The sequence below is a fragment of the Manis pentadactyla genome, chromosome 4 (assembly GCF_030020395.1).
Source record: "Manis pentadactyla isolate mManPen7 chromosome 4, mManPen7.hap1, whole genome shotgun sequence".
Classification (NCBI taxonomy): domain Eukaryota; kingdom Metazoa; phylum Chordata; class Mammalia; order Pholidota; family Manidae; genus Manis; species Manis pentadactyla.
Window position 1 is genome coordinate 190,161,869 of NC_080022.1, and position 140,225 is coordinate 190,302,093.

At 48.1% G+C, this 140,225-nt stretch overlaps 3 protein-coding genes, 2 long non-coding RNA genes and 1 pseudogene across 10 annotated transcripts in view; 3 read left to right on the forward strand and 3 right to left on the reverse strand.

The window, feature by feature from the left end:
- The first annotated feature begins 502 nt into the window (after positions 1-502).
- LOC130683629 (uncharacterized) lies at positions 503-1,568 on the forward strand. The gene is made up of 2 exons (XR_008997524.1): positions 503-733; positions 997-1,568. It is a non-coding gene; the product is annotated as an uncharacterized LOC130683629 (long non-coding RNA).
- Positions 1,569-11,819: 10,251 nt separating this feature from the next.
- Positions 11,820-90,710, forward strand: FOXK2 (forkhead box K2). Of its 4 annotated transcripts, none has more exons than XR_008997525.1 (10): positions 11,822-12,325; positions 65,892-66,086; positions 68,844-68,991; positions 71,007-71,153; positions 76,836-77,029; positions 77,751-77,926; positions 78,898-79,194; positions 79,360-79,563; positions 87,564-87,849; positions 88,189-90,710. XR_008997525.1 is itself a non-coding variant. In XM_036910764.2 (9 exons), exons 1-9 carry the CDS (start codon positions 11,913-11,915, stop codon positions 87,758-87,760), a joined length of 1,971 nt encoding a protein of 656 aa, XP_036766659.2. In that variant the 5' UTR covers positions 11,822-11,912; the 3' UTR covers positions 87,761-90,710. The 4 variants fall into 4 exon arrangements, 2 of the variants coding, with proteins under 2 accessions (XP_057357880.1, XP_036766659.2); XR_005029930.2 differs by having other exon boundaries at positions 88,888-90,710; XM_036910764.2 differs by having other exon boundaries at positions 87,564-90,710.
- LOC130683631 (coiled-coil domain-containing protein 122-like) lies at positions 12,656-19,756 on the reverse strand (annotated as a pseudogene).
- A 15,056-nt stretch (positions 90,711-105,766) lies between the features above and the next one.
- Positions 105,767-125,866, reverse strand: WDR45B (WD repeat domain 45B). Of its 3 annotated transcripts, none has more exons than XM_036910767.2 (10): positions 125,682-125,866; positions 123,369-123,443; positions 116,427-116,528; positions 113,347-113,434; positions 112,253-112,347; positions 109,837-110,027; positions 109,174-109,259; positions 108,142-108,243; positions 107,548-107,669; positions 105,767-107,129 (listed from the first exon to the last, which is right to left on the reverse strand). In XM_036910767.2, exons 1-10 carry the CDS (start codon positions 125,746-125,748, stop codon positions 107,023-107,025), a joined length of 1,035 nt encoding a protein of 344 aa, XP_036766662.1. In that variant the 5' UTR covers positions 125,749-125,866; the 3' UTR covers positions 105,767-107,022. The 3 variants fall into 3 exon arrangements, with proteins under 3 accessions (XP_036766662.1, XP_036766663.1, XP_036766664.1); XM_036910768.2 differs by lacking the exon at positions 125,682-125,866 and adding an exon at positions 119,670-119,753; XM_036910769.2 differs by lacking the exon at positions 125,682-125,866 and adding an exon at positions 119,670-119,750 and having other exon boundaries at positions 123,369-123,418.
- Positions 125,867-126,836: 970 nt separating this feature from the next.
- Positions 126,837-132,171, reverse strand: LOC130683632 (uncharacterized). Its single transcript, XR_008997527.1, has 3 exons — positions 132,041-132,171; positions 131,435-131,564; positions 126,837-128,653 (listed from the first exon to the last, which is right to left on the reverse strand). It is a non-coding gene; the product is annotated as an uncharacterized LOC130683632 (long non-coding RNA).
- A 4,489-nt stretch (positions 132,172-136,660) lies between these two features.
- FN3KRP (fructosamine 3 kinase related protein) overlaps positions 136,661-140,225 on the forward strand; it is a 6,182-nt gene continuing 2,617 nt past the window's right edge. Inside the window, exons 1-4 of the mRNA XM_036910770.2 lie at positions 136,661-136,847; positions 138,734-138,885; positions 139,165-139,256; positions 140,220-140,225. The exon at positions 140,220-140,225 is cut by the window's right edge and continues 77 nt beyond it. Of these exons, the coding sequence (XP_036766665.1) occupies positions 136,707-136,847; positions 138,734-138,885; positions 139,165-139,256; positions 140,220-140,225 (391 nt within the window). The 5' untranslated portion in view covers positions 136,661-136,706. The remainder of the gene's footprint in view (positions 136,848-138,733; positions 138,886-139,164; positions 139,257-140,219) is intronic.

Genomic DNA, 140,225 nt, shown 5'->3' on the forward strand with positions numbered 1-140,225 from the left:
GCCCCCCTCGTACAGCCAGGCGAACCCCGGCCCCAAGCCGGCGTGGGGAGGAGGGGGGCGGTGCGGGCGCCTTCCCCCCGCGCCCGCCCTGCCGGGGCTCCCGCTCACATCTTAGCGGCCGGCCGTGCGCCCCGACGACAGTGCCTTCGTGACCCTTTCCTGCAGGGCCCGGCCCGGGGCCTCCCGATCTCCCGCGGCCCCGGGCTCCGCGCTCGCGACGCCTCGGCGTCAGAGGCAGCGGCCCCAGAACGCGGCGGAGCGCGGGCTCCTCGTGCCTCCTCGAGGGTGAGGTTCCGGAGCCAGGCAACGACCGCACCCGACCGATGCCCGCTCGGAGCCCAGGTCCGGCGCCGGTCCTCAGCCCCCCGGGACCCGGCTCGGCTCCGAGCGCCCGCCGCGGCCGTACGACGTCACGTGGGCGCCCGATCACGTGCTCTGCGTACGTCCGGGTCGCGACGCGGGCGAGCCCACGTTCGTGCATGCGCACCTGGCGGCGCGGGGCGCGGGGCGCGAGGGCTTCCCGAAGGGCAGGGGTTGCGGCGGGGGCCCTGGCGGCCGTCGTGCGCCGTGCGGGCCAATGGCCCGCGGTCGTCGCCGGGTCTAGGGCAGGTTGGGTGGGCCACAAGCTTGTGCAGTTAGGGGCTCCCTTTTTAAGAAAAAGGATACAAAATTAGAATGAAGGGGAATATTAGGATAAGAAAAGTAGACACAACTTGCAAATGGTGCAAAGCTGGTAAGTGTCACAAACTGCCTGCAATGAGGGAAACGTCACTAATGAGCTACCTGACACACCTCCCTATTTTTTCCTGAATTTTTGGATGCAGACTTTACCTCTTAATATGGCAATGATTTTGTAATACTGTTTTTTAGAGTGACTAGAAAGTTAATTCACTTCCCTTTAGCAAGGTTGATTAAATTTTTATTTTTATCATTAATAGTTTAGAAAAGATTGTCTTGGCTGTGCATTGTTGTTGGTAATGCTGCATTAACTTTTAGGATTGCTCTCAGACGGATCCAGACCTCTCCTGTATGAGCTGAAGCTCCTCAGGTGTCCAGGTGCGGGGCTGGTCTGTCTGCTGTGGCCTCAGGATGGCTTCCTGTGAGCTTATGTCGCTATTGATTGCAGTATTGCGAGTGGAATCAGAAGAAATGGAAGCTGGTTTCTGAGTTCATGGTTCACTCACCTTCACGAATCGGCCCCGCCCTCCGAGAAGGCGCCTACTATGTTTTCATGCGATTTGCGTGCGACCCGAGTAAACGTGCCCCTGCCGGGCGCCATCCTCGCAGTCTCTGGGGAGCCCTTCAGGTGTTCACGGATGCGAGTGACGGCTGTCACCATGAGAACGTGTACAAGCAAAGCAAAACAGGCGAAGTTTGATTTGGGGACAAACTAGTTAATGTCATGTAGCATTTTCCTGTTAAAAAATAATTCTTTCAAATATCATTGGTATTTGTATATTGTCTGTGTACCATGTCTAACTGGTTTAATTCATTTATTAATTATAGTAATTTCTTTAAAAAAAAAAAAAAGGAGGAAATAAATGTCTGTTGAAGGTAAAAAAAAAAAATAGTAATTCTTTCAGAATGTTTCAGGAAGCCTCTCTTTTATCCATACATAGTATGTTTGCTGATTCTCTGTAAATTGGCTCAGAATTCTGGACAAATGAGTTTTTCATGAAATGGGGTTGGGGGGATTCGTTGATCATGGAAGCAGGTGTAATGAAACATCCTAGTACCCAGTGAAGTCAGCTTCAAACCCAGCAGGTCTGGCCGCTGTGCATCTTGCTGGCTGGATGACTGTGGTTTCCCGTGTTACCATCATCTTCCTTCTGCTTTTTGGCTTCCAGTTTAGGAATATCTCCATTCTCATGCTCTTTCATCTCTATGCTCTCATGTTCATTGCCTGTGTTTTCTTAGCTATCATGATTCTTTTCCTTCATAACTTTGTCGGTGTTTTTATTTCCATTGGGACACACTTTGGATGTTTCGAAGTTTCTAGCAGACTTTTTCTTTTCCGTTTTTTCCTTCTTCCAGTGAAATATTTCCTGCTGGTCGTGTTCAAATTTTGGTATGATCCATAATTCTAAAAAGGCATACAAAGTTAATCTGACCTTCAGGCAAACATGTGCAGCTGAAATGTGTGTTAGAATTGCCCCATGTCGTATTGAGCTTCGTGGTTGTGTAACAAAATAGCCAGACACAGCATGCAGTGCCCTCCTGTGGAGTGTGTGAAGGAAGAAGGGGCTCTGTCACTGGAACCACGTTTCTTCGGGTCCTTTTGCTGTGTCATTATCTTTTTCTGAAACTTCCAGTCTCTATCAGCACAAGGTGCTTCAGGTATGCTGGCTTGGTCTGCAACGTCTAGCTGCAAAGACGTGACTTCTCACATGTTGTGTGTATCAGTGGTTCTGCTCCAGGTGGGCACCCTACAAGCCTGGATGTTCTGAGAAACTCAGAGAGGCAGAAGCAACGAGGGCCACTTGTGCAAGACATCTTCCTACACAAGCGCTCCCACCATCCACATTCAAGGGGTCAGGTCCTTTGCCCCTTGGGACATCTGATGTTGGGGCATGTTGCACAGACTATGTGCTGGCCCAGAGTATTTCAAAACTTGTTTCCTCCCACCCAGCTTGTTCCTGGGGGCAGCCTCTGCACAGGTGAATGCTCAGGCAGTTGGCCATAGTACAGTGGGGCCAGAGTGACTGCAGACCCTTACGTGCATGCCCCACACCCTCTTCCATGTATCCCCAAGTCCACCTCAGTGCCACCTCCAGGAGGGCTATGTGGACACAGCCCTGCCTGGGGGCCTCAGGGCTGGGTGTCTGACCTTCCCTCCCAGCCCACTTCAGGCAGAGGTTCCACCCCAGGCACCAGGCCCTGCTTCCCATCTTCCTAATTGAAAAGCTCAAGGTCATCTGTGGTGGCTGGGGGAATTAGTGAGTCAGCGTGCATGACATGTCCAGAACAGCATCGGGTGCTCTTAAGAGGTCAGGAAGGATAGTTGTGACTGGCCTGGTGTTGCTAGTAGCAGCAGGAGCCATTATCACCATAGACTTGATCTTGAAATTTCGGCTCTGGCCCCTGGAGACCCAGCTCCTCCCTCCCTCCCTTGACCCACTTGCACCTCCAGGTCCCCTCACTTCCACCAAATCCCCCTCAGCACACACGTTTCTTTGTCCTGAAAACACCACCAGTGACCAGGAAACCCTTGCTTTGACCGTGGCAGCATCGTTAGCCACTGGGGAAATGGAACGCACCCTGTAGTGGGGCTGTGACCAAAAAGGCCGGCCTCACTGAGGGCTTGGGAGGTGTGGATAACTTGGAAAATGCTGTGGCATTTCCTTAACATTTCCCCAAAGAGCCTTGGTGCTTCGATTACAGGTGGCAGTAGAGACCACAATCCTGGGGTGCTTACTGCTATTGGGGTGACCCTGTTTCTCCGCCACCTCAGAACAGAGCTTGGCACACCGACCCGTGCGTGCAGGCACATCGGCAATCATCTCTGCATCTGTGTGACAGCTGGAGAGGTCCTGCTGCTCTTCCTCTGAGGCCCCCAGCGCTAGTCTGCAAGCACGTGGCCTCTTCTGGCTTCTCCTCGCTGGCCTGCAGTTCATTCTCCAGCACGAGAAACCTCCTCTGCCCACTTCTTAGAAGTGTGGCATTCATCTTGCAGCTTATTTGTTAGAGGCAGGGTCCGTTTGCAGGCTTCTTGTTTCCTATGTAAAGTCCTGGGTCTCCTAGGGATGTAGCTCTTCACAGATGTAAGACTGAAATGGCTCTAAAATGAATCCAGGTTTGTTTAGAGTTATTTCGGATTGTTTCCATTAGCTGGGTTCTCACATGTACTCAGTGGGTCAAGGCATTTACTATTTTTTTATAGTTTCGCTGTTTCCCATCAGAGTCCTCTCCAGTTTCCCTGGCTTTGGGGCACATGTCACAGGCCTACTTTCTCGTCTACTGCCCACCTCCAACCCAGGGGCCTCCAGGTTAGGGGAGGTTTTCACACGGAGCCTCTGGCTTCCCAGGAGCTGAGTGACGGATTGGAATGATCATTCAGTCCTGCCCCCAATTTCCCGAGCTCCCTGTGCCTCAGGCCAGCGCTGAGGTCAGGAGCTCCCCCTCGGGCTGAGTGCTGTCAGGGAACACACGTGCAGGGGGTGTGGGCTGGGGATCAGGAGGCCAGGCAGCCAGGCGGCTCCCAGCAGGGGCAGTTCTCACTGCACGGCAGGTGGCCTGGGTGGCTGACGGCGGGGCCGTGGTAGCGGGTTCTGGGCATGTATGTTAGGGGGTGGGCAGGGGCATGTGTGAGGGACCTCCTGCTGCTGGTCAGGCAAGGCTCGCCGGTGGCCGGCATCAAGGCTGCCCCCTTCCCCGGCCTGGCATGTCCTTTCTGCACACGGTGCACCCTTGGCGTCTAGCCCAGCACAAGCCAGGGACAAGGAACGTTTGCTGAGCAGATGAGTGAGTGACTGAGTGATCAGTGAGGGACAGCCCGCGAGTCAAAGCCCACCTGAGGTCTCATGCCCAGAAGACAGAGGACGGGGATACCCAGACACTGAGAAGAGCAGGAGGCCCTGGGCAACAGGTGCAGGGTGAGGGGGGTGTGGCCCTGAAGTGACAGTTTGTGTCTGCCCTAGTGCTTTCTGTGTGTGGTTGGGGATACCAGCTTCAGCACAGAGACCCAGGAAGGTAACCCAGGAGGGGACTCAGCCAGACCAGGCAACTGGATACAGGCCTTGGGTTGCTGCCACCACAAGGCCACTGGCTTCATGCCTTGTCTCCCTCCAAGACCATCCCCAGTGTTCTTAAATGTAGACGAATACGGCTTGGGACACAGAGGCACACAGAGAGCTGTGCAGGGCCTGGTTTCTGGGAGCATGGCTGTGACCAAAGCGGTAGATACACGAAGCCATGTGTGTGATGGCTTCTGTGATGCGTAAGCAGGGTGTACATCTGGACAACCCCCAGGATGACACAGGGTGGGAACGTGCCTTAGGGGCTCCGAAGCCCCCAGGAGGGGTCTGTGGAGAAGAGATTTGGAGGTAGGAGGCCTTCAAAGCTCTCAATTTCGGGTCCAGTTGGCATCAGTAAATTTAAGGGGTTTTCTTTTGCATTTTCTTTTTAAAATTGGTATTTATTTTATCTGAGGCTCTCATTTGTTTAGAATATAATTCAATCAGGAATGTGTTGGCACATTCCAGGCAGACGAGGCACACTCAGGGGAAGAGTGACTGAAAGAAAATAACAATGCAAGCAAGGCAGCCAGAGACACCACAAGGGAGTGAGGTACGAAGTGCCAAACGGTGCTAACATGTCCCATGCACAGGCAGTCCTGGGCCGGGAGAGTGTGCGGAGTTGCCGCAAGGAGGGCACACTTGGAGCTAGAGGAGGAGGCTGGACACCCGGGGAAGAGGGTGCCTGGTACAGGATGGTGAACGGCGTGAACAAAGGACTGCGGACACAGATGGGGCAGTAGCGGTTGGCATGGGGTAGGGCACACGCAGGCCGCAGGCTGGGTTGCGCACACCGCCCGGAGCAGCAGGAAGAAACGCGAAACCCTAGCAGGAGCTGGGCGGAGGTCCCTGGGGGCAGGAAATGCAGACTGCGGGACTGGCCCTACTGGGTGCACTCTGAAAGTGTTTCAGTAAGGCAACAGCATCATGAAACATCGTGTTAGATTCTTAGGGCCACAGGACTTTTAACCACAAGTTGTTCGCATTGTTTTGTTCAGTGAAGCCAGGTGCAGAACTGGATTTGCTCTGAATTTTTATATCTTAGTATCAAAATCCACAGTTATTATAACTCTGATAAGCACCCCTTTTTACTGTGAGACACGCACAGAGGAAGCCTTCCTTTTGCTTCTCTGAGCCAGGTGATGAAGAGCAGGACCGGCTGTACTGACATGGGCAAGCCAGCCTCTCTCTGCCCCATGGCCCAGGAGTAACACGTGGGCAGTCAGAGCATCCGTCAGACAGCGGGACAGATCCCACGAGGACGGCCTGTGTCAGAACCTGCGGGTCCATAAAGCAGTTCCTGGACCGACAACTGCCACCGTGCTCTCCAATCAGGAGGTCCCGACGTCAACCCTGGACGGGCCAGGCCTTGTTTGAATCTCTGTTTCTTTCAGACATTTAAAGTACATGAATGACCCAATAAAAAGTAAGAAAGAAGGAACAGAGCAGATGGGACACATTCGGAACAGCAAGGTGGTGGCTACGTCAATCGTCATATTAAATCTAAGCTTTGCCTGCTTGTTCTGTTAACTACATAGCGAAGGGTTAAAATCTGAAGCCGTATCCGTGGGTTCTTTTGTTTCTTCTTTGGGTTTTGTCAGTTTTGCTTTGAACATTGGAAGTTATGCTATTCCATACACTTAGGATTCTTGCGTTTTACCGACGAGGTGACCCCTTACATCATGCCAGACCGCTTCTCTGTGACAGTCCTCCCTTAAGGTCTCCTCATCTGCCGTTAGTGAAGCCAGCTTTCTCGTGATTCGTGTTGTGACGACGCCTGTTTCTATCCTGGTCCTTTCAGCTTGTCTTAGTCTAAAGATTTAAAATGTGTTTTGTAAACTCATTAGTTAGGTGTTGTTTTTTTCTTTTCATGTAGTCTATAAAGTCTTTGACTTCTACTCGTGCTGTTCTATGCACTTAGATTTAATATGGCGATTGACGTAGCCACCACCTTGCTGTTCCAAATGTGTCCCATCTGCTCTGTTCCTTCTTTCTTACTTTTTATTGGGTCATTCATGTACTTTAAAATTCCGTTTTATCTCCTCTATAGTGTTTGTTGATACATATATATAACACATTGTATGTACATATATACTTATTTTAGTGGTTGGTCTAGAAATTATAGTTTATACCCTTTGCTTTATCACAATCCACTTTGAAATGGTATTATTCTACTTCATCAACCACATAAGAAACTTAAAACAGGGAAATAACATAAACTCTCCTCTTACTCTGTTCTCTTCTTTTTTTCTTTCTATAGGTTGTTCTGTATAATGTGGCTATTTAAGTGTAAAGGTATATTAATTACAGTTAAATACAATTTTAAAACTCAGCTCCTCAGTCACACTAGCCACATTTGAAGGGCAGCAGCTTCTGTATCCGACAGGCACATTAGTGCAGGAAGTTGTGCTGGACAGCATTGCTCTAAAACCCACAACGCATTATCATAAAATTTGCTTTAAGCATTCATTCAAAAACCTTTTGAAGAAGTTTGTCTTTTACAGACACACCCCTAGTCACCTTTCTAGGTGTTCTTCGTCCCTCAGTGTGGGCCTGGGGTTCCATCTGGGACCGTTTTCCTCTGGCCTGAAGAACCTACTTTGGCATTTTTTTGAAGGCTGGGTCTGCTGACAACATTTTTCTGCTTTTGTTTATCTGAAATGTCTTTCATCACTTAAATGCTGAAGGACAGTGTCTGTTCGGTGTTGGTTTTGGCCTCAGGATGCCTGTTTCAGCGACCGGCTGACAACGTCTCCGTCTCTGGCCCCAGGGCTCGGGGGGCATCCTGCTGAGTCTCCCAGAATGCGACCCCTTTCTCCTCTAGCTTGGGACTTTTATCTTTATTTTTAGTTTTCAGCAGTTGGACCATGATGTGCCTCCACGTTATTGTTCTTTGAATTTGTCCTTTTGAAGGTTTGCTGAACTGTTTGGATCTGTGGGTTTACAAGTTCCCATCAGTTTGTAAAATTCTTGTATATTCTCTCCTTAAATAGTTTTCCATTTTCTTTCCCCTTCCTTTGGGCGTCCTACTTTATGGACACCAGACCCTTTGATCTCGCCCCACAGTCCTTAATACTCCGCTTTTCATCATCTTTTTTTTCTCATTTTCACATTTTTTTCCTCTGAGTTTTGATTCTGATGACTTCTACTGATGGGACTCTGAAAGCTCCTCTCTCCAGCTGCACGCAGTCTGTCCGCAACGTCCATGAGCGCCTCCTTTCAGGTGTCCTGGCTCTTCCTTTGCTCCTGTGTGCAGGCCTCACCCAGGGTGAGGCCTCACTGGTGTGGCAGCTGTCCACGGGGCACTGAGACGCAGCCCTTTGCTCCCACACCTTCCTGCCCTGGAAGGCCTCCGGGGTCTGTTCAGCTCTCCCGGGGCCCCAGTAATCAGAAGAGGCTCACAGACCAGCTGGCTGCTCTGGTCCCATTCACGGCTGCACACTTGTGAATAAGTAGGCTTAATACTGATTATGTGCTCTGCTCCACTTAGGGATTCTCATCACTGGATGTCTGGGAAAAGCCCCAGACACATTATTAAGAAATGAATCTACAATATAATTCAATGTTTTAGTCTTAATCAAAACTTGCATATATTTCTATTGACTTGATCAATTACATGTTGCTAATAGTTGTAATACTAATTTAATCCAGGAGAAATATTTGTAGCATGAGGCTTATGTTCACAGGAAATTTCAAATTTAATTTATGTATGTATATGCATGTCTCTCTTTCCATGGATAAAAAATAGGATTATCAATAAATTAGGTTCAAGTGTAAACACTTGTTGTATTTAGAATAAAATCTGTGGATGAGTGGAAAGCAATATGGAGGTTCCTCAAAAAACTAAAAACAGAAACACCATTTGTCCCAGGACTCCTAGGAATTTACCTAAAGAAAACAAGTTCTCAGATTCAAAAAGACATACGCACCCCTATGTTTATCACAGCACTATTTAAATGAGTGGATAAGATGTGGTACATATACATAATGGAATACAATTCAGCCGTAAGAAGAAAACAAATCCTACCATTTGCAACAACGTGGATGGAGCTAGAGGGTATTATGCTCAGTGAAATAAGCCAGGCGGAGAAAGACAAGTACCAAATGGTTTTACTCATCTGTGGAGCATAAGAACAAAGCAGAAACTGAAGGAACAAAACAGCAGCAGAATCACAGACTCCAAGAAGGGACTGGCTGTTACTAAAGGGGAGGGGTGGGGAAGGGCAGTTGGGGAGGGAGGGAGAAGGGGATTGTGTGGTATTATGATTAGTACACATGGTGTATGTGGGGTCATGGGGAAGACAGTGTAACATAGAGAAGACAAGCAGTGACTCTGTGGCATCTTACTATGCTGATGGACAGTGACTTCAGTGGGGTATGGCGGAGACTTGATAATATGGGTGAATGTGGTAACCACATTTTTTTCATGTGAAACCTTCCTAAGACTGTATATCAGTGATACCCTAATAAAAAAAATCTGTGGGAGAATTTGAATGGAAATTAGTTTAGGAGAAAAGGATTTAATAGAACTTTTAAGAAGAGATTGTTTATAGGTTTATAAAACATACATGGGTTTCAAATCACAAGAGCATTCAGGATCTATTTGATACATTTAAGGAATGATATCATGGTTTTATTTTAAAAGTCGATACTTACAATATTTGGAAATTACATCAATTGCAACTATTTAAACATGATGGAAAATTTTGCTATTATTGGGTACTTATGCAAAAAGCTTTGAGGACGAGGACTGCGGGTCCAGCTACCTTTTTCTGTAGCCTGAATCATTACAGGACGCACAAACGGGTCTCCCTGTTCTCAGTTTTGTTCCACACAGCAAACAGGTTGATCTTGTTAAAAGTTAAATTGGATCATGTTACTCCTCACTTGAAATGCCCTGTGGTTTCCCATTTCACTTCATGCACAGCCAGGCAGAGCAGCAGGCCCTCTGAAATGCCGCTGTCAAGGTCTTCTCTTGCCTCTGATGCACCCAGCATATTCCCGCCCCAGGGCCATCGCCCTTGCTCTTAGCCCAGAGGCCGTGGTGGAGCCTGGCTCCTGTCCTTCAGCCAGTGCCCTTCCCTTGGTCGCCAACTAAGTGCTGCCCTTAGGCTGTGCCGTGTGTGCTCACGTGTGTGCCGGGTGGGTGTCCTCCACAGGTACCATGGGGAAGGTGCCCCTTGGTCAAGCTCTCTTACTGCACCTGTGTCTGGGACGTACCAGATGCTCAGCACACGTCCTGGATGAAAGATGAAACCTTTGTAAAACTGGGGCCTGGGCAGTCCTCTGTATCTGTTATCAGCTCCTTTACGTAAAGAATGTGATGCTGCCCCCTCATGAGCACCGACCAGGGCTGCTCTTCCCTCAGATGATGGGCTTGCATGCTGGCTTCTTTCTGGTCTTCCTCCTCTCACACAGGCTGGGGAGTGGCTGCCCAGAGCGCTCACTGCTGTCTGTCCAGCCCTGACCTGGCCTGGTATACAGCGCATGCTTACCAAGCACTTGGAACAGATGCCTGTGCCGGTGCGAGCCTTGCCTGACTGTCCCAGAACTTGGTGACTTCTTTCCTTCTAAAACTGTGTGTGCCTTTCCATTTTTACCTGCCTTAGGCCTGGCATTGCCCATCTTCTTACCAATGTGCTTGTGTCGACATAGTAAGGGTACAACTGAGACACACTGGTGCAATGCTACAAGCTCATGCTCTTTACATCTGCAGGCCCGGGTTCCCTGCAAATGGTGGACGCTCTGTGTTGAGGAAAGCACGTGAAAAGTAGGTGGACACTTCCAATACCTCGTATAAGTTTAAGCATATAGCGCTGCTGCAAACTCCATCAGCAACGTTATCACAATGAAACTTCCGACCAGGTGGAGTGGTGGGTGCCCCGGACTGTGCGCACTAAGCCAAAGCCAGGGCCCAGACCACCGGGCCCCAGGAGTTTGGGACAACACACTCCACAGCCACTTTATCAACAGGAATTCGGAAACACTCATTATAATCGATCATAAGTAGTTTCATTCGAAGGACTGTTTTGTTTTTAAATGAGAGAATTCCCCAATTATTTACATACTTGTCTCAACATCACCTAACGTGTCTTCAATATATAAACATTTAATGAAATGCTATTTTTTGTCCAGGACGTTCTGGCACACTTGTGGTTCAGAGCAGTTTGTACTATAATTGCAGACACATAGGTGGCAATAAATGGTACATTCAGAGGAACACATTCATTCCCATTTCTCTTAGAATGAGTCGCACACATGGAAAGAAGAAACTAGCAAACTGGCTGCTCCAACGCCTCCCCCCGGGGGCTCTGTCCGGCGGCTCCGGCCCAGAGGACACTCTCTCTCCGGCTGTCCGCTGCCCACGCCGGCCCTGTGCACCAGCAGTCGGCAACCCGCTCCCGGCTTTGCGAGGCCGCTGCCCACTCCGCCCCGGCCCCTGGCCCCTGGCCCGGCCTGGCCCAGGTTCTTGAGGCCACCGCAGACCCCCGACCAGGCTCTGCGAGGCCACCGCGGACCCCAGATCCCGGCGGCCGCCGTCGGTGTCGGGACTGACGGCGACGCAGCGCGGCCGGCGCGCTGACTACCCGCCGAACCGCTGGCGCCCGCCCTGGGGTGTGGGATGTGCAGCCCTGGCACCGCACTCGCGAGTTCCCGCCCCGCGTGGGCCGGCGGCGAACCGAACCGCCGCTGGCAGAAGCAGTTCCCAGCCCTGTGCGGGTGAGAGCAGAGCGAAGCGCGCCGCTAGCACCGCGGGCACGCGCCCCGCTGCTCAGGACGGACGCCCGCCCCGCTCGCCCAGCGCGCGACGACCTTGACCCACCGCCCGGCCCCGCCCCCGCCTGGCCGGGGGCTGCTCCGCGGCTCCCCGGAGCTCTGCTCCGCCCCGCGTTTTCCAGGTCGCCTGAAGCCGCGCCTGCGCCGGGCGCCGCGGCCGGGCGTGAGGGCGTCCAGCCGGCGTGCCTCGCCATTGGTCCGCCTCCGGTAGCCCCATGCCGTGCGTCGCCCCCATAGGCGAGCGTGGCCGTCCGTCAGCGGGCCCGGCGCCGGCTCGCAGCGCGCCCCGCGTGTCCCGCCCCTCGCCGCCGCTCGTCGCTCGCCGGCCGGCGGCCTCGCGCGGCCCTCAGCTCCGTGGCGGCGGCGGCTGCGGCGGAAGGCGGCCCGGGCCCTCGCAGGCCCATGGCGGCGGCCGCGGCGCTCCCGGGCGCGGGCGGGCCTCCCGCGGGCGGCGGGGCCGGGAGCGGCGGGGGCGCGGGAGGCGGGTCCCCGCCAGGCGGCTGGGCCGTGGCGCGCCTCGAGGGCCGCGAGTTCGAGTACCTGATGAAGAAGCGCTCGGTGACCATCGGGCGCAATTCGTCGCAGGGCTCGGTGGACGTGAGCATGGGCCATTCGAGCTTCATCTCGCGGCGCCACCTGGAGATCTTCACGCCCCCGGGCGGCGGCGGCCATGGCGGGGCGGCCCTGGAGCCGTGCGCGCCGCCAGGGCCCGACGCCGGCGGCGACTTCTACCTGCGCTGCCTTGGCAAGAACGGCGTGTTCGTGGACGGCGTGTTCCAGAGGCGCGGGGCGCCGCCGCTGCAGCTGCCGCGTGTGTGAGTGGGGCCGGGGGCGGGCGCGCGCTGCGGCCTGGCCGGCGGGGCCGGGAGCGCCACCCTCGACCGCAGCCGCGCGGCCCGCCGGCACCTAGACCGCGACCCCCGAGCCACAGTCAGGACCAGGTCCAGGCCCCGACCCCCGACCCCCGAGCGGGAGGACCCGGTTCAGGACCCACTCCCGTTGATGAACTGCCGAAAACGGAAACCTCTTATTTTCTTAACTGATAATAGATTGTTACTTCCTTTTGTTCTGCCCACTTCCAGGCCCCCCACCACCACCCCGGTCTGCTGCCAGGACCCCCACTGGGACCCAGCACCCCCCCCGCCCCCTCCCCCGACTCTGGGCCTCGGTCCTACCGACAAGTAGGACGCGGATCAGGACGCACACCCGGAGCCCCGGCCCGACCCCGAGGCCCGGCCTTGTGCGTCCCACCCGCAGCCAGAACCCAGACCACGTCCCCTGGCCTCATTCCGCCGACCTGCGACCAGACCTTCATCCACCATCGAGCCAGGTCCCGATACGAGGCCCCGGCGCCCCCGCCCCATCCCCCCGCCCCACGACCGGGGCACAGACCGCAGCCCAGCACGGGACGCCGGCCTCACCTGGCAAAGCTCGAGGCTCAGGCACCTGTGCACGCGGGCCGTTTTCTAGGGTTTCTGTGCGCTGGGGAGTTTGCATATGTGTCTCACGAACAGCATGTACGTAGTCCTGAGCAGAAATGTTCACAGCTCCAGTTGATGAACTGCCAAAAACTAGAATCTCTGTCTTCTTAACTGATTAGGTTGTCTGTTACTTCCTTTTTGTTCTACCCACTTTCAGTAGTGAACTATTTCAAGAGTGTTTGTTTTTTAAACTGCGGGGACTTCTCTTTCCCTCTTGTATTTTTGGTAGCCTAAAAATTGAAAGCGTCAAGCATGATGAATTTTTATATCTATCCTCTGAACCTTACAATTTTTGGAGAATGATACTTTTAGCATAACTTTTTTAAAAAGTTGATTATTTAGAAATTATAGAGTCAGTTAAGTGAGCTTCGTGGGGAAGTGTCAGTCCTACTGCAGAAGAGCTTTTTTAAGTTATCATTTACTCTGCTTGAAAAATAAACTAGCTCTTTAGGAAATGCTAATTACTCCTCAGGGGCTCCTTTCAAGATCATTGCAAGCAGAGCCTTTGTCCACAAACTGGAATTTTTAACTGCTCTCAGTTGTTGGAGACGCTCGTCAGTAATTACGAGCTGTTGCTTTTCTTAATTCTGTGATTTTTGTACGAATGTTCTGTGCTATTGATTAGCCTGGATCGCTGCACCGTCTAGTTCCTAAACCTTGGTGGGAGCCTTTCAGAGAACATTATTTTCAAACCAAAATGCTATTCATGTGTGTTTATACTGTACGCTTTTAAAATCAATGGCAGGGCCTGAGAGCTGCCTTTTAATCTGACAGTTTGTTGTTTACAAATAACTTGATGTCACAACAAAGGATAGTCTCTTTTTATTTCCAGGATTTGAGGTTTCTTGAAGAAAATCCTCTTATTGCCATTCAGTCAAAACCATTTGTGTTGACATGCTAAACGTGGAAATATGTTTACCTTTTTATGAGGGCACATAATTCAGACTTTTTGAGGGTGGAGTGAGACTTGCAGAAGAAAGTGATGAGTAAGAAAGAAAGACTGTAGGGTGGAGGCCAGGCCTCTGACCTTCACCTCCAGCTTGTACACAGCGGAGAGTCCCGGGTCCACCAAGGCTACCATGAGCCCTGATTATGTTATGGGCCTGGGAACCTCTGCCCATAGTGACAGGGGTGAGTGGCTTTTTTCACAGAAGGGAGTTTGGTATTTTTATACTGTGGAAGAATTGGACAACTGGTAGCACTTTGCAGCACCTCTTTTTTTGTAAGGCATCATTTCCAAATTTTTGGTGTAGGGTGGTAACAAATACAGGTTAATGGGATAAACTGTAAAGAGAGTTGGTACTAGCTAAATGTAGATAAATTGTTTTGAAAGTCTTTTTCTTGAAGTTAAGCTCAATTTTATGTTACAAGTTCTTTTTAAGTTAAAAAATGAGATTGTGTCAGTTAAAAAGCACACATAATTTAGAGCAGTTAGGCAGAGATTAAAATACTCATAACTGCTTATTTCAGATTTGCCAGTTGAATTGAAAGTCACTGTACAGTTAAAAAAAGAAAACAAAACCCATGTTTGGCCTCATACTTGAATGACAATGATTTTACTCCAGCTCAACTTTAAAATGAATTTACATTTTGTAGTTAGTATTAAAAGTTTATCCACCCAGAATTTGGAAGACTACATAAGTGGTTTAGACTTAAAATATGGTTCATCATTTTATTGAAATACTAAATTGTGTATTAATTTGGGGGGCTAGAAAAAGATGAGGACTATGATCCTGTATGTTGGCTGTCGTGTTGTGAATGGTTTGGGAATACAAGTGCCTTTTCCATGGTGGTTGGTAAGGCCCATGCCCAGCGTGGACCGGCCCGTGTGTGGGGGCGCTGAATGTGCCCAGGAGAGCCAGGGCTGGTGGTTTTCTAGAAAATAAGTATTTCCACAAATCCTTAATATTCGGTCAAATATACGGGGTGGCATTTTTCTTGACTTCCCGTCGGCACAGGTGTTGGGGTCTAGGGTCTCTGTGGGGCAGGCTCAGTGAGAGACCCTGGGGCCATCTGTTGGGGCTTCTGGTAGTAGGCAGATGGAGCCTGGTTGGCTCCAGAGAAGGTGGAATTCTGGCTGGAAGGGGCCTTGGGGCTGCCTGTGGAGGGAAGTTTGTCTGGACCTGGTGGGGGAGCATTTTCACAGTAGTCGGGGACAGAATGGAGAAGGTCCATTTGGGGACAGGTCCTGCTTGTCTAAGGACCTGTGTCCTGCCTGAGTGTGCAGGGAGGTGTTCAGGAGGATCTGCTGGGCAGGATCATCTCCCTGTGGTGTTGCTTTTGTTGCCATGGTAGCAGACTAAGTATGATTAATAAATAAAAATAAGCAACTCCAACAGTTTATACTTTGAAATGTCGAGTGAATTTGACGTGTTTTTGATTAGTAAGATCCTAGAATATCTAACAGCCAAATATAAATAGAACAACTTGAATTTACTATTGCCTGGAATTATTTAACATGCAGAACTGCAGTGGTGCTTATGTAGAAGAGTGACCCTATTCCTATGCTAATTTAACTGCCTGCCAGGTAATGATACAGCAGTACCTTCTTTCTTATATGGCATGTTTGAAAACTTGCATATCAATTTTGGTAATGTCACATTTGAAGACTTTCTTATTAAATCAGAGATGGCATCCTCTGAGGTGAGGAGTGGAGAGAGGCGAGCAAACAGTGGCTTCTGGACCTTTGCAGGTAGACTCCAGAAAAGAACCGAAGGAACTCACAGTGACCCAATCCTGCTTAGAAGTGGGGATGAGGCAGAACTGAGGTTCCCAGAGAATACTGGTACCAAAAGAGGGAAATAAGGGTAGTGCCAAGAGAGGAGACAGCCTTGTGAAAAGGACAGTGACCTGCAGTGTCACATTCCTAGGGGAGCTGTGGGATTGGTGGTCAGGACACATTTTGGAGGATGAAGAAGGCTGAATGTGGGGCTGCAAAGCAAGGTTGGGAGTGGAGGTGTGAGAAGTGTGTGGGGTGGGGGATGGTATTGTGAAGAGAGCAGAGATCAGATTAGGGTCGGGAGGACTGGAAACCTTGTGGGTCAAAAGGGTGAAGTGGGCGAGGGAACCATGGAGAGATGGAACCAGCAGAGGCCCTGTCACCCCACAAAACAGACAGGTAAGATGTGCAGGAGGACAGGGTTCCCAAGAGAAGATAAATCTTGATGTCTTGCTTGAAGACCTGAGCAGAGCCACTAGTGAGGTCTGGCAAGTTTTCTTGTTCTAGGTCTGCAGGGTTGGCTGAAACACCTTCCTTTATTACCTGAGACTGACCAGCTTATAAGCAGAGCTGAGAGCTGGGGTCCAGGATGGTTGGACTCCAGGACCCAGGAGTTGGCATCATGTAGTGGCAGGTGCACAGGAAGAGGGGCAGAGTGCTTTGAAAAGTGCTCAGTGTACAAATTAATTGCTTTTCTTGACTATTATGTATTTTTCTTTAAAAGCCACAATATGCATTCATTTAGCAAACTGAGATACATTTTTACCACTGATTTGTAGACTAGGAGCACAGTGCAGCTATTTTAGCGTAATTGTTACTTCCCTAAGTTAAAAATAACCAAAAACCTGCTTGCTTCTACTTCACCTAGTATTTAGAAGTTCTTCCAGTGGTGAACCTTTGTTTTATTTTAATGTTTACTAAATGAGTAGTTTAAGATAGTTAAGATTTAAAATAATTTGAATTTCTAGTACACTTTGTGAAACAAACCTACATGATGGGATTTGTCACCTGTAACGGTCGTTTTTGTGCCATCTGGTTGCGTCAGGAAACAGTGAGGATGGGCTGTGGAGCTGGACAGACTCGAGCCAGATTCCAGGCCTGCCACTTAACCTGCCTGAGTTTTAGTTTCCTCGTGGGTAATACAGGGATGGTACCTGTTGAAGTTGTGTGGTACAGCACCGTGCCCATGCGCTAGACATCAGGCCCCGGGTGTCTTGTCCATCCAGCGATCTGGTGTGGAGAGTCCCATGAGGCTCTCATGTGACATGAGTATGAAAATGTCCTCAAGGGCCAGTGCTCTTCAGCTTGCTCATAGCTCAACACACATGCACACATGCGTGCAGTAAATTGATTGAGGGCCTCTTGGAGTAGTGAGCAGAGTTTGAAGTTCTTCAGCCAGGAGAAGTTGTCTATGCCTCCAACCTGCCAGGACCTAAAGGTAAAGACAGCTGTGGGAGGTGGTTGGTGGTGTCCACCAGGGGGGCCGGGAGAGGTCCATCTGGGGGTGCCCTCCCTTCCAGAGCCTCTGTTCTGGTCTGGCTCCTGTCTGACGTCTTTGCAGCTTTTTTTCCTCAAAAGTTTGCAGCTTCACCACAAGCACCCCCTGGCTGAGGGGAGAGGGAACAGTGCCCCAGCTGTGCGCACCGAGCCAGGGAGGGGAGGGTTAGAAGCTGTGCCTGTTTGTGGTATCATTTGAAGGGGACTTGTTCTTTAATGCTGTTGGCCTGGCTGTTGTTTGGGAAATTTAGGATGGCTTCGCTGTCCAATCTAAGATCTTTGTAATTTACAAAATACTGTTTTTTTTTATATTGATTAGTATTCTTTTAAGAGCTGGAATGTTTGCCTTACACAATGTTATACTTTCAGTTTAGTCACAAAATATTAATAAAGAAATTCACAGATAGAAAAATGAATAAAAATTTTTATGCACTTAAAAAATATGTTACCTAATAAAAAATGATTGCTACCTTATGCATAAAGGAGAAAACAGTAAAATATCTGAAGCATTGAAGATATAATAACATACTGTAAATGCCAATATATTTTATGGACTATTATGAAGGCAGTGGTAAAAAAGCAAGTTGTAACAAAAAGTTCTGAAACAACCACTTAAAATATCTTAACAATTTTAAAATCATTGTAATTCAAGTGTTTTTTTTCTAAATTTTTACTTCATATGCTGGTGAAGGCCTTATGTTTATAAACAGGCATTCATGAGTACAGTGTATCTTAGAAAATACTCACAGTCTTCCACGATTGTTCTGTAAACATAACTATTGTCTGTCTACTGCTATCAATTGTAGGGTTGGAAGGCACTTTGAAACGTGACTGATTAAAAAAAAAAGAAAATGCATCTTTCATTAAGACAGACCGCTGACAGTGAATGCTGGCTGTTAAGAATCCAAAGGATTTGCTAATCCTTATGTCCCATAATTTTTGCAGGCAGTCTGTGCTCTACATTGCTCTGTGGCCATATTAATCTTTCATTCCAATGCGTTTTCTTAGTTCAGCTGCGTTTTTTTCCAGTTCAACGTTCCATTGCCATTGTCTTCTGTTTGACTGAAGTTTGTGAGCCTGACAGTGCAAACGCTTAAGAATTGCACCATATCTCTTACGTTGTACCTCTATTTCTTTTCTTAATTTTTCATGGGTGTTTTTTTCTTCCTCAAGAAAACAAGTTTTTTCAGTGATAGATTCTTTTACAGTTATAATTTGATCCTTTAGCTTTGTAATGTCTTCCTGTACTTGTTTCATCTGGTTTCCTTCTGGATTTTGGGAATCTTGTGTAAGTTCCTCTTTCATTTTCATTAGTTTTTTAACAAGATCTCGTTTTTCATGGAGTTCAGTCATGAATGACCATTTGCTTTCTACCTCTCCAAACTATCTTTTTATACTTTCATTTTTGCATAATATTCATTATATCTTAGCATGTGTTCCTCAAAGTCTTCTTGGGCTGCTTCTGTATCAAATTTAAGCTTTACATTTTCTGTATGTAAAGATTTGATTTGAGTTTACAGGTTTCCACACTGAAGCTTGGTATTTTCTATGGTGGCATCTTGTTGATAAATTTGCCTTTCTGTTTCTTTAGTTTCTGCAGAAACAGATGCTGTTTGTTTTTCAAGCTCATGAAGTTCATTCTTCTTCAGGAACTCTATGACTCTTCCTTTCTTTGTGGACTGACATTCTTCTGTGCTGCTTTTCCCCTTTTTGGTTTACCTTTACTTGTGCCGCCCTGCACCCTCCGGGGCCTGCCGCCTCCTGGCCTCCTGCCTGCTGACCCACTTGGCTCCGGCCACAGGGCCCTTCGGTGGCTCTGGTTCCTGTTCTTCCCTGACGGGGCCGCTGAGCGTGGGCTCAGTGGGCCGCGCTGTTTTTCTTTTTTAAACTGCCTTTTTATTGAAGTATGATGAACATATATACTTCTGGAACTTGGACCATTGTCTCTTCTTGGGGGTCAGTGAGGACCTGCAGCTCGGCTCCCCTGCAGGCCTTGAGTGCCACCGGGGTGCCTTCTGGGCCCGCAGAGGTGCTCAGGTCACCCCAGGAGTGGTGGGTCACAGCCCGTTCTCAGGACTAACCTGTCAGCATCTCGCTCCCTGTCAGGGGCAGGGAAGTAAAGTGTTCCCTCCTCCTCATCGCGCTGAAACTTACCTACTCACTTGACTTTACTCCTCCGCTTGTCTTCCAAGGTGGGGATATGTTCATACCCTCTGAAAATGGAACAGAACCGTCGCTTTGGTACATATCCAACATATGTGTACCCGTTCCTGCTGACCCGTTCTGGCATTACAGTGAGATGAGCGTTCTCAAGTGCTCATCATCTAGGGATGGGATTCTAGTCAGACTTGGCTCCCCACTTCCTGGCTTTCATTTCCCAGCAGGTCCCACCTAGATCTACAGCTTCAGAAGTAGAGCATATTCCAGAAGATGAGGCTGTCGTAGTAACAGCAGATTTTTTCCACTGTAAAAATACAACGATTTTTGCTTTGCTGAGGAGAGTTGTTTTTGGTGGAGGAGGGGGATGAAGAAAAGGGGTTTCTAAAATAAGGAAGGCTTTAATGAAAGCAATTAGCGTTTTGGATAGTATTCTTTTTTTTTTTTTTTAAATAATTATTTTTTATTGAAGGGTAGTTGACGCACAGTATTACATTACGTTAGTTTCAAGTGTACAACACAGTGGTAGAACATTTATATACATAATTCTAGGTTCCAGCTATCGCCCTACCAAGCTGTTAAAATATCTTGACTATATTCCTTATGCTATACATTACATCCCGGTTACTTATTTATTTTACCATTGGAAGTCTGTCCTTTTTTTTTTTTTTTTTTTGTGAGGGCATCTCTCATATTTATTGATCAAATGGTTGTTAACGACAATAAAATTCTGTACAGGGGAGTCAGTGCTCAATGCACAATCATTAATCCACCCCAAGCCTAATTTTCGTCAGTCTCCAATCTTCTGAGGCATAACAAACAAGTTCTTACATGTAGAACAAATTCTTACATAATGAATAAGTTACATAGTGAACAGTACAAGGGCAGTCATCACAGAAACTTTCGGTTTTGCTCATGCATTATGAACTATAAACAGTCAGTTCAAATATGAATACTCATTTGGTTTTTATACTTGATTTATATGTGGATACCACATTTCTCTCTTTATTATTATTATTTTTAATAAAATGCTGAAGTGGTAGGTAGATACAAGATAAAGGTAGAAAACATAGTTTAGTGTTGTAAGAGAGCAAATGTAGATGATCAGGTGTGTGCCTGTAGACTATGTGTTAATCCAAGCTAGACCAGGGCAATAAAACATCCACGTATGCAGAAGATTTCTCTCAGAACAGGGGGGGTGAGGTTCTAAGCCTCACCTCTGTTGATCCCCAATTTCTCACCTGATGGCCCCCCTGCGACTGTGCCTGTCTTAGGTTGTTCCTCCCTTGAGGAATCTTACCCGTCTCTGGCTAACCAGTCATCTTCCGGGGCCATACAGGGAAATGTGAAGTTGGTAAGTGAGAGGGAAGCCTTATTGTTTGAAAAGGTTAGCTTTTTACTTCTTTGCATATTTATGCCGTGTGGCTTCTATGCCCAGCATTTGTCTTGAGGTATCTTTACCACTTGGAGGAGTTATGATACTCGGTAAATTTGATATGAGGCACGAATTCTATTTAAGGGTTGTAATTAGGAAGGAAGAAGAAAAGCTATAGAAGTAGCAGACGGAAGAAAACATGGGAAGATTGATTATTTCTTTGACATATCTTCTTGTAGAGTAACTTCAGCATATATAGGTTTTAAGCTACTACTTAAATTGCGCACACACATTAACATAATAGGAGTGTAGTTACATAACCAAAGCATATCTGTAATTACCAGCCATCTCCAGTGAAACCAAGAAAACCAGTTAGGCACCTTAGGCATTTGTGAAAACTTATCTATGATATGGTGGATATTGTCCAACTGAACTTGAACAGTCTGAGAGAAATCAGACAAATTAAAACAACCCATTCCTGGGGACTGTTCACATGCCATATGTTCTTTTAACAGTAAATAGTCTGTAGTTGTAAGAGTTTGGAGCGCTACAATTTGCACTTCTCCAAATTCTTGGTTGAGTTCCAACAGTATAGATCCAGTCAAATTTGTTGTTTTACCGTATGCACAGGCCAGCTTAGATATCTCCTTCCTCATTCCCATGGCAAGTCCAGGAACTGGTGGGATGAGTGCATCTACAGCTGTAGCAGTGCGTGGATCTTTGTTGGGGTTTTTTGATGATCACCTTCTGGCATGAGTCTTCCAGAGAGTGCAGATGTTGGAAGTTCTTTTTCATATCGTATCTTAGTTCATTTTCGGGGTAGCCCAATTAGGCTTTGATCCTCTGTATAAACACAAAAAGACCCTTTGCCTACACTTTTTTTTTTTTTTTTTTAAATAATTATTTTTTATTGAAGGGTAGTTGACACACAGTATTACATTACATGAGTTTCAAGTGTACAACACAGTGGTAGAACATTTATATACATAATTCTAGGTTCCAGCTATCACCCTACCAGGCTGTTACAATATCTTGACTATATTCCTTATGCTATACATTACATCCCGGTTACTAATTTATTTTACCATTGGAAGTCTGTCCTTTTTTTTTTTTTTTTTTTTGTGAGGGCATCTCTCATATTTATTGATCAAATGGTTGTTAACAACAATAAAATTCTGTATAGGGGAGTCAATGCTCAATGCACAAGCATTAATCCACCCCAAGCCTAATTTTTGTCAGTCTCCAATCTTCTGAGGCATAACAAACAAGTTTTTACATGTAGAACAAATTCTTACATAATGAATAAGTTACATAGTGAACAGTACAAGGGCAGTCATCACAGAAACTTTCGGTTTTGCTCATGCATTATGAACTCTAAACAGTCAGTTCAAATATGAATACTCATTTGGTTTTTATACTTGATTTATATGTGGATACCACATTTCTCTCTTTATTATTATTATTTTTAATAAAATGCTGAAGTGGTAGGTAGATACAAGATAAAGGTAGAAAACATAGTTTAGTGTTGTAAGAGAGCACATGTAGATGATCAGGTGTGTGCCTGTAGACTATGTGTTAATCCAAGCTAGACCAGGGCAATAAAACATCCACGTATGCAGAAGATTTCTCTCAGAACGGGGGGGTGAGGTTCTAAGCCTCACCTCTGTTGATCCCCAATTTCTCACCTGATGGCCCCCCTGCGACTGTGCCTGTCTTAGGTTGTTCCTCCCTTGAGGAATCTTACCCGTCTCTGGCTAACCAGTCATCTTCCGGGGCCATACAGGGAAATGTGAAGTTGGTAAGTGAGAGAGAAGCCTTATTGTTTGAAAAAGTTAGCTTTTTACTTCTTTGCATATTTATGCCCTGTGGCTTCTATGCCCAGCATTTGTCTTGAGGTATCTTTACCACTTGGAGGAGTTATGATACTCGGTAAATTTGATATGAGGCACGAATTCTATTTAAGGGTTGTAATTAGGAAGGAAGAAGAAAAGCTATAGAAGTAGCAGGCGGAAGAAAACATGGGAAGATTGATTATTTCTTTGATATATCTTCTTGTAGAGTAACTTCAGCATGTATAGGTTTTAAGCTACTACTTAAATTGCACACACACATTAACATAATAGGAGTATAGTTACATAACCAAAGCATATCTGTAATTACCAGCCATCTCCAGTGAAACCAAGAAAACCAGTTAGGCACCTTAGGCATTTGTGAAAACTTATCTATGATATGGTGGATATTGTCCAAGTGAACTTGAACAGTCTGAGAGAAATCAGACAAATTAAAACAACCCATTCCTGGGGAATGTTCACATCCCTTATGTTCTTTTAACAGTAAATAGTCTGTAGTTGTAAGACTTTGGAGCGCTACAATTTGCACTTCTCCAAATTCTTGGTTGAGTTCCAACAGTATAGATCCAGTCCAATTTTGTTGTTTTACTGTATGCACAGGCCAGCTTAGATGTCTCCTTCCTCATTCCCATGGCAAGTCCAGGAACTGGTGGGATGAGTGCATCTACAGCTGTAGCAGTGCGTGGATCTTTGTTGGGGTTTTTTGATGATCATCTTCTGGCATGAGTCTTCCAGAGAGTGCAGATGTTGGAAGTTCTTTTTCATATCGTATCTTAGTTCATTTTCGGGGTAGCCCAATTAGGCTTTGATCCTCTGTATAAACACAAACAGACCCTTTGCCTACACTTTTATATGCCCTTTATACCCTTGTGTAGAACTCGTTGGAGGTTACCACACAGGAACTGCCTTTTTTTTTTTTTTTTTTTTGCTATCACTAATCTACACTTACATGATGAATATTATGTTTACTAGGCTCTCCCCTATACCAGGTCTCCCCTATAAACCCCTTTACAGTTACTGTCCATCAGCATAGCAAAATGTTGTAGAATCACTACTTGCCTTCTCTGTGTTGTACAGCCCTCCCTTTTCTCCTACCCCCCCCATGCATGTTAATCTTAATACCCCCCTACTTCTCCCCCCCTTATCCCTCCCTACCCACCCATCCTCCCCAGTCCCTTTCCCTTTGGTACCTGTTAGTCCATTCTTGAGTTCTGTGATTCTGCTGCTGTTTTGTTCCTTCAGTTTTTCCTTTGTTCTTATATTCCACAGATAAGTGAAATCATTTGGTATTTCTCTTTCTCCGCTTGGCTTGTTTCACTGAGCATAATACCCTCCAGCTCCATCCATGTTGCTGCAAATGATTGGATTTGCCGTTTTCTTATGGCTGAGTAGTATTCCATTGTGTATATGTACCACATCTTCTTTATCCATTCATCTATTGATGGACATTTAGGTTGCTTCCAATTCTTGGCTATTGTAAATAGTGCTGCGATAAACATAGGGGTGCATCTGTCTTTCTCAAACTTGATTGCTGCGTTCTTAGGGTAAATTCCTAGGAGTGCAATTCCTGGGTCAAATGGTAAGTCTGTTTTGAGCATTTTGATGTACCTCCATACTGCTTTCCACAATGGTTGAACTAACTTACATTCCCACCAGCAGTGTAGGAGGGTTCCCCTTTCTCCACAGCCTCGCCAACATTTGTTGTTGTTTGTCTTTTGGATGGCAGCCATCCTTACTGGTGTGAGGTGATACCTCATTGTAGTTTTAATTTGCATTTCTCTGATAATTAGCGATGTGGAGCATCTTTTCATGTGTCTGTTGGCCATCTGTATTTCTTTTTTGGAGAACTGTCTGTTCAGTTCCTCTGCCCATTTTTTAATTGGGTTATTTGTTTTTTGTTTGTTGAGGCGTGTGAGCTCCTTATATATTCTGGACGTCAAGCCTTTATCGGATGTGTCATTTTCAAATATATTCTCCCATACTGTAGGGATCCTTCTTGTTCTATTGATGGTGTCTTTTGCTGTACAGAAGCTTTTCAGCTTAATATAGTCCCACTTACTCATTTTTGCTGTTGTTTTCCTTGCCCGGGTAGATATGTTCAAGAAGAGGTCACTCATGTTTATGTCTAAGAGGTTTTCGCCTATGTTTTCTTCCAAGAGTTTAATGGTTTCATGGCTTACATTCAGGTCTTTGATCCATTTTGAGTTTACTTTTGTATATGGGGTTAGACAATGGTCCAGTTTCATTCTCCTACATGTAGCTGTCCAGTTTTGCCAGCACCACCTGTTGAAGAGACTGTCATTTCGCCATTGTATGTCCATGGCTCCTTTATCAAATATTAATTGACCATATATGTCTGGGTTAATGTCTGGATTCTCTAGTCTGTTCCATTGGTCTGTGGCTCTGCTCTTGTGCCAGTACCAAATTGTCTTGATTACTATGGCTTTATAGTAGAGCTTGAAGTTGGGGAGTGAGATCCCCCCTACTTTATTCTTCTTTCTCAGGATTGCTTTGGCTATTCGGGGTCTTTGGTGTTTCCATATGAATTTTTGAATTATTTGTTCCAGTTCATTGAAGAATGTTGCTGGTAGTTTCATAGGGATTGCATCAAATCTGTATATTGCTTTGGGCAGGATGGCCATTTTGACGATATTAATTCTTTCTAGCCACGAGCATGGGATGAGTTTCCATCTGTTAGTGTCCCCTTTAATTTCTCTTAAGAGTGACTTGTAGTTTTCAGAGTATAAGTCTTTCACTTCTTTGGTTAGGTTTATTCCTAGGTATTTTATTTTTTTTGATGCAATTGTGAATGGAGTTGTTTTCCTGATTTCTCTTTCTGTTGGTTCATTGTTAATATATAGGAAAGCCACAGATTTCTGTGTGTTGATTTTGTATCCTGCAACTTTGCTGTATTCCGATATCAGTGCTAGTAGTTTTGGGGTGGAGTCTTTAGGGTTTTTTATGTACAGTATCATGTCATCTGCAAATAGTGACAGTTTAACTTCTTCTTTACCAATCTGGATTCCTTGTATTTCTTTATTTTGTCTGATTGCCGTGGCTAGGACCTCCAGTACTATGTTAAATAACAGTGGAGAGAGTGGGCATCCCTGTCTAGTTCCCGATCTCAGAGGAAATGCTTTCAGCTTCTCGCTGTTCAATATAATGTTGGCTGTGGGTTTATCATAGATGGCCTTTATTATGTTGAGGTACTTGCCCTCTATTCCCATTTTGCTGAGAGTTTTTAACATGAATGGATGTTGAACTTTGTCAAATGCTTTTTCAGCATCTATGGAGATGATCATGTGGTTTTTGTCTTTCTTTTTGTTGATGTGGTGGATGATGTTGATGGACTTTGGAATGTTGTACCATCCTTGCATCCCTGGGATGAATCCCACTTGGTCATGGTGTATGATCCTTTTGATGTATTTTTGAATTCGGTTTGCTAATATTTTGTTGAGTATTTTTGCATCTACGTTCATCAGGGATATTGGTCTGTAGTTTTCTTTTTTGGTGGGGTCTTTGCCTGGTTTTGGTATTAGGGTGATGTTAGCTTCATAGAATGAGTTTGGGAGTATCCCCTCCTCCTCTAGTTTTTGGAAAACTTTAAGGAGAATGGGTATTATGTCTTCCCTGTATGTCTGATAAAATTCCGAGGTAAATCCATCTGGCCCGGGGGTTTTGTTCTTTGGTAGTTTTTTGATTACCGCTTCAATTTCGTTGCTGGTAATTGGTCTGTTTAGATTTTCTGTTTCTTCCTGGGTCAATCTTGGAAGGTTATATTTTTCTAGGAAGTTGTCCATTTCTCCTAGGTTTCCCAGCTTGTTAGCATATAGGTTTTCATAGTATTCTCCAATAATTCTTTGCATTTCCGTGGGGTCCGTCGTGATTTTTCCTTTCTCGTTTCTGATACTGTTGATTTGTGTTGACTCTCTTTTCTTCTTAATAAGTCTGGCTAGAGGCTTATCTATTTTGTTTATTTTCTCGAAGAACCAGCTCTTGGTTTCATTGATTTTTGCTATTGTTTTATTCTTCTCAATTTTATTTATTTCTTCTCTGATCTTTATTATGTCCCTCCTTCTGCTGACCTTAGGCCTCATCTGTTCTTCTTTTTCCAATTTCGATAATTGTGACATTAGACCATTCATTTGGGATTGTTCTTCCTTTTTGAAATATGCTTGGATTGCTATATACTTTCCTCTTAAGACTGCTTTTGCTGTGTCCCACAGAAGTTGGGGCTTAGTGTTGTTGTTGTCATTTGTTTCCATATATTGCTGGATCTCCATTTTGATTTGGTCATTGATCCATTGATTATTTAGGAGCATGTTGTTAAGCCTCCATGTGTTTGTGAGCCTCTTTGCTTTCTTTGTACAGTTTATTTCTAGTTTTATGCCTTTGTGGTCTGAAAAGTTGGTTGGTAGGATTTCAATCTTTTGGAATTTTCTGAGGCTCTTTTTGTGGCCTAGTATGTGGTCTATTCTGGAGAATCTTCCATGTGCACTTGAGAAGAATGTATATCCCGCTGCTTTTGGATGTAGAGTTCTATAGATGTCTATTAGGTCCATCTGCTCTACTGTGTTGTTCAGTGCTTCCATGTCCTTACTTATTTTCTGCCCAGTGGATCTATCCTTTGGGGTGAGTGGTGTGTTGAAGTCTCCTAGAATGAATGCATTGCAGTCTATATCCCCCTTTAGTTCTGTTAGTATTTGTTTCACATATGCTGGTGCTCCTGTGTTGGGTGCATATATATTTAGAATGGTTATATCCTCTTGTTTGACTGAGCCCTTTATCATTATGTAGTGTCCTTCTTTATCTCTTGTTACTTTCTTTGTTTTGAAGTCTATTTTGTCTGATATTAGTACGGCAACCCCTGCTTTCTTCTCACTGTTGTTTGCTTGAAATATGTTTTTCCATCCCTTGACTTTTAGTCTGTACATGTCTTTGGGTTTGAGGTGAGTTTCTTGTAAGCAGCATATAGATGGGTCTTGCTTTTTTATCCATTCTGTTACTCTGTGTCTTTTGATTGGTGCATTCAACCCATTAACATTTAGGGTGACTATTGAAAGATATGTACTTATTGCCATTGCAGGCTTTAAATTCGTGGTTACCAAAGGTTCAAGGTTAGCCTCTTTAGTATCTTACTGCCTAACTTAGCTCGCTTATTGAGCTGTTATATACACTATCTGGAGATTCTTTTCTTCTCTCCCTTCTTGTTCCTCCTCCTTGATTCTTCATATGTTGGGTGTTTTGTGCTGTGCTCTTTCTAGGAGTGCTCCCATCTAGAGCAGTCCCTGTAAGATATTCTGTAGAGGTGGTTTGTGGAAAGCAAATTCCCTCAGCTTTTGTTTGTCTGGGAATTGTTTAATCCCACCGTCATATTTGAATGATAGTCGTGCTGGATACAGTATCCTTGGTTCAAGGCCCTTCTGTTTCATTGTATTAAATATATCATGCCATTCTCTTCTGGCCTGTAGGGTTTCTGTCGAGAAATCTGACGTTAGCCTGATGGGCTTCCCTTTATAGGTGACCTTTTTCTCTCTAGCTGCCTTTAACACTCTTTCCTTGTCCTTGATCTTTGCCATTTTAATTATTATGTGTCTTGGTGTTGCCCTTCTTGGATCCTTTCTGTTGGGGGTTCTGTGTATTTCCGTGGTCTGTTCGATTACTTCCTCCCCCAGTGTGGGGAAGTTTTCAGCAATTATTTCTTCTAAGATACTTTCCATCTCTTTTCCTCTCTCTTCTTCTTCTGGGACCCCTATAATACGGATATTGTTCCTTTTGTATTGGTCACACAGTTCTCTTAATATTGTTTCATTCCTGGAGATCCTTTTGTCTCTCTCTATGTCAGCTTCTATGCGTTCCTGTTCTCTGATTTCAATTCCATCAATGGCCTCTTGCATTCTATCCATTCTGCTTATAAACCCTTCCAGAGTTTGTTTCATTTCTGCGATCTCCTTTCTGGCATCTGTGATCTCCTTCCGGACTTCATCCCATTTCTCTTGCGTATTTCTCTGCATCTCTGTCAGCATGTTTATGATTCTTATTTTGAATTCTTTTTCAGGAAGACTGGTTAGGTCTGTCTCCTTCTCTGGTGTTGTCTCTGTGATCTTTGTCTGCCTGTAGCTTTGCCTTTTCATGGTGATAGGAATAGTCTGCAGAACTGGGACGAGTGACGGCTGGAAGGACTTCCTTTCTTGTTGGTTTGTGGCCCTCCTCTCCTGGGAGAACAGCGGCCTCTAGTGGCTTGTGCTGCGCAGCTGCGCGCAGACAGGGCTTCTGCTTCCTGCCCGGCTGCTATGGAGTTAATCTCCGCTGTTGCTGTGGGCGTGGCCTGGCTCGGGCCGCTTCTCCAAAGTGGTGGAGTCGCGTTGGAGCAGGAGCTGCTGGGAGGCTATTTATCTCCGTAAGGGGCCTCCCTGCTCCCTGCAGCCCAGGGGTTAGGGTGCCCTGAGATCCCGGATTCCCTACCTCTGGATTAAGTGACCCGCCCTGCCCCTTTAAGACTTCCAAAAAGCACCCGCCAAAACAAAACAACGCCCACCAAAAAAAAAAGAAAAAAAAAATTTTTTAATTGAAAAAAAAAAAAGAAAAAGTTTTTAATTAAAAAAAAAAAAAAAGGTGGTCGTTCGTTTTTCTTTATTCTGCGGTTCCAGCCTCAGGCCTCTGCTCACCGGTCTTTCTGCCCTGTTTCCCTAGTATTGGGGTCCCTATCCCTTTAAGACTTCCAAAAAGCGCTCGCCAAAACAAAACAGCAAAAAAGCAAAAAAAAATGGTCGCGCGCTTTTCTTATGCCCTCTGTCGCCCAGCCTCCAGTGCCTGCTCACTGTTCTTGCTGCCCTGTTTTCCTAGTATCGAGCGCCCTGCACTCTGGCCCGGATGGCTGGGGCTGGGTGTTCGGCAGCCCTGGGCTCCGTCTCCCTCCCGCTCTGCCTGCTCTTCTCCCGCCGGGAGCTGGGGGGAGGGGCGCTCGGCTCCCGCGGGGCCGGGGCTTGTATCTCATCCCCTTCGCGAGGCGCTGGGTTCTCTCAGGTGTGGATATGGTCTGGATATTGTCCTGTGTCCTCTGGTCTTTATTCTAGGAAGGGTTGTCTTTGTTATATTTTCATAGATATATGTTGTTTTGGGAGGAGATTTCCGCTGCTCTACTCACGCCGCCATCTTCTGCCCCTCTCTCTGGATAGTATTCTTATCTGTTTAACATTTCTGTGTAGCTCATGTTTTCTTTTATGTTTCGGTTTTTGAGCAGTTTACATTTTAAGTAATTAGAATGTAGTAAGTCAGCTCCCACACTTCTGTTACCACTTTTTAATGACGAATTTTTGAATTTGCTAATGAAACATAATACACTGGGCATGTTTCAGGTACATATTGCCATTTATCTGATTTGAAGCAGTTTGAGCACCAGAATAAGGTGCTACCACTGTCACCCCAGGAAGTGGTCCCTTGGGGGAGATTAGGAGGCACCTTTGAGAAAGCTGCCTAGTGTGTATCAATTTCTACAGTATGTGTTTGCGTTCTGCTGAGAATGCCATAGGAATTTTAGAACTATATGGCTTTTGCTGCAGTTTGTCATTTGAGACAGAATGCTTTTGTGTCTTATCCAAGGAAGGTGTCAGACTGCAACAGTGGTTCTCCCTAGGGCACCCTTCCCCCAGGACATTTGGCAGTATCTGGAGACAGGTTAGTTTGGCACAACTAGGAGGGGGGATGCTACCGGCATCTAGTGTGTCAGGGCCAGGGAAGCTGCTAAAAATGCCAGATGCACCACATGCTCTTGCGACAACAGAGTGATCCAGCCTCAGATGTCAGTAGTGCAGAGCTGGAGACCCTCTGGAGCACAGTAGGAGAGCAGCTGTTAACAGATACTATTCTTATCCCTATTGTGGATAAATTTTAATAACTTCTTATAATTGGTATCTGCTTAAAACCTTTAAGGCACCAAGACATTTGTTTCCAGTTCAATGGCAGCACCTTTCTAAAATGAAGCCCAGGTGGAGTGGCCTGGTGTATAGTCATTCCCTTTGCATCTTTGGAAGGACACACACACACAACTTGATCCTAAATCTTACCTGGAAGAAGATTGACTCAGCACTTTAAGGGGTAAAGAAGTAGCCTGATGTTCTCCCTCTTGGGATGTGTCCTCTCAGGTGTAGCCACTGGCTTTAGTTAGGGTGATAAAAATATTCTGAAATAATCGGAAACAATGACATTGAGTTGTTCTAGTTCTGGATTTGTTCCAGTTTTTCGTGGTCTTCATTCCCCTGGAAAATAAAATGATGATGTGAAGGAGATAATGACGATACTCGTGTCATCACAGTCACACTGTGAAAGACTGCTGCTCAGCACCGTTTTCTCAAGGTATTTAATCACTAATAATCGATAGTATGAAGCTTACCATTTGACTCTTACTTAAACAAATGCGGTACAGAAAACCCTAAACAAAATAAGTTGGAGACTTACTGTTGTGCTTTTCTGGTTTCTTGCAGAATATAGTAGCATTTTGAGTGCATAGGTGATGTTTTAGAAATACTTCATGTTTTGCTTGTGTCTGGTATTTTTACTGTTATTATACATAAGCTGGTATTATAACTATTTGGCCAAAAGGCAATTTTGCCATAAAAGATAAAAGTCACAAAAAGTAGAAGAGGGACATTCATTAAAAAGGATATAATGAAAAATGAAAATAAATAACAAAATTAAAAACACTTTATTGCAAAATATAAAATATTTGAATACATTCAAAATGTATAGTGTAGATTCATGGCAGTACTGTGCAAATAACTGCCTTTATTCTGTGGGTGGTACCATAAGCACTTGTCTTCAAAGTCTTTCACTCATAATATTGGATTTTTTTTTTGCTTGTTGATTCATCTCTTCCTTTGGTGGTATACTTTTTCATTCTTTACTAAAATGTATTCCTTCATTAAGAGAGTCTCAGTTTTCCAAGTACAAGGATGTATGTTTGTAACTGAGCTTTGTGTTGTGTTTGAAGGCCTTCTACACTGTTGTTTGTTCCTGACATATTGTCACATGCCCTTTGATAGAAGTTCCAAAGGTTCTATGGGAAATGTGGGTTCAAACTACACTACTGTGTAGGCCATTATGGGAGTTAAGATTTATGTAATACACAAGTGGGAGTACTTTGTCAGTGGGGAAATGAAGCCAGTTGTCAACTGTTTGATGAGACCAGCAAACTGTCAACCAGTTTTATCTTCCACAGCAAAATTGCCTTATGGCCAATAGTTCTGAGGCCAAAATGTCTGCGGTGAAGATGCTTGTGGTGAAGCTCCTTGGAACTGCTTTTACCATGTCTACACTGTTGGACGATGATAGGAATTCGAGTATCAGTCTTGCAGCATTTGAGCTGGGTGGAGGAGGACGTAGTTTAAATGTGAACTGTCTTTTTTCCGTTCCTCCTTAAGTCTCCTGTTCCCACTTTGCCCAGTGTCCCTCTGAACCTTTCCACAGGGGTAACTACCATTTGTATTCCATACCATGGCTCTCACGTGTTCCATGGGCAGGCAGCTTCATCCGAGGTCGTACGCTTCCTGGGACTGTGCCTGTGACCCTGTGGGGACCTTGTTTAGTGCCAGGTACTTGATAAGGCTCAAATGTCTGTTGCTGAATTTGTAGGTTTGGATTTGGTAGCTGCCGTACCAAGGAAATGATTTAAAGTGGTTATAAATAAAATTAAACTCAGTCTTTGGTTCTGTAATTCCCTCACTTTCCTTCTTGTTTATACTAATGGTAGACTCTCCTAAGTGGCCTTTTTGTTTTTCTGTTATGTGTATTCTAAGGTTAAATATGACTGATGATGGAGCAGGAGCAGATGAAGCCTGCGTATGTGTGAACAGAATTTGCTGTAGTTGAATAAAGTCTCCAGTAATGTGCATTAGGCCACATAACTGTTGTGCTGCATGGTAACCGCTGTAAATATGTTCCAGGAGCAAGTCAGACAGCACAGTTCTTTTTCCTTAGTGTTGCTTGAGATACACAGGGTGGGTCTGATCTTGCCTGTGTACCTGCAAACTTGCTGCTTGTGCTTGCTTCTGCCGCAGAGTGTGTGCACAGTCCCCAGCTCCTATGGCCTCGTGCCTTGGGCTGGAGGGGCAGGTGGTCTTCTGGCTGAGGACTTTATGGAGGTCTGGGGAGACTCTCCTGGGATTGCCCAAACTGGGGCACATCCTGGGCCCTAACAAGGTCATCCAACTCTGCTCCTCCACTTCCAACCCTGTCCTGATTTGACTTTGAGACTTGGTGGCACAACAATACTCACTTCTCCTTGTCACCTCTTATAGAATGTTCCTAGTGTTCCAATTTGAAAATAGCATCCCCACCACCACCAAAAGCAATACTTTTCTATGGATCTTTTGTTTTGTTCTCTTAAAAGTTTTTTCAGGGTGTGCATTTTCTTGTACGTGCAGACTTATCTGTTAGTCACAGTTGTGAAAATCTTCTAGTTCTTCATAACATGTGTGGGTTCCCAGTAACTGTTTAGGGTTTCCTTTATTGTATCTCTCCAATGAGAAAAGCTTTGTTATTATAATTTTTAAAAAATGATTTAAGTATTTTGGAAATGGTGATCAGTTTGCCATTTTTATATGCTAAGTGAGTGGCTTCAATACTTAGACCATTATTTGTTAAAGTAGTGCTCCACACCTTGGTTATAGTTGTTGGGGGACACCTTAAGGCCTTCAAACTGCATCTTGGCTTGGCTGCTCATTAACCTTGGGCAGCTGACTGAGCCTTTATAAGTCATTGCATTGCCTGTAAGTGAGGTGGAACTTGAAAGAGAAGCCTGGTTTCTCAGTTCCTGGTGTCCAGTAGGTGCTAGGTCAATCTTACGTTCCCTCTCTGTTCTGTGGAGGGCAGCTTTCCAGGGGCTTCACTTAAGAATCACATCCCAAGGGATTAAAGATGGTGGCATAAGAGGTGAGACAGAGACCTCCTCCTAAAACAACATACAATACAAAAATATAATTAATACAACGAATCCTGAAAGAGCAACAGGCAAGAAGGCTGCACCAGACTGCATACACCTGGAGAAAAGATCAGACCTCACAGAACAGGGTAACGTACCAAAGCTGTGACCCATCAGGGCCCAAGCTCTTCCCCAACCCCAGCTCACTGGTGGGAGGAAGAGAAACAGCTTGGGGAGGGAGTGTAGGCCTGGGACTGCTGAACACCTAGCCCTGGAGATCTGCTCTGAGAGCAGGAACCTACATTGATTGCATGGTTCTCTGGTGGTTAGTGGGGTTGGAAAGCTAAGATAGGTGAAATACCTGGAGAGACGGAGATTTCAGCTGCTTGTGGAAAACAGGGATTCATATCCAGCTGATCTGGATGAGCAGTCTGACAGACTTCCTAAAAGTGCTGCTAAAGGGGCAAGGATTGCACAGAGCTTACTGCTCAGGAGAAAGGACAGGTAGACAAAATTGTCCAGGTGCACTCTGCCCAGCAGGTTGGGAGCTTAAACAGTCTTCAGGTGTTCCATCCCCCAGCTGGCTACACAGCTCCAAGAACCCCCACCGTGATATGCAGCCTGCTGTGTCTTCCTCCCAGCTAGCCTGCACTTGGCTCGCAAACCGGCAACCCCTGCCCTGGCGTCAGGCTAGCCAGAGGGAAGCCCTGCCTATGGCAGCTACAAACACAAAGCATAGAGGCTTACATCTGTGTGCTCGGCCCACTGGTTCTGGCAGTGGAGACAGGCATAGCAGCCGGGAAGCAGGAAACAGCTCTTTCCTCCCCCCAGGCACCAACACCACTCACCTGCGACCTCCGATAGCACTCCAGGGTCTGAGCAGCTCCAGAGAGTCGAGCTTCTGGACACTAGAGGACAGCAGAGACAAATATGAAACGTCAAAGGAACCTGTTTAAAAGCAAAATTATGAATTTGCCTGAGAAAGATTCAAATGAAATCGACTTTATGAATCTTCCTGAAAGAGATTTCAAAATAAAAATCATTAACATGCTCATAGAGGTACAGAAAACTATTCAAGAACTCAGGAACGAATTTAGGATGGAGATCCAATTGTTGAAGACACAATGGAGGGTATTAAAAGCAGATTAGATACAGTGGAGGAGACGATAAATGAAATAGAAATTAGGGAAGAGGAATACAAAGAGGCTGAGGCCCAGAGAGAAAAAAGGATCTCTAAGAATGAAAGAATATATCCATTCACGATAAAAATTCTCAACAAAACGGGTATGGAGTGCAAGTACCTCAACCTAATAAAGGCCATATATGACAAACCCACAGCCAACATCATACTTAACAGTGAGACGCTGAAAGCTTTTCCTCTTAAGATTGGAAACAAGACAGGGATGCCCACTCTCTCCACTGTTATTCAACATAGTACTGGAGGTCCTAGCCACAGCAGTCAGACAAAACAAAGAAATACAAGGCATCCAGATTGGTAAAGAAGTCAAACTGTCACTATTTGCAAATCACATGATATTATACATAAAAAACCCTAAAGACTCCACTCCAGAACTTCTAGAACAAATATCTGAATTCAGCAAAGTTGCAGGATACAAAATTAATACAATGAAATCAGTTGCTTTCCTATACACTAATGATGAACTAGCAGAAAGAGAAATCAGGAAAACAATTCCATTCACAATTGCATCTAAGAATGAAAGAATACTGAGAGAGCTGTGTGACCAATCCAAACAGAACAATATTTGTATTATAGGGGTACCAAAAGAAGAAGACAGAAAAAGAGATAGAAACTGTCTTTGAGGAAGGAATTGCTGAAAAATTCCCCAATCTGGGTAAGGAGATAGTCTCTCAGGCCATGGAGGTACACAGATCTCCCAACACAAGGGACTCAAGGAGGACAACACCAAGACATACAATAGTTAAAATGGCAAAGATCAAAGATAAGGACAGACTATTAAAAGCAGCCAGAGAGAGAAATAAGATCACATACAAAGGAAAACCCATCAGGCTATCGTCAGAATTCTCAGCAGAGCCGTTACAGGCCAGAAGGAAGTGGCATGATATATTTAATGCAATGAAGCGGAAGGGCCTGGAGCCAAAAATACTTTATCCAGCAAGATTATCATTTAAATTTGAAGGAGGAATTAAACAGTTTCCAGATAAGCAAAAGCCGAGAGAATTTAGCTCCCACAAACCATCTCTACAGTGTATTTTGGAGAGACTGCTATAGATGCAAGTGTTCCTAAGGTTAAGTAGCTGTCACGAGAGGTAATAAAAAGGGATAGACAAAGAGTTCAGAGTATGATACCTAATATATAAACAATGGAGGAGGAAGAAAAGGAGGGGGAAAAAAAAGAACCTTTAGATTGTGTTTGTAATAGCATACTAAGTGAGTTAAGTTAGACTCTTAGATAGTAAGGAAGTTACCCTTGAACCTTTGGTAACCAGGAATCTAAAGCCTGCAATGGCAATAAGTACATAGGTATCGATAATCACCCGAAAAGTAAATGGTCTGAATGTACCAATCAAAAGACATAGAGTCACTGAATGGATAAAAAAACAAGACCCAACTATATGCTGCCTACATGAGACTCACTTTAAACTGAAAGACATACACAGACTAAAGTGAAGGGATGGAAAAAGATATTTCATGCAACTAATAGGGAGAAAAAAAGCAGAGTTGCAGTACTTGTATCAGATAAAATAGACTTTAAAACAAAGTCACAAGAGACAAAGGACATTACATAATGATAAAGGGGTCAATCCAACAAGAGGATACAACCATTATAAATATCAATGCACCCAACACAGGAGCACCTACATATGTGAAACAAATACTAACAGAATTAAAAGGGGAAATAGAATGTAATGCATTCAGTCTAGGAGACTTCAACACTCCACTCACTCCAAGGTACAGGTCAAACAGACAGAAAATAAGTAAGGAGACAGAGGCACTGAACAACACATTAGAAGAGATGGACCTAACAGACATCTAGAGAACTCTCCACCCAAAAGCAGCAGGGTACATATTCTTCTCAGGTGCACACTGAACATTTTCCAGTATAGACCACATATCAGGACACAAAAAGAGCCTCAGTAAATTGAAAAAGATTGAAATTGTACCAACCAACTTCTCAGATAACAAAGGTATAAAACTAGAAATAAATTGTACAAAAAAACAAAAAAGGCGCACAAACACACGGAGGCTTAACAACATGCCCCTAAATAATCAATGGATCAATTATCAAATTAAAACAGAGATCAAGCAATATATGGAGACAAATGAAAACAACAGCACAATGCCCCAACTTCTGTGTGGTGCAGTGAAGGTAGTGCTAAGAGGAAAGTATATAGCAATCCAGGCCTATTTAAGGAAGGAAGAACACTCCCAAATGAATAATCTAAATTCACAATTATTGAACCTGGAAAAAGAAAAACAAATGAAGCCCAAAGTCAACAGATGGAAGGACATAGTAAAGATCAGAGAAGAAATAAATAAAATTGAGAAGAATAAAACAATAGAAAGAAAACAATGAAACCAAGAGCTGGTTCTTTGAGAAAATAAACAAAATAGATAAACCCCTAGCCAGACTTATTAAGAAAAAAAGAGAATCTACACACATAAACAGAATCAGAAATGAGAAAGGAAAAATCACTACAGACACCACAGAAATACAAAGAATAATTAGAGAATACTATGAAAATCTATATTGTAACAAACTGGATAACCTAGAAGAAATAGACAACTTTCTAGAAAAATATAACCTTCCAAGACTGACCCAGGAAGAAACAGAAAATCTAAACAGATCAATTACCAGCAATGAAATTGAATCGGTAATCAAAAAACTACCCAAGAACAAAACTCCTGGACCAGATGGATTCACCGCTGAATTTTATCAGACATTTAGAGAAGACATAATACCCATTATCCTTAAAGTTTTCCAAAAATAGGAGAGGAGGGAATACTTCCAAACTTATTCTATGAAGCCAGCATCAATACCAAAATCAGGCAAAGACACCACAAAAAAAGAAAACTACAGACCAATATACCTGATAAACATAGATGCAAAAATACTCAACAAAATATTTGCAAACTGAATTAAAAAATACATCGAGGATCATATATCATGATCAAGTGGCATTCATCCCAGGCATGCAACATTTGAAAAACCATCAACATCATCCACCACACCAACAAAAAGAAGGACAAAAACCACATGATAATTTCCATAGATGCTGAAAAAACGTTGGGCAAAATCCAACATCCATTCGTGTTAAAAACTCTCAACAAAATGGGTATAGAGGGCAGGTACCTCAACATAACAAAGGCCATATATGACAAACCCACAGCCAACATCATACTTAACAGTTAGAAGCTGAAAGCATTTCCTCTAAGATCAGGAACCAGACAAGGATGCCCACTCTCCCCACTTTTATTCAGCATAGTACTGGAAGTCCTAGCCATGGCAGTCAAGACAACACAAATAAATAAAAGGTATCCAGATTGGTAAGGAGGAAGTCAAACTGTCCCTGTTTGCAGATGACATGATATTGTACATAAAAAACCCTAAAGAATCCACTCCAAAACTACTAGAACAAATATCTGAATTCCGTAAAGTTGCAGGATACAAAATTAATACACAGAAATCTGTTGCATTCCTATACGCTAACGATGAACTAGCAGAAAGAGAAATCAGGAAATCAATTCCGTTCAGTTGCATCAAAAAGAATAAAATGCCTAGGAATAAACCTAACCAAGGAAGTGAAAGACCTACACCCTAAAAACTGCAAGACACTCCTAAGAGAAATTAAAGAGGATACAATAAATGGAAATTCATCCCAATGCTCTTGGGTAGGAAGAATTGATATTGTTAAAATGACCATGACAATCATGCCTAAAGCAATCTACAGATTCAATGCAATCCCTATCAAAATTTCAAAAGCATTCTTCAATGAACTGGAACAAATAGTTCTTAAATTCATATGGAACCACAAAAGACCCCAAATAGCCAAAGCAATCCTTAGAAGGAAGAATACAGCAGGGGGGATCTCACTTCCCAACTTCAAGCTCCTACTACAAAGCCTCAGTAATCAAGACAATTTGGTACTGGCACAAGAGCAGACCCATAGACCAGTGGAACAGAATAGAGAGTCCAGATAGTAACCCAAGCATATGGTCAATTAATATACAATAAAGGAGCCATGGATATACAGTAGGGAAATGACAGCCTCTTCAACAGCTGGTGTTGGCACAACTGGACAGCTATATGTAAGAGAATGAAACTGGATCATTGTCTAACTCCCTACACAAAAGTAAACTTGAAATGGATCAAAGATCTGAATGTAAGTCATGAAACCGTAAAACTCTTAGAAGAAAATATAGGCAAAACTCTCTTGAATATAAACATGAGCAACTTCTTCATGAACATATCTCCACGGGCAAGGGAAACAAAAGCAAAAATGAAAAAGTGGGACTTAAACTAAAAAGCTTTTGTACAACAAAGGACACCATCAGTAGAACAAAAAGGCATCCTGCAGTATGAGAGAATATGTTTGTAAATGACATATTCAATAAGGGGTTGACATCCAAAATATCAATAGAGCTCATGCAACTCAACAAACAAAAAGCAAATTATCCAATTAAAAAATGGGCAGAGGATTTGAAAAGACACTTCTCCAAAGAAGAAATTCAAATGGCCAACAGGTACGTGAAAAAATGCTCCACATCGCTAATCATCAGAGAAATACAAATTAAAACCACAATGAGATATCACCTCACACCAATTAGGATGGCCAATATCCAAAAGACAAACAACAACAAATGTTGGTGAGGATGTGGAGAAAGGGGAACCCTCCTACACTGCTAGTGGGAATGTAAATTAGTTCAACCTTTGTGGAAAGCAGTATGGAGGTTCCTCAAAAACTAAAAATAGAAATACCATTTGACCCAGGAATTCCACTCCTAGGAATTTACCCTAAGAATGCAGGAGCCCAGTTTGAAAAAGACAGATGTACCCCTATGTTTATTGCAGCACTATTTACAATAGCCAAGAAATGGAAGCAACCTAAGTGTCCATCAGTAGATGAATGGGTAAAGAAGATGTGGTTCATATACACAATGGAATATTATTCAGCCATAAGAAGAAAACATCCTACCATTTGCAACAACATGGATGGAGCTAGAGGGTATTATGCTCAGTGAAATAAGCCAGGCGGAGAAAGACAAGTATCAAATGATTTCACTCATCTGTGGAGTATAAGAACAAAGAAAAACTGAAGGAACAAAACAGTAGCAGAATCACAGAACCCAAGAATGGACTAACGGTTACCAAAGGAATGGGACTGAGGAAGATGGGTGGGAAGGGAGGGATAAGGGGAAAGGGAGCATTATGATCAGCACACATAACGTAGGGGGGCTGTCGCACGGGGAAAGCAGTATAGTACAGAGAAGTGAATCTGTAGCTTCTTACTACGCTGATGGATAGTGACTGTAACGGGGTATGTGGTGGTTACTTGATAATGGGGGGGATCTAGTAACCACAATATACAATGTTGTTCATGTAAATGTATATTAATGATACTACCCCCCCAAAAAGAATCACATCCCACAGGTTGCTTGTTAGTCCCTTCTGTGGGTTATTCTCCACAGACCTCTTTGCATAGGAAAAGTTGAAGGTGGGCTTAGAATGAATAATGCATGCACTGTATATGGTCATGACTACTGGAATGGTGTCATAGTGCCACCTGGGCTTAGGGGAGGCAAGAGCCTATCCCCCTGTGGCCATGCTATTTAATCTCAACCTCAGGGTCTTCTGTAAACATGGTATAACTGAATTGACTTGAAGGAGTTGTGTGGATTGCCTTTACCTGATACAGGAGAGTTGCTGAATAAATAGTAATGCTGTGTCTTCAAAGAAAAATTTTGAGTTTCTTGTCTTGAGTATTTTGATTGGAGAGTTAAACCCATTTACATTTAAAATAATTACTGATAAGAAAGGACTACTACCATTTTATTATTTTCTTTAGTCTTATGCCTTTTATGTCCCTCATTTTCTCCCTGCCTTCTTTTATGTTCAGATGATTTTTTTTTTTGTCGTGGACTGTTTTGATTCTCTTCTCATTTTCTTGTGTGTGTGTGTGTGTGTGTGTGTGTGTGTGTGTGTGTGTGTGTGTGTGTGTGTGTATTTTTGATATTTTTAATATACAATCACATTAGCAACATTGTGGTTACTAGATTCCTCCCATTAATCAAGTCCCCACTGCATACCCCATCACAGTCACTGTCCATCAACATAGCAAGATGCTATAGAATCTTTTGTGTATATTTTTAAGATATTTTCTTTGCGGCTACTATGGTGATTACATTTAACATCCTAAATTTAAATATATTTTGAATTGATATCAACTTCAAAAATATAGAAAAAATCAACTCCTATACATCTTCTTTCTCCCTTTTACGTTGTCACAAATTACATCTTTATGCATTGTGTGCCAGGTAACACAGATTTACAATTATTTTTATGCATTTGTAATTTGAATCCTGTGGGACATCAAACGTGGAATTTTAAGACAAAATTACAATACTACTTTTATATTTTCTCATGTATTTACCTTTGCTGGACATCTTTATTTCTTCATTTGACTTTGAGTGACTTCACTGATCTTTCATTTCAACCTGAAGGACTCTATCTTTTCTTGTAAGGGAGGCCAGGTGTTAGCAGACTCCCTGAACATTTATTTACTGTGGAATGTCTTAATTTCTCCCTGCTTTTTGAAGGATAGTTTTACTGGATATAATTCTCAGTTGACAGGTTTTTTTTCTTTTACCGCTTTAAATGTCATCCCACTGTCTTCTAGCTTCCAGGGTTTCTGATGAGAAATCAAGCATGAACATTACCGAGAGTCCTTGTATGTGACAAGTTACTTCTCTTTTGCTGCTTTTGCAATTCTTTGTCTTTCAGCGGCTTGATCGTAATGTCTCAGTGTGGGTCCTGAGAGTTCTTCCTACTTGGAGTTTGTGACCTTCTAGGATTCATAGGTTCATGTCTCTCATCAATTTCAGGAAGTTTTCAGCTATTTTTCCCCCAAAACATTCTTTGTTCCTCTTTCCCTCTTCTTTTGAGACTCCTATAATGTGTATGTTGGTCTCCTTGTTGATGTCCCATGCATTCTTTAAGATCTGTTCACTCTTTATTCTTTCTCCTTTCTGCTGCTCAGACTTGATAATTTCAGTTATCTTTTAGGTTTGCTGATTTGTTTTCCTGCTCAAGTATGCTGTTGGACCCCTATGGTAAATTTTTCATTTCAGTTACTATACTTTTCAGCTCCAGGATTTCTGTTTCATTGTTACAATTTATTTTTACTGGTATTTCTGTTCTTTTCATAGATCATTTTCCTGATTTCCTTTAGTTCCTTGTGTGTTTTCCTTTAGTTATTTGAGCACATTTAATGCAGTTGTTTTAAGGTCTTTGTCTAGTAAGTCCTACTTGTGCCTCACCTTCAGGGATGGTTTCTGTTCATTTATTTAGTTCCTTTGACTAGTTATACTTTTCTGTTTATGTGCCTTGTGATTTTATTGTTGAAAACTGGACAAATGTACTAGCTCTTGAAGTCAGATTTTCCTCCTTCCTTACAAGGATTTGTTATTTTTTGTTTGTTAAATGCTGTGGGAGTCCTTTTTGTCTAGTGACTTTCTCAAGGTGTCATTGCAAAGACTGCGTTCCTTGATGATAGGGTCTTTAGTCCTGTTCTGTAGCTTGTGTTCAGGTGGTGTTTTACCAGAGAATTCCTTGAACACAAGGAACTTTCCCCATCTCCCAGTTTTTGCAAATTGTCTCTGTGCCTGGCCCCTCCTTCAGCTCTTGATTAGCCTTGCATTATGCCTAGGAATCAGCCCAAGGTGGGAGCCTAGGGTCTTCTCAATCCTTGCATGAACATGCATCTTGCCCTGGGCATGTGGGTGTCATTTCAGAGTTTTCTAGTATGTACTGTTGCTTTTGCATGTCCAAATCTCCCAGAAAAACTCTCCCTGGCTTTTGCCTTAGGCAGTGTAGTGTGTCTTTGGACTGTAATCTTTTGCCATAGGCTCCGAGGGTTGTTAATTCTCCTTGCAGTGTTTTCAAGTTTTTTCAGCCTTTTCAGCCTTTCAGCCTGAGTTCTGAGTTAGATGAAACACAGAAGAGTCCCTGTGTCAGTCCTTCAGGTATTCCCCAGACAGGTTAGGACAGACATATACACTAAATTGTGAGTAAGGTCTGCTCTGCCTCCTAGAACCAGGGAAATAGTCCCACACTGGCATCCCAGGCTGGTACCACTTTAAGACCAAGGCCTACATACTGCTCCCCTGGCAGAGAGGGTGGGCTGGAACAGCAGAATCTAAAATCTGCCCGGCCTCCTGTAGGACCTGTTTCCCTGTTCAACACTTGGGCTGGTGGTTGTAGACTTCTGACTGCATTGCAGAGTTTTCACAAATTGGTTCTGACAGTTTCTGCTTGTTTTCCAATGTGTGTGTGTGCCTGTGTGGTGTGGGGAGGTGGGCAGTGGAGGGAATGAGGGCTTGGAGCTTCCTGTTGAGACATTTTGCTGATGTCACTTCTGTCAGTTCTTTTGAGTGAAAAATTTAATTATTTTAACTCTCATTTTTCACTGAGTATGAAAATAGTGGCAGTTATTTTTCCTGAATTTAGTAATGGGACATTTGAATGAAATCAAATTGATTGCTCCCCCTTTTTTTTAAAGCAAAGTAAGTATGAAAAAAGTTCTAAATTACCTTGATTTTAAAATAGCATATGGAAGTTAGACTCTCATTCGTTCTCAGTAAGTTTATCTTTGCTATTCTTAGGGTCTGTTCTTTGAACCAGTAAATAAGAAATTATTCAGTGGTCTATGGGAAGTTGTGTATGTGGACAGGCAGGGAGCTCTGCTGGTCTGAGCAGAAGGGCTATCCCATGACCATACAGGAGGGTGTGGGGTGCTTTGTCCGAGATGAGGGGACTGGATGAAGATGGACAGCAGAGCCAGGCCTTTGGATGGCCTCTTGTGACTAGACACAGAAGCAAGTAGGGGCCCAAACAGGAGGCTGGGCTCCACAGAGTCTTTCTTGCTCAGTTTTGTGGAGCAGAGATCTTTCAGAATTCCAAATGCTTGGAGATTGTAGAACTGTGACCCAGTACTTACATATAACCCAGCTCCTGGCATCTCCGCACAGAGGCTGGGCAGTGCTACATCTCAGACAGACACATCCTGTTTCTACAGGAGAAGTGGGCAGGTTTCTGCCTTTAGATCAGGCTTTGTGGCCAAATGAATAACAATGGGGCCAGGCTTTGCGGATTTCAGGGTTGTGAACCTGTAAAAGTGATTTTCTCTCTTGTTTTAAAAATGAAATGCAGTGTTACTGTGGCTCTTGTCTTTGTGGTTCCAATGCCCAGCAGAGCCTCAGCCATCACCTCTGTATTCCAGGTAGGAGGCCGGGCATGCCCTGGAGTCCTGGGTACTTCCATGCTGCTGCTTGCCCAGTGTGGGATTCCTGGTCATACCTGGCAGCAGGGGGTATGAGTGAGCAGGTACCTGCAGGTGCTTTTTCAAGGAAGAAGGGGGCTGGGATGCTGAGGTGGGTAGCTCTCAGGAGGGAGGGAAGCATGGGCGTGAGGCTGACTTCTGGACTCTAGTTGATGGTTCTCATTGATGCTTTTGGGTAGTGTGAGCACATGGGAGGCAAAGCAAATGTTAAGCCCTGTTGGGGAGGATAACATGAGATCTGTTAGCTTGCATACATGCCTTTTCTGTGTTTCCTTCTGGCATTAATATTTTAGTGTGCTGCTGTTTTTGGCTTTGCCCTTTATTTTTCACTGCGCCCTCTTGGCTCTGTGTGCTTCTTGTCCTGGGCCCCTTCTGACAGGCTGAGTGCTGGAATTTGAACTGGGTGAAGCAGAAGCTCCCCATGGGGGAGAATGGACTTGAGGAGGTCTCAGGCACTTCTCCATCCCCCTCTGTCCCTGTGGTATTTTTGGTGGGGGTGTCCTTAGTCCTCTCTCTGCAGACATGGATTTCCTCCTGGCTGGAGGGAGGGGCCGGACCTAGGCTTGAGCTCTCAGGGAGTCACCTGTTCAGAATGTGAGAAGAGGTGGAAGCACGCTGGTTAGTTCTTCATGGGCCACAGGCCACAGTGGATGGGGTGCTGAGACCCATAGCCTCATCAGGATCATCTGGGGGACAGTGTGGCATCAGGTGCTTGTTTGTGGGCAGCCTGGAGCAAACCCATACCTTAAAGCCTCCCTAACCTCTAGGAAGTCGTTGGATTTCTTTTGGGGCATGTTGAGTTTGAAGTGATCTTAAGTCCTTCAGGGCTATGTTAAGGCCTAGATTCCTTTGTTTTTTCCAGTTTTGACATCCGCTGAAAGCCCAGTAGTTTGCGTGGTAAGCCCAGTAAGGAGCCCTGGGAGTTCAGGGCCTGTTGACAGAGTGCTTCTGCCCAGGGTCACACCCTGCTCCTCCTCCCTTCCTCCAGCGTACTGGTGGGCACAGCTGGCTTCGCTGCTGTCGTCCTGGTGCTGTGTTGCATCTGGGTCCTGGTGCTTGGGACCCTGGTGATCCCTGCTCAGCATGAGCCTGAGGCAGTCGATACCACAGACTCTGGGGCAAGGCCAGAGTCCTGGTCATCTCCACCCCTCACTAGGATGGGCTGTGAGCAGGTGCCAAGTGCCCATGTTTGTTTGTTCCAACCCTTGGTTTTTAATCAGAGGTGGGGGGCGCCATCCCATGGGAAGTCTTAAAAAAAAAAAAGCCTGTGCTTGGACCTCTCTTCCCTCCCTTTCAGAGATTGGTTATCTGAGGTGAGGGCTGCAGGGGTGCCTGGGTGCGTGTGTGAGCGTGTGTACTTTGAAAAGGCCTCTCCAGCAGCTTCTGGTAGGCACTGGAGGTTAGAAAGCATTGTTTTGGAAAAAGAAGGTAAACTTAACAGTTGGTTGTAGAAGGTCTCCGTTCTGAAGTCCGTCAGGCTCCGGGCCCTTGGTTGAGGCTGACCACCCTGCTGACTATTGAGTGGGATTGTGGGCTAGAGTTTTTGGTACCTAGTTAGGAAAGTTATTTTCAGGAAGTTCAGATACTTGGTGAATTGAATTGGTATGATGCTAGTAGCCTTTTAAAAATGATTAAAGTTTATTTTAACGTATGTGAAGGTTTAAAGTAATATAAAATAATGCTGTGATAGAACATTTGGGACTATAAAAATGGATAGGAAAAATTACCCATAATCCCACTGTCTAGGTAGCCACTGTCAACACAAAGCATATGCATTATTCTACGAATAGGTTTGAATTTATTTTTAAGTAGTAGAGACCCCTACCATAGGTAGGATTTTGTCTTTTTCATTCATTACTTTTGATCATACTGTTAATGCTTTGAAAACATACAACATTGTAAATGTCTGCATGAGCTATCTGTTGAACATGGCTATGAACTACCTTACCATCCCCTATTGTTCAACATTTAGTTTAACCATTTTTTTTGCTATTGTAAACAAATTGTATTTGAATTTTGAATTTTTAGAGTCTTAGAAATATTTGTGTCAAATGCATATTTCCGTCTTTAAATGTTCTCTGTTTTCTTTTTACTAGAAAGAAACATAGCACTATTAAGTTCATTTTGCAGAAGGCAAGATTACCCTGAGTCTCTCATCCTAGCAGTTTTCTCCCAGAATCCTTTTGCTGTCTGCCCTCTGCCCTCTGCATGCAGGTAGACAGAGCAGGTGACATGCAAACAGTGGCAAGCTGTTCTGGACTGCTGCAGGGGGCTCTTCTGTATATCATGTTGTGGTATAAAATAAAAGAGCAGTGTTCTGCACCATGTTTTACATGGGGTAAAAACCCCACCAAACTTAGGATACTTCGTCCAGCCAGGTGCTCCCTGAGCGGGGCTCAGCAGGGACAGCACTGTGGGGGGACCTGTCCTCACCACACTCAGGAGGGGCCCACAGCCCACCTGGCCCAGCAGTGATGATGAGTCCTTGTGAATCTTAATCTTCTTTCTTCTCCTGGTTTATTTTCTAGTAGAGAGAGAAAACACTGGGATTTTTTTAAATTGGGAGGTGATGGGATTTCTCTGAAGTAGAAAACTTGATAGGAGGGTGCGAGAGAGAAATGGAAGAGCATTAAAACTTTTATAGCCATAGAGCTGACAGGTGGATCAAACATCTATATCTAAATTTGGTTTATTTGAAAATATTAGTATTTTAAGTTTGCAAGTACAGTTCAAACAAGTTATTTATTGGATGTGAATGTAAATGTTAAAATTTATGTTTAGTTAACATTGCAATGAACTGCAAAGAATAATACATTACATTTCTTTTGCTTATATACAGAAGTGAAGAAAGGACAAAAACAGTATTTCTTTAAAGTTAGTCATTTTTTACCTAATGCCATTTACTTCATTTTAATATGTGTCATGCTAAGAAGAGGCTTAGAAGAGGAACATCATCAATTTCATTGAACGCACCTTTAAAAAGACTTATTTTCTGAGGTCTCATTCCTGATGTGACACTTGTGTTTAGCCAACATGCTCCTTCTGTTTTCATTTGACTCCATATTGCCTGTCCTCCCCACCAGGTCCCCCAGGACAAGACTCAGTCTGCTGTCCCCCTTCTTGGGGCTCCTCAGGCCCCTCTGCTTGTTTCTGGGGATGGACAATTTTGAAGGCTGCAGAGGAGTTTTATGGAGTGTGGCCTGTAGGGTCCCTTGTAGAGTCTGCTTGTGGCCCTTGTTGAAGTGCCAGCCTGGCTGGCTGACCGAGAGCTGCCCACCACTGTGATTCCATTTGTCCCCTGCAGCTGGCTGGCTCTCCTGAGGGGTGGGGCAGCTGTCCTGCGTGAGATGTTCCTGCTTTAGAGTCTGGGGTCCAAAAGGTCCAAGCATCCTGAATAGGCCAGAGGCACAAGTGTTGGTCCTTAGCAGGAAAAGCCGACCATGATTTTACCAGTTTGGGTGAGGGCTGCGTCACACCCAGGCTCCAGGGCCTGCAGACAGTGGGAGAGAGCATCTGCACCCCCCTGCTTGTTTGGGGAGGCAGGCCCAGCACCACTTACCCCTGGTATCTTCTCAAGTAGGAGAGGTGTTTGGGTGGTGCATAGCCCAGGTGACAAGTGCTCCACATGTGGAAGCATGACTGTAGACTCTTTCGGGTCCTTTGAGGAGCATTGGAGATGGCACACGGCTGGGCAGGTTGAATTATGATGGAGAAAATAATGTTACCTAGTTGATAGTAAAGTAGCTAACAGCATTCCATTTTGGAATTGGCTATGCCACCTGAAATGCTCTGGAGAAAAAGAAGTGAGGGATTTCCATGTGTTGGTTTTACCTTTGGTTTCTTCTTTCCACTCCTTCCCCTTGCTCTCCTGTGCTGCATCGGTGCGCATCGCTCTGCAGCTAATCCGGTTAAAGCCATCCTGCCCTTCCCAACTTGTCCATACCAGAGGTATATGTCTATTCCTGTAACCCAGCTCTGTGCCTCTCCTGCTGCGGGGGACCCTCCAGTCCCAGAACTTGCCCACAGACCTGAGCTGACTGTGGCCTCTCCCTCCCTTCACCTGTGTGCCCAGCACTGCTGTGAAGGCCAACTCAGTCCCACCAGCTGTGAGGGCTCCAGCCAGAATCCTTTCCCCTGTCTCTCTCTCCTTGGCACTTTAGGGAGGGAATCCACGTTTTTGCTAATAATTATCATTAACACATCATTCTGTCTTGAATTCTCATTGTTTTATGCTCACTAAGAGTGCCAGCAGAGAGCACACAGTGGTAGGTGGGTAGTGAATGGCCTTCCTTCCTGGCTCTTGGCACCAGGGCTTTGCTGAGTGGAAAGAAAGAGCCTTTTACTTGTTAATACTGTGTTGGCTGGAAATATCAAAAATAACGAAGCTGGACATCATCAATAGAACAAAAAGACATCCTGCAGTATGGGAGAATATAGTCATAAGTGACAGATCCGATAAGGGATTGACATCCAAAATATATAAAGAGCTCACTCACCTCAACAAAAAAGCAGATAATCCAATTAAAAAATGGGCAGAGAATCTGAACAGACACTTCTCCAAAGAAGCAATTTCAGGTGGCCAACAGGCACATGAAAAGATGCTCCACATCGCTAATCAGAGAAATGCAAATTAAAACCACAAGGAGATACCACCTCACACCAGTAAGGATGACCACCATCCAAAAGACAGACAACAACAAATGCTGGCAAGGATGTGGAGAAAGGGGAACCCTCCTACACTGCCGGTGGGGATGTAAATTAGTTCAACCTTTGTGGAAAGCAGTATGGAGGTTCCTCAAAAAGCTCAAAACAGAAATACCATTTGACCCAGGAATTCCACTTCTAGGAATTTACCCTAAGACTGCAGCACTCCAGTTTGAAAAAGACAGATGCACCCCTATGTTTATTGCAGCACTATTTACAATAGCCAAGAAATGGAAGCAACCTAAGTGTCCATCAGTAGATGAATGGGTGAAGAAGATTTGGTACATACACACAATGGAATATTATTCAGCCACAAGAAGAAAACAAATCCTACCATTTGCAACAACATGGATGGAGCTAGACGGTATTATGCTCAGTGAAATAAGCCAGGTGGAGAAAGACAAGTACCAAATGATTTCACTCATATGTGGAGTATAAGAACAAAGAAAAACACTGAAGGAACAAAACAGCAGCAGACTCACAGAACCCAAGAGTGGACTAACAGTTACCAAAGGGAAAGGGACTGGGGAGGATGGGTGGGTAGGCAGGGATAAGGGGGGGAAAAGGGGCATTACGATCCGCACACATAATGTAGGGGGTGGGGGGACGGGGAGGGCTGTACAACACAGAGAAGACAAGTAGTGATTCTACAGCATCTTACTGCACTTATGGACAGCAACTGTAATGGGGTGTGTGGTGGGGACTTGATGATGGGGGGAGTCTAGTAACCATAATGTCGCTCATGTAATTGTAGATTAATGATACCAAAAAAAAAAATACTGAAGCCGCCCCCTTGGAGTACTGACATGATCTTCTGGGGGGTGGGTCATATTGGGGTGCATGTCTAGCCCCGTAGCATCTCTGGCTCTGCTGATGGGCCCTCCTTGTAGGAGGTGTGCAGCAGATCATAGGGAGAGGGGTAAGGGCGTGTTTTGAAGAAATAGTCACAAAAGTGCTCCTAAAATGTGCAATTTTATGGAGTTAGGACTTTAAAAAGTAGTTGTAGATTCTGATTGCCTAAAGATTTGAATTATTTATTAAATCTGTATATTACAAATTGGCAACTTGGTATGACAACTGGTATGACACTCAACAGAAACTTCTGATAAACTTCTAAAAAATGTCCTTATTATGCTTAACTTACTGCCTAAAGTACATTGTATCTTAAAGCTCTTATGGGCTCTCAGGAGGTAGGAAGGCTGAAATGTAAAAAAGGCGAGAGAGGTGAGGGGTTGAGTGCCATCAGAGCTCTGTCATCCCGGGGCTGGTGGCCAGTGTGCAGGCTCTGCCCAGTTCATTGTATCTGGTTGTTTTTTTTCTCTGTCCCTTTTAAAATTGCCTTTGGCCACTCTTAAGGTTATTTATCTGGGAAGGAGATGTGGAATCAGTTACACTTGTTTACAGAGTAACAGATAGATTGTTGGTGTCTCTGAGCATCTGTGGTCTGACTGCCAGCGAGGCCTCTCTGGCTCCTTCTCTGAAGGGGTCACAGTCAGAGGTCATTACCCATGTGGAAGTTTGGTATTTTCTAAATCTTTTTACCCCCTCAACTATATAGAAATGCTAACTAAATAAAAACTGGACATGCTATCAGAATAATATCTGGAAATGTCTCTTTTGAGGGGAGTGGTAAATAGACTGTTTTTAGAGCTGTTTTAGATTCATAGCAAAATCGAGTGGAAGGTACAGAGGTTTCCCACGCACCCTCTGCCCCCCATCCCCAACACACAGCCTCCCTCACTACCAACATCCCCCCAGATGGTACATTTATTACCATTAGTGACCTGCATCTACACATCATCCAGGGTCCATTGGATGCATCGGGGCTCAGTCTCGCTGTTGGACACCGTGTGGGTTTGGACAAACATGTAAGGCGTGTGCACCACTACAGTATCACTAGAGTAGTTCCTCTGCCCTGAAAACCCTCTGCGCTCCGTCCCGCCCTCCCTGCCTCGCCCCTGGCACTGCTGATGTTCTCCCGTAGCCCTGCCTCCTGCAGGCCTTGCTGGAGTTGGACTCAGTGTGTGCCTTCCCAGTGGGCTGCTCTCACCTGGCAGCGTGCAGTGAAGGCCCTGCCATGGCTGTTCGTGGTTAAAGCTCACTTCTGCTCAGCGCTGGGTAATACCCCACTGTCTGGATGGACCCCAGTTTACCCCTTGACCTACTTACTGTAGGACACCTTGGTTGCCTCCAAGTTTTGGCAATGATGAATAAAGCTGCTGTAAAACATCGTGGGCAGGTTTTTGTGTGGTCATGTTTTCAGCTCCTTTGGGTAAATACCAAGGAGCATGCTTGTAGGATCATAAGGTAAGAGTATGTTTAGTTTCGTAAGAAATCGACCTGCTGTCTTCCGAAGTGGCTGAACTATTTTGCACTGCCATCAGCAGGTGAGAGCTCCTGCAGCACCCCATCCTCACCAGCATTTGGAGTTGTCAGTATTTGGGATTTCGGTCATTCTGAGGTGTGCAGAACTACTGTAGTTTTAATTTGCCCTGGTGACACTTGGTGTGGAGAACCTTTTCATGGGCTCATTTGCCATCTGTGTATCTTCCTTGGTGAGGTCTCCGTCCATATAATTGCTTGTTTTAAAATGTGGCTTTCTGTTGAGTTTTAAGAAGTTTCCATGTATTTCAAGTAGCAGTCCTTTATTGCCTGCCTTCTGCAGATATTTTCTACCATCCTGCTTGACTTCTCACTCTCTCGATAAAATGTCTTTAAAGAAGAAAGAAACAAGAGCTAAGATTTATTGAGTGTTTACTGTGTTCCTGACACAATTGTAAGTGCTCTTAAAATTTTTTCTTATTTGTGATAAAACACATAACATAAAATTTACTGTCTTAACCATTCTTAAGTGTGCACAGTTCAGTGGCATTAAGCACATTCACATTGTTGTGCAGCTCCACCACCAGTCCATCTCTAGAACTCTCTTGTAAAACTGAAACTCTGTTCCTATTAAACAATAATTCCCCATCCCCTTCTTGTCTCCAGCCTCTGTCTGTAAATTTAATACCCTTGGGGACCTTACATAGAGTCATACAGTATTTGTCCTTTTGTAACTGGCTTATTTCTGTCATTATGTCAGAATTCATCCATGTTGTAGCATGTGTCAGAATTTCCTGATGAAGTGTATTTTTAAAAGAAAAACACATTGCAATTTCGTCATTTATGGAGGCTAGGCAAATTATTTAGGGTCAGAAGTGACCCATAAGTGGGATTCTAGTTACCAAAGAGGTGTAGTAGGTGAAAAGAGTGTTTTGCATTTAGATGAACCCTTTTAAAAGGGCTTTGAGAGCCTCCTCCTGTTGGGGGCACCATGGAGCTGGAGAAAAGTGAGAAGACAGTGGAGCCCAGGGGCCTCCCCTCTCCAGGAAGGCTTCCCATTGCTTATATACTTGTTTGAATAGTTCTGGGTCTACTTTGAGAGCAGTCAATTAGAAACTGGTGCAGTGAGAAGGCCGTAGCAGGGAGTGAGTCTTGCTGGGTCTTTTTTTTTTTTTTAATATTCGGTAGCTTTAAAATTTTATGCCATGTGCATTTATTGCCTATAAGTGACAACTACAAAAATGCTAATTGGTACTCTGGACAGCAGTTTTATGGTTCTGTTCTTTTTGGAGATTTCCCCTTAAATAAATCAGAATATTTCTGGAGAAATTCTTAAGGAAATGGCACTCTGCCCAGCCCAGTAGGCAGTACACATAAAGGTCCTGCCTGAGACCCGCGGAGCCAGAGGCATTTCAGAATCAGAGTACTTAGGATTTTAGAAAAGTAGTACAGTGTGTGTAATGTGTATTATTTCACACTCAGCACCCTATAATCCAACACATTAGAATTTCTGTCACAAAATAAATGAAGATTCTACGCAGGATAATTAAAGGCTGTAATTAGCTCCCTCTCAGTTTGGGTCAAAATTTTCTGCCAGACGATTTCAGGTCACAGTTTTTGGAGGTGTTTGCTTTTTGGAATTTGTGAAAAAGGGATTGTGAACCTGTATAAGACATAGAAGGCCGTTCGAAGGCAAGTAATTGTGGGGATATGGAGGGTGAGGTGCTGACAGGCGGCCGTCCTCAGGAGCTTTTGATGCCTCTAGCTCTGCATCTGCTGGCCTGCTCCTTCTGTCTGCTTCATGCGCCCTCCTGTCCTCCTGGGAGCACCTTTTGTCCACCCAGGACTGTGGACTCGCCCTCTCCTCAGTCTGTTCCACGTCTCTGAATGTGTGTCACTATTTATCTGTCCTGGGTGTCCCACGTGAGCGCCTCTGAGATCTGGCCCTCACCCTCCTTTAGTTCTCTAGCTCTGGCGTCATGACTTTCCACTTGGACTCTGGAGTAGTGTCTTAGCTGGTCTCTGGTCTTGGTGTCATGTGCCAAAGTTTGTTTGGTTTTAATCTACACACAGAAAAGTGCCCAGATCCTGAGTGTAAAGCCTAATGAGAACCCACAGTGTAATCTGCCCCCAGATGAGGAGGGAGCATCATGTGGTCAGCATCCTAGAACCCCGTGTGTGCCTCTCCCTGCCCACAGAACGAACCCCTATGCAGAATTTTAAACCATGCATTGGTTTACTTGCTTTTGAATGGACTTCCAGGAGCTGGCGTCAGCTCCCACTGGATACATTGTGAGATTAGCCCATGTTTTTGTTGTTAGTTGTAGACCATTCATTCTCATGGTTATAAAGTATTCAATAATGGGACTATACCCCAATTTGATGTTCTACTATAGGTGGACATTTAGGTAGTTTTATTTTGGGCTCTTACCATGAATAAGGCTGCTGTATTTCATAGATATTTTTTAAGTTGGAAGACTTTTTAAATTGAAAATTCTCCTGAGATGCCTGTAGCTGTTTTGATGTGCACACACACATTTCTATTGGGTGCGCCCCTTGCCTCTGCCGTCTTATGGGATGTGCATTTGTTCAGCTTTCATAGGTGTGGCCACTTTGGAAAACATTTTGTGTAGGTTGCACCCATTGACACGGTGTGAGATACAGTTCAGGTGGCTTCTCGTCAACATTGTCATTTCCTCATTTGCTCATTTTAGGTTTTCTAGTGGATGTGTGGTAGTATTGTATTTTAATTTGCATTTCTCTGATGACTAACGATGTTGAGGATCTTTTCCTGTGGATGTTGGCCATTCAGCATATTTTAAGAAGACTTTGCTGTACATTCAGCAAATACACACCTCTTGTGTGAGGCTCACCTGTTAAGTGGGAAGTTTAAACGTTTGGGCAGCTGTTCACCTCAGTATGATGACAGGGAACATTTTATGAGAATGTCCTCTTCAGAAAACAGGCCTTGGAATTTCCTCCTGGGTTTCATGCTTTTGCTTTCCTACCCATAAAGTGGCAATTAGTCTTTTTATAAAGTGCCCTTAGAATGAAATTCCTTACCCCAATATCAAACATAGATAAAAACTCACCTTTTAAGAAGGAATGTATTACAGTGATTTCTCTTACTACTGTGTGATTGGCAGCCAGTTAATGATTTGATGATTTGATAACAGTCCTAAGGTGGGGAAATGGGTGGTCATAGGGTACAACTTCCTTTTAAAAGATAAATAAGTCCTGGGGGTATATGTGAAGCATTGATGACTAGAGTTAACGATATTGTATGTTTGAATTTGCTAAGAGAAGTAAATCTTTAAACTTTTCACCACAAACACAGAGAATTGTGCCCTGTGAGGTGATGGATGGTAACTAACCTTACTGTAGTCATTTTGCAGTGTGTACATAATATAAGTTAATTATGTTGTATGTTATTCATTCATTATTAATTATATTTCCGTAATGCTGGATAAAACTCCCACAGCCCTAGACATATTCCTTGTGCTTGGAACCACACAGGTGAACCAGAAGTGACTATTTCTCTAGTACCCTAGTGTCCACAGTGTGTGCACCCCAGTGAGAGATCAAGGTAGTCCTTCAGAGCTTGGGAAGAAAGTACACTTTCGATTACTTTTCTCATACAGCCTCATTGCTATTTTTGTGTTTTATAATGTGTGATATGTTATTATATGTATTGTTGCCAGAATAATTTTTCTTTTTAAATAAACATTATTTAAGGTATATTTTACACAGGAAAAAGTTATTTTAGGGTACCTTTCAGTTTTAACAAATGTATACACCTGTGTAACCAAAACCCCAAGCAAGATAACGGAACATTGCATCTCCCCCAGATCTCCCTCCTGCCCCTTTGCAGTCAGCCTCATCACCTCCTGAAAGCTCCAGGCAGCTACCCATCTGCTTTCTGTCACTGTGGAGTAGTTTAATCTTTTCTAGGATTTCCGATAAATTGAATAATACACTCTTCAGTTTAACTATTTTTGATTAACGCATTTTCCGAGATTCATCCAGGTTGCCTGTTCAGGCAGCCGTTCCTTTGTGTCTGTGTGGTGTTTGAGAAGCGTTCTCCTGTGTGGACACACCACCACTGGCTGAGCCATTCACCTGCTGCTGGACACCTGGGCAGTTTCCAGTTCGGACTGCTGGGAATCATTCTGCTGTGAATGTTTGTGTGGACAGAAGCCTCACTTCTCTTGGCCAAATACCTAAGAATGGAGTGGCTTTACTAAGAAGCTGACAAACTTTCCAAAGGAGTCCCACCACTCTGTGTTCCTGCCAGTAGTGCGGAAGAGCCCTGGTTGCTCTGTGTCCCTGCCAGCTCTTGGTTTGTCGGTCTCTTTATATGTTCTGTGGACGTGGGTCTCCTTGTAGTTTTGATTTGCATTTCACTGATGACTAATAACATTGAGCATCTTTTCACTTGCTTGTTAGCTGTTCCTATACCTTCATCAGTAGAGATCTGTGACCATTTTTAATGGGTTGTTTCTAAATCATTTTGAAGCAAAACACACAGTAAAAGTGCTTCACTCAAAGATTAGGCTCACCAGCCAGTGCCTGAGTCCAACTTGCAGGTGTCTTATTGCACTAGGCTTTTGAGGCTGGTTGGAAGATGCATTGTAAACCTAACAAAAACCAAAATAGCGTGGCCTGCTTTAATAAACACCATTGTGTTTGTATTTTAAGAAAACTTAGGTTTTAACATTTATCGTAGAGGGCTAGCATTTTAGCATTTTGCAGGGTGAGAAGTTCAAGCTGAGGTGCTGGTGTTGCTTGAGGCTATTGCTTGAAGATTGACAAAGTAACTATGGACTGTTCAGGGCTTTTGACTTATTTTTCTAGTATATTTTTCATTGTCCTAAGCTGAGTCAAACTTGGTCAAGCTCTCCTCTTGTCACTTGTGTGCTCTAAGTCACGCTGGCCTCTCAAAGCTGTCATGTCCTTGGAGGGGCACTGCAGCCCTTCCCTGAGCTGGGTGCAGCTGGCTTCCTGCAAACCCCCTTCTGGGGCAAGGGACTGCCTACCGGGCTCTGAGGTGTTTGAAACCAGTGGTGGTGGTGTTACCAGAGAAGGGTCCATGGTCTCATTGTGAGAAAGAATTCAGGAATGGACACAGAAGCGGTTGAGCTTTAGGAATTATTAGAAAATAAGAGTTTAGGGAGAAGTGAAAGCAGAGAGTTGAGCACAGGCAGACCCAGAAGGGGTTGCATTGAGGAGAAAAATAGGGTGCCTTCTTATGTAAAGGGGAGTCTATGCTCCCTGATTGGGATAGGTTTCAAAGGGAACAGGCCAGGTCTTCCTGATTTCTGGCTTACTGTACCCTAATGTTCAGCGGGTGAGTTTTTGGCTATATTTGTTTCTCATCGGAACTGCCATGGCACAGGGAGGCGTGATTTTCACTATGTTGATGAGGGTATAATGTATTGTGGGGTGAAGTTTGGGTTAGCTTGTCCTCCGTGTTGGAACCAGCCGCTTTTGGCTTGTCTGTTATCTACATTTTTACTCTCCTCATCCCTCTGAGAACAGCTTACACAGAATGTATAGAATGTAAATGTCCAGCCAGTGTCAACACTGGCTGAATGTAAATAACAGCTGAAGCCCCCACCCCTTGCCCGCTCATCTCCCTGCTCTAGCAGGGGCAGCCTCGGTCCTCAGCTCAGCTCGGCCTGGTCTGTGAGCAGCACTGACCGGTGTGGCCAGTGCTCCTGGAATGGGAGAGGCAGTGTTGGGGGTGCTGGTTTATGAACCACTAACCAAGTGATACATGAAGGGCCATAGTTCATGAAAGGTTGTGTTGTAAGTTTCGATATTTCTTTCATAAATTAGAGGAAACTAGTAGAAGAGAAGTTTATGTAGAGGACCATTTGAAGTGTCTCTTTGGCTTCTGTCCTTTTCAGGGTTTGGACAGAAGAGGAATTATCCTTCCATTTTTGTAGATGATAAGAAGCATAAGCATGGCTTGCCATCATGGCTGAGTTGGGACTGGAACCCATTTTTAAACTCCCATTACCTTTGAGGGTAATGCTCAGTTGAGTCCTGAAGGCTGTTCTCTTTTGCCAGACATGCTGGCTGAGTTTCTTGGGCTCCTCTTCCAGAATGTAGCACATGCGCCCTCTGCACTAAGGACACTGAGGACCTCTATGGGCCAGTTGGATGTCCCCCTCGATTGGTGGGTAACAGGCACCTCACACGGCATATGTCCCCTTAGACACCGCACTCTGCCTGCTCCTTATCTACCCCACCCGTCCGTGTCTCTATAACTGATGCTGACATTCTGTAGTCACAAGAGCCAGACGCAAGGAGTCAGTCACCCTGTGGCTTTCTTGCCTCAGCACCTACACATCAGTGCATCAGAAGGGCCATGTATTTCCATTTTCCAAAGCGGTCAGATCCTCTCCCCTCTCTCTGTCCCCGCCGCCCTGTGTGGTGTGAGTGCCACGTGCCCTGGGTTTCCTTGGGAGCCTGGCTTCCCCATTCCCCTCTTACCTCCAAGTCTGCACATCTCATCAGATGCACATTTTGCCGTCTTCCACCTTCTTGGCGATCACTGTTGCTCACACCAAGTTGCTGATGGCTTTGGAGCGTAGTCTACCCTGTATGACACATTTTTATTAACACATTATTATTTTTATTTAGCATTTTACTCTGCCAGTCCTGAGATTAAACTATTGGATTTTCTTCCCATTCACATTAGATTATCTTTGTCATTTGTCACAGATGAATGACTTAGAGTAACTGGCCTGTCATTTGTACCTCTGGAGAACAGGTCAGCACGTCTTCTTGGTGTTTGTGACCAGTTTTGTAGATGGAAGGATTTAAAATGGTTTTACAGACACCCCTTGGGATTGCTAACATAAGAGAGGTGGTGTGTAGGGGAGGTCCTCCAGGTGGGCCCCTCCTGCCCACTGAACTGCAGGTGTGGCTGTGGGACGTGTTCCTACCTACTGTCTTCTCTCCGTGGCATGGGACCCAGCAGAGTTTTAATTGGGGCCATCACATCAGCCTGGGTCCCACAGTGGAGGAGATGTGGGGCAGAGCAGCTGCCAACGAGGTGGGTCATGGTGGAGGCCGGGTCCAAACCTTCACTGTGAGCACCGAGTTCTGGGGCCATTTGTTAGCTCAGCAGGATTCAGCCTCTGGTTGGTGGGCATTGTGTGTCAGGACACTCGGTGCTGTGCTGAAGGAACATGGCTTGGGAGACACTCTTCTGTGTGAATGTTGCTGCATTCTACAACAGATGTCCATAGATGTGCTGAGTGAATGAGAGTCACATGCGGCAGGGACACTTTTGTGACTGTGACCATGACACTGTCCTGTGTATTCCAAAGTGGGGCCCTGCTTCCTTGCTGAGCCTGGGGCTGACTGTCAGGGACCCACGTGGCCCTGGAAGAGGATCAGGAATTGGTGACACTGTAACTGTGTCAGGTGTCCTACAAAGTCCTTGGAATTTAACTGGATTCTGAAATGTCATAGACTCCCATGGGAGCAAAGATGGCGATGAGGGTATGTCCCAGGGGGACTGTGTGGTGAGGGTCCAGTCCGTCATGGGCCGGCTGAGCTGGCACTTCCGTAAAGCAGGACCAAATGAACAGCAGGGATGAACTGGCCTGTGGACTCTGTGTCTGCACCCCTGTCGTCGTGGACTGGCCTGGCACAGGCCAGCCACACCCACAGGGGCATGGATTATAAAGCTTTGCACTGGACCTTTTGAAAGTTTCTAAATTTTTTTCTTTTTCCATGAAATCACTTCAGACTTACAGAAAAGTTGTAAAAACAAAACAGAGAATTCCCAGTTTTCCCAGGTTCCTCAAATACTGACATCGACCACCCTTGCATTGTCTTATTTTTTCCTTAAAGTTTTAGAGAGTAAGCTGCATACATGATGTGTTTTTACCTCTAAGATATCTCTACACATACTTTCTATAAACATGTGCAAAGCATAGGTATAAGTGTTTGCATTGCTACAACACTGACCTAACCTGCTGACCTTATTTTAGGCTTCAGCAACCTTTAATGAAGCCCTTTATTGCAAAGAAAAACCAAGCCTGTTTCTAAAGCAGGCCTGTTTCTAGAGGCAGGTCACACTTGCATTGAGTCCCCTCTCTGGGCCCCTCTGTCTTCTGTGGCGTTGATACTTTTGAAGAGGCCAGGCCAGGCCATGTTGCAGAAGCTCCTCCATTTGGATTTGCCTGATGTACCCTCACGGTGAGGTCCGGACTAGTTCTTTTTAGCAGGAAACCCTGAAGTGAGGTGTGTCCTGGCCAGCTCTGTGGCCAGGACGCTGCTGGCACGGTGGGCCATCATGGGTCTTCCCTGGCACTCCAGCTGCTCTGGTTCCCTCCAGAGTGGTCTACTTGTCTACAGGGCAGCACACCGAGTAGGTGCTAAGTGGGTCACTGGATTCAGTAAAATAACAAATTGTAAAAGAGTTTGTTAAATTTTTTGAAATACTCAGAAAACCGAGCAACTGCACTTACCCTAACAGTGAAAAACCGATTTGCAGTCAGGTGCCGTTTTTTTGAGTAGGCAGGAATGGAGCCTGCGTGGGGAGATTTCTCCACCTCAGCGAGTATGTCTGCCTGAGCAATGAGTGTCACGGCAGAGAGTGGTGCCAGGAGGCCGAGGGACAAGGTGGCTGGCCTCCCTGGGACTGCAGCCTGCGTGGGTGCCAGGGCCAAAAGCAGCTCTGCTGTGCTCATTGTTACAGCGCTGTGGGGACCTGACTGCCACCCCTCCCCACCTTAGTTCCTGGCCTTAGCACCTCTTCAGGGCAGAGGGTACGAGTGCCTGACCTCCTCTTGCATCCGGCTATACCTCTGAAGGGACCCGCTTTGACAGAGGGGGAGGGCTTCTGTCATGCAGACGCTTGATGCTCCAAGGCTGTGTCCTCAATAATGAAATGAGGGATTTTCCTGTAGGTATGCATTCATGAGGTCCGGAGTCTCGGGTATGGGTGTGAAGAAGCAGGACTCCTTTGCTCCTGACCCCAGAAGGTGTGGTGAACTCTTGAGAAGAGCGGACACCATTGGAATTGGTTAAAGAAGCTCCTAGTCAGGACGCTCTCTTGGAAAGGGGCATTCAGCCCATCACGTTGCTAGGCTCTGTGTAGTTTAATGTACTCTTGAAAACTGGTTGTAGGGAATAATTTGACTGATTGGGTAATGGGTTGACCTTGCTTTTGCATAGAGATGTCACTAAATAGAACTTTCTGTTGGGTTAGAGACTTATTTAAATGTGGCTTATTTCTTGTTTTTGAATGTGGTTATATCATGTTAATACTGAAATATTTGCAGCAAGGCCTGACTTTGTACACACAGAGTAGGTCTTCAGAGTCCTTAGAGCTTTTTTGTGCGTCTGTTAATTCAGAGTTCTAGACCCAAGCCCTTGGCATAGGTATCTCATTTTAAGAGTTTCCATTCTAGCAAGTAAAGTGACTTTCACCAAGTATGGGAGACTTAAGAGAGGGCAAGAGGAGGATATTTGCAGCTCTGAAACCATATTGAAACTGTTAAAGTTCATGTACATAAAGGAAACTTAGTTTTTTCCCAGGGCCTTTCATTGCTTGGAAACCATCTTGTCGGGTTACCACAGGCCATTGCACCTTAGGGTTGCTCAGTACCACAGGCTGCGTTCCTGTGGTTAACGCTTCTGGCCATTTCCTACTGGGATTCCTGCCATCTGGGTTGCTTTTCTTCTCATTCATTTCTCAGTTTTTCCCTTTGCTCTATTATTTTGTCATATTTCTTCTCAGCATCTTATAAGCAGGTTCATATTCTTATACTGAGCTTCATTACTACTGTGGTGATATGAAGGGGTGTGAGATGCCTAATTTTCCCAATCTGTCTAGGAGGTAGCACCTCCTGGGCTGACGCACTCTGTGGAGTAAGTTGCAGGGCTAGGGAAGAGGCCACCCAGGCTCTGGACAGGCCAGAGTCGATGCCAACGGAGAGGAAGGATCAGTGTGCGCGGACGTGCTGGGCCTCCCAGCCCGGACACCAGGCTGCCACGTGTGGAGGGTGTGGGGAAGACACTGTTGGAGGAGGAACCACTCGCCATGGTTGACCTTCACCTATGTGCTCTTTCAGTGTTCTTAGTTTTGTGAGAGACAACTAATAAAAATTATTCCACTTTATTTCTAGCTTAGAAAAGTCAAGCAGCTGTCATTTATCTACCCCAAGTGGGGGAACAGGGATTTCACAGCTAATTGAGCTCTCTAGGAAATTTGGAAGACAGTTTTAGTGAATTTGGCTTTGAATATAACCTTCATAGAAAAATCATGTGGGTACCCAGATGAAATAGGCCACTGTTGGCACAAAATTGTAGAAAATGGCACTGTGACCCTGTCACATTATCACAGTTTTGCTAATTTCTGTATCCATTCACATCGATGGCTCTAATTTTTTAAAAAACTGTTGAAGTGTACTCCATGTACAAAAAAGTGCATGTATCATACATGTGTAGCTTGATGATTTTCAAGCAGGAACTCACCCGTGTAATCACAACCCAGATTAAAAAATAAAAGTTACTAGGATGCCTTAGGTAGCTTTTACACGTGATTGGTGGCTCATACAGGGATGAGAAGTTCAGTCTTAGGTGAAAATAGACAAACTGTGTTCAAAGCATGGGGCTGGTGTTCAGCAGTGTTTGGTGATGGACAGGATACCCTTGCACGCTGTCTGTCAGGCCTTGCCTGGTTTTAGATGCTGCGTGTGCCCTCGGATCCTGAGGGTTACAGAGGAGATAGCCACATGGCCACACCGCACCGCTCATGTGTGTAATTGGGCCTCGATGTGGCAGTGCCCTGCCCCGGAGGAGTAGCACTCAGCCAGCTCTGTGTGGACCCTGTGGGTGCCACCTTGGGGTGGTGTAAGCTGAGGGCCAGCGGGAGAGAGCAGGTGCCATGCTAGGAGGGAAGGGCTTTCTGCCCCATTGCCCTGTTGGAACTGTGCTCTGTGCTGTGTTGCTTCTTTGGCGCTTGGAGGACAGGCAGGTGGTGTGCTGCTGCTCTGGTTGAGGCTGGGCTTTGCTTAACTTCTCGGGGTGGGGATGGGACAGACAGTGCAGCAGGCAACAGGTCCTGTCCGTAGGATGAGTGAGTGCTGACATTTTGACATGGAACTGAAAGTAGTTTGGTTTTCCCATTTTAATAAACATCTGGGTGTCTGATAAATAATATCTGAGTTAATTTTCACAACACTCAAAGGAAGCTGTTGTGAACTCTGTGGATGAGGAAACTGAGGCACAGAGCAGTAACTCACTGTAGGATTGGAGGCCCCTGTGCTGAGTTACAGCATGTTCTAAAGGCCTGGCTGTCCCCTGAGAGGGACATGATGACCGTCATTTGAGGACAGGGATCGGGGCTCCACCTGGGAGACAGAGGAGGAGCACTTCCCTTATTCCCATAATTGTCATATGTGTTATCTGAAAATTTAGAGGCCAGGGAGATCTTAATCACCTTCTTTCCTAAGCCTAGAGTTGATTATTCAAACCTCAGTGATGAAAGAAGTTGCAAGATGTTCAGTTGTGGGCTTCTCATTCATTCTAGTCATGTGACTTCCTTATTTTAATTATCTTTTTAGTCTATGAAACTGGGCGGGTTTATTTGTTGTTGTTTTTTTATTGCTTCCACAAGTGTGTACTGAGGACCTACTGTGTGTGAACCAGGGACTCTTCGAGGCACCAGATTATAGCTGTGAACCCAGCAGGCAAGAGCTTTGCTTTAAAGGAATTTGCATCCTTTCAGGGGTGAGCAAGCAAATGTGGGTATAGCATAGAGTCATGAACAGCAAGGCAGGGCGAGGAGCAGGTGCTGAGTGGTCAAGGAAGACCCTTGGATAATGGTGGGGAGGGATGGGAGGAGACCCCTCTGCAGCAAGTGAGGGCGGGAAGGGATGAGAGGCCGGGGACCCAGATGGGGTGGGAGCCCCTGGGGAGTTGGGAGTGGAAGATGGATGGCACTGAGGGGCCCCCGAAGGAGGGCCAGCGCCTGAAGATGGCGAGAGAAGGCTGCCTTTGCCTCTGGCCTGTCTGTCCCTTAGAGCACCTCAGGCAGACCTTGCTATGAGAAACTCGCTCTGACTCGTGGGTACAGACAGACTCGGGGTGGGAACTGGAGAGAGTAGGGCGGGGGGTGTCCCCAGAGGCCAGCCGCAGGTGAGGGGGGTGCCCAGGGGGTCTCCTCTCTCTGTGCTGGGGCTGGCCATGCATCGTGAGGTTACTGTGTCTCTGCCTGGCCTCCCCCAGCCAGTGCCAGGAGCACATCCCCTGGTCTGGCAGCCTGGTCCCTGGGGGCCACCATCAGCGCACAGGAGCGGATGGCGGTAGAGGTGTGGGGGCCAGTACTTTGGGGCTGTAGCTATATTTGGGTTTTCCCGCTATTTTTTGCATGATTTTTTGGGGGGATGGGGATGTCTTTGTGAGTCTATGATATGTCACGTGGGTTCGTGTGACCGTTTGGTGGTGTAGATGCAGATGGCCGTTGAGTCACACACAGGCCTTCCTTGTGCTGCCTCTTTGAGGCCACATGTATCCTTCCTTCAGCCCCTGGCTACCACTTGTCTGCTCTCCAAGTCTGTGATTTTGGCATTTTGAGAATGGCCTATAAATGGTGGAATCACATAGGATGTAACTTTTGGGGACTGGCTTTTTTCCTCAGCACAGTGCCCTGCAGAGTGTAATGTGATGGCTGTACCAGTAGTTCCTCTGTATTGTCAAGTTGTGCTCCATGACGTGGATGAACCACAGTTCATTAACCATTCTCTCGTCGATGGGCATTAAAGTAGTTTCCAGTTTTGGCCATTACGAATAAACTGCTGTGAACATTCGTGTGTGGGTTTATGTGTGACTGTAAGTGTTCATTTCTCCTGGATGAATACCACGAGTACAATTGCATGCTCGTGCAATACATGTATGTGTAACTATGAGAATTTGCCACAGTGACGTTGCGGGTTTGTGCTATCATGTCACTTTTACTACTACCAACGCAGCAGAGATCTGTTCCCCCCCATCCTCGGGGTTACTGAATGTCAGTCTGCAGTGTCACCCATCCAGTAGGAATGTAGTGGTATCTCATGGCGGCTTTATTTTGCATCGCATAGTGAGTGACATTGAACAGCTTTTCATGGGTTTATTTGCCACCTGTGTGTCTTCAGGGATATGCTTTTTCAAGTCTTCTGCCCATTTTCTAAGTGGGTTCTTTGTTTTCTTAAACTGGTTTCTTTAGGTAGTCTCAGTTGAGTTCTTTGTTGAATATGTGATTAGTAAAAATTTTCTCCTAAGAAGGTGAACAATGCAGGAAAGGGGCAGGGTCTCTGGCAGAACAGGCATCTCAGTTCTAATGACTGTGTTTTGAAGGTGAGCTGGAAGCTTAGTGGGTGGGTTGGGTGGCTCCTGCATTTCTGGCTTGAACAAAGGTTGATGTCATTCACTGCCAAGGGGAGTGCAGGAGGGATGCTGGTGTGGGTGTCTGGTTAGCACTGTGGGTGCAGAAGGAGGCGTTGGGAAGGCAGTGGACGGAGATGGGGTCCAGAGTGCAGGAAGTGTGGATTTTAGAGTTGTGCAGGTGGTGTGGAATTGAAGGTCGCAGGCCTGGGTGAGCATGTGGACAGAGAAGCACAGACAATGGAGTCTCAGCCTAGGACACTGGATGTAGGCAGTGTAAAGGAGGAGAGCCGAGTGCAGGCTTGAGGAGGAGCCCTGAGAGGTAGGAACAGGGATGGGTTCCTGGACGCCATGAAGGAGGTAGTCGCCCTCAGGTTCTGCTCCATCCCCTGAGCCTGAGGGGACTGACCAGTGGAGCCTCATGAGGGAGGGGCAGGGGCGGGGCCCCAGTGGCCTTGAATTAGAAGGAGGGAGGAAGCCAGGCAATGAATGCGGAAACCCTGCTGCACTGCGCCCTGCCTTGCTGCAGCTAGAGCGGTGGGCCTTGGAGAGAGCCCTGAGGATGTCCCCAGAAGTGGGAGAAGCCTGTGGCCTCCACATGCTGGACCCTGCCTTGGTGCCCACGTAGGACAGTGTGGTGGGGAGAGCCAGCACCACAGTGGGTACCTGGGATAGATAAGCAGAGGTCAGTTGAGCACCGTGGGCTGGACGCCTGTGCACGTCAGGTGCTGTCTGACTGGGTGTGAAATGGAGAATCAGGGACCGTGAGTCTGTGAAACTCTTTAACTTTTATTCTTTGAAAGCATTTAGCTTGCATTGTTTTTGTTTGTTTGTTTCTTTTTAATATAAATACACTTGACTCATGTGAAGGAAGCTCTATTAAAGGTGAACCCAACTATTAAACTGTAAGCATTTTCCCGTGAGGTTTAATATCTCTGGCTCTTGTTTGCTCAGTTAAAAGGTGAGAAACCTTCTGAAAGAAAAGGGACAATTCTTCTTTGTTAAAGAAGAAACAGCCATAAAACTGTTGCTTAATGACCCAGATATATTTGCAGATTTATTTTGAAAGGAATAATGCGTACTAAGTGGTATTCAAGTCTTAAATCTGCTGTAAGACCCAAAACATATTTGTGTTTATTTTGAAAAGAGCAATGCAGATTAAGTGATATTTGAGTCTCTTGAGTCTACAACACTTTTTTCCCCCTATTTAGCTGATCTAAATGTTTTTTGTTACTAGTGTTTTAAAGTCATGAAATGCCTATTTTTTGGTTTCATTCATTAAACACCTCCTAGCACATGAGGTGAGCTTAAAGTGGGCTTCTTCTGTACACCAGTTGTGCACTTGGGGACATGCAGGCTGTGTCCTGTCCTAGGTGGGACACCTACCCTCTGGTCCGGCAGGTGCTGACTGCTGAATTTTCTTTCAGGTGCACGTTCAGGTTCCCGAGCACAAACATCAAGATAACATTCACTGCCCTGTCCAGTGAGAAGAGGGAGAAGCAGGAGGCACCCGAGTCTCCGGTGAAGCCCGTGCAGGCCCACATCTCACCCCTGACCATCAACATTCCAGACACCATGGCCCACCTCATCAGTCCTCTCCCCTCCCCAACGGGAACCATCAGGTACAGAGCTTCTGTGGCGGGCGGGGGCTGCTAGGGGGCTGGGGCATGCATGCTGTGATGTGCATGAACACATCAAGATTTCAGGCCTTGCCTCCTGCCTTGGGACTTCCAGAAGCGGTCATAAGTCACAGTAATAGGCCAAGGCAGACAGTGGCACCTTCTGCCTTCCTTGGGCTGATGACCCGGAAAAGGGAGATGTTGAGGGTGCTTAAAATGCCCTTTAGTTTCCAGATACTATTTGTTCTGTTCCCTGCATTGTGAAACACTGTTCCCAGGTGTTGTGGTTTTCACCTGTGCATTTGTTTTGAATGCAAGTGGTAGGGGCATATGATTTGTCATACTGGTCTAAAGTCTGAGATAGGTTTTCATTTGCATTTTGAGTTATTTTAGTTTGCTCCAATTTCATATGAATTCTGATAATTTGTACTTTGAATTGATGAGTTTGACCACAGAGAAGTAACAAATGTGTTTGTCACAATGTCCTAAAATAGCCAGGGTGCCTCGGGAGAATGAAGGTCAGCAGCTTCGGGGCCCTCAGAACCCAGAACCCAGTTCACAATTGTCAGGTTGTGATGAGCTCTTGGGACAGTAGCTGAGGAACAGCCACGGGACTCTGTAGATGGGTGTGTTTGCAGCAGGTGAGTTGAAGCCTGTGTTGGAGCAGAGTCCCGCCATGACCAGGGCTGCACTCTGACCATGGGCTGGGCCTCAAATGGGTCATTCCTCTTATGGTCTTTTGGCTTTTAGAAGAGTAGAGTATTTCTCTGGGCCTCGTCTTAGCTGTGAGTAATGCTAAACTTGGGTGCTTCTCTCTTGAGTCGGGCTCCTCCTGTCCAGGTCTGTCCGCAGAGCACAGCTGGGAGATGGGGACAGCCTTGTGTGTCCTGCCCAGGCTGTCCCTGCGTGTGGCGGAGAGAGGGAGTGTGCAGGGAGCCCTGGCATCTCTGGGTTATATCTCTCAGCCATGCATGTCTGTTCCTTAAAAACCAGCCTCAATAGTAGGCGCTGTGGAGAGGCATCCGTGTGTTAAGTGGAGGGAGTGGCAGGTGGACGAGGGCTGCTGCCCTGGACTTGGTGCTTTGTGGTGCAGCTGCCGCAGGCGTCGGCCCCTTCCCTCTGGCCTGTGGCTGCCCCCTCCTCCTGAGGAGGCTGCCTGTTTCTCTTTCTTGGTTCTGTTTGCGTGTGACTAAATGGACCAGATAGTGTGTCAGTAGGAAGGCAAAAGTCAGCCTCCCCATATCAAATTTTTCCTCAGCACCATGTGTAAGTACACAGATTCACAGAGGAGGAGGAGCATGCCCATGCTCACTCAGTGGGGTGGCAGCAGCCCTGGAGACGGGCTCACTGAGACACCGGACGAGTGGCATGGAGACAAAGTTCTGGGCTCTCAGGAAAGGGGCTGGTTGGAAACCTTAGGATTGAAATCACCTCCTGACCTAGCAGCTCCTCACCCTCTGCTCAGTCGTCACCCTGCTTTCCTTGCTCACTCCACCCCCCCACGTCCTCTGTCTCTCTCACCATCACCAGTGTTGACCATCATAGCAGACCTACCTCTGTAAACCCATCATGCAGCCGGTAGGACTGCTCACCTTCTCATGTCAGCACGTCATAAATGTCAGAGAGGCCTCAAGCCCCGTGAAGGAGGTCGGGAGGGCAGTCCTGCCAGCTTCCTTGCTCCTCTCTGGGGCTCGCCTGTGTGAGCACTCACCGAGTGGGGGGCCGCACGTTCCGATGGTGCCCGTCGTGGGGAGTCTGATGACTACAGAGGCTGCTGGGCCAGCAGGGCGCCGACCCAGCCCTGCAGAATCCTGCTTTCCAGTTCAGGTGTTGAAGCTAACTACTATTTCTTAGCAGTTTTTCCAGAAATTTTTGGTATATTTGTAGTACTTTACTTTTTTTCCTTCCAAACACAAATGAGATCTAACCATATATACTGCTCTATAACTTAATGGATTTTTAAAACAATCTTCTCTTGGTATTCTTCCGTTTCAGTAGCTTGTTCTCATTTTAAAAAGCGTAATAATACTGTACAGAGAAGGGCGCATAAAGTAGACACAACTGTGTGAGCCGTGACAGACTAGCATGGCCTTCAGTTGGCACAGAGATCGTGACTCAGAACATTCCCAGTGCCGCAGCTCTCCCTACTTCTGGGGAAAATGCGTGTGTGAAAATGGGTTTCTGCTTCTGTTCTCTGGGTGTACCCCAAGTGTGATAGGATGCATGTGCTCCTGGGGCCCATTGCCACCCGTCCACAATCTCCTGTCCTTTCCGTGCACCCTGTCCTCAGCCTGGCTGCCTGCCCCCTCTCTCTTGACGCTCCTTGCTGGTTCCTTGTGTAGCTAGAGGCCACTGGTCTGCAGCTCGTCCTCAGCTTCCTGGTGAGGGAGCGAGGGGCTGAGTGGAGCCTGTGCTCTGTGTGTCTGCTAGGCCTCACCCTGGAGCCGTCACGGAGGCTCTTCGTCCTTGGTGAGTTCCCGGACCACCTGCGCCTCAGTTTCCTCACTGGTGAAACAAGTGGGCCTCCACCTCCTTTGAGAGTGTCTTGTGATTATGTGAGATGGTTCATGTCCGTAAATACATGATTTCCACGTATTTCGTGGGGTGATCTTAAGTCATAGAGGATTAATGAGGCTATTTTTCCATAGGAAATGCCAATATGCTCTCTAATTTGTTTTTCCTGATGTTGGGAGCAGTCACGGAAGCACGGTGTGTATGCTCTGTAGTGGGCTGATGGGAACAACTTTTTCTTGTCCACAGTGCTGCAAACTCCTGCCCATCCAGTCCCCGGGGAGCAGGGTCTTCGGGATACAAAATGGGCCGTGTGATACCATCTGACCTCAATTTAATGGCTGACAACTCGCAGCCAGAAAATGAAAAGGAAGCTTCAGGTGGAGATAGCCCAAAGGTAAATGTTTTATAGCCTTGTAACTGAACCCAGGGCCATTGTGTGGCCAGCTCTCCTCCCTTCACTGCCTGCATGTCCAGGACCATCCCCACCAGGGCCTTTTGAGAAGCACGTGTTGCCATGTATCAGTGAAGCCCTGATCTGAGTGGATGGGGCTGGTTGTGGGGTCACTGGTGCTGTGCATGTTCTCTGGGTTGAGGTCTTACAAATGCACGGTTTTGGTCATTCAGCTCTGGGTTCTACCTGTGGCATCCGTGGGCCCAGGGTGTTGAAAATTGGACAGTGGAGGACAAGAGAGGAAGCCCTTGGTCCTCATGGGGTGACTTGCATTGTGTCCCAGAAATTGGTCCCAGAATTGTTCCACTGTGTCCCAGAAATTGTTCCTCGTGTTTAGTCCTGCTGTCCTAAATGCTGAGGATGCTCGTGCACACATCAGAACATGTGTTTGTGTGCACAAACAGGCACACACTTTTGGGAGGACCCATCAGTCCCCTTTTGGGACAGTAATTTTTGATGGTCCACATTATGACTCTGTGTGTTTTTATTCTTTCACCCTGTAATACCATTCTAGGACTATGTCTAAAGGAAATGGACAAAAATCTCAAACAAAAGTTGATAGAAAACAGAAAATTGAGAGTAACCTCAGTGCCACATGAGGGAAGGGTGATAAAGCAAGGGTAGGAGCATGCATGTGTTTGCTGATGTGCACGTGCTCTAGGCAGAATGCTACGTGAAAAGGAGCAAAACTGTGTGTAGTAGAACTTCAGTTACATGTGTACAAATGTGACGTGTTTGTGCCACGCAGCACTGGCACACAGCCCTGGGGACCAGTCAGCAGCAACTGTGCACCATCCGCCTGCAGCAGCCAGCAGCCCTACAACATGGGGCTGGACAGGCTCAGAGGGCGCCCTTTTCGGATTCCATTTTTGTCCATTGCCTGTTTAAAAAAACAGGCAAAACTAAATAGTGTTGTTTCGGGATACATTCTTAGATAGTAAAACTTTTAATCACAGCAAGATGTGATCACTATAAAATGTCAGGAGTGATGTGGCCTCTGTGGGAGGTAAAGGCTGTGGGTCAGGGAGTCATATGGAAGCCTCTGGGATGTGAGCTATGTTCTCTCCTGACCTAGTTCTGATTGTACTGTGTTCACGTTACAAAAACTTGTTTTCAGCTTATAACACAGACAGGCTTTTCCTGTCTGTGTTATATTGTCAGTTAAAAAAAGTTTTTAGAAATGTATAGAAAAAGAGGACAAGGAAAACACCCAGAGCAGCAGCATCACAGTGAGGACAGCTTTGTGCTCTGCATCTGAGGACGCAAGCTCGCCACTGCCCTGGCCCCTTGCTGTGCCTGAGCTTGCTCAGTGCTCGGGAGATATCAGCCCCTGCCGAGTAGGGTGCTGGGACTAGGCAACTCCGGCTCTCTTTATGGAGCATGTGCCCATTGCAGGCTGGCTGGGCGAGCACAGCCCATGCGCCTCAGACGCTGGTGGAGGAGCCCTGCGTCTGGCCTACAGTGCTCACCTCTGCCTGCAGTTGCTGTGCACAAGGAGCTCCTCGGCGATGGGCATGCGGTGGCTCCAGGCGGTCGTTACTTTGGCCCTGTGTGCCTTTACCCCACCCCCATGTGCTCATGGGGACCCCCAGACCTGGGAGGGAGGCCAGCCACTGCGCCTTTCACCACCACTGGCCCTGCCTGACTCACCACTGGGTCCATGTGCCCTGGACTCTGTGGAGGTCGAGCAGCTTTTCCCTTTTTTTCTTTTCATTTTTGCTTTCTGGACTTTGTCCTCATGCAGTTTTGGTGTTCTTTTTTACACTGCTGTGTATTTTCCCATTTGCTTCCTCCAGATTTCCCAGATGCTTCCCAAATGCTCCCGAATTATATTACTTTTACAATGAGGAAAACTAAGCATTATTTCAAGAACACTTAAAAACAAAGAATCCTGAATTTTAATAAATTTAGTAAAAATTTTGATAATGTCAATACTTCTTTTTGTAACTTAAATACAGGATGATTCAAAGCCACCTTATTCCTATGCACAATTAATCGTACAAGCAATTACGATGGCTCCTGATAAACAACTCACCCTAAATGGAATTTATACGCACATCACTAAAAATTACCCGTACTACAGGACTGCAGACAAGGGCTGGCAGGTAGGTAAATGCATTCCATTTGTTACTAAATGTTCCTGTTAAATGTCTGGTAGAGCTGACTGACAACTGAGAGGAAAATAAAGCTGCTGTGTTACTGAACTTGGGCACAGGTAACAGGCAGCGGTAGAGGGGAGGGTCATGTGCTGGTGGTCCACTGGGCCATGCCCTTCCTGCCTGTCTGTGGAGTGCAAGGGATAGTGGTTTTAGAAGAAAATCTCATTCTAACTTTACTGTCAAGGTCTCATGGGTGGGAAAGGCATGGATTGTTGGAGATGTTTCTCTTGGACCAGTGCAGTTCATTCCCTCTGTCTGAAATAAAGTCAGAAGTCCAGCCTGGCTTTCATGTTGGCATCTCCCGCCTGCCTTTTCTGCATCTCCTGACGTACACAGCTTTCTGAGATTTGCACAGGGATCATTCTCAAACTGTTGACCAAAGAGCTTTTTCTTCAAAAGGCATCTTCTCCAATTGGCCAGTATATAAAACAAGTGACAGTGACACTCCCCTGTTTAAGTCAGGGTGCCCACCGGCTCGTCTGCCTGTACTTCTAGCCGACTCCTAAGGTGTGTGGGACCCGGGCTACCTCAGACAACATTTTGAAGTCAATGTGTAATATTTCCATTGTTTTGCTTATTAATTTAAATTTTAGACCTTGACATTGTGTAAGTTTTTTCTTATTCTGTGTATCTGTGCTATGTGTGGCTGCTGACTGGATGTCCAGTAGATCCTCGCTAATTCAGACAATATGGGGAGGAGTAAGTTTGAAATACAGAATATTAAAAGCATGAGGGAGAAGAAATGTACATTTGTAGTTTTTGAATTCATTAAGTAACCAGGAATGACTACAAAATTCCTGAGGCTTATTAAGTAAAAGAGCCTTTAAAAAACGTGTCTATTGAACTATGACCATAACTATAACCAAGTGATGTGGGTAGGGGTGTGGGATAACTGTTTAGTGTTTAATGAAAAGTAAAACTTTTTTCTTCTATCTGCAGATGTGTAAACATTATAGTGAAAGTAGTCTACCAACCAAATCCCAGATATTTCCTTTGTGAAGGGTCTTTGGTGGTGGAAGATAAAGAGTAAGGCCCAGCCTCTCCTCCTGGCCTGTAGTGTCTGCATTCTGCCCTGCCTGCCTCCCTGTTCATAGAAAGGCAGCATGTCTTAGTTGGCAGTGAGGGAAATGCTGGGTTTGGAGAACACTTCCTATCCAGCTGCTTGGCAGGTCTCTTGATGCATCACATCGTAAGTCCTAGCGGTACTTACCGGAGTTAATCACAGCAAGGCTTGCTTCAGAGAGTGTAAAGCGAGAGGAGCAGAACCAGACAGTAGTCTGTCTGGTCTAGTGACCGCGTGTGGACTGGAGCTTCCTTGTGTGCTGACAGGCGAGGCCTTGGTGTCCCCAGAGAGCCGAGGCGATGTCGAGTGCCGCGCACCATGTGCGGGGTTCTGATGACTTAAGTGCTGGTGGTGGGCTTTATGGGGAGAGCGCTTCTGAAAAGCCTGGCCAGACTTGCAGTGGTATGTTTCCTAGTCTTTTCTAACATCCATTTATGTGAACTGCTTTCAGCGTCACAGGGTTTTCTTGCCAAAGAGGGCTGAAAGGGTGAAAGTCAGCCTTCAGGGGCAACCTCCTTCTGGCCTCAGTCTCCTGGAGAGTCAGTCAGGCCAGCAGGGGTCACGGTAACAGAGGGACGAGGCTCTCAGGTGTGATCTCCCCAGCAACCGTTGCCGCTGGCTCCTGGAGCAACTCTACAGCCCACCTAGGTGGTTACAGGCATACCTGCCAGTCCAGCACCCTCCCACCCAGCTGTCTTTGTACCCCTCTGACCCAGGTGTCTGTGCGCCTCCCCCAGGTGTCTGTGCACACCGTACCCAGCTGTCATTAATGCCTGTGTACTCTGCCAGCTGCCTGTGTACCCCCCCACCCAGCTGTCTTTGTACCCCCTCAACCCAGCTGTGCATCCCCACCCAGCTGTCTGTGTGCCCCCTAACCAGCTGTCATTAATGTCTACACGCCCCCACCCAGATGTCAAATCCTGTGCATTCTGCCAGCTGCCTGTACACCCTCTCGCCCAGCTGTTAATACCTGTGTACCCCCCCATCCAGCTGTCTTTGTACCCCCTCCACCCAGGTGTCATTAATGCCTGTGTACCCCTGCCCCTCAGCTGCCGGTGCACTTCCCACCCGGATATCCTAATGCCTGTTCTTCCTGACATGCCTTCTTTTCTGTCTAGATCAAGGTCTGTAAGGGTGATTCTTGCCTGTGTGAGGCTGTTCCTGGGACATCTCACACTCCCTGGCTCCAGCGGTTACGTGGGGAAGGGGATTCCCAGCTCCAGCCTCCCTTTAAGCTACAGATACGCACTCTCTTCTTTCTTTCCTTGGTGGTCCTCAGCTGTGCCCAGTACTGATCTGCTTGTGTCCTTTTTCTGTCAGGAGATTCTCAGCTGGCCTCCCAAAGCAACTGTACTTAGAGTCTGCGTGTTTAAGACCTTATTCCCATTTCCTCCTTCCTGGATTAAAACAAAAAAAGCCTTTCCATTGTTCAACCTTGTTTCTTAAAACACCCAGATACTTTTACTTTTGATGGGGGGGAGAAACTGCCAACCAAAACAGCTCTTTTTAAAAATTAAAACATTGACTATATTCCTGTGCTTTACTTTTGGTCCTGATTTATTTGATAATTGGAACATCATAATTCTTAATCTTCTTCACATATTTTGTTATTCCCCCACTCTCCTTAACAGTCCATTTTAATTTTAATTCTTCTTAGCGTTATCTATTTTTTGTCAAGTAAAGACATTAAACATGGAGAAACAATAAACTGCCATCACTTTACAAAGGAAAAGGTATTTTAAAACTAAAAATCAAGAAAACAATCTCAGAACTGAGGCTGGTTTTTTCAGTAGGCTTCAACTTGGTGAAAAACAGTGCAGTGCTTAGCAGTTCTTCGCGGCCTGGCGAAACTCGCATCAGGGACCAGCACTTACAGTGGCCAGCGCTGAAGTGAAGCCTGCAGAGTGGCACTGGGGCCGGGAGCTGGTACCAGGAACAGCTCTGGATGCGCAGCAGCTCCTGGCTCACAGTAGGGACCAGGCAGAGCCCGAGCACCGCCAGTTTCTCTTGCAAGTGTGGACTTCCAGACCGCATCCTGCCCCCGCAGTGGGATGGAAGAGGTGCTTTCCAGAGCCTGGGCCCCTGGGTGCTCGAGCTGTGCTCTGTGTCAGTCCCTGAGAGAGGATGTGTGTTGGCACTTACCACCACACCTGTTTGGAACACTTAGTGTAAGCCCACAGCTACCTTTTGGTATTTTGCATTGTCTACCCTTGGCAAAGCTTTTTGATTAACCTAGAGCAAATTCTAGGATAAAACAAGATGGTCTGAGTGATGGAAAGATGGCATATTTCTTTTGGTTGCATATTTATGCCAAAATGTTTTCTTATGATTTATAGTTATAATTATACCCAGCCCAGAATTGAGGTATTTGTTGTGACTGAAAATTTTGAGAATTCTGGGGCTATCAGCCTCTGAAGGATCAGAGCTGGTTTCCTAAAATACAGGGGGTGCACTGTGCTTCCCTCCGCTGCTTGTGGGACTCTTCTGGAAGGTACTCCCAACTGCACCCTTCTCATAAATTTCTTTACAAGCCCTCACTCACCATGTAAAATACACACTGTAGAGTCCTTAGCAGGCCAATAAGAAACTGCTCTTGAAAACCCAAGGAGTGGGGCAGTTAGGCTGATTCATGGTGCTCAGGGAGGACAGCTCAGAGCCAGTGCCACCAGCCCCAGCTGAGGGGCAGGGCTGGGAAGAGGGTGGGCTCAGGATTGCAGCTCCCCTTCACATTTAGTTTTATAGAAAATAACCTGCCTTTTCTCTGAATATAATGATGTCTGAATCACTGGAGTCAGAATCAGTGTGGTTTAATGTATGTAGCTGGGTTTGATGAAGTTACAGAGGCCTTAGATTACCTTAGAAGTATAACTATTTTATTTTTTGTGTGCCCACATTAAATGTCTCACCACTTCCTCATACTTTCTAGAGTCTTACTGGCTGAACAATCACAGGTGACAATAAATTGGGCCTCATTTGCCTGTGGGACTGTGGTGAGTGGAGAGGAGACTGGAGTATATTATGATGGCACAGAGTGGGTCCTGGTACGTTTTCAGGACGGAAGATGGCAGCTCCCCCCACCTGAGAACCGTACAGCTTGCCAGTGTGTCAGGGGTCGCACAGCAGCAACAAGGTGGACCCTGCTGGTGTCCTCCTTTATCGGGGTAGAAATCTAGCCTCCCTGTCCCCTGAAGGAGCCCTTCCTGTGCCCTGATTCCCGCTCTGCCGAGTTCCCTTTCTTCTCCTGACATGAGGCACCTTGACCCACTCCACACCAGTCAGTCCAGGAGCTTGTCAGTTTGTCCTGTACTGCAGCTTGGGGGTCACTTATGAGTGTGTGCCTGGGCAGCCATGTTCTGACAGTACACAGAGGAACTCAACCTTCACATGCCAGCTGCATCCTGTGATAAAACAGCAAGCATTGTGGTTATGGAAATACTGTAAATCATAGAAAACCTTTGTATATAAAGTTTCACAAATCAACAGGCACAATCTAGCCTGCCCCTTCATGTTGCCAGTGAAGTAACCCGTTAATGGTGCTCATCATGGCCTGTGACAAGTGTGGTACTTGAACCGTCCCTTAGAGTGGTTGTAAAGTGGTATTTGGTAGGTTTGATTTCTGAGCCACTGTTTATAGCAATTCACAATTTCATGCCATGGCTAGCAGTTCTCTGAGAAGGTTAACTGAGGAATTTAGAAATAATTTTTGGATAGCCCAGAATTTAACTTTACCACTTTGAAACTTTAATAGCCCATTAATTGTAAATTTAAATGTTAATGTAGATGTAGGAAATGATCTGAATGCATAACTTTGATCTCGCTTTCCCTGACCTTTTGGAGATCTCAAGATCAAGTTGTCTGCCAGCAGTTACATTATTCTGCGAGAGTTCCTCAAATCGTCTGTAAACCGAGATCCGAGTGTTTTGCAATAGGAAGAAGAATAGAGTGCGAGTTGAGAGAGATTTTCTCTTTGTGCCTCATGGGGTTGTTGTGAGGATCAAATAGAAACATGGATGCACTTTGCAAAGCTTTCTCTTAACTGAGGTGTGGGCTCAGAGATCTCTCAGCCTGTGGCCATTTTCTCTCCTTTGCTAGTTTGCCAAATACTTCATACTGGATTAATCCATTTTAAGTGGCTGTGACAGATACTATAAGCTAGAATTTTGTGTTCAAAAAAGTATTTAAAGAATTGGTTTATCTTGGCTCTGCTCGTCTCCAAACAGGGAGAGGTCAGCAGGAAAGGTCAAATGACTGCGGTGATGAGGTCTTGGTTTCTTACCTGGAAAATGTGGAAAGCTGACTTATTTCCAAAGAGGAAATAGCCTCTTTTTTCATGTGGACCCCTTCCCTGTTCCACAGCCTCTCTGTGTCTGCTCTCCCTGGTGCGCTGGGGTCTCGGCTTCGCCCACAGGGTCAGCGTGCTGCGCCGCGCAGCACTGCAGCTTCTGTGCCCACTGCAGGGCCTGAGCACCTTGATTTCTGCTCTGCAGGGCACTGATGTGGGAGCAATGTTTTTATTTCTCAGCAAAGAAGTGTATGAATTCTATGTATTTTTTTATGTTTCATAGAATTCAATTCGCCACAATCTCTCTCTGAATCGTTATTTCATCAAAGTACCACGTTCCCAGGAAGAACCAGGCAAAGGCTCCTTCTGGAGGATAGATCCTGCCTCTGAAAGCAAACTGATAGAGCAGGCCTTTAGGAAACGGCGGCCCAGGGGCGTGCCTTGCTTTAGAACCCCTCTGGGACCCCTGGCGTCTAGGTAAGGAAAAAAGACAAAGACCTCAGTTAATAATACATTTGCCTTCGATGTGTTGGTAAATCTTCCTTTTGCAGATGAAGGAACTACCAAATGCATTGTGGTTAAATGTTGGGATGGGTATTTGAAAAAAAAGTGTTGGATGCTACCCATGTACTTTTGTTTATAGTGGCCTGAGACAACTGAGATGTTTGAAGTTCTACAGAAACTCCACACCATGTGGCAATTGTTTCTTCATTGTGCTCCAGCAATCTTACTATAACGATGCCACTTGATGAGTAGTGTTTTTCCTTTCCTGTGGCATGTGAAAACCTCTGAAAGCTGCATTTTAGCTACTTAAACTCATTACTGCCTGATTTTAAAATAACAGGCTTTTAGCTTCATTAATAGATGCTCTGTTTTTAAACAAAAGAAATAACTGTAACAAAGTCTTGAGCCCCCATGGCAGAATCTTGAGCCCCCTGACTGGATGGGAGCTGCTTTGAGGGGACAGTCCCTCTCTGTGTTGTGTGGCCTGCACTGGCACAGTAGGGCCCTGACACAGATGAGCCAGTCTTCCTGAGGGTCTGTCTTAGGTTGCAGATATTCATGGAAAAAGTAAGACTTACAAAACAGCAGTTGGTGGGCAGAACACAAATGGTAGCTTTTGCAAAATTAACTTACTAAAACAAGGCAGCCTTAGGAATGCTTTGCCTTAAAAACTGTCTTCTTTTTGGTAATACAGAAGTGCCCCAGCCTCTCCCAATCACGCTGGAGTGCTGTCTGCTCACTCCAGTGGCGCCCAGACCCCTGAGAGCCTGTCAAGGGAAGGCTCACCGGCCCCCTTGGAGCCTGAGCCTGGAGCCTCACAGCCTAAACTCGCCGTCATCCAGGAGGCACGGTTTGCCCAGAGTGCACCAGGTGAGACGTGCAGAGGGCAGGTATGGTGGGAGGAGGTGCCGGACTGGGCTTGCTGGAGAGGAACTAGAAAGAGGCCTTGGTTCCTTTGAACCTGACACTTCCTTGCATACACCTGAGTGTTACTTTATAGGCTCCAGAAAATTAATAGCACTGCATGTGTTTGAAGAAGTCAGTGAACATTCTTTTATGTGTCAGTGTGTATAATTTAGAATGAACCTGTTTCTCAGTTGCTTTATCATTTAAAAAGCCGTGAAAAAAATTCCTCCCAAAAAGATGACATAAATTAGACAAACTAGACATTGATAGGCAGCAAAAATCTCCATTTAATGAACATGAATATTTCACAAGTTACTTGTAAAGTTGCAATGTGGGGGGAAAAATGTGCCCTGGGGGATTTTTTAAAAAACACATAGTATGACCTGTGTCCAAACGAATTCTGCTGTGGTTCCTGGTTGGCTGGCAGAATGTGGACTGTGATGCATGGGAGTTCCTGTCCTGCCAGCAGCCCTGTGCCATCCCTGCACCCCGTCTGTAGCTCCTGTCGCCTGTGTATCTTTTCCTTATTCTGAGCCCACACCAAAAAGAGGAGGGGGGTTACAAAGCCACCTCTGCCCTGAACCCTCCACTCCCCACACACCCGTTGGAAGGGGAAGACTCGGCTCCCTGTGCGGCCCCCAGTAAATAGCCTCTTCCCATCGCCTGTGTTGGCATTTTTCTTTTTCATGAGGGAAGAACTGTGGGAACAGTTGTAAGAAATCCAAACAGAGCAGAGACTGCATTTTCAGCAGTTTGATACATGAATTAAACATCCCCATCAGAATACCATGTTCTCTCATCACAAGTGACTTTACTGTGACAAGGCGACAGGCTGTACCCTGTTGTGTTAGATTAGTCTGTGTGACCGGCCGTAGGCAGTGGGTTAGGGGAAACTGGGGGGAGGAACTCATTCCTGTTTCCGTCATCTTCGGCAGGCTCACCTCTGTCTAGTCAGCCCGTTTTAATTGCTGTGCAGCGGCAGCTGCCACCAACGATCAAGCCTGTCACCTACACTGTCACCGCCCCTGTGACCACTTCGACCTCCCAGCAGCCCGTTGTGCAGACAGTTCACGTTGTCCACCAGATCCCAGCAGTCTCTGTCACCAGCGTAGCTGGACTGGCCCCAGCGAACACATACACCGTGGCTGGGCAGGCAGTGGTCACTCAGGCGGCCGTGCTGGCCCCGCCCGAGGCAGAGCCACAGGAGAACGGCGACCACAGGGAGGTGAAAGGTGAGCAGTGGGGGTGGTCATGGCAGGCGGGTTTTTAAGCTCCTAGAAACCCACCGAATTTGTTCATCCTGGCCCTTTCTAATGTGTGAGAAAGGTAAGAGTCTCTGAGCTGTCCAGGAGTATTAGTTGGTGTCATTTCTTCTCTTTTCCTTTTTTAAATTTCAGTGAAAGTAGAGCCCATCCCTGCAGTTAGCCACGCCACGCTAGGCGCCGGCCGGATCATTCAGACGCCACAGGCCACCCCTGTCCAGACGGTCACCATAGTACAACAGGCACCTCTAGGTCAGCACCAGCTACCAATAAAAACTGTGACGCAAAATGGGACTCACGTGGTGCCAATCCCTGCCGTCCACAGCCAGGTGAACAATGGTAAGCAGTGTCCCCACGGGTAGCTGGGCGCTGGCACCAAGAGCAGAGGCCTTTTGCTCCTTTTTATGCATCACGGTCGGAGCCCAGTGTCTGGTTCTGACTGTTAATTATTTTCATCTTTGGAGGAAATGTCTGTATTTCTGAGCTGTAGGATGCCTGGTCACACTGTGGAACACTCAGGTACTGGCTGTGGACATGGGGTCCCATTGGAGGGCCTAGCTGAACAGGGATCAGGTTTCTAAATACCCAGAAAGAGAAAATACTCCTACCTTTTGTGGATACCTGGTTGTGGCTTAGAAGCAGCTTAAGGTTTTGGTGGTAGAACCTATCTTCTGAAATGTCCCCCAGGGAACAGTGCTAGTGGAGCCTTCTGCCACCCAGCCCTGTGGGGCAGAGCGAAAGGTGGGAGTCCCAGTTGGCTGTTAAGTCCGCTCAGGAGTTTGGGGTCCTGTTTGTTGGAGTGAGGACATTCCAGCAGTGGGCCCTCGCACAGGCACAGGAGGGTCTGCTGTCTGCACATGGGGGCCCCTGTGCAGCCCTGGCTCGAACCCAGGCCCCTGCAGGGCTTCAGGCAGTGGAGCCAGAAGCTCTCCATGCCCATTGATGGCTTAACTGTTGACCTCTGAACCCTTGCTGAGTTGTTGAGGAAGGAAGAAGACCTTTTGAGACCAGTACTCATCTCCTGTGACTCTGATTCCTACCCTGCCTCTCCCTAAACTTAATGGAAGAATAAGATCTGGAAACTTTTCTGGGGAAGACTAACCCCCTGAGAGATGGTTGTTATTTAAGTAACAGCTGACACATCCCAATCTATGCATGAATTGAGAAATTCATAGTCATGTGTCCATTTGAAATGCTTGCCAAGTGCTGTGTCTCCTAAGTAATATGAATTGTTCAGACTTTGTTCTCTTCCCTCTGAATAACTGCTGTTGTGGATGGTCTTGACACGGCAAACCTGCTGGCCTGGTGTGCGGCTGAAAGCAGGCCGTGGCAGCCTGTTTCTGGTCTCAGTCTTTCTTCCCAGTCATAAGCCATTGGTGTAGACCAGTGATTCCCAGACATCATGTGCCTCAGAATCACTCAAGGGTCCCCTCCCAGAGTCCCCGGTAAGCAGATCTGGCCTGAAATAGACATTTCTCACATGTTCCAGGTCATCTGAGAGCCATCAGTGCAGATTAGGGGCATTTATGTCCACCTGTCTGTGTGATGGCTTTTTAAAACTATATCGCTTTCACTTATTTAAGTTGCGTATCTAAAATTTTTCTAATAAATTTCTTAATAAATTAGGGATTAAATTTTCCACTATTGAAAATACTGATGTTTTAAAATAAAACTTTCACATTCTCCTTTGAAATGTGCTACCGGCTCTGATTCCCCCCACCCCAACCCTTGCAGTGCAGACCCCCACCCCCCACTCATTCCCTATTAATGCCGTATACTGTTCGAATGTTCTTAGCCGAGCACAATTTTTTCTCTTCAACAACAAAACATAGAAACATGAAAAATAAAATTGTGACTCTTAAGGATTGATTTATCAATTTTTATTATTATAGAATTAATCAAACCCAAACTATAATTCTTACAAAAAATTAAAGTTGTATTAAAGATGCACTTCTTAGTGTGTCAGGGCCTTAGAGAAAAGCACACAACTGTTTCTTATGGTCCGCGGCAACTTCTGCCAGCGGTAGGCGGCGCTGGACAGCCTGAGGCCTCACCCCCCCCCAGAAGGAAGGCTGGAAGGAATGCAAAATGCCTTCCGGCTTCAGTCATCTTTTAGCAGAAGCTCTCTATTACCTTTCCGTGTCAAGTTGGATCGCTTCTAATTTGGTTGCAGTCTTTTACTTAGAAATCACTTGGCTCCAAAAACGGTTTACTGCCTGGTCAATAGCAATCCAGTGTCACAGCATCCGTGTTTCCAGCTGTCGCTTTGTTCACTCTCCGGGAGGCTGGTGAGGTAGGAGGTGGCGGCAGGTGAGCTTCGGGAAAGGCCTCCTGGGTAAGCGGAGGCTCGGGGGTGATTTTCCTTAAACAGTGTCAGGAGCTGCTTGGACGCTTCACAGCCTGGCTGTGACCTCCTTTCACTCTTGAGGAAGGGAAGACACACCTGTTACCAAAGCTTCTGATTTAACATTAAATATTAACATTTTTCTTTTAATATTAATAATTTTCTTTTAAACTTTTTATTAGGGAAAATGTCAGATATTCTGGAAATTAACTCATAGCCAGTCTTGTTCCATTTCCCTCTCATCTCCTCCCCACCCAGATCCAGACACGTCATTCCATCTGTTACTACTTCAGCATGCAGCTCTCAAAGATAACTCACTTTTAATACATAAGCACAATATCATTATAATGGTTTTTAAAATTAATTCTTTTATATCTCTATCTCCTTGAAATTCAATCATGTTTTTTTTTTTAAGTGTGGTTAAATATCCATAAAGTTACCATTATCAAGTATACAGTTCAGTGGCATTAAGTACATTCAATGTTTTGAAACTATCACCTCTAACCAGTTCAGAAGCATTTTGGGATGCTGAAAGGAAACGTCATACCTGCTAAGCAGTTCCCCTTCCCCCACTTACCTCAGCCCCTGGTAACCACTAACCTGCTTTCTGTGTCTATGGACTTCCCTATATTGGCTATTTCCTGTAAAAGGAATCACACTGCATGTGGCCTTGCCTGTCTGGCCCCTCTCACGTAGCATGAGGGTTGGAGTCTGTATCCGCACAGCATCCTTTTTCTGGTGGAGCACGTCTCCCTTGTTACCCACTCCTCAGGCGAGGGTATTGGGTGGTCTCATCCTTCCAGCTGTTGGGGATAACGCTGCTGTAAATGTTCATGCCCAAGTGTTTGTTGAAGTTCTGGTTTTCATTTCTTTTGGGCATGTACATAGGAATGGAATGGCTGAGTCCTATGGCAGCTCCATGTTTAATTTACAGAGGGCTTGTGCAGTTCCCCACAGTGGCCGCCTCTTGTGCTCCCACCAGGGACGTGCAAAGGCCACGTCACCCACATCCTCCCTGGCTTGCTTTCCAGTGTCTGCTCATGGCTGTCATAGTGGGTGTGATGTGGTGACTAACTGTGGTTTTGATTTTCATCTTCCTCCTGACTAGTGATGTTGAGCATCTTTCGTGTGCATTTTGGTTATTTGTGTATCATCTTCAAAGAAATCCCTATTTAAGTCCTTTACCCGTTTTTTAATTGAGTTGTCTTTTTTTGTTGAGTTGTAGGTGCTCTTAATGTATTCTGGGTACCAGGTCCTGATCAAATACATGGTGTGCAAATGTTTTCTCCCCCATTCAGTGGGTTTGTCTTTTCACTTTCTTTTTTAGTATCTTTAATGTACAAAAATTTGTGATTTTAATGAAACCTAGTTAACCTGTTTTTCCCTTTTGTCTCTGGGCATTGGGTATCATATCTAAGAATCTATCCCCAAACCTGAGGTCATGAAGGTTAACCCCTTTTTCTTCTCCTAAGAGTGTTGTAGTTTTAGCTCTTCTGTTTAGGTCTTTGATTCATTTTGAAATAATTTTGTATTTACTGTGAGGTAAGAGCCTAGCTTCATTCTTTAGTGTGTGAATGTCCAGTTGTCCCAGCACCATATGTTGAAGAGACTGTTCTTTCTCCATTGAGTGGTTCATGTGAATTTTAGGATCAACCTTTCCATTTCTTCAGGAAAAGCTTTGGGGATTTGGCAGGGATTGCATTGAGTCTGTAGATTGCTTGAGTAATAAAAGCATCTTAAAAATATTGTCTTCTAATCCACGAGCATGGGATGTCAGTCCATTTATTTAGGTCTTTAATTGCTTTCAACAGTATTTCAATTTTTCAGTATTGAATTTAGAAGTTTTGCAATGTTTAAGTCTTGGTTCAATTTCTTCTGATTTTATTCTTCTCGTTTTCTAAGTGGAATTCTTAATATCCTTTTTATATTCTTACTTGCTTCTGTCTAGAAATGCAAGTGACTTCTGTGTGTTGGTCTTTTACCTGCAACTTGGTTGAGTTCCTTTATTAATTTTAATGGTTTGTGGTTTAGTGGGTTTCCTTAGGCAGGCTTGTTAGGATTTTCTGTCTGTAAAGACGTCATGTGCCAGTAGGGGTCGTTTTACTTCCTCACCCATTTGGGTGCCTTTGTCTCTCCTGCCTGGGCTCTGGCTAGAGGTGCAGCGGCAAAAGCAAGCACCCTCGTCTTGTTCCTGACCCACGCTGGGCCAGTGTGGAGTGGGTCTTCTTCCTGGGGGCTTCTGGGGCTGCTTGCACTGCTCACAAGAAGGCCAGACATGCTTCTGGCCATCCCTCAGCCTCTGCCTGTGCTGGTCATAGTCAATCTTTGCTGAGCCTCTGCAACCCTAGGCCTCTGCCTTAGGGGACATCAGGAGTCAAGAAAAAAAGTCAACTCACACTGCTGGCAGTGTTCTCCCGTGACCCTGAGGGAGAGTCTCCATCATGCTCACAGGTATTGTTCCCTCTCCTCACAGACAGTGGCTCCCAGCAGTCTGGCCGGTGCCTCACTGGGATCCTGGCCAGTCTTGCCATGTTTGTGTGTGGCCGGGCCCCTTACTGTGAAGGAGGTGGAAGGGTGTTGCAGGGTGAATGTGATAGCTGGGGATGGCTGCACCTGAGTGCTTGCATGACATGTTCTGTGACAGCCTGATGCTCCTAGGATGCCCCAGGTCTCTAGGAGTCACCTGCAGGGTTCACGTGTAGTGAGCAGAGCACCCGCTTCCATCAGCACTGCCCTGTGCCTCCCGTGGAGTGCTCGGGACTCTCTGGAGGGCATGGAGGCAGAGCCCCCTGCTAGTGTGTATGTGGCCTTGGGCAGGAGGCGCAGGCTCTGCATGCCTGTGGGCCCACTGTCTCTGAGGCCGGTGCGCTGGGGGTGAGCCTGTGCACTGACCCTCGGTATTTGGGGCTCTGTGTCTGTACATGTCATTAGCTGTAACTGCAACTCAGGACGTGTGGGTTTCACAGTCACCCTGGGCACATGCAGAACAGCACAACATTAGAGTCAGCCAGAAGAATGTAGGCTGGGTGTCATTGCCATCCCAGCACCCACAGGCTCTTGTTCATAAAGGGACCCAGTAGCTGTTCTTCAATGAATGAAGGAGTGTCAGAGGCCCCACATTAATCAGGGTCTAGTCATGCAGCCTCTTTGTTCCCTGAGGTCATAGCCACCCTGGCATCCTATCTAGGTCAGGGGCCTGTTCTCTCCAAGGCCAGAGGCTGACAGTTCTTGGGGTAGCTGGCCTTGGGACTCTGTCTGGCTAGTCTTGTGATTGGGAGGACATTGACCTCCAAAGCCCCCCTGGGTGGCTCCCAAAAAGATGTCCTCTCTCCTTTCCCCTATGAGTGTGTGAAGGAAAAGGTGAATGTTACCCACCACTTGGATGTTTCTCTGAGTTGGGGATAAGACAGGTCAGCCTTGGTTGCAGTATTGCTTCTTGCACTGCTCCACTAGCCAAGTAGAGTATGCAATAGCCAGTGAGCATCCCCACACGTGGCCCTGGGAGGGGACTCAGCAGTTGAGGGGTGTCTGCAACGAGCTGTGCACCGTCTCTGCACCTTCTTGGTGGTATCGAGTCTTCCAGCCCAGAAGTGTGGGCTGGTCTTCAGGCTGCTCGGATCGTGCGGCCCTGCGGTGAGTCCCCATGTGCCTTGAGCAGCCTGACTCCATTCCTGTTCCCTTCCCTTTGGGTTCCCAGGGCAACTGTTCGCCAGCCTGATGCCTCTGTTCTGGGTTCTTTGCTGTTCTTCAGCTTGGCTTTCCAGCTGTTTCCCATGTTTGGTCTGGGAGAGGCTTGGAGGAGGAATTCGGATGTGGGTGCCCCCACATGGGGTCATCAGTGAGGTTGGCAGTTCTGCCCCTGCCCCAGGGAAGTTGTTCCTGGGTCCCATAGCTGCTGGGAACTGTCCACCCAAGAGGCCAGTGTCCCCCACCTCTCTGGTCCCAAGTCAAGGCAAAGAGGGAAGGTGGAACAGAAGCAAGGTCGAGAGCAGCCACCCTAGTCCTTTGGTCCCCTCAGTCCTGTTGGCTTGTTCTCTCATTTATTTCCAAAGCCATGTTCTTCCCAGAGACACCAACACTCCATTTGTTTGGGGTTTTCCTAAAAGGTCCCACAAGTGTACCCCTTGCATGCCTGAGAAGACCCACCTCTGGCTTTTGTGAGCAGGCTTTTACAAGCGTGTGCCTCCTGACCTAAGACAGGTCCTTCTCGGAAGAGCGAGGCCTTTGGGCAGCAGTACAGGCTTCTCACAAGCCAGATACAGCCAAATTAGCAGTTTGCTTCCTAGTAGCTCATGGTTTCCGGTGAGGGTTTGGCATTTTCCCTGGGAGCCTGATGCTGAGCCAGAGCAGGTGAAGGAGATGCGAGCATGGGGCCGCTGGGAGGGCTCACTCAGGGAGCCTCCTCCTCGTCTCTAGCTACTGGGGTGGGGGAGTGGGAGAGCAGCGACCCAAAGGAGCTCAACAGAACATGCCCATGGAGCTAGCCGACTTACTGTCGAGGGAACAGGCCCAGCCCACGTGCACACAGATAGCCAGCAAGTGGCTGCCCAGCAGTGGGTTCCAGCTGGTCATCTGGGGTTGCACCCGCTCTTAGTGGCTGGGCAGCAGCTTGCAGTTCATACCCGCAATGACACGGGGCTTTCCCCGGTGTTCTGTTTTTATGATTCTTCATCAGAACCGGCCGTGGTGCCTTCACCTCCAGCACACTCCTCATGAGGCGCCATTAGTTTCCTCTCCCACCATGGACAAATACTCTCACTTCTCTCGGGTAAATACCCAGGAGCAGAATGGCTCAGCCACGCGGTCGATGTGTGATGCCTCCTAAGATGTTCACAGATGGTTTTCCCAGGTGGTGGTGCTGGTGTCCATTCCTGTCAGCTGAAGATGAGAGTCCCAGTTGTGCCACACATAGTGTGGTCAGTTTTGGTTTAAATTTGCATTTTCCTAATGATTTCTCATGTTAAATGATCTTTTTGTGTGCTTGACATCTGAATATCTTCTTGGGTGAAATGTTTGTTCAAATCTTTTGCCTTTTTCAAAAATTGAATTGTTTCCTTTTTACTGAGTTACGATGTTCTATTTAAGCTAGACACAAGTCCTCGTCAGATGTAACTGGGACTTTGGGATGGTGCTGCATGTTGGAACGGGTGGAGGGGCAGTCCTGGCATTGTGCTGAATTGGGGCTCCCCTTCAGGTGGACTCAGTGTGCACAAGGGGATGAGGTGGGAGGGCAGAGGTCTCCCTGAACAAGATGCTGTTTTTCTGGGTCCTGTGAGAACTTCCCACCCGATCCTGCCTTCTCACTTTGAGAAAGTGGGGCTGTTGTATATGTGGGACAAGCCTCCTTTTGTTCCTCTCCTGGGGTTTGCCTGCTTGTGTAGAGCCTGAGGCAGGTGAGGACAGGAGTAGGGAGGCCTTGGGCCCAGCTGTGGGGCATGTCCCACATTGGCCTGCAAGGAAGGAGGGTTGCTCAGTGATGAAGACCTGGGTGGGGATCTGGGGGCCAAAAAGATGCCGGGAAGCCAGTCCAGGGGCTCATGGGCACAGGTCTGCCTGTAAACTCTCTAGGTTTGTGGAACTCAGATGGGGGTTAACTGGCACAGACAGAGGGCTTTGCCTGTTAGCCTGAGCCCCATGCCCCTACTTGGGGTGAGGTGATCCAGGAGTTCAGTGTGGAGAGGGCTCCAGGGGGCCTCTGTGTGGGAAGAAACTGGCAGCAGCAAAGCCATCTGCTGCCTGTCCCGCCTTGGCCCTGCCCGGAGCCTCCGCCTCCCCAGGGCTCTGTCGTGTAACGCACTATTTGAAGTGATGAGAAGGGTGCCAGGTGTTACTAAAATAACCATACAGGTATTCACTGCAGGGTTTCTGCTCCAGGGGCCTGGCTGTGCCACCATGCACATCACACAGAGAAACTGGCCATCTGGGCAGTGCCTGGGGACCCAACAGGATGAGGGATTACCTAAGGGTGCGGGTCTGACTCGCTGTCTTTTTGCAGCAGTGGCAAGTCCTCTGCACATGCTGGCCACGCATGCATCTGCGTCGGCCTCCCTGCCCACAAAGCGCCAGAATGGTGACCAGTTGGAGCAGCCGGAGGTAAAGCGGGTCAAGACTGAAGACAGCGAGAGCATTGTCATCGCCCTGAGCGTGGACACGCCAACACCAGCCGTGAGGGAGAAGGGCGTCCAAAACTAGCAACGAGGCGTTCTTCTACTTCAGTGTCAACTCTTCTGGTGCCAAAAGGAGACACTGCCTCTCACCGACGCTTGGAGCGCATTCTCTCGGTGGGTAGAGGGCCCTGCGGTTGGACTTCACCTCAGCACTGAAAACACAAACCCAGGTGGCCTTAAAACTCCTTAATTTAAAGACAGAAGTCACACCTAAACAGAACCACACACACCAAAACCTGGTTCCAGCCGTGTCTCCCTGCGCTCAGCTTTTAACTCCCAGTAAAGACTCACCGCCTCCTTGAGGGGACCTGCAGGAGCCGCCCCGCCACCCTTGGGGACCCTTGGGGCTGGTGCTGGCAGACAAGACAGTATTCTGTTGTTCACACATGGAATTAGAATATTGTGAGATGTACTCTCTTTCTTTACAGAATAATGGGGTCTTTGGCATTTCAGATCACTCCATTTCTACTTTGGAAGCCGTGGAGTACACAGGGCCCTTCATGTGGATCTCACCTGGGAAAAGAAACAGTGGAGTTTCGTTTGTCCTGTTGCTCGTTTTCAGCCGACAGAGTGATTTGCTTTTGTCCTGGTACAGTTGAGGTGGAGCTACTTGATGACATCCACAGATTTTCTGTTAGAGAAGCTGCCTGATGAATTTTAACCCACCTCCTTTTCAGCGTGCAGGACAGACGGACGCTGCATGTTCCCTGAGGAAAGACCTCTGGACACAGAGCTGCGCTCGCTGCTTCCCTTTCTTGCTACTTGTGTTTGTTCTTTGTGTTGACTTGACTCTGTCCCAGCATAATTTTCCACTCGAAGTAAAACGAGTCTCCTAAGTATTGTGTATGTTTAAAACGACACAACTAAGTACTACTACCTTTGGAAACAAACTTCTGTCTTTCCCACACACCCTTTCAAACAAACATCGCACGTTTCTCTTTTGCGTGTGTGCTACTTCAGGTGCGGAGCCCGTGGCTGCCGTAGGTATCGTCCCACCAGTGGCCCGCCGGGCTGGTGAGAACAGCTACGGGGCCCGAGTGGAAGCCGCCGGGAGACACACAGGCCTTGGAAGCAAGCACCCTGCGGGGCTAAGCCTTGTTAACCTCTGGGTCCTTTCTGATCTGTAATAGGAGATTCCCCTCCACCTTTCAGAACGGAATCCGGTCCTCAGGCTGACTGCTCTCCTGCAGAAAGTGAAAGCGAGAGGCCAGGAAACAGGTGAGAGCTCGCGAAGCCGCAGGCCCTGCACAGGCCCAGCCCCGCTCCTCTGGGGGCAAGCCACTCGCCTTTCTGGAGGGTTCCAGGGGGTCAGGGCCAAGCAGCCATGCAAACAGGAGGGCTTTGGCTTTGTGTGAGTTTTTAAATGTCATCATCATAACGTTATTTATTTAAATGTAGTTATTTTGGTATTTAATTTTTTTTTAAGAGAGGAAAAAAAACCTGTATTTTCCTGGTGGAATGAAATGGCTCAGAATGGTATATTTAGGCAATTTCAAAACATTTATTATTTACCTGAAGACCAAATATGATAAATCTGTTCAAAGTATTGTGTGTCAATCCATAGTATGGAGCTGTCACAATGTTACTGCAGATGATGCGTATTAAAAATTATGAAATTACTGCACACTAGCTGGATTTATAACTCAGCCATTTAAAAAATAAAAACAAAACTATCATGTGAATGAGACCACGTGTGTGACAGTAGCAAAATCTAACGTGCACACTGAAGCATGGCTGGATCAGAGCACCTCGTGGCAGCCATCTGCCTCTTCCAGGCACTGGACAGAGACCTTGAAATGTATGGGTTTGTCTTTTCACTCAGAAGGTTTGCAACTTGCAGAATAATTGGGATTGCATTGTGTCCTGAGTGTGGGGTCAGGTCCCTCTAGAGTCATGGCACCTGCAGCTCCTGGACCATGAGCTCTGGCGAGGTGAGTGGACGAGCCCAGCCTGTGGGAGGTCAGCTCAGGAGGCACTAGGCAAATGCAAATGCACTGTGTGTCCTGGAGATGCATCTGCACAGCAGCACACCTGTCGCCGTCTGGAAAGACTTGGTGGACTTTTCCCTCTGCTGGCTCAGCCTGTCAACTGGTTATTTCTGAGCCTGTGGGTCTGGAGGGGTTTTGCTGGGATTATAGATAAGAAAAAGGCCCAGTTCTCAAATCTGAAAGAAGAGAAGGTAAGTCTTTTGCTGTAAGACCGCTGGAGTATGCCTTTTTCAGAGGTGTGAGCATTGTTTGCTTCTCATTCTTGCTGCCTTATTCAGTTGGCTCTTTGATTGGTACGTAGAAATTGAGAATATCAAAGAGAGGGCAGAAAAAAAACCCTGGATTAGCAAACTACCATATCCTAGGCACTTTGAAAGTTTTTAAAATTTAACTCTGGATCCCCAAGAGCTCATAACACACCCAGGGTCACTGAGCTGTGTCCTTCCTGTCCTACTCAATGCCTGGTGCTATGTCAACAGACAAGTTGCGCTGAACTCCCTCCCAACTGTCCGCTGGCGGTTCCTAAGGGACTTAATTCCAGAAGTCTCTGCTTTGACCTTTGCCAAACCTCTGAGCTCCCTGAGGGACAAGAAACTTCATTTCAGCAGCTTTGCCCTGAACCAAACAAAAATACAAAAGGAAAACTAACATACGATCCATGTGATGTGGTGCATTCCAGGGTGTCTGTGCATGGTTTTTGGATTGACTGTCCTCTCGCGTCGGTAGAGTCCCCACGTGGATTGTTGAGCTCCTTCAATACACCACCCCTCGCATCTTTGTCCTCTGTTAAAACAACAGAGTAGACGGGAGCCGTGGTTAAAAGGGGCTTGGGGTTTCTATGCTGTGTGACACAAGAAGATAGTGACAATCTTCAAGTCGTAACCTCCACTGTTCTAGAAAGTATAGTGATAATTTGTGTGCAAAGATCTGAAATTTTAAAAAGTACCAAGTTCCTGAAATTCAATAAAATATTTTTATTAATTTTAATTGGATACTGAGTATTATTGTCATTTCAGTAGATGAACAGAAGCGAGCATTTCTTTTTTGCTTCATGCTCTTTTCTGAGGCTGGGGCACGGACAGCAGCTGGGAAGGCACTGTTGCTGGAAGGGGCACCGTGTCTGCACAGGATAGAGTGTGGGGGTCCCAGCGGGTAACAGACCTGCTGCTTGTCATCCATGACAGTGGAGTGTGAGAACTGACTTTGAGGGTCCTCTGCAGACTTACCCCTCAACCTAAGGATAAGGACCATTCAGCAGATGAGGTATGTCCTCGCGGGAGATGAAGATCTCATCACATAGGTGCTTGCTGTTCAGGTCCCTGCGCCGCAACACCTTGATCGTCCAGCTACTAGAGTCTGTGTTTCAGACTGAGGTTTCCTGAAGCTTGCAGAGTGAGCGCTTCAGTACCAGCCTGGTGGAGGGAGCTCCTTGGGAGCTGAGTGAGACGGGAGCTTAGTGTTCAAGGAGAGTCCCCGGGTGGGGGGCAGCTCGTACCCCACAGTGATGCTGTCACTGAAGACAATCTGTACTAGCATAACAGGAACTCCTCATCTACTAAGAGACTTTCTTAACAAAAGGAAGCTCATAATTGGCTTTTTCAGATCTGTTGTCCATGTTTTATTAATAGATGCTTTGAAAATGCATTATGGTCTTAACTACCTCCCTTGCTCAGGAAAATCCACTCTGGTAATTCATTAAGCTTACCTTGTTGAGGCTAAGCCGAATCAAAGAAGAGGTGACAACTCTTCCAGAGGATAACCTACCTTTTTCCTAGAAAAAGAGGCATTAGAGAGAGGAGGCCTTCAGGCATGGGAAACTCTTCAGCTCTGGTAAGGTCTTCCATGCAGCAAAAGCGCTGGTGATTGTTGTAGAGAGGCCTACACATAAGGCCACATTGCTTGATGACAGAGGGGCACATCATGAGCCTGTGTGCATCACCACAGAGTGAGTTCAGGCCTGAATGGGGGGCAGAACCCCATGGTGTATAGTGGTTTCTGCTGCAGTGCGCTGGCCAGCACTCACTGGAGGCCTCTGAAGAGTGCTGCACCAGGTCAGCACACCTGGTGTTGCTCCCGTGTGTGTCCACAGCAACTCAAAGTTAGATTTTAACAAGGGTCTCGGGACCTCTGGTGATGTGACCAGATGTGTGCACAAATGTCCTCATTCCGCAGTGTCCCCCACGAGGCCCCAGTGGTGAGCATGCTCTGCCCTGGGCCTCCCGGGGGTTGCAGCTGGCAGCAGAGCAAAGCACCTCCCCTAGTCCTCTGAAAAAGAAGTGTGAGCAGACTGGGCAGGAGGATTAAAACTGGAGGCACGAGTATGGTGACGTGTCTTTCCGCATTCTGTTTCCTCTCGTCTCTCCTGGCTTAGACTCCAGAACCTACAATCAGAGCAGCACATTAGAAATAGACATTAGAATACTCTCGCCCCTCCCCTCGTTCCGGCCAGAGGACTGAGGAAGGCGGCCTCTGTGGAACAGACAGTGGGGGAGATTGTGAAGCTGGTGACACTGAGAACAGGGAGAAAACCCTTTACTCCAAGAGGAGGATTGGGAAACATCCAAAGAGGGGGAGGGGGAGAATCCCATTCCCTTTCCCTGTTTCTCACCACTTTGGCCCTACCTGAACCCAGTCAGAGAGAATGGGAAACATCACAGGAAGGCAAAAAGCAGCTTTTTAGCCAGAGGACCAGGTAAAGGGGTGCCTGGGAGACAGGCAGTGTGGAGGAGGTCAAGGCAAAGAGGAAGGCAGAGGAAGATACCATAAAGCTGTGTGACATCCTGGGTTCACCCTGAATGCCTGGAACTGATCTGGGGGAGCAGAGACCTTATGAACTGAACCACCATGCAGACTGGCCCTTGGTGGTGCACACAGGTGGAGATCTAATAGCACAAACTTGGAGAACAACTGCCACCAGCACCACGGCCCACAGAGGTGGGGGAGCACGTGCAGTCTGAACCTAGCCAGATGTGCCTGCTTAAAAAAAAACTAGACGATTTTAATAGGACTCAAGAGTCTTTTGCAGAATGTCCAGAATACAACCTAAAATTATGCAATATACAAAGAGCCAGGAAAATCTTAAAGAAAATTAACACACCAACTTCAACATGTTGGAATAATCAGAAAATGGAAGAGCTTTTTACAACAATACTCTGTGAAGCAAGGGCAGGTGCTCTTGAAATGAACCAAAAGTTATAAAATTTAAAAATAACTGGAATGGAAAGTTAAATGGATGCACAGAAACACTTTAGGAAATAGAAACCAAGCCTTGTGGGACGATACAAGACCTAATGTGTTAATGGATTCCCAGCAAGAGGAGAGACATTAGTGGGAAGAAATTTGTTCAAGAAATAATGGTTGATAATATCCCAAATTTAGCAAAAGACATACATTTAAAGAGTCAGAAAATTCAGGGATCTCCAAATAGAAAAACATGTCAAGATACACCACTGACTGCTGACATGGGGGTTCGTTATCTTCAAAGCAGCCAACGAAAAGTGATGGCCTGCATATAGAGTAACAGCAGTTTGATTTCTCGTCAGAAATCAGAGGCTAAGTGACTAGAAAAGTTTTGAAGACAAAGCAATTCAATCTAGAATCGAAGGTTTGTAAGGTCTCTGTGTACACTGTCCACTGTAATCACCAGGGTGGTCACCAGTAATACCTGACAAGATGAAGTGCAGAGCCAAAAGGTATAGTGGAATGCTGGAAGTTTTTCAAGTAATACCAAAGGGGAGGGGGCAGGAAACAAGCAAATAACAATGACATAGTAGAACCTCAATAATTACATTAAATATGAACAGTCTAAAAATAGCAATTAGAAGATGCTGTCAGATTGGCTCAGAAAAATAAGACCCAGCTTGCTTTAGTGATACAGGCAGGTCAACGGCAAAAGGATTGAGGAGCCAGAGCGAACACACTGAGAGGTGGTGTGGCTGTGATGCCGAAGCAGACTTACGAAGGTGACCAGGCATGAGGAAGGGCACCGTGTAATGGCTGCATAATGATAAGGCTCAGCCCACCCAGACAGGTGAGTCCTAAGGGTTCGAACACCTGTTGCAACAGAACCTCAAAGTAAATTCATCCCCACAGTATAGACCATGAGCCGCCACTACGTCCTAACCAGCAGACAGCTGAACACCCTGAAAAACCAATTCTTTTTGGATCTGTAGGAGGTGAGGGCACAGGGCAAACCTCTTTCCCCAAACGAGGGACAAACTAGTGAGTATGGGGAGTCAGGGTGCAGAGCAGAGCCACAGGGGCAGGAAGCACAGAACCAGTGCCCAGCTGGGAGACCTGAACCAGCAACTGCTGGGGGCCCGTGCAGACAAGTCCGAGAGTGTTGAATCTGGTTAGGGGTCCCTACATGTCTGCGAGTTTTATTTCCAGGAATTCAAGCACTTCCTCATGGGAAATACTAGAGGAAAAGCAGAGGTGGGGAAAGCAACTGCTGAAATGGGCCTGAGCCCCATTCTTCCTAACCAGGGCCTCGCCTTCTGGGGACTTTGGGTCCAGCCGCCCTGGGGAAGGGAACTGCCCCGCGCCAGCTCCCTCTAGCCATCCTGTTCCCCCGAGCGGGGAGGAGGAGACCAGAGAGGCTCCTGAGAGGCCAGAGTGCAGACGCACAGTGCACAGACTGGTGCCCGCACCTTGCGGCCTGTCACAGCAGCCCCTTACCCCGTGTGTCACGTCCAGCTGTCAGGACAGTACGCAGCATGGGTAAAAGGAAACGGCTGGAAGTGAGCACCTTCAGACCAGACGTGGCAGGGGTGTTGGGATCGGACGGGTCTAAAGCAACTGTGATTGCGTGCTAACGGCTCTCACAGACACAGGAGCAAGCAAACTGGGCAATTTGAACAGAGAGATGGAATCCTACCAAAGGACTAAAAAATGTGAGCAATTAAACCCCAACAAACAATGTCTTCGATGGGCTTTGGCTGGACACAGCTGAGGACGTATCTGCATTTTGGATATGTCAGCAGAAATCTCCAGAATAAAAAGAAAAGAGAATAAAGCCTGCAAAATAGGCAGAATGTCCAGGAACTGTGGGACAAGTACATCAGGAATAACAGATGTGTCATGGGAAGGAGAAGACAACAACCCAAGAAACATTTGAAACAATGACAGAATTCCCCTGAATTAATGTCAGACACTAAAGGAGAGATCCAGGAACCCCAGAGAACACCAAGCAGGATACATGGATAAACAGCAAAAAAACCCTATGCCTAGGCATACTGTTTGCAAGCAAAGAGCAAGGGCAACAAGTAGAAAACTAACAAATATGATAGATTTAATCCAACTATAGCAATAATCACTTGGAACAGCAATGGTTTGAATGTACCAACTAAAAGATTGTGAGAGTGAATTAAAAAACAAGACCCAATATGTTGTCTACAAGAAACCCACTTTAAATATAAGGACACATACACATGAAAAGTAAATCGCTGGAGAAAAAAATACCATACTAACAACTAACCAAAAGGAAATACGAGTAGTTATATTATTTTCAGACAGAGCAGACTGCAAATCAAGGAAATTTACTTTAGGCAGAGAAAAGCACTGCATAATGATACAGGAAACTGTCCTCTAAGATGACTTAACAGAATAAATGGAGCAAAACCCGATAGAAACACACATTACATTAGCCGCTCAACAGTCTTCCCCAGGGAACTGGCAAGCCAAGGAGAAAGAAAGCAAGGGTGTAACGGCAGTGAACACAATCAGCTTGACCCAGGGTCCACCAGGGAGCGCCCACCTAGCAGCAAAGCCCATGGACCCAAGTACACAAGCAGTGTTTGCCAATGTAGACCAAAGTCTACAAGATTGAAGGAATTAAAATGTTCTCTGACAATTAGAGAATTGAACTAAAAATAACAGATTTTTTAAAATTCTCAAATGTTTGGAAATAACATTTAAAATAACTCACATGTAAAGGGTAATTAGAAAATAATTGTAACAGAATGGAAATGAAAATATATCAAAAGCTAAAATAGTGTTTATAGGGAATTTAAAGCAATTAATGCTTATATTAGAAAAGCCCTAAAATGAGTTATCTGAGTTTCTACCTTAAACAAGAATAAATGCATAGCAAATGGTTTAAAAAATTGAAAAAAAAGAGGGGAAAAAACGATCAATGAAATCAAAGCTGATTCTTAAAGAAACAATAAATTAGTCAGAATGACCAAGGAAAATGAGAGGCACAAATGCCCACCATCGGGAATGAAAGGTGGGCGTCTTGACAGGTTCTGCTCTTTCAACCATGTGTGGAGGGCCTCCCACCCTATGTCCGTGGGGACCCTGAAAACACCCAACACTGAACAGACGAGATGGACATAGGCTCATGGCCTGAGGAGAGGGGTTCTGGGAGGCAGGTTTGTGGTATTCGAGTAGTGGGGGGCTTACTCCCACTGGAGGATATGATGGTCTTAATGACCCCACAAGCCAGTGGGGATGGAAACACCTCCTGGGGACCAGCAGGAACAACACCTTGTCTCACGAACGGAGCCTCCCCCATGGGAGAGGCCTGTTGTAGTCGGGCCCTCCAGGCCTTCCCAGCTGAGCCGACATCAAGGCAGCATGTGGTGTCAAACCTTAACTTCAGGCCTGCCACGCCCACACCCATTACAAAGATAAAGGGATCCTATGAGAAACTCTGTGCTCATACACTTGACAACTTCAGTGGAATAATAATTCCTTGAAATACACAAACTACCAGAATTTACCAAAGAAGAAACTGTTTATTAAAAGAAATTGAATTTGTACTTGAAACGCTTCCAACATAGAAAACTTGAGGAGTGATGGCCTGGAAGATGGCAGAGAGAGTAGGAAGCTCCCGAATTGGCCCCCACCAAACCAGCTATCAGGCTTCAAAGAACCGTCTGAGTCAGCTCTTCTTACTGCGGAGTCTCCACACACACTTGTGACATCCAGGCAAGTGCTTGGATAAAGGCTGGCAAGTTTCAGTAAATTTTGGCATTTCGTGTAGTAGCTGCTACCCCTCACCATCCAGCCCTCTGGCAGGCAGCCACGGGGACAGCGTCCCACATTCCTGGTACAACTTGCTGAAGCATAGTGTAGGACAATAAGGATTCTTTCCTCCAAAAATTGGAGTTGGCGTGTTTTAATCTATCTGGTGGTTCACTGAGGCTGATTCAGAAGCTGGTTATTATTCCAACCCCCACAGCCCTAGCAACGTCCCTGGTACTGGACCAAAGAGATTTAAAAGGGTAAAATAACCTTAAAGAAAAAAAAAACCTTCCTGGATCTAGGAATTTAAGGAAATCAGACAAAAACATTAACTAAAAGGAACACAAGCTATAGGAATAGACTTCAAGGACCACATTTGACAAGAAATAGAGTCTTTGCAAAAATAGTTGGGAAAAGCCACTGAACAAATGGACTACAGTCCTTCAAGCGGTAAGAGCAGTTGATGAGGAGGGGATAGAATCTGACTTCCAGAGCTACCATGCCCCAATACTCAGCACGTCCAGTTGTCAACAAAAATTACAGAACATAGAAAGGAATAGGAAACTATGGGCCACTCAAAAAAATTTGACAGACCATCTGAGAGAAAGTGAAGAAACTGAACTTAACATTAAATTAATTGTCTTAAGTATGCTCAGAGAGTTGATGGAAACCATGGACAAAGCAAAAAGGAATCAGAACTGTGTCTGAACAAACAGGGAAATAAAAGGAGAGAAAGGAATTATAAAAAGGAGCCAGATAAATTCTGGAACTGAAAGGTACAATAGCAGAAATAAAAAAAACTCATGATAGGGGTTCAACAGCAGATTTGAGCAAGCATCAAAAAGAATCAGTGAGCGTAAAGATAGAGTGCTTTAAATAACTCAATCTAATCATCAGGAAGAGTGAAAAGTGAACACGACTTGGGTAAGGGACCCATGAGGCACCATCCACATGGAACAGGAAAGAGAATGGGGTGGAAAAAGTATTTGAAGAAATCATGGTTGACAATTCTTAAATGTGATGAGGACGTGAATCTATACATCTAAGAAGCTCCATAAAATTCAAGCAGGAAAAATGTAATCCACAATGTACATCAAACTCCATAGTATAAAGACAAAGCATTAAGATGAACAAGATTAGGAACACCTGCTTTCACCACTGCTGTTCCACACTGTACTGGACTTCTGGCTAGAGAAACTAAGCAAGAAAAAGATCAGTTGTATTTCTGTATGCCAGTAATGAGCAATCCAAGAGGAAATTAAGAAAACAATTCCATTTAGCAGAGCATCCAAAGGAATAAAATCCCTAGAAATAAATTTAACCAAGGAGGTTGGATGTGTAGACTCAAAAACCTCAAACCATTGCTGACATAGAGAAGAGACCTAAATAAATAGACATTCTTTGTTCACAGGTGGAAGAATTAATAGTTAGATTACCCATTAGTATTTTTTCTGTCATGAGTGATCTTTATAGCTTTATTGAGGCATCATTGATTTAAAATACAAAGCATATCACTTAATGAATTTTGACATTTGTTTACACCCATGAAACTATCAGCAGAGTCAAGATAATGAACATATCCATTACCGCGAAAATTCCCTGTGCCCCTCTGTAATCTCTCCTTACCACACCTCCCACCACCGCCAATCATCTGCTTTCTGGAACTATATAGATTGATAAGTATTTTCCAGATACCCATTAGTATTTTATTGTAGATCAGTATTTCCCAAAAAACCTACAGATTCAGTACAGTCCCTATCAGAATTTCAATATTGTGTTACAGAAACAGAAAAGCCAATCCACAAAATCATGAGGAAATATAAGGAGCCCTATGTAGTTAGAACAATGTTAAAAAAGAAAGAAAATTTTAATGGAAGACTCATACTTCCCAATTTCAAAGCTTCCTAAAAAGTTAGAATAATCAAAATAGTGTGGTTTTGGCATAAGGATGGATGTAAATGCCAGTGGAACGGAATTCATAGTCCAGAAATAAACGCAAACACCTAGGGCCGATTGATTTTCAGCAAGAGAGTGTCAGGACTGTTCTGTGGGCAAAGAATAGTCTCATCAACAAATAACCAACATGCAAAAGAATTCAGCTGGAATCTTCATTTCATATAAAAATTTTAATTCAAATTTAATCAATGACCTAAATATAAGAGCTAATAAAACTATAAAACAATTAGAAGTAAATGTAAGGGTAAATGTCATGACCTTGGATTTGGCCATGGGTTCTTAGGGTTAACACCGTAAGTATGAGCAACAAAAGAAAAAATACAATTGAGCTTCATAACAACAATTCTGCAAGGGATATCAAGAATAGGAAAAGACAGCTTATGGAGTAGGAGACACTGGGAAATCCTGTGTTAAGGGTACAGTGTCTGGAACACACTGAAGCACTTTTACAGTGCAGCGGTGAGACAGCCTGATAGAAAACTGCTAGTGCAGTTCTGACACAGGCTTCAACACAGATGGACCTTGAAGACATACTAAGCGAACAAGCCAGACACAAATGCAGCACCTCGAGTGAAAATCACAGAGACCAATAAATGAAATAGGTTACAAGGGCTGCAGGGAGGGAGAAGTGGGCAATTTCTGTTTAATGGGCACAGCGTGACATTCGGGCTGATGAAAAGTTCTGAGATGACTGTGATGGCTGCACACCATGAGAATGTACTTAATGTGACTGAACTGTGCACAAAAATGGTTAAAATGGTTAAGCTTATGTTTTACAACAATAAAAATTGTTGCAAAGGACTTGAATACACATTTCTCCAAATAAGATGTGCAAATAGCCAAGAAAAATGAAAAATGGTTAAACAACATTGGTTAATTAAGGAAATGCAGACCAAAAGCAAATGGGATACCACTTCATACCCCCTAGGGTGGCTTTATTGCAAAAAAGTGGAAGATATCAAGTGTGAGTGGATGTGGAGAAACAGGAATCCTCATGCACTATATAGGGATGGAAAATGGGGAAACTACTAGAGAACAGCTGGTGGCTCCTCAAGAAGTGAGTTACCTGGTGACCCAGCAACTCCAAGCCTCAGTCCCTTCTCAAGAGGAATGAAGGCTCGTCCACACGGACTTTACAGGATTTCACAGCAATGTGTGCATGACAACCAAATGGTGGAAACAACTCAAACGCCCAGCAATAGATGATTGGATGATCACAGATGGTTCACACCACAGTGGAATATTAGTGAGCTGTGAAAAGGAATGGGGTTCCGACACAGGCTACAACTTGGATGAACCTTGAAACATCATATAAGTGAAAGAGGCCAGTGCCAAAAGGCCACCTAATGTATAGTTAGTTTTATATCATGTATGACAAGTAGGAATATCTGTAGACAGACAGACTAGTGCTACCAGATGTGGAGGTGGGGAGTAATTTAATGGCATGAGATACTTTTTGGAGGTGAAGTTATGAAACTACAGGTGGTTAGCTGCTCAATACTGGGAGTGCATTAAATGCCACTGATTCGTACACTCTATTGTGGTTAAAAGTATGCTATGTGAATTTCACCTCAACAAAAATAAAGAAAACTTAAGGACCTGGATGGTGTCACTAGCAAATTCAAGGACCTGGATGGTGTCACTAGCAAATTCTACCCAACATGGAACAGAAAAGTGTCTTCAAGGATTTAGGAGTGGCTGTAAGAATTCAATGACAGGATTAAAGATGGCGGCGTGAGAGGTAAGACAGAGGCCTTGTCCCAAAACCACATATAACACGAAAATATAATTAATACAACCAATCCTGAAAGAGCAGCAGGAAAGAAGGCTACACCAGACTGCATACACCTGAAGAACAGACAGACCTCAAAGAACAGGGTAATGTACCAAAGCCGTAATCCAGCGGGACCCAAGCCCTTCCCCCATCTCAACTCACTGGCAGGAGGAAGAGAAACAGAGCAGAGAGGGAGTACAGGCCTGGGACTGCCGAACACCCAGCCTTGGTGCTTTGGGAGCACGAACCTACATTGCATGGTGGTTACTGGGATTGGAAAGGTAAGACAGGCAGAATAACCGGAGAGACAAATTCCAGCTGCTTGCAGAAAACAGGGATCCATATCCGGCTGCTCTGGGACAAAAGAAAGATGGGCAGTCTGAGAGGCTTCCTAACAGCGAGAGGGCTGCTGAAGGGGCAAGGATGGCACAGAGCTTACTGCTCAGGAGAAAGGACAGGTGGACAGAATTGTCCGGCTCACTCTGCCCAGCAGGTGGGGAACTTTCAGGAGCTTCAGGTGCTCCATTCCCCTGGCTGCCTGCTCAGCTCCGAGGCCCCCCACCGTGATACGCACCCTGCTGCACCTTCCTCCTGGCCAGCCCACCCCTGGCTCGCAAACCGGCAGCCCCTGCCCTGGCGTCAGGCAAGCCATAGGGAAGTCCCGCCTACAGCAGCTAAAAACACAGAATACAGAGGCTGATACCTGCGTGTTTCGCCCACTGGTTCTGGCAGTGGAGACAGGCACTGCAGCCGGGAAGCAGGGAACACCTTCCTTCTCCCCCAGGCACCAGCACGGCTCTTGCAACCCCCGACATCACTCCAGGGGCTGAGCAGCTCGAGAGTAGGGCTTCCGGGCACTAGAGGGCGCCACATACATATATGAGCCTTCAAAGGAACCTGGTTCAGACCAAAATCCCACAAGCACCAGAAAAAGGATCAAGTGAAACTGAACTCATCAATCTTCCTGGAAAAGATTTCAAAATAAAAATCATAAACATGCTCATGGAGGTACAGAAAAATATTCAAGAACTCAGGAATGAATTGAGGACGGAGATCCAACCATTACGGAACACAATGGAGGGTTTTAAAAGCAGATGAGATACAGTGGAAGAGACAATAAATGAAATAGAAATTAGAGAAGAGGAATACAAAGAGGCTGAGGCACCCATAGACCAATGGAACAGACTAGAGAGCCCAGGTATAAGCCCAAGTATATATGGTCAATCAATATGTGATAAAGGAGCCACGGACATACAATGGCGACATGACAGCCTCTTCAACAGCTGGTGCTGGCAAAACTGGACAGCTACATGCAAGAGAATGAAACTGGATCACTGTCTAACCCCATATACAAAAGTAAATTCAAAATGGATCAAAGACCTGAATGTAAGCCATGAAACCATAAAACTCTTAGAAGAAAACATAGGCAAAAATCTCTTGAATATAAACATGAGCAACTTTTTCCTGAGCGAATCTCCTCAGGCAAGGGAAACAAAAGCAAACATGAACAAGTGGGACTACATCATGCTAAAAAGCTTGCTTATGCGCACAGCATCCCTTGCCACTGTCTCTGGCAGGCCAGCGGGCACTTCAGCTCACACACTGACACCAGGCCCCACAGCCACTGCAGGTGTGCCTCAAGCAGGCACTTTGAGACTGTGAAACACTCAGGAAGAAGTGGCCTGCCACCCATGTTTTCTGAGCATCTAAACCCATCCTACTCATAGCCGAAAGCTCCTCGAAGCAGCATCTCACATGGATCCCGAAGAGCCTAGAGCAGGGCTCTGTTCAAACTCTCATGTGGCCACGTCTCCTTCGGAGTCCCCTGCCCAGACAATCGAGTGCTAGCACCACCGTGACGAAGGCCTCACCTCTGCCCGTCACCACCCTGGAGCCGCAGCTCTCCTGGCTCTGGGTGCTTCCGACGGTCTCTGTGATGCATCAAGGCTGCCGGTGCCGACAGTCCACTCCTCCCTTGGGGACTGTTTTTGGAAAGCTCTAAATAACATCTTCTGGGGCACATATACTGACCTTCAAAGTGCAGCAGCATGTTTAGCATGAAGTCTTTAAATGGAGTAACAGTAGGCAGTTCTTTCCTTAGGATTAGAAAAGTAGCTTGGTCTCAACTTACAAAGCACATGTATTCTTGTATTCACAGTGAGCTGCCTAACTGGTGGCTCTTCCGCTTCCAGGGTAAGGCTACCTGGATCACCTGAGTATAGTAAGATAGTGCAAGCTCATGGCTGTGTGCAGCAGGCACCAAAGGGGCAGCCCTTCTCAGCAAAGAGCTGTCAGCTGGACTCGGACACACTGCAGCCCTTCGGGAGGTACTGGAGCAGGAGAAAGTGCCTTTACTGTCCAGGTCACACGTGTGCTCTCACGGTCAGCTCTCCTCTGTAGTATCCAGCCAGACCCTGGACTGCCCTCACCTGCACCACAGGAGGCTCTGAGGCGCTCAGTCCCCATCAGCTCACACACCCCAGCTTTAATCTCACTGTCATTACAGCTCTGGCAGTGTGAGAAACCTAAACAATGATGAAGCGTCTGGTGGGCTGTCAGAGGAAACGTCTAGGTGCAGTCAGCTTCAGCAGGTGCTGGGTCTCCCTTGGACAGAGCGATGAAGACACCTTTCACTGGGTGCTGCCTCCCTCCCCAGTCTGCTGGTGCTTCTGCTAAAACCCACTGTGTGTCTGCATTTTGGTGGCTGTTACATATTTGCCTTATGTAAATAGTTTTTAAATTAGAGCCCAAACCACAAAATTATTAAGCTAACATTGATAGTACCAAACTGTGGCAATGACATTATAATTAAATTACAGGACGACATTATAATTAAATTACAAGTGAGTATCTCTATACACACCCAAAACCCTTAAATATCAGCAAGTGAAATTCAGCAATAACTGAACAGCTGAGATAGAGCGCACCATGACCAAGTCCGGAGGAGCTTATCGCAGGATCGCAAAGTTGGTTGAACTTTCAGAAATAAGTGGGGTTCACCACATTAACAGTAAAAGATACACAACATGAATGTCTCAAGAGATGCAGAAAAACCACATTCATCCCAGCAGCACAGACCCCACAGCAAGGCCATTCTACTTGCCCACAGGGAGACTGAGCAGGCACAGTGGGTTGCACGTGGTCAAACTTAAACTCTGAAGAGAAACATAACAGAACTCACTTCTGAGAATGTGAACATGCTAACCAGGAGGAGACACCAGCACAGACAGGGCCCCCAGGGCGGTAAGACGCACAGCTGATCAGGGTCACCCTGTGCCTGAGTGGAAGCAAGCCAGACCCTCATCTCACTGCAGGTTTGAAATCACTTCCAATCAGAGTGAACTGTGAAAACAAAACCCATAAATAGCACCCAACAAAAAATGCTGTTTTGTTGCAACCAGGAAATACCAGAAACCATAAAGAAAAAAATTGGGATGGTAGACAGTTGATGGTTTACATGAAAATTCAAGATACTTATACAGCTAAATAAAAACCTTCAAACTGAAATAAACACCAAGTGGAAAAAATGACAAAGGGTGGTTATACAAGGAGTTCTTACAATAAAAGACAGAATACAGCAACAGAAAAATAGGCAGACATGAATAAGCTATTTACAAATGAATGACTGGTGGCCAGGGAAGGAATTCCAAAATGTACAACTGACTAGAAACTTGCGAGGTCCTTTTTCTCCATTAAAGATGAAAAGGCCTGTCCTTAGAGCTTGGTCCCAGTCGATGGGTGACAAACACGGCAGCCACACCAGTGTGTTTACACGTATGCACAGGACTTCAAAATGTTCACAACAGCAGAAAATGAACATGCATCTCTGGGTAGTGGATTAAAGTCTGTCCTACATGTTCACGAGTTTTCAAGTTACAGAACAGGCCCTCTAATGCTGCTGGGAGAAACTCCATCCCGGCGGGCCCGGGCTTTCCAGGAGTGGCCAGACCGTTTTCCTTCCAGCCGTGTGCTCTTCTGTATGGGGCCTCCTGTTTCACGATGACCATTTTGCTGTCTGATCAAACCACCTTCCAGTCCATCTCAAGGGGCAGAGTCAACACACGTCCCAGAGCACTGTGATCAGTCCAGGGGTTCTGGCAGGAAGACCTGCAAAGAGGTTAAGGACCAAGTTTTGGGAAATCACCTGTGGTGCCTGGAAGCTGGGTTTGTAATCAGAAAATGCAAACACAGAGACCCTGGGGGGTCACCTAAGCTCACAGCTGGGCTGCTGGGAGGGAGGCGGCGGGCTCCCATCTGGCATCCCCTAAGGCGTTGTGGGCCTGGGCTCCTGAGCAGGTGCACACCCTCAAAAAGGTACTGGTGCTACGGGACCAGTGGGACAGACAACCGGGGGGTGGGGCAGGCTGCAGGGTGGGGAGGAGAGGCAGATAACCCTCAGCTGCCAGGCAGCCAAACTGACACTCAGTGGAAGACCCAAGCGCTAGTGCTCACCAGTCCAACCACCAGGCAGGTGCAGACCCACTCCTGTGTATCAGCTGTGGTTAAAATGTCATGATTAAATACATAAAAGCCACCAGCCATCAGGAGACAGCCTTTGACACCACATTCAAGGGCCAGCAGGACTCAAGCTAAACGAGGAGTCAGAGGTGGTGGCCTGGCTTAGAGCAACCCCCTTTCTCTACATCAAGCTTTAGATCATCTGCTAGCAGCCAGCAAGGCCCTCTGCTGCTCTGCCCAAGTGACTGTAACGGGTTTGCCTGATGCCCACTTGTGCCAGGGACTCCACTCTTCCCAGTGCTGCTCAGGCAAGTAAAGAAGGCGCTGAGCACAGGCTGGAGCACAGCAGTGCGCAACCACTCAGCCCATGAGCCCCTCTGGGCATTTCCACAATGGGTGGTGTCTTCACTGTTGAGGGGAAATCCCATGGGGACACAGAGCCCCCAGTGGCATGGGATGGTGTAGCTCAGCAGCTGACCCCACAGACCGCCTCTGCTGCAACTCCTGTTCCTGGTGGGAGCCCCCTCGCGTATCACCCGGGATGTCGTTCTGTCAATTTGTAAAGGAGGCTGTACCTCGAGTGCCAGAGGCAGCCTGACACCACACAGGCATTGCCCCAAAAGGGACCCAACTCACCTGGTGAGTGGGCACAGCTTGCCCGACAGAGATGATGAAACCACTAATGAGCATTACTCTTCAACCCTGGCTCCCCAGGCGGGGCCTAGAGCGCCGGGCCCCCCCCTGCACGCTCGGGGATGGGGCCTCCTGCAGTCTTGGCTCCCACGGTTCAGGCACATGGACGCACGTGGGGCCTTCCTGCGGCCTACAGTCCCACCTGACTATGTAAAACGGGCTTGGTTTTGTCACAATAATTCTTTCCCTTGATGGGTAAAGAGTACAACAAAATTAGTCACTTTTATTTAAAAGAAACATTACAAAGAAGTGTGCAAAATTAAATTTCATGATTAACACACATAAAAGTAACATGCATACTTTGGACTGAAATCCACATACAAAGTCAGCTGATTACACAACAGTAAGAGAACTGGCAAAACAGAACTTGCTGCTGCAATTTTAATGTTTGCAACCTGAAACCAAACCAGGAAATTAAGTTTCTGTAAAGGGAATTTAAGAAAATTAAACATATACCTCAAGTAGTACTAACAATATAGAGCCCATAACCTATTGTAGTTACCAAATGTTAGAAACATGTTATGTGCCTTTCATTCTCCAATGTTAGTAGTGTGCAGCTATTCTTATAAATGAGAGGCGAGAAAAAGACAGTGGGAGAGGGATTATAAAGGTGGTGGGCGAAGGCCTCCTGCTCCGGGCACCACTTCACTGGGATGTCGAAAGTTTCCTTTCATATCCTTAAGTGGCACTTTCTCCCATGAGTACCTGACTACCTTTCAAAGTCTGTGTGTTACTGTCTCCCTTACAGATACAGGGAAACTCAGTCTCAACCACAGCTGGTAACACGGGGCGGGCCTGCACCTGCCTGGGCTCAGCAGCTGCAGCAGACACGGCACATGCTCACGCACGGCCAAAGCCCTGGGCTTCGGGTGACGCGCAAGGGAATGCCTCCCTATTCTCTAACTCTGCTGTCTCTTCTTCGTGCTCAGATGGGAGAAGGAACTCCTTTCTCCTTTTCTAAGGCAAGCTGCTGGTATAATTCTACTTAATCTGGCTATAAGCTAACAACTAGCATTTACGCATTTGCCCCATTACAGACTCAGTGAAAATTATGGTATCTGCTGCCAAGGACAACTTCAATTTGTCCATCTTTTTCCCAACCTGGTTCCCAGGTGTGTACAGAGCCCCCAGCAGCAGAGGTCAGATGCAGAGAAACCACTATAGCGTCACAGTTGAACTAAAGGGACAGCTGGCACTCGGGCACAAGTGGCCCAGAGCCACCTGAGTGTCTAGGGTGCCTTAATGATGACTCTTTAATACTGGAAATGGAGACTTGCTTAGGAAAACAGACAACCACATAATGGCTTTGAGACCAAGGTCCCCCGGGCAGTCCCTCCAGCCCATCACCCACGAAGCCCAAGGGTGCCAACACCAGCCCCAGAGGCTTGAAGGGCACACTCAGTGCCTCGGGGAGCCATCGGCATGGGCGTGGATTGCACTCTTGGTGAAGAGTCACAGCTTGTCATCGGTCATTTCTAGAAACTGCGCGTAGACGTCCCGGATGCACTCCCCCTTGGGGTTGAATAGGAATTTGTAGTAGCTGCCGTCTGCACAAATCGCTGGGACAGAAGGAGACCGTTTTACTCACCATTTCTTGCCCCAGCGTTAAATCAAGCAGACCTCACCGAGCTGAGCTGGGAGCGGCCTCTTGGAGCACTGAGAAGCTCCTCAGAGTGGCTGTGGACGCTAAGGGGCTCCCCTTCCTGGCCGGACACGTGTGGCCAGCAACCTCAACTGTTCCAGGGGTGGCGATGGGAACACCCTCCTTGGTCACCAGTTCCCAAACTAAATGATCTTCCCCCACTGTTTCCTGGGAACCCAGAGGGCAGGGTGCTGATACCCCCCAAGTGGCTGTGCAGACTCTGAGTGGGACGTGCTGTGCCCCCGGGAGAAGGCAGGGCAGCCAGCAGAGCTGGTTCTACGCTGACTACACCTGGGGGTGCGGGCGGGGCAGTTCTCAGTGGAAGGACCACTTACCAATAACAGCATTTGGCTCTGTTCCAAAGGCACAGACACACGGAGAGCCTGAGGGAACCTGAAACTTGGAAAAACTCCACTTGGAACTGAAGTATTTTGGAAGGAAACTGGCTGACGCCAAACTATGGGGACAAGGAGGAGAAGAAAGGAGTTACTCTCAAATGACCAAGTTAGATACAGCCCTTGGACACAGACTCAGCCTTGATGACTTAAATTCTACTTTTGCTTATAGTTTTTTATTTCTCACATGAAAACAACTGAGCCCTTACAAATGGCTTTACGTTAAACCCAGCAGCTGTCCGTACCAGCAGAGGTGCAGGTGTCTACGGCACTGTATTGATTTTCTGAGCACAGCAAACACAAGGGCAGGCGTCAGAGCTCAGGCCCACACTCTAAATCACCAGAAAGCATCTGGACCCTCGCTAGACATGTCGGGTGCTAGCGACAGAGAAGTAATGATGCTACTGTTTCAGTAGCAAATAACCTGCACTGATTTTCCAGAAACCTGATGAACACCGATGAAAGCAACCCTGACTGTGACTTAGCACTGACCTGCCCACTGTGAAGCAGCCCTCCCAGCTTTTGGAAGCCTACCTAGACTGTTTATTCCTTTTCGGATCTTCGGCAGCAAAAATGTGCACTGTGCCGTGGTCACTGGACACGCAGATGAGGGAGGCATCCTGATTGAAGTTAATGCTGCAGAGAGACCAGATGAAGCTTGGGTGCTGTGTGGACTCGGAGGAGCCCAGCCCCGACCACAGCCACACACAGTGCAAGCTGACCTCTACCCGTGGCCCTCGGCCTTTTGAATTCCAGGCAACTGTAAGGACCACCCTCTCTTTTAATAGGCTGATAGCTACAGCAGGCTCCCTCTTGGTGTACCGACACAGCTGGGTGCCTAGGAGAGGGATGGGGCCTCTGTAGGACCCTTGTAGATGGACCCTCTAGCCGCCCCGACATGCTAGTCAGGCAAGAAAATGCCCCACTCCCCAACATTCCAGAAGCACAGGCTGCCCCTCCAGAGGTGAGCATGCCCTGGGGCAGGCACCTGCTGTGACGGAGGGGCCCAACAGCAGCCAGACAGGAGAAAGGCCACAGGCATGGTCCCTCCATTCCTACGTTAATTACATTTTTAAGTACGCGGACCCAAATGCTGCCCAACATGTGCAAGGCCACAGGTGCAGAGAACGAAACCCTGCCCAAGCAGGTTTAGCACTCGGGGCTGAAGATGCTGCAGACACGGTGGCAGCATGGCAGGGAAGGCAGGCGGGTCTCTCCAAGGAAGCTGAGCAACTACAGAGGCGCTGACGGGCCTCACATGTTTGCCTTAACATGCCCCAGGAAGTAAGCTGGAGGGGCAGGGCAGAGATGACATGGACCTGGCGAGTATGGATGCACGCTGAGGCAGGGTGACGGGCTGGTGGCGGTTAACTACACTATTTCTGTGTGGATTTCCACACAAAAAAATTAAAAGTTAATAAAATGGAGCACTGAACCTGATCCCCTGGGACCTGAAACCTCAATGGATGGAGGGGTCTTTACTCTCCCTCCAGATCACACAGGGCCCATTTCAGAGCAGCCGCCCCGAAGCACGGCCTTCTGCAGGGTGAGATGATGCCCGCTTACCAGTAAATATTAGCTGCTTGAGAGCCTCTTCGCAGTTCCTGGATTAAATGCCCTGATGAAGTATCAAATATTCTTATAAGGGTCCCCTTTGGAAAACAGTGAAGTGTTTCATTATCAAAGATTCACAACTTTTCAGTTTTTTGAAATGATTCATATTCAAAACCCATTAGCCTATATGACTCTTTCCCAAACTCACCCACATCATCTAAAACTCAACATTTCCCTCTGTCACACCTCAGAATGGGCTGGTGGCTCTTTAGTCTAAGAGCCCCACGAAGAGGCAGAAAGGGTGAGGGAGACCTGGGGCTCCAGGGGACGAGCCCTGTGCACTTGGCCCTTGGCAGATGCCCGAGAGGATGCCAGGCCCCAGCCGGCCCAGCACTCGGGTGCCATGGCTCTGGCTCCAGAGAAGAGCATCTTAATCATGACTCCCGTGGCCTCTCAGGAGTGACACTGTGACTCTGCTGCATGGAAGATGACGGGTGAGCAAATAAAGTGACTTTTGGATCATGTCAACCACGGTTCATTTCCCGAGGGACGGATGGCCGAGGATCTCTGGAGTCAGAATGCCCTGGGGCCGGTGTCTATGGAGCCCGCGCAGTCCTGAGGGGCAGGAGGGCGGCTCGGGGAGGTACATGGCTTCAACGAGGGGGACGCGCTTACTTTTTCAGATGCGGTTGCAATTCTGGTTCCCTGCAGATTGAGAGCAATGCAGCTCAGGACGCCCTCATGGGCAGGAATGTCCACGGGAGGCTTCTCAGTGCTGGCCAGGTCCACAAGCTGCACATGGCCCGTGTGGGTGCCCGGGAAGGCCAGGAGGGCGTTGTTGCTATTGGGGCACAGGACACAGAGGCCTAAAAACGGGGCAGAGAACCATCAGGGACATTTGGCTGTTTTCAGCCTCTGCTTCCCACACCCAGCCTATCCTCTACCCCAACATGTTGTAAGAGAAAAAAAAAAGAATTGTTCATGGGTTTCCATTTATATTAGAATCACAGTATCTTTTCATTGTAGAGGTTATTCAGACCTAGCAAAGCCACCTCCCATGAGACTGCCTCATAACTGGGAACGTGCTTAATAAACTATCAAATGTCCACCCTCCGTGGTGCCAGCCACTAAGAATGCAAAACAGAAAAAGGAAAACCACTCTACTAATAACAAATAAAAGACACAAAATACTTTGGAATAAACAACAGATGTGTGAGACGCCACAGCAGTGCAGAGGAAAACCACGGGTCGGACAGCTGGAGGGTGGCTGAAGTCGCTTCCCTGCCGAAGTGACAGGGACAGCCAAGGCCCCAGGGTAGCCACGCAGGGCTGGAGGGCTTGCGGTACCTGATTTCAAGAATGATTTTAAAGCTCCAGAAATAAAGACAGTGTAATGGTGGCATAAGGACAGAAAGAGATTATTGGAAAAGAGTACAGAAAAGTCTGGTAATTCAATGCAGAAAAAAAGTCTTTTCAATAAATGATACTCGAAACGGGATACCCATGTAGAAAAAAAAACCTGCCTATGCCTCACGCCATACACAGAACTTGCCTTGAAATGGGTCACAGGTATAACTTCCAGCCTAAACGCAGAAAGCCTGAGGGAAAACACCTAAGAGCACGCAGGGCTTAACCTGGAACAGTGAAGAGCCCTTCCAACTCAGCAAGGAGACAAGCAACGATTTCAAAACCAACTGCTGCACGCCGTGGAAGAACAGACGTGAATGGCAATAGCACGTGCCAGGACACTCACTGTCACGAGTCCACAGAGAAACACAAGCACAACCCACAGGGAGATACAGCTATGTCACTACTATAATGGCAAATGCTAAAAAGACACAGAAATACCAGGTGCTGACCGGAACTCTCTCTAATCACTGATGGAAATGCAAGAAGCTACAGCTGCTTTGGGAAACGTTCTGTTAGTACTTTAGAAAGCTAGACATGTAATTAATTATGACCCAGCAACTGTACTGCTCAATATTTACCTGAGACATGAAAAAAATCCATGCAAAGACTTGTATGTGGCCATTCAGAGAGCAGCTTCTATGCACAGCAGCTGAAGAGAGCGCTGCTGTGGATGAACAACCGGGGCCTCCCCGTACTATGGGATATCAGCAGTAAAACATACACACAGAACACACAGAGGAATCCAAGAAACATACAAAACACATCTAAAAAGGCAAAACTTTAAGGTCAGGTGGGAGAGGCCACTGCCTGAGAAAACTGGGTTAGCGGGACTTCTGTCTTGACTGGTGGTAGTTTCACAACTATTTATAGTGACTAACATAAATCTATTAAGAGTGATTTTTATGTAAATTATACCTAAAAAAATCGAGAAAAAACAGAAAACTTTAAATTAAGATGATATAATGAATCACACAGTTGGTCTCCAGAAGAAAAAGAGAAGAATGTGCCTCAGAACTTAAGAAAACACATATCCCAAAGCCCACCGTGGAGCTCCCGAATGGCTGACTGTGGATAAAGTGAAGGTTCCTGTGGCCAGTATTCTCACGTGGCCCTGGTCAGCTTGCTCACTACCCACATGTGGGCACCACGTTATTGCTGACTCTATATAAAGAGCTCAGCCCAGTGCACTGGGCTGCTGCATGGCTGCAGGAGAGCAGAGGCTGGAGTGGTGGCAGCACCAAGGATAGACACTGAGATGGCTGTGCGGGCGGAGAGGCCAGAGGCAGAGACCGGCTTCTGCATGCAGACTCGCTCTGAGTGGTCGGGATTCTAGTGATTGACCTGCCACCATGGGCATAAAGTTGGGTATAAGCCTTTTCACCCCAAGAACATTCCATTGTCAATCTTTAGTTTCGATGAATCCGTAGTGAACCTGCCCATTGGCAAGACACCAACAATCACCATGAAAAGATTCCGTGAGAGCTCCTGACCCTGGCTGGGCTTTGGGAAGTGGCTGAGGCCCCGCTGCAACCGTCTCCCACTGGGGAGAGAATCGCAGCGGCAGGCTGGGATGCAGGAGAGCCCAAAGGTGGCTCAGGAAAACACCCACCCGGAGGAGAGGGCGCCTGGAGCAGGTCTGCAGCCCCGACATGGACCAGACACAAGGAAGCGAATGTCTCACCTTTAGGGTTATAGCAGGTTTCAAAGACATGCAACTGATGCGGATTGTGTGTGAATGTAAACACCTTAATCATTGAGTCTAAAACCACCACAATTCTGGAAAGAAAAAACAAGATCAGAATTACTCTCCCCAAAAGCAAAACTCAAACATTTAGTGACTTCTGTTCTTAGTCTGAAACTTAGAAACACTCAAAACACCACATACAAAAGGATCTTTCTAGAATCAGGGCCCCTTGTAGGTGAGGTCTTAGAGCAGGCCACCGTGAGCTGCCAGCAGGCATGAACAAGTGCCTCTTGCTTGGGTCGGGGCTGGTGAACGCACCCTCCTGAGCTTTAAAGAGACATTATCATCAAATATTTCACCTAGAATAAAAACCAAGGCGAGCACATGGGGTAGAAATTACATTTCCATTTGCTTCTAGATATGAATTGACAATTTAGAAAGGTCAAAAAATGGAAGACCCTTGATATGACTCCAGTATTTGCATTACCAGGGGTCCCCCTAAATACACTGAAGTGTCAGGCCTACCTAAGAATGCAGGAGTAACAGGCCCCCATGTAAATCAGACCAAACCACAACCCAAATTAATGAAGCTCTGTTCTATTTTGCTCAGTGTACTAGGAAGAACTTCTATATTCTCCTGAACACCATGGAGGCTGTGGCTGAGAGAGAAACCTGCTACTTTTAACAGGTGAGATTCAAGGGGCCCCTTCTCACTAAGGAGTTTTGGAATTTTCCTTTAATTTCAAACTAAGAACATTCACAGAGGCAGCATTTGGCATAGCTGGGACGAAGACAGAGGCAATTCAAGGTGCAAACCCCATGCCCTGCTGGGTGAGGACAGTGCTCCTGCAAGGCCGAGGGCCTGGACCTGGCAGGCCTATGCCATCTGTGCCACCAGACTCATTTCCAAATGATCCCTGGAAGCCAGTAAAACTCACTGCCCTCCTTGCAGTGACAGGAACAACCCTTATGTCCTCTGGGTCAGGAACCAGTCACATTGCTCTGCTGAGCACTTTTCCCCCTCGACCCGAAAGCATTTCATTTTAGAGAGCACGACCCTCTCACTCATAAAAAGCAGATAGCAAACTGACCTGTCCCGCCGCAATTTGACTGCCTTCACTTCTGTAGAAAATTCTATTTCAATGACAGTCTTCTTCTTCAGGTCATCCCAGATCATCACTGAAATACCAGACAGAATTCATGAACACACCATTGAGCTGGCGCCACATGGTCGGGGCCACTCTGCAGGGCCCTTACGTCACAACCCCAACCAGGCGGAGCGGTCGCGGTCCCTCTGGGAGCTACTGTCCTGCCCCCAGGTCTCCTCCAGGAACCTGGGCAGCCCACCCCTCCCCGCCCCCTCAGCACTCAGGCCCAGGTGACCCCAGGCACCCAGTCCCCATCCTGTGAGCATGTACACTTCAATCTCTTCTCCACCAGCTCTCCCTGGTTTTCAGGCAAATGCCTCCCAATTCCTTGCCTTGGTTCCCCTTAACCATGCCAAGGCAACAGCAAGCCTGGCCACAGTCACTAAGAGCTTAAGGGCCACAGGCGGGCCTGGATGTGGAGAAGAGAGAGGGTTCAGTTGTAATGGGGTTTCTCAATCCCACTCTGTTCTTACTCTTCTTCAAGCTCAGAAATGTCCTCTGTCTCATGTTCTGCTCACACTGCAGTGCTTTGCCGTGATGGGTTAGTAGCCTGCGTCCCACAGGCCAGAGAGCACAGACGCCTGGGGATGAGTACCACCTGCACCACAGGGAGCGTGGCGTCCAGCAGTGTCCACCTCTCTACCTGAAAAGCTATCTGTGAGCAGTGGGGGGTAAGGGAAAATAGGTTCCCACAGCTGTCAGGTCACGGGAAGGCAACCGAGGATGGAGGGAGCGGATGTTTCCCCTGAACATCCTGCCATATGACCAGCATGAGTCCTGGAGGGCAAATGCAGGTGAAGTCTGGCCAGAATGGACTAAATGACCTGTATTTCAGACCGAGATAATTTAATACCAGCCTACAAGAGGCACCAAACTTACTAGCCTTTGGGAATGGGAAAACTCCAAGAACACACAGTGACCACCGACTCCCCATGGTCCCCGAGGGCTGCAAGCTGCCGTGCCGCAGAGTGCCGGAAGCTTTACGTGTGCCTTTTAATACAGCTCCTGACAGCAAAAGGTACATTAAGTAATCCTGAAATCCCCCTGCCTCTGTCCTCTGAGCCCCTGCCTCACAGGAAAGGCTTTGCTACTCTGCCCTGCGCTTCCCTGTGATGACCCGTCTCCTCCAGCCATTCTACGCTGGTTTCCACAAACCAAACATGCCGGATTCTGTGTATTTCAACATCCCATATCTTAATTTGTAATTATTAAAATATTAAGAGTAAAGTCGGGAAGTAATTTTGGCATTCTTGAAGAAATGTTTTTAATCTTGCAAAAGCTTAAATAGACCAAGATTATTTTAACTGCCTTTAGCATGCTACAAAAAAGTAAATTTAAATTTCACTAAAAATTGTTAGAAAATTGCTTTGTCTACAAAATTCTTAAGATTCTTTCATTTTTTGGAAATTATTTTTATCTTTAAAATACTGAGGATAAGATATTACAGGTGATTATTCAGTCCCACTGCCCCCTTGAGAGCCCCAAGGGGGTCCCTCTCCCAGTAGTCACACGTGGGGCTGCTACCCACCTCCCTTTCTTCATCGAGGACCAATAAAATTCTTGACAAGTGGGCTGATCCAGCACAGGACCACTGCCCATCCCCAAGGAACCCAGATAAATAATTCTCACTCAGGTGCTAAACCCATCCATGTCCAGGCTTCCACGTCCCTCCATCTGGGTGGCCTCTTCCAGGACTGACAGCCACAGGCACTGCTCAGTAGCCACAGTGATCAGCAGCCCTTTTAGGCTTTCTGCCCTTCAGCCTCCAGGACAAGCTGGAGGGTACTGCCCATATCTCAGCACAACCCTCACCTGAGGGCAGATTCCGTTTTCTGTTCCGGCTCCCCTGATAACTCTGAGCCGGCCCCAGAGCCTGTGCAGGGTCACCTAGAACTCCGCCCTTCCCCGCCCCACCCTCACAGAAGCTCTCTTTGCTCTAGTGTCAGGCCTGGGCTCTGGGCTCCTCTCTCCTTCCACCTCCCCCAGATCTGAAGCACACCCCCAGCCATGGGCACCTCCTGGAACACCTACCCCCAGACCCCCTCATCTGCACTTCCTCCAGGGAGACCTCCAGCCCTGGCCTCCTTACCTTCCAGCCAAACTTGGAAAGAGAGTGGTCTCCATCTCCTCCCCCACATCCACATACGCTGGAACCTGTTCCCACTGGGCCCCAACTCGACTGTCCTTCACTGAGGGTCACTGCCAGGGTCACCCAGGTCACCAGGCCCAGTGGACTGTTCTCAGGCCTCATTCTCCTTTGCCTGAGACCTGGTGGCCACGCTAGCCTCCTTCTCTGCCCCTTCCTGTGAACCACAGCTCCCCTGGCTGCCTCCAGCCTCTGGGGTCTCTCCTGTCACACACTGGGCACTGCTTTCCAGACCACACCCTACCTGGCATTCAGGACCTGGATCTGTCCCTGCCACTCCCCTCCCGGGTTCCACCCTCCCTTCCCAGGTTCCTTTCCCTTCCTCCAACCACACCTAGGTTACAGGCACGAAGTACATGGGGGAGGGTTGGGAAAGTTTTCTATTCTCTTACTTTGCAGTGTAAAACAACACTGCAATCTCTTTGTACTCACACACACCCCAAAAAAGATCCCTGAACCTACAGCCAAGTTGGTTTTTGTTCTTTGTGGTAACCAAATTAATGTTTCTGTGAATTAATGGCTCTATAGGAAAAATAACCTCCCTACAGCTTGTTTTAAAATGAAGTAACATTTACACCAACCTACAGTAGGTTACACCCAGAAAAAAATGGGGTCCAGAGGCATGACTGCCCCTATTTGGCCAACACTGACTGAAAAGCACATTCTGTGTGTTGATGGGAACGAGGCCCCTGCCACACACACGTCTTCTCCTGGGAGCAGTGAAGACTAGGGACCCTCTTTGGGTGCCTCTCTCCCCACAGCCAGCCCCACCGTTTCACAGGACTGCCAGGGAGGCCACATGGGGCCCCAGACACACAAGCTCTGGGCGGTTCAGGACACCAGGTGAGGTGTGCCTGTCACCGCCTGGTCACTTTACCTTTGTTGGGAGGGTATTTCGGCTTTTTTCCACCTCCGACTAATGCTAAGTAGTTGCAGCGAAATAACATTTCAACATGGCCAACTCCTCCTTCCAGAAATTCTGAAATGATATTAAGAAGTTGTTAGGATGTGTATTTTACAATTGAAAAAAAAAAGAGTTGGTGAAATGTAAAACTCAACATTTGATTTGCAAGGAGCAACTGATAGTGAACTCCTGTCAGAAATGAGACAGTGACTGGCCAGGAAAACGATCAGCTCTGAGCTTCGACTCCTCTCAGTGTCCTGTTTCTCACGCATAAACGCTGAGCACACAGCACCCTAAGAAGCCATGAAATACCTAAATTCATATTTTAAGGTGTAGTGAAATCTAGACGCTCTGAGAAAGCATGCTAAATGCTTTAATGCAAAAGCTGAGTTTCTTTTTTGGCATTTTAAACACCTCTTCCACTGAAGTCTGAAATGCTGAAATGCTCAAAAATGTTCATCAATCACCTTAGGAGGAAAGTGTCAGTAGACTTTCAGGTGTCTTCCAGGAAAGAAGGAAGAGAAGGCAGTGGGAACCCCGGCAAGCAGAGCGGCAGACCCCACCCCAGAGGGCCTACGTCCCAGAGCAGCACCACCTCCCCAGCCCCATGCTCTGGTCTGTAATGGCCATGGGCAGCTCCGAGGGCACAGCCAAGGGCGAGCAAAGAGCCAAAAGCCCTGAACACTAGTCGTCAAACTGAGAATTGTCTTACGCCCAGCAAAGCTACACACAAGGACCCCCAAGTTCCTCAGCTCGCTCTGAGAAATTGAAACGCAAGGCCTAGGGAGACCCTGGGAAGGACTACATATTTAGTATTATTCACAACAGAAACAACTTCTCTTCCAAACCAGCTGCTAGTCCACCGACACAAGCTATTTCAAAGTAATTCTGGCCTTAACAGGGTGTGGCCGCGGTCCAAATCCCGTCGATGACGGTGGCTCATTCCGTAAATAGTTGTGCTCCTCCCAGCCAGGTGCGTGGCCTCTGATCTGCAAAGGCCCAGGACTTCCTTTCCGGCAGCGCAGGGTAGCTCCCCCAGCACAAGGCCACCACCCTGCTTCCCAGGAACTCACCCACTGCGCTGCAGGAGACTAACTGACGGCCAAGGTTCAGTGTTAGGCTTAACACCCTTGAAAAGATGAATGGACTGCAACAGACCAGAGCTTAGGAAAGCCCCCAGTGACCTGCTCCTAAGCCAGTGCAGACCACTCAGTGGGGAAGACCGGTCCCTTCAGCTGGTGCTGCCAGGAATACTGGACATTCACATGCGAAAGAACAGAGTCAACCCTTAACTTACACCATATATGCTCTTAACTCAAAATGGCTTAAAGACCTACACTTAAGATCCAGAACAGTAGAACTCCCACAAGAAAACATAAGCCCAGAGCTGTGGGACACTGAGCTATGCTGTGACCTGGATAAGACGCCGAAAGCGCAGGCAACAAATGCAACAAAGGCGATGAAAATACAAATCAATAACCTGACCAAAAATGGGCAAAGGACCCATGCAGAAATCCTCCGAAGATGACGTATGGTTGTCCTACGAGCACATAAAAAGATGCTCAGTATCGCTCAGGGAAGCACCAACCAGAGCCAGGAGACAGCGCCTCACCATTTGGACGGCTGCTCTCTGGAAAACAAGACAGCAAGTGTGGGCAAGGACGTGGGGAAGTAGGGACCTTATGCAACCACTGGTGCAGCTGCTACTGAAAACAGTTTGGTAGTTCCCAAAAAACTATAAACAGAACTACCACCAGCAATCCCGTTTCTTGGTATAAATTCAGAAGAATTCAAAGCAAGTTCTCAAAGAGATATTTTCACTCCCATGTTTATAGTAGCAATCTTAAGAATGGCCAAGAGGTAGAGGCCACCCAAACATCCACTGAGAGATGAACAGGGGTCTGTCTGTTCTGTACAGGATGGTCTGGCCTTGAGGAGCAGGCATTCTGACATGTCTGTAATCTGAGCACCTGAGGAATCATGCCGAGTGAAACGGCCAGGCGCAAAAGGACCATCGTGTGTGCTCCTGAGTGAAGCCCCTGGAGCAGGGAGAGCCATGAAGACAGTCAGGCAGGGGTCACCAGGGGCTCAGGGTCCGGGGAGGGGGAGCTGCTGTTTAATGGGGACAGAGCTTCAGTTCTGTGAGGTGAAAAGTGACCTGGAGGCCTGTTTCACAACAAAGGGACTATACTGAACCGAACACTTAAAAAAAGGGCTGGTTAGTTTCATATTATTGTTTTTGTTAAAAAAAAACAAAAACAAATGAACGCTGTCATTTAGGAACATTTCTGTCCCTGGGGTGTTAGGATTTTAATTTTATTTCCTCAGTAAATTCTAAAATCAAATCTATTTAGAGCAACCTGTGAATTATGTCAAGAGACAACCAACATGTTCTGAAGTACTGTCCAGTCAAGAGGGAGTGTCAGCACTGCGACAGACAGCCCCACGTGGGCACTGGGACGGAATCACCAGTGCCGGACCTGCCAAGGTGCCAGGCCTTCCCACAGTTTGAAAGCAGCAAGACGCTCCCTTAGCAAGATGTGATCCGAGCTGACAGAGAAAATGAAGAAACGGCAGCAGGCTGCAGTGCCTCTGAGGTGGAACATGGATACAGAGAACCAATTAGACGAGGATATGAAAAACTGAAAACAGATACTTCATGTGAAAAATTCACCAAAAATTTTTGTTAAAATCCCACTAGGTTAGTTTTAAAGTTTTTTGGGTTTTTTAAAGTTTTAATTTAAATGATACAGGATGTAATGTTTCTCTAAGATTCTTTCTAAATCAGAAATATTTCATTTTACCTTGATGCCTGTTTCCGGCTGACTGATAAAATCATTATCAAGTTAGAAAAATTTAAGAGTTAAGAATTAAGACACAGTCACCAGTGTAAACAGCTATGGGATCTGGGCTGTAATTGGGAAAGAAAAAGGGAAAAGCAGATTTTTCAGCATCACCTGAAGAGGCAGAGAAAGGGGCCTGTAAGGCCTTTCCTGGGAGAGCAGAAGCAAGCCAAGGGTGAGACTCTTAAGTGCCAGGAGAGTCACGCCCCCATACCCCGCTGCCACCACCCCAGCGTACCTTCCGTGGCATTGCAGTGTCTGACCCCAGCCTCCTGAAGCTGAGCGGAGAGGGCTCCTGGGGTCAGAGGACACAACAGGCAGGACTTGTTACAGACAAGACAGAAAGCACCCAAGGATGCTCATCAGTACTCACACCACTAGAAGGGCTGTCGTGCAGCAGAATTAACTGCAGAAATAGATCCAACAGGACAGAAAACAGGCCCCCAGGAAGCTTCTGCTGGGGAAAACCACAGGTACAAGTAAGTACCTGACAGGCAGATCCAGACTCTGCCAACAGAACCTCCCTCCAAAAATGAGACACTAAGGAAATGAAGGGAGGGGGGATCTGAGCGTTGAGATCACCTCCATTCCACTAAGAGAGGCTCAAAAAACAAAGTGCTTTTTACTCGAGCGGAAGACAACCACCGCAGCCCCAACCTAGCGACTTGGGCCAGTTCCCTGCCTCTGCATCTCTGCCTCCCTGTCACTTTCTTCCTTATTTCCACGAGGTGTCTTTTACCGGAAATATCTTAATTGCTTCTCACTATAAAAATGATGCATTATTACTAGAGAAACAACACAGAAAAGCATAGAGTAGAAGCCCCTGATGGTGCCGTGCATGTATCTGTGCACTTCCTGCACAGAGACTCGGTCTCTGCTCCTATGCAGGTGAAGTCACGTGCCTGTGCTATGCTCCAACTCTTCCCTTCTACACGCCACGGCCCTCTCACCCATCCGTATTGGCAGACTGACTTGGGCTTTTTGCCATACAAGCGTTACCACCATGGGATGTGGGATAACCAAGTTAACACTGTTCTGATGAGTCATCTAGGCCCCCCTCCCATTTTCCACTATTAGAAACAGTGCTGCAAGTAACATGTTTATATAAGCATCTGATGTTTTTTCCTTTCTTTAAGTACAACTGTTGGATCGAACAGTGTACACATGTGTGTATATAAAATGAACAAATTTTGCCAAACAAAACAGTTCTACCAATTTAAACTTGTACCATCAAGATCATGAAACAGGTGTGCTTTTCCATACCCTTACCAACACCACATGCTAACATGGTAACTGTCCCCCCGCCCCAACCCAGCAATTAGCTCACTTGCCTCCAACTGACATGCCAGGGTGGCCTTCCGTGAAATGAGAACGAGGATTATGGGCCATGGAGAAGGCCCCTACAGACTGTCAGCCAGGTGATGCTGGACTGGGCGCTCAGACAAGCCACCCATGTGTCGGCACTCGGGGTCTCATCCCCCATGGCTCCCCCAGGCCCCGGGGCAGCCTGACACCTGGCACCCCACTGCCACAGCTGAGCAAGCGAGCTCAGGACCCAGCAGCCCTCACTCACACTCCCTCCAAGCCACGCAGAGTCCCCTCTAGTTCCCCCATGTGCTGCTAACATCCCACATGTGAGCCCCAGTCACACAGAGGGCAAGGCAGGCAGCTCTGAAGATGGGACCTGCTTGCCAACCTTGCAGACTGGGCCAGCTTGCCAACATGGCCTACACAAGTACCAGCCACCCCTGTCATATGGGAGAGGTGTTTCTAAACTAACAGTGGACTTTCAACATGTTCTTTGTATTTCTAATGACTGGATATAGTATTTTGTCCAAGTGTATCATTCTCAAACCTTCTACTGTATGCACGTGCTTAGCTGTGCACTGCAAGTCCTAGAGTTGGACCCCACAGCGACACTAAGAGAACACCAGACAGGCTGCATGATGCAATCCCAGGCAGCCCTCCCAGGGGGCCCAGACTTCCCGGAGTGGAGCAGGGCTGCTGGTGGCAGAGCAAACCCACTCCAGGTGTGCACCAGATGAGAGACCTACAACACCTCGGAGGGAAGTCCAGTGGAGGGCTGGGGTTCCCACAGCGGCTTCCTGGCACCACCAGTTCCAAGAGCCAGGCAGCAGTGGGCAGCCCTGGAAGAGGAGCTCTGCCCACAGCCAGCCATGCAGTGTCCTGCCTCAGGGCCAACTGCACTGGGGACATCAGGACTGAGAGCCTAGATGTGGGACTGACCCCGTCAGGCAGGCACCTCCTGTTCACTTGGGAAGGCGGGCCTCAGTGACAGGCAGCAGGTCCAAGTCTTCCGCCAGCTGTGTGCTGCCAGAACGTGACAGCCGAGCAGCCTGCCAGTGCTCAGAGGTGGACTTAAAAAACAGGCTGGCCATAATCCTTTCCCAATTCATCACAAGCTGGCCCCACAGAGCAGCTCAGCAGCCCAGGTGAGCACATGAATGCAATGCCTTTGGCATGGCACCAGCAGACCTTTCTGGAACTTACAAGTTCTAGAGGCTTCTTGTCTAATTCACTTTTATGAGAAATCCTGAACCTACTCTAAACATTTATTAGGAAGCAGTTGTTACTACACTGCTAATGATTCAACTTTGAAACAGATGTCAGTAATCTTCTCTCAGCTTCCCAGCCAACTTAAGGGAAAAGTATCCTGAAATTTGTATGTTAAGCTATTTCACAATATTCTGTAACTACTTACCTGTATAGGGAAGATTTGTCTTATTTCACTATGCAACCAAAAAATAATTAGAAGTCAGGTACATGGAAAACTGATGGGCTAGGAGACTCCCATGGACACCTGTGCCCTTATTGCCCCCCGACCCACTGTGGAGGGTAATACTGTGGTTCGACAGGTACGAGTCGTGAAGGCATAGGCTTACAGAGCACTTAACGTGCCAGCCAGGCACTAACCTGACTACAGCATTCTAACTCATTCATCTTTACAATGACTTTGGGAGGTAGGCAGCCATCATCCTCATTTTATAAATAAACTAGGCCAGAAGAAGTTGAGAAGTTGCTCAAAGTTACACAGCAGCCTGGTCATGGGGCAGAGCCAGATTCAGATCTAGACAACATGGGTCAAGTCTGAACCCTCCAGCTATTGGGCTACATTGTCTTTCTTCAGCAAATAGAGTCACGGATCTCAGCTTACAAAATAAGCTCCCAGACGAAAGCACCACTTACTGCTTCACACACATGGGTGATTTCACTTGATACTGGGCTCCACTGCCAAAAAGATGCTGAGAATCCCTGCTGTAGGGGATCTGCTATTAAAGGGACAGTGGCTGTTTAGTGGAAACCAGGATGCAGTAACTCCTCTTACAGATGAGAAACAGTTCACAACATAGACGCTATACATGGAATAAAAACCAAAACCACAACAACAGGAAGGGTGCTTCTCAACTCCTGTGATTTATCTGAAGTTTGTTCACTTGCTGATAGTGCTTGATCCTCCCACAGACCAGGAGACACCGCAAGCTTAACAGAAATATGTCAGAGGTAAAAACAAGTTGAAAAAATGTCTCCCTGTCAAATGGGAAAATGACTTATTGTTACTTCACCAACAGAATTCCTGCTTCCAGCTTGTGGAAACTTACGACACTGAAATAAAGTAACAGAGCAACTATAACTTATTGCTTCAAATAGTGTTTTCTGAGTGTTGATCATTTACCACGTTAACCTTGGTAAATCATCTGCATTCTCTAAAACTTCACATTCAACAGGAAGAGTGACAACGGCCTGAGTCAGTTGCACCTTGTCCCTCCAGTAGAGCTCATAAGGAACCAAGGCACAGGAAGAGACCGGCGTTTCAAAGCTGGTAAGTCCCTGGAGACACCAGGGTCGGGCCGGCACCCACGGAGTCTCCGCTGCACACAGCCCGCAGCCCGGCCTCCAAGAGCTCAAAGAGGGCAGCTCAGTCCGGGCTGACAGAGACCCGTGAATCCTGCTTCTCAGAACCTGCGGCCTCCCTCCTGCCACCTGCAAGATATGACCCAGACTCTGAGGGCTGCTGGAGAAGGGCAGAAACCACGCACCAGTCACTCCTTACCTTGTTTCTCCTTTTCTTTTAGTGGATCGGTGTTATAGACTCGGAATCCATTTTCCATCCCACATGCAAAGCATCCTGAAGTGAGAGAGACACGTCAGTCACTTCACTGGTTCCTGGCTAAGGGCTGGGCCCATGGGGGCAAAATGAGGGGTCTGGAGAACGTGGCCTTTCCTGAGGACTCCTACGGACGCTCAGACCGCACAGACATGTCCACACATGCCCCAACTGCTCTCCTCACAGACTGTCAGTACCCAGTGTGCACGATCCAGCACGGCACTTCTGGTTGTTTAACACGCAGAGGAGTCTCTGGAGTCACTCATTCCAACTTCCCACTGCAGGCCCTTCGGTGGCCTTTCCGCGTGGATTGGGCTGCACTTGAACACTTACTTCCAGTGAAGGGGGCTCACTGGCCACCTTCCATGAGCCACCGCATTTCCCTCAACACCTGCCCCTCTGCGACACTCACAACTGGCCTCCCCATTCAGAACATCTCTCAAGCACTATGTCAGGAACCAAGTCCTGTGGAGACGGTGACAAATGAGAACGTCCTCATCTCCTGGAGGAGAGCCACACAGCAGGCAATCCCAGAAGGCTGGCGCTGGGGCAGGAAAGGGGTGCTACAGGACAGCCTTCCAGAAAGCAGCCTTGATGTCCCCCATGACCTCCCGCCCACCTGTGAATACCCTACCGCCTCGAACCCTGAGCGCAGCCACCCTCTCCAGGCCGCAGGCCAAGTGGATGGTCCAGTTAAGGGTGCCCTGAGGAACGGAAGGAGAGCGCCCAAGCCCAAGATGGCCCCGGGCCTGGGCTCCGTCTGCCGTGCGCGCAAGCCAGGACCACGCTCGCCTCCGGGGCCGCCCGGCCCGACCGCTGGCTCACCTGAAGCTTGGTCTAGAAGAAACACCAAACCCGCCGACTCTTTGGCACGACGTGTGTGGCCAGCGGGTTTGGGAGCTGACGCGGGAGGCCCTTCAGATGCCACTCTCCTGGTTCTGAATTGGAACCCCACTCTTCCAGCCAATCAGCTTTACTTGTACATAATTTGTTACAATGAAACAAGCTGGTTTTACAAGGGTATTTTTCAGACAATTGAAATATATCCATTAGGGGCCAAAGCTGTATTTTTAAAAGTAATCTTTGATGAAAACTTCATAAAAATGCACACTGGTTCCTAAAATAGCATCATTATGAGCTTCAGTTATTACACTGAAACTTGACGCGAAGTCCTCGGGTGGCATTAAGCACGGTGAGTAAATAACCGTCTGGCTCTGAACGGCTTTCAGTCACTGAACTTCTTGCTACTGTGAACCCCAAGGTGCTCACGGCTCCCCCTTTCTGTGCAGCCAGCTACCTCTCAGTGCGGGTATCCTGGAGTTTCTCCCTGTTACCGCCGAAGCTCGCTTAAGACCCACTGGCCCTCTGCTAGTCAAAACCCGGGATGTTCGGCCACACTGCCCGGCGCCCCACGTTCCTCTCTCTCTTCGTAAACGCGTCTCCGCGAGGCCCCCGTCGCTCTGCGCAAGGACCCGCGCGGCTCCCGGCCTGCCCGCCGCCCACCCTTCCCTCCGGGGCGCCGTCCCGCAGCACCGGCGACCCGGACAGGCCCGGCAGCGCGTCCGGAAGGCTCTACACTCGCCCGGCGCTCTGCACAGGCAGAACTTCGAGGCCCACGTGGGGGCTCTCCGGGCAGAAGGCCTGCGGTCAGCCGCCGTCCTGAGGGGCTGCGGGAGCGGCCCCGCGCCGCAGCGGGGCCCGAGGGGCCGGACGGAGCGGCCGCTTCCCCCAGAGGCGCACGTAACGGTCAAGGCCTCGGAAGTACGCGGATTCCACCGGACTGCAAGGGAAAACCCTGGGCAGAGGGCTGGTGCCCTGACATTTTCTGACCGAAACCAACAGAAAAGGCGACGAGCGCCCAGGCCTGCGGGGCCGCCAACGAAGCCCACGTCCGCGTCTGCGGGGACCCAAGAGCTTCTCAACTCGACTGCAGCTCGCCGCTGCGGGACCCGGACGCGGACGGAAGGAAGCGGGGCTCCCGAACATGTGCCGTGGGGGCGACCCCTCACCCTCGCTCGCGTGGGGGCGGCCGCCGCCCGGGGGTCCCGGAAGGGAGACCCGCCCCGACCTCGGTCGGCGCCCTCGAGAGTGGGAGCGGCGGCGGGCGGGCAGGGCGCGGGCCCGGGGGAGGCCGGCCAGCCGGGGTCTTCGGGGAGGCGCGGCCGGGGCCGGGAAGTCGGGGGAGCCCGGCCGATCGGGGGTCTCCGGGGAGCCACGGAAGGGCCGGCCTGTCGGGGTCCCGGGCGCTCGGGCACTCACCGTGGTCCTGGTTGAAGCCGGCGTAGAGCAGCCCGTTGCCGTGGGGGTTACACGGCAGGAGGTTCATGGCGCCGCCGCGGAAACTCCGCCGCCCTCAGCGCCGCACGCCGGGGAGGCCGGGCGCGGGTCCCGTCAGGCCGGCCGAAGCCGCCGCGGCCGGAAGCGAGGGGGCGGACGTGTGGACACGCGCAGGAGGGGCCGCGGAGCGCCGAGCGCATCCACCCGGGGACGGCCAGGCGCTCAGGGAGCGCCGAGAGCGGGGCGGGGCCCGGGTGCCGGGGGCGGGGCCTGTGCTCGGGACCCGGCACCACCCGTGGGACGCGAGGAGCAGCGCAGCGCCTCCCGCCCGGGAGGAACGGGGTACAAGGAGGCCGCCGCTCGCCCTCACGAGCAGCCAGGACAGAGCCCGCCGGAAATCGTATAAATTAAGCATAAAAGACTTTTTCTTATTTGTAACTAAGTATGTAAGTAAAAATAGTAACGATGCATTAAAGGGTTAGCATATAGCAGTAGAATGTACACAAAAATAGCAAACGGATGGATGAGGAAATTAATGTATAGAGTCGCCCCATGCAAACCCTGCAGGGCACACAGTCCGCATCTCGGGACTCGCAGCCCCCAGGGCGCAGCCTGTTTTCTCTCCGCACGGAGCTCTGTGATGTCACCCAGGAGATGGCGGCTGGCCCTGCTCTGACTCTAGCAGCCACGGAGGCAGGAGTGGCCGGTCCTGGGGTCCCTCTCACCGTTCCCTGACCTATCACCCACTGCCCGGGGGGCACCCAGCCCACCTGACGTCCCTCTGGGCAGACCTTTCTGCATCTGCCCGAGCCTGCCCTCGGAACTGGGAGCAGCCGACACTCCCAGCCAGCAGTTGAATAGCTTGGTTCCCATTTGTGGGGGACACACTGACCGGCGGGCCTGCACAGGCCTGTGGTTTGGGACAGGCACCAGGTTGCAATCACAGACCAGACTAAGAACCAGACCCCAGTGCCCTAGGGTCTCCTGACTTGCCCGGGTACGGTCAGGACAGGGGCACGCAGGGGAAGCAAGAGATTCAGCCTTTCCCTTGGTTTACCGGAGGGCCACCTTAAGGGCTCTGTCCATATTCACTCCAGTCCCTCTGGGGCTGTAGCGGACCAGGGGTACAAGTGAGGGCACCCCTCACTACAGCCATCCCATCTTCACCAGGAAGCTCAAAGTAGTTGGAGGATGGTGGCCCTCAAAGACATGTCTGCCCAGAACCTATGACTATGACCTTTCTTGGAGAAAGAGTCCTTGCAGGTGAAATTAGGGTCCTGAGAGGAGACCACCCTGGTGGTCTTAAGTCCATGACAGATGTCCTCCTTGGAAGACAAGGGGAAAGACGCAGGGGGGAGACAGGCGACGAGGAGGCTCAGGTGGCAGGGATGTGCCCCCGGGTCCAGCCAATGCCAGCGTCCTCACTGCCTCCAGGAGCTGGAGGAGCCCAACCGCGGCAGCATTTCTGCCTGCCGTTGGAGACACAGGGTCAGGTTGTGGCACTTCTGTGGTCCCAGGAAACCGACACACCCCCACTAATAGCTGACCGGCCTTCAGCTGGAAGACAGAAGTTCTCAGGAACCTCACAACACCCCTCTCCTAAAGGGGGTACATTCTCCCCTCAGGGCACAGACTGGGGTTTGAGCCAGGGGTGGAAGGCATGGAAAGGCATTACGTATGTCCATATTAAAGCCCATCTTTCCATCTGTAAGAGGAAAAATACCGTCTAAAGTACTAACAATAGAGGCTGCAGGCAAATGCCTCACAGGCCCTCCCAGCACGCTCAGCACCCACCCCTCTCAGTCAGAGTACCTCCCCTGAGGACGGGGTACCCAGGAGATGCCTGTGCTTATTATGAGTTAACAAAGGTTTTTTTTTTTTTATTTTTAAGGCATTATTGATATACACTCTTATGAAGGTTTCATATGAAAAAACAATGTAGTTATTACATTCACCCTTATCTGATGGGCACTTGGGATGCTTCCATATCTCAGCTATTGTAAATAATGCTGCGATAAACATAGGGGTGCATATGTCTTCTTGAATTTGTGATCTTGTTTTCTTCGGATAAATTCCTAGGAGTGGAATTCCTGGGTCAAATGGTATTTCTATTTTGAGTTTTCTGAGGAACCTCCATATTGCTTTCCACAATGGTTGAACTAGCTTACATTCCCCCTAGCAGTGTAGGAGGGTTCCCCTTTCTCTGCATCCTCACCAGCATTTGTTGTTCCTAGTCTCTTCTATGTTGGTCATCCTAACTGCTTCATTCTATTTTAGTGAGTGAGCAGATGAAACCGTGTGCCATCACATAAATGGTGCAAATACTGGTTAAATATCATTTATTAACAATCATCTCTGTGCACCTGACTTTTGAGAAATGTGCCTTATGTTCAATTAAAATACCAGAAAGCAGAATGGTGGTGCCCAGGGCTGAGAGGTGAGGAAATGTTCTGGAACTTGAAAGGAAGCGGCTGCACAAGATGGTGAAGCCTCGCTGTTCTTGAAAAAATGTGACATATTTGATTTTAAAGTGCAGTCAAGAGCCAGCCTGCAAAGCCCACTCCAGCCATGGGCACCTGCCTGTTCCTGCGGGTGCTGTGGGCTTGGACCCCCAGCACCTCCTGCCCAGGAGCTCCGCACACTTAGGCGATCAGTTCACCCAGAGAGCAGCATCGGGGGTCACATATCCCAACCCACTGACTGCCTTTGGAAGAGGGCCAACCAAGCCCCTGCCCGCCTGTCTCCTATTGTAGATGGAGCTGAGACTGCGCAGCATGTCAGGGGCCAGAGAGCACCTGTTTGGAGGCACACACATGCGGCGCTTGTCCACTGGTGGTGATCGTGCCTGGATGAGCCACTGTCCCACGCTGGACAGCAAGCCAGGTCTGTCTGTGCTCCAGGGGGCAGTTGAGGACAAACTGCCCTGGACTTCAGCAGGTGCCTTCCCCATTAGCCTGAAGATACCAGAGAGCTTATTATCACTTAAATAACCATAGTCTCAGGACACTAAATGTCAGACAGGGCGAGAGGGTGGGCACCTGCTGGCAGTGCCACCCAGCTACCTGTAGATCACTTCAGACAGGGAGTGCATGCAGGGGGGCCTGCCAGGAAGGCTCAGGGCACACTTGGATCCCCATTGTGCTGTACAACAGCCAGCCACTGCCAAGCTGTTGTCATCACAGGAAAACCAGAAAACACGCCAGAATGGAGCTCCCCAAAAAACCCACAGAAGCAGCAGATGCCCTGGAGGGTGGTGGCAGCTGGCATCACCGACAGCTGGGCCCCTGGTCCATGGGAAGGCCAGGAGGGCCCTCCTCTCAGGGAAGGGGACTGGGGAGGCCAGGTGGCGCTGTGGGGGACAGAGCAGGCTGAGCACAGAGCTGCCTCTTCGGCTGAAGCTCTGCCACCCCCTCACATCCCCGGAGAGGCTAGTTGTGGACCGGACACCTCTGACCACAAGCCCATCTAAGAGGAATGGGCCGCTCCTTCCTGGTTGGAACAGCCCCGATGCCTCTGTCCTGCTCAGACAGGCATGGTGCCAGCTCAGCTTGGTCTTGGCCAACCTCACCACCAGCTGGGACCCAAGCTCTTGGAGCTGGATGACCTCTTTCACCGTGGCCTAGGCAGCCCTGGGTACCACAGCAGGGCCTAGGTCTCTCCCAGGGTGTCCCGCATCTAGGGCCTCATCCTTTGGGCCAGATGTGAGGCCCCAAGACAGCGTGGGAGCGAGAGCTAATGAGATCCAGCCCTGCGCTGCCCTCAGAAGGACAAGGGGCTGATGCCCAAGGGGCCCCACCCTCCGTTAACTGTTACCTGCTGGGAAGGGCGCTTGGCCCCTCAGGGACAGAGCTACAGGCTCAGTTTCCACCCTTGTTCAAAGTGCACATAATGGCAACCAGCAGAAGCTGGACGGGCTGCGAAAGGACCCTTCCCTGGAGCCTCCGCGGGGATGCACGTGCTGCGACACCTTGACTTCAGACGTGCGGCCTGCCGGGCCTTGCCAGCGGCTGCCTGTGTCTCAAACGCCAGTGTGTGGCCACCTGCTACGGCAGCCTGGACACCAGGGCCTTCCGACACCCCCTCCCACCCCAGCTGTGCGGGGCCTTCGGGCAAGGCTGAGCCACGTGTGAGCCACTCCCTCCAGTGACGCTGGCTTTGCCTCTCAGTCATCAAACTATTTCTGCCCATTTGTTTGTCTTTCATCTAGAACATTCACGCCACTCTGAACTGGAAAAAATGGGTATTACTTACACATGGATTTTCTTAATCTAAGAAAGAATTTAATACCCTTCACACTTATCAATTTATTTTTTCCTGCTAAGATCATAGCTTTCAGCCTCGCATCCTGGGGTGGACCAGAGTTTAATGTGTGCACTCACGACTCTACCTCTGTAAGCCTGCTTTGGCTTTTATCTTAATCACACAAAATTCCAGCCCTGTCACAAGTCATAGTTGGAATTAATTAGTAAACTTCTTGAATCTCATCTGGGGCAGGTAATTCATTATTAGTGAGGTTAGAATACACATCTCACACAGCTGAGGAGGCCGTGCGGTCAGTGCCAGTGGCCTGCCTGGTTCTCAACCCCCAGCTCCACAGGACTGTCTCCCAGCAACAGCTTCCAGGTGGGAAACACGAGCACCCCCGCGAGGCGAAGGAGCCAGGCACAGAGACCCGGGGGGAGGAACCTGCTGGGAGGGGCCGCTGGTGGCTACTACCCCCAGACCACCCCCCGCCCAGCTGCTGGCATGGTGCTCCCCGCACAGGGCAGCTGCCTTCCGGACTCTGGGCCCCACACACTTTCCGTCTCTTGGGTCTAGAAGCTGTCCATCTCTCCGCTCTACTCAGCTGCATCTCAGAACGTAAGTCACCTTCTTAAGCTCGCTCCTCATAAGGACCCACATCTGCCAGATGGCCTGTATGGCTAGAGGGAGGTCAGGACCTGGAATACCAGGCCCACGTAAGCAAGAACAAATCACAAGGCCAAATTCCCAGAAGCACAAGTGCCTGTGTCACAGAGTTCACAAAGGCAAAGCCGTGACAGACTGATGGCCCACACCGGTGGCTCCGGTGAGCGGACTTCTGTGCATATTAACAGAAGTAGAAGCAATGAAATAATTTGCTTCTTCACTGTTAAATCTCATCAAAAAGTTCTTGTCTTTAATCAAAGAGGGATAAAAATGACTTACACATGTCTACCTGTACTTATTGCATGCGTGTATTACACATGCATATTATCATGTGAAGGATCTGAAAGGCTAGCGTTGTTTTCTCTAAAATCTGTAACTGAAAAACTTTTCCAGCTCTAGCATGTGTGCGCCTGACCCCAGCTGGTCTTCCCGAGACCCCTGAGCGCCAACGTAAGGCCCCGGCAGCCCCAGTTCCGCACATACGAAGCCCTTGCAGACTTGGGCCTCGGGGCGCGGCGGCTGGTGGGAAAGGAAGGCGGTTCAGAGAGCAGCCCAGCGCCCAGGAACTCGTTCCCAGAGAAGCTGGGCCAGCAGGCCCTGGAACCGAGGTGAGCGCTCACAGATCAAGGGGCAGTGAGCACTGCACCAACCCAGGGTGGGTGTCTCGGGCAGCTGACCCTGACTGAAATGCAGGAGCAGACCACGTGGGGGCTAGAGGTGGGAGGGTGCCCCAGGTCTAGCGCAGAGCTTGGTCGAGGCCTCTGAGGGGATCAGTCGAATGGAGCCCACTGTGCAAGGAGACCCCAAGGGCGCCACTGGCATCTTACATCGTGACCGCCTGTCAAGCGCTGTGTCCGAGGGTCTGACGGCTGGAAGCCCCACCCCCGTGGGCCCGGTGGCTCTTTCCAGTTTTCGCTTGTACATAATTCCCTCTTTGCGGCCAGTTAGCTGAAGAGCCTGGGGAGAAAGTTTCAAAGATTCAAAATAAAATCGTTTCGTGGAAAGTGAGCCCACAGCCTGCAAACGTGGGTGCTGTGCCCTCCATGTCCCACACACATGGCTGCTTCTCTTTGCCCCAAACAGCTCAGAGAGGCCTGAGCAGGTGCGGTGGGGCAGGCCCAAGGCCGAGCCGTGCGGATGTCCACTCTACAGTGGGGGCTGACCGCCCCAAAGAACTGTGCTGGCCGGATCTGAGCCCCTCCCTGCCCGTCCCCTGCAATCAGGTTCACCCTGGGCTGGGGGCTGCAGGGGTCGGAGGTCAGGCTAAAGGGGCAGTCACCAACGCAAGAAGGGGACCCCACAGGAAACAGGGGAGGCAGGGCTTGAATTACTGTCTTTTAAACAAAAAATCTGGTACAAATGCAATTTTATTAGTCCCAAACACATGGAAGCATATATAACATAATTTAGAAAACCCAATGTGTTAAATTTACCATGTGCTCCCGAGAGGTACCATGGGCGCTAAGGAAGGAGAAGGCCCCTCCTGAAGGTGTCACCCCGGGAAGAGGCAGGGTAAAATCCGCATTTGAAGCGGATGACTTTGTGGATCTCCTTGCTCTGCAGGCGGCTGCGAGCGAAACCAGCAGTGGCTGTAGCTCCACAGACGCTCCAAGGAGGCAGCGGCCTGGGACGTCGTGTGCACACATCCGGCAAGCACCTGCCCAGGGCGAACGGAAGCAGAGAAGCCCAGCAACGGGTCGCTTAGGTAAAGGTGTTTTGATGGTCGTCGAGGTACGAGAAGCTACTTCTCTGGGCCTTTGCTAGCCGAGGCAGGGGGCACAGGCTGGGCGATCACCAGGGCTGCCCCGGCCTCGCTCCCGCCCCCACACGTGATCTCCAGAGTCACTCGCCTCCTCTGGGCCCAACAGCACAGGCTCTCCGTGAGATGGCTCTTCTGTGCTCTAAGTGGGGGTCATTATCAGCTCTTAGCAAAGATGAGACAGGGAAATAAAGGTGGTCAGAGAAAAAGGTAAATCTGATGCTGGGGAAAAAAACGGGAGGCAAGAGATTGTAGCAGTTAGTGTCAGCTTAATCTACTCCCCCGTCCATCACCGACGAATGGGCAAAACGTAGAAACTCAGCAACAGGGAGAAGGAAAGGTAATAACATGGTGCGAGCAGCCCCGGCAGCTGGAGCCGAGGGAAGGCACAGGGGCGAGCGGGGGCAGCCTGCTGTGGCCCTGACCAGCCCCTTCCCCAGAGCTGCGCCGCCCTGGCCTTTCTCTCTCCATTTCTGCCTGGGAGAAGCACAGCTGCTGAGGGCAGAAAGCTGAATTGTGCAACAGCCCACCAGACAGACATGGGGTCCAGGGCCAGCAGGGGCCTGGCAGGGCTAGAAGTATGAGGTGTCGCCATGGCAGTGGAAGACACCTCCCCTGGCCAGTGGGCTGCTTGGCGAGGGCCACACAGCCCAGGCTGCAGGACAGGGTCCAGACTCCAAGGCTCCCACCCTGCCTCTGTAGGTCCAGGATGGAGCAGCCAGGCTCACCAGCTGTAGATGAGCAAAGAAAACATCCAGGCGGAGCCGCCTCTGCACAGGGAAGATGCAGGGACGACGGGTGTACATGCAAGCTGAGCACAGGATGCACACAGGGGAGACTGGCTGACCACTTAGATCCAGACCCAGGCTGTGTGACCCCAGGCTGACAATGTTGGGGGGGGGTCTCTCCAACGGGGAAAGATGTGTCTTCACCCCTGCCTCACCTTGTTCCAGTGGGAAACAGCCATCAGTGCCAAGTGGAGACTTCGGAGGATGTCTTCCCCTTGCAGCAAGCAGAGATTTGGGAAGAAGACCCGCAGTCCTAACCATAAAACACTGGTAATCTGGGGTATGTTAAAATTAAGAGTTCTGTTCATGTGAAAGTATTATCAAAGAAGTAAAAACCAACATACATGAGAGTACTCACAAAACATATTTCTAACAAAGGACTCATAGCCAGAATATATTTTTAAAACACTCCTACTACTCAATAGAAAAAAATTTGACCTACTAGGAAAAATGGACAAAACACTGGACAGTGTACAGAAGAGGAAATCCACATAAACACATGTAAAAGTGTCCAGTATCAGTCGTCACCAGAGAAATGCAAATTCAAACTACACACGTTCCAAAACAGGCAGAATGAAAAGGAGAGCAAGCATGTGTTGGTGAGGACACAAGCCATCAGAACCACGTACTCTGCTGGTGGGAGTGTAAACTGTAAGGTGTCTACTACAGCCAGACATGCATGAGCACACATGCACGCAGTTCTCAGCCCGTGCAGCTTTCTGCATATCCCAGCAGAAATGATGCACGCCAAAGACATATAGTGGGGATGTTCACAGCAGATCTTTTTATTTTTTTATTTTTTATTAAGGTATGATTGATGTACCCTCTTATGAAGGTTTCACATGAAGAAACAATGTGGTTACTACATTTACCCATATTATCAAGTCCCCACCCACACCCCAATGTAGTCACTGTCCATCAGTGCAGCAAGATGCCACAGATCCACTATGTCCCTTCTCTGTGCTACACTGTTCTCCCCGTGACCCCCCACACCATGTGTCCTAAACATAATGCCCCTCAGTCCCCTTCTTCCTCCCTCCCGACCCGCCCTCCCCACCCCTCCCCTTTGGTAACCACTAGTCCCTTCTTGGAGTCTCTGAGTCTCACAGTAGAACTATCTTAATAGAAACTGGAGACCACCAGAATGGCCATCCCAGCAGGCTGGATAAAGAAATAAATCATGGTATCTTCATGTAAGAAAACAGAATGAGAATATAATAACAGTCTCCTGAGAATAAATAGCCCACAACCATGCACAATGGGAGCGAGAACAGTAGTCACAAGCTCACACTGTGCGATTCCGCTTGCACACACAACAGACAGGGTGACACCAACGACAGTCACGCTGAGGAGTGTGCAGGGTCCAGGGCCAGTGTTCTGTTTGGTGACCTGACTGCTGGGCACACAGGTGTGTCCAGCCGTGAGAGCTTCCGGGGCCATGCAGTGGCAGTATGTGTACCTTCCATGTGACTGTTGGACTTCAGTAAAAGTTACAAAAAGAAAGAAAAAAAGATAACCCAGCCTCAGAACAGACCCAAGAACAGAAGGAAATTCACCTCAAGTACTTCATGCAAGAGAACAACTTGGTAAAAACATTAAGCTGGTAAAATAAGAGTTTAAAGAAGAGGTTTTTTTTTTTTATGAAATGAATTTTTAAAATAAGTTTTTAAAAACTGAAAAAAGGGGAAAAAAATCAGAGTTCGAAAAATCGTTACTGAACTGATTGTTAGAAACAGTTTGCTAAAATAAAAATTACCAACAAATAGGAAAGGCTTGGAATAACCACAAAAATTAGAAGAGAGAGAAGGGCCCTCGGGACAGCTAACAGGTGGTCCCACGCCGGTGCCCTTCTGCCGCACCAACAGACGCCATCGCGGCCGCCTGCGCTGGGGACGACCTGGCGGCCGCCGCCTCCCGGCCCAGGTCCCTGTCCGCCGCACCTTCCTCTCTCCCCGGCCCCTCTTCCCCGCTCGCGACTACGGCTTCTGTCCTCAAACTTCGGGGCCCCGCCCGCTGCCCTCGGGCTCGGGCCGCGGCGGCCTCCCCTCCACCTGGCACCCCCTCTCCGTGCTTCCTCCGCCCCGGGTCGCACTCCGTAGGGTCACCCGGGTTCCTTGCTCTCCCAGGCCCGTCCCGCAGGGCAAGGAGGGTTCGGACGCGCTGGGAACCCCGGAGAGGCTTCTGCACTAGTCCTCTTGGGTCTCCCTTCCCTCCGCTCCCGTCCGATCCCCGAGCGCGTCCCGTCCCGCCCGCCCCTGTCCTTTCCAAAAGCGTAGCGCGCGCGCCGGTCTCCCTGCGGGGACCACCCGGGGCAGCTCCGCCAGCCCTCCTCAAACCCCGGCTGCGCCGTCCCTGGCTCTCCTTCGCCTCCCTGTCACCCCAGGCGGGGGGACTCCAGCGCCTTGCCCAGCCGCCCGCTCCCGCCCGCGCAGAGGACGGAGGCCGCGCCGCCAGCGCCCGCCCAGCAACCCGCGCGCCACCTGGGCTCCCCAGGTGTGAACCGGGGGCTGCGCGCGCCGGGTCCAGGCAAAGACAAGCAGGCCCTGAGAGCTCTGCCCAGCTCCTCCGGGCGTCCCCCGGCCCCGCTCGGCTATTCCTGCCCCGTTCCTCCGTGCGCTCTCCAACCCCGCGGGTCACCGCGGCCCCCGCTCCTCCTCCCCCCACCCGGGCTCCGCGCCCCCAGCTTCACCCCGCGCGGCACCGCCCCCGGCCCCAGCCCCCCGGACTCTCCACCCCGGCTCCTCCCCGCTCCCCTTGCCCCGCCCCACGCTCGCTCCTCCCCGCGCCCCCCAATCTCCCAGCCCCGCGCATTTCGCCCGCCCGGCCTGCGGTCACCCGTCGGGTGGCCGTACGGGATTCCGCCGCGCCGCCCTGCAGGGTTGCCAGGATCTCGCCCTTGCCCACGTCGCGTCGCCCGCCAGCAGAACCTGAGCTGCAAGTAGTAGGCACGGACCCGGCTGCGCAGGGCACTCCTCGTGCCGCCACCGGCGCCGAGCCGGGGCGAGCGCAGAGACCCTTCGTGCTCCCAACGGCCGCGCTTGCCCTGGAGCGTAGGGAGCTTCTACTTAGCTGCTGCTGCTGAGACCAGCCCCTCCCCGCCCTTCCCCTCCCCTCCCCGCCCTTCCCCTCCCCTCCCCTCCATTGGAAGACAGCCGATGGTTGCACATGATCATTGGCTGAACTGCCCGTCCATCTCGCTCCCCTCCCCGCCCCGGCCCCTCTTAGGTTACGGCAGCTGTAGTAGCCAATGGTGACCGGGGGCGATGATTGGGGGCGGGACCTAGAGCGAGGCGCAGGCCACGTCCAATGGAGGTCAGGGGAGTGCCAAACTGGCAGGGGCGGGGCCTTCGCTCGTTGGGGGCGAGGCGGGGCTCTGATGGAGTTCCCCAATCCTCGTGCGTCTCCGTGCCCCGGACCCGCCCCTCCACTCTTCCCCCAATCCTCGTGCGTCTCCGCGACCCGGCCCGCCCCTTCCGCGCTTTCCCCAATCCTCGTGCGCCGCCGCGGCGTCGCTGGCGTTTCGCGTAGCGTGGAGCGAGCCGCGGAGGCAACATGGAGGAGCTGCTGCGGCGGGAGCTGGGCTGCAGCTTCGTCAAGGCCACGGGCCACTCGGGGGGCGGGTGCATTAGCCAGGGACAGAGTTACGACACGGACAGAGGACGCGTGTTTGTGAAAGTGAACCCCAAGGCGGAGGTCAGGGTCGCAGCAGGCGGGAGCGGGAGGGTGGGGCGGGCGGGGGTCCCCGCTTCCAGGTCTGGAGTGGGAGCTGGGGGTCCCGGTCTGTGTCCAGGCGCCGAGTCCGGGGTCGTTGTTCGGGTCCCAGTTGGCGCGGCGGCCGGGCCTGGGGTCCTTGTCTAGGTCTGGGTGTGGGTCCCTTGCCCAGGTCGTTTTGGGGGTCTGGGGTCCTTACGTCACCTAACTAGACAAGCCTGGGTCGGCTACGAAAGCTGACACGAGGATGTAGTGAAAATGGGCGAGCGCCAGGCAGGTGGCTAACGTTTGAGGTCCGGAACTCCCTGTAGGGTTACAGGCAAGGGATTTAAAGGCAGATTTATGGCAGAATTGTAGCTGGCGCCAGTCATCTGATGGTCGGTGGTGAGGCGCCGGGACTGTTTGAGGAATCTCAGCCATCGGTCTTCTGGCTCCACCCAGCCTGGGGTCGAGGCGCGTGTGGTCAGCAGGCGGCCCACCTGGTGAGGGTCTAAGTTCCTGCAAAACACCTCAAGGATGCATGAGGCGAGAGTTTACGTATGGCCTTGAGGGGGACCTCAGAGTCCTTCACCTTGGTTTACAAACGCCCTTTCTCTTTCCTCTTGAAATACTCAGTCCGGTCCCACAGCCCGCGCCATCACGGAGTGACTCGGGCTTGCTGTTAATGGGAAGTCTGGGGCGTCAGCAAAAGGGGGCTCCCTGTGCGGACACACTGGTCCTGGTCTGGGTCCCTGTCGGGCCCAGAGCCCGCCCAGCTCGTGGCCGCAGGGTGGTGGCACTGTGACCCATCGCTTCCTCAGGCTGTCTGGGAGACTCTCGGACCGAGGCCGCCCCCTTAGCCCCAGGGAGGTCCGCGGACTCCGGCCTCGGCTGCCTTCGGGGCGGACGGGTGCTGTGGAGGGCTCTCCGTGGCTGACCTGGCCGCTGCTTTGAGGAAATCGTCGTGTTTGGCGAGTTTGAGCCCGGACAGGAAGCAGAACTTGGGAAGATCAAACCTTTCTTTGAGTCACTGAGAACAGCAGCGCCTGCCGCGGTCTGTGGGGGCGGCTGTGGCAGCGCAGCGCAGGTGGGGGTCTGGCCGTCAGGCTTTATTTCTAGCGGCTCTGGACGCTGGAGGTCCGAGGTGAGGGAGCCCTTACGCGCTGCGGGGCTCCCCCGCGCACGGCGGGAGGGCGGGGACTCCGGACCGTGGGGGTCCCTGATACCGTCGGAGGCCGCTCTCCCCTGGAGCTTCATCACGGGGGCCTCCCGACACCCTCGCCTGGGAATGGGGGGACACGACGCTCCGCCCCTCGCGGCGGCCTATCCGCTCTGTGTGAACTTCTCCAGGGCCCCGGGAGCCTCTGTGGAAGCGCTGACCTCGCCACCGCAGGCCCTGCAGGCCGGGAGCAGGGCTGCGGGTGCTGCGGTCACGCCCTGGCCGTGCCGTCAGCCTTCCGTGTCTTCCCGGACGGGAACCCTTCTTGCCTGATGTGGGATGCCCCTTCCCTGAAACCTCACCGTCTCAAGACGGCCTACCTCCCTGTGGCGTCGCCCTGAGCACCCTCCGCATCCATTTACCCCGAGCAGGGCTGCGTGGGGCGCCCCCTCCCGTTCTACTACAGAGCTTGTCTGTGATTTCCTTTTATGTGGCTTCAGGTGGAATGTTAGCCCTCTGCTTCCCTCCCTCCAGACAGGCTGGATTCAGCGGACCTAGAAATATATCCCAATACTAGAAGGCGCAGCTGCAGAACGTATGTCTCTGACGAGAAGCGTAAAAAGCTGGTGTGCTGCGTCCGCAGCCAGAACAGGCTTGTTTGATCGCCACACCTGAGACATGCCCACCTAGAACCTTAGAGGCATTGTGCTCCCACGTTGCTTTCTGACAGGCCAGAAGAATGTTTGAAGGTGAGATGGCAGGTCTAGCTGCCATCCTGAGAACAGGCACGGTGAGAGTGCCCGCGCCCATCAAGGTCCTGGACGCGCCGGGAGGCGGCAGCATGCTAGTGATGGAGCATGTAGACATGCGGGCTCTGAGCAGGTGTGTCTGGGTGCCTTCCCCTCTGGCTGGCTTTGTCTTCTCAGCGTTGCTTCATGCCTGAGGCTTGTACCCAGGAGCATAATGTCCGGGATCTGACACACATGTGTCACAGGTTGGGCGGAAGGCAAATGGAGGTGAGATGCAGGCTGGGAGAGGCACTAAAATAATCAGGGCCTTAAGCACCCTCACTTCACCAGAACAGGCTGCGTGTCCCCTGACCGGCTCTGTGCACCCACACTCCTGTGCCGCGTGTTCAGTGGCTGCCTTCTGGTTTCACAGCCATGCCACCCAGCTCGGAGCCCAGCTCGCAGATCTACACCTGGAGAACCAGAAGCTTGGGGAGATGCTCCGGAAGGAGGCTGGCACAGTGGGTATGGACTCTGGGCTTCAGGGACCCCACCTAGGGGACGTTTAGCCAGTGTGGGCACGTGGACCTGGATCAGGCTGCGGCCACGTGAGGGTCAGCCCTGTGTTGATGCCGAAGGATGGAATGTCAGCCCCAGAGCTGCGCGTCCGGGGTGCAGCGAACACAGCAATGGGCACGATGTGTCACAAGTGCATTTGAAAGGCAGAAGTGTGTCCTGGGCTGGAAACTCCTGTCTTGGTTCCTTCCACCTCCCTCCCCAGAAGAAGGCCTGTCAGCCTCTCTGGCTTCCTCTGTGGTGCCTTTTCTGCTACACAGGCATGGGCAACGCTCCGGACGCCAGCCTCCCTTGTGCCTGCCCTTGCTGACACTTAGGTGGTGTTGGTGTCAAGGGTATCTTCCTGTATTTCCACCCCTTGGCATTTGATGAGCCATCTGTAGGCTGCGTGGTACCTAGTAGGCAGAGCGGCCACCACACCAGAACCAGGGGGTGGAGAAGCTGCTGTGCCAGGCAGACAAATCCCGCTGACTCCGTCCTGGCCCTGCCAGGCCACATGGGCTCAGTCCCTCGGGTTTGCGGCTGGGGGCTGCAGAGAAAGGAGACCATTTCCAAGCCCCGCGGTTTATTTTTCACAGGTGGCGGACTCTGTGCTGGCCCGAACGCCATCCTCTCCCTGTGGGCTGGGTTTTTTTTTCCCCTTTTAGGCACAGCACTGTTGCCCCTCTGAGCATGCCCTGGCGCCTCTCCTGGGAAGCGGTGGGAGTCCTGGGTTGCTGAGTCCGATGGAACAGGCTCTCTTCCCGGGTCCCGGGGGCTGGTGGAGAGCCGGGCCTTTGTGTCTGGATGAGGCCTCGGGGTGGGGAAAGGCAGGCTGAGGTCAGTGCTCAAGGCCCCCCGAGCTCCAGGAGTGGGCCCTGGGGCAGCGAGGGAGGGAGCTAGTCATCGTTCTTGTTTCCTTTTGCCTGCGAGGGAGAG

Excerpts from the sequence above, each read along its gene's own strand:
- FOXK2 (XM_036910764.2), top strand. The coding sequence starts at position 11,913 with ATGGCGGCGGCCGCGGCGCTCCCGGGCGCGGGCGGGCCTCCCGCGGGC. Across the intron at positions 66,087-68,843 it reads TCCCCAACGGGAACCATCAG|TGCTGCAAACTCCTGCCCAT; the intron begins GTACAGAGCTTC and ends TCTTGTCCACAG. Across the intron at positions 77,927-78,897 it reads GTTTGCCCAGAGTGCACCAG|GCTCACCTCTGTCTAGTCAG; the intron begins GTGAGACGTGCA and ends CATCTTCGGCAG.
- WDR45B (XM_036910767.2), bottom strand. The coding sequence starts at position 125,748 with ATGAACCTCCTGCCGTGTAACCCCCACGGCAACGGGCTGCTCTACGCC. Across the intron at positions 123,444-125,681 it reads CGGCTTCAACCAGGACCACG|GATGCTTTGCATGTGGGATG; the intron begins GTGAGTGCCCGA and ends CTCTCACTTCAG. Across the intron at positions 112,348-113,346 it reads GTCAAATTGCGGCGGGACAG|AATTGTGGTGGTTTTAGACT; the intron begins GTCAGTTTGCTA and ends TTTTCTTTCCAG.